At 42.7% G+C, this 143143-nt stretch overlaps 3 protein-coding genes across 9 annotated transcripts; 1 reads left to right on the top strand and 2 right to left on the bottom strand.

Moving 5' to 3' along the window:
* The first annotated feature begins 24802 nt into the window (after positions 1 to 24802).
* On the top strand, positions 24803 to 37993 carry LOC124117090 (zinc finger protein 652-like). Of its 2 annotated transcripts, none has more exons than XM_046478802.1 (4): positions 24803 to 24845; positions 31160 to 33261; positions 33831 to 33998; positions 35677 to 37993. In XM_046478802.1, the coding sequence occupies exons 2-4, from the start codon at positions 31221 to 31223 to the stop codon at positions 36537 to 36539; spliced, it is 3072 nt and encodes a 1023-aa protein (XP_046334758.1). In that variant the 5' UTR covers positions 24803 to 24845; positions 31160 to 31220; the 3' UTR covers positions 36540 to 37993. The 2 variants fall into 2 exon arrangements, with proteins under 2 accessions (XP_046334758.1, XP_046334759.1); XM_046478803.2 differs by lacking the exon at positions 24803 to 24845 and adding an exon at positions 24959 to 26198.
* On the bottom strand, positions 37988 to 88238 carry LOC124117091 (striatin-interacting protein 1 homolog). Of its 3 annotated transcripts, none has more exons than XM_046478805.1 (20): positions 88137 to 88238; positions 83489 to 83558; positions 82960 to 83166; positions 75606 to 75726; positions 73567 to 73635; positions 73060 to 73166; positions 67442 to 67569; positions 67164 to 67352; positions 59898 to 60079; positions 59433 to 59562; positions 58331 to 58402; positions 57024 to 57098; positions 56813 to 56910; positions 55477 to 55603; positions 54034 to 54134; positions 49407 to 49473; positions 42321 to 42341; positions 39341 to 39445; positions 38950 to 39154; positions 37988 to 38742 (listed from the first exon to the last, which is right to left on the bottom strand). In XM_046478805.1, exons 1-20 carry the CDS (start codon positions 88215 to 88217, stop codon positions 38498 to 38500), a joined length of 2400 nt encoding a protein of 799 aa, XP_046334761.1. In that variant the 5' UTR covers positions 88218 to 88238; the 3' UTR covers positions 37988 to 38497. The 3 variants fall into 3 exon arrangements, with proteins under 3 accessions (XP_046334761.1, XP_046334762.1, XP_046334763.1); XM_046478806.1 differs by having other exon boundaries at positions 59898 to 60064; XM_046478807.1 differs by lacking the exon at positions 42321 to 42341.
* Positions 88239 to 97528: 9290 nt separating this feature from the next.
* Positions 97529 to 135714, bottom strand: LOC124117089 (DNA-binding protein P3A2-like). 4 transcript variants are annotated; one of them, XM_046478797.2, is made up of 9 exons: positions 135601 to 135714; positions 131745 to 131941; positions 130655 to 130769; positions 113147 to 113282; positions 112308 to 112454; positions 111751 to 111909; positions 107779 to 108039; positions 107205 to 107433; positions 97529 to 100852 (listed from the first exon to the last, which is right to left on the bottom strand). In XM_046478797.2, the coding sequence occupies exons 2-9, from the start codon at positions 131914 to 131916 to the stop codon at positions 100677 to 100679; spliced, it is 1395 nt and encodes a 464-aa protein (XP_046334753.1). In that variant the 5' UTR covers positions 131917 to 131941; positions 135601 to 135714; the 3' UTR covers positions 97529 to 100676. The 4 variants fall into 4 exon arrangements, with proteins under 4 accessions (XP_046334753.1, XP_046334756.1, XP_046334755.1 ...); XM_046478800.2 differs by lacking the exon at positions 135601 to 135714 and adding an exon at positions 135343 to 135585; XM_046478799.2 differs by lacking the exon at positions 135601 to 135714 and adding an exon at positions 135176 to 135325.
* Between the last annotated feature and the right edge of the window lie 7429 nt (positions 135715 to 143143).

The following is a 143143-nucleotide window of genomic DNA, read 5'->3' as shown; positions in this document are numbered from 1 at the left end:
GAGGTTGTGCGCGAGTGAGAGACGGGGTGAACTAGATGGAGTGAGATTGTGCGCAAGTGAGAGACAGACAGGGAGAACTAGATGGAGTGAGATTGTGCGTGAGTGAGAGTCAGACATGAAGAACTAGATGGAGGGAGATTGTGCGCGAGTGAGAGACAGACATGGAGAACTAGATGGAGTGAGATTGTGCGCGAGTGAGAGACGGGGTGAACTAGATGGAGTGAGATTGTGCACGAGTGAGAGACAGACAGGGAGAACTAGATGGAGTGAGATTGTGCGCGAGTGAGAGACAGACAGGGGGAACTAGATGGAGTGAGATTATGCATGAGTGAGAGACAGACATGAAGAACTAGATGGAGTGAGATTATTCGCGAGTGAGAGACAGACAGGGAGAACTAGATGGAGTGACATTGTGCGTGAGTGAGAGACAGACATGAAGAACTAGATGGATTGAGATTGTGCGCGAGTGAGAGATAGACATGGAGAACTAGATGGAGTGAGATTGTGCGTGAGTAAGAGACTGGAAGAACTAGATGGAGTGAGATTGTGCGTGAGTGAGAGACGGGGGGAACTAGATGGAGTGAGATTGTGCGTGAGTAAGAGACTGGAAGAACTAAATGAAGTGAGTTTGTGCGTGAGTGAGAGACAGACATGAAGAACTAGATGGAGTGGGATTGTGCGCGAGTGAGAGACAGACATGGATAACTAGATGGAGTGAGATTGTGCGCGAGTGAGAGACGGGGTGAACTAGATGGAGTGAGATTGTGCGCGAGTGAGAGACAGACATGGAGAACTAGATGGAGTGAGGTTGTGCGCGAGTGAGAGACAGACATGGAGAACTAGATGGAGTGAGATTGTGCGCGAGTGAGAGACAGACAGGGAGAACTAGATGGAGTGAGATTGTGCCTGAGTGAGAGACAGACATGAAGAACTAGATGGAGTGAGATTGTGCGCGAGTGAGAGACAGACATGGAGAACTAGATGGAGTGAGATTGTGCGCGAGTGAGAGATAGACATGGAGAACTAGATGGAGTGAGACTGTGCGTGAGTAAGAGACTGGGAGAACTAGATGGAGTGAGATTGTGCACGAGTGAGAGACAGACAGGGAGAACCAGATGGAGTGAGATTGTGCGCGAGTGAGAGACAGACAGGGGGAACTAGATGGAGTGAGATTATGCATGAGTGAGAGACAGACATGAAGAACTAGATGGAGTTAGATTGTGCGCGAGTGAGAGACGGGGTGAACTAGATGGAGTGAGATTATGCGTGAGTGAGAGACAGACATGGAGAACTAGATGGAGTGAGATTGTGTGTGAGTGAGAGACAGACAGGGGGAACTAGATGGAGTGAGATTATGCATGAGTGAGAGACAGACATGAAGAACTAGATGGAGTGAGATTATTCGCGAGTGAGAGACAGACAGGGAGAACTAGATGGAGTGACATTGTGCGTGAGTGAGAGACAGACATGAAGAACTAGATGGATTGAGATTGTGCGCGAGTGAGAGATAGACATGGAGAACTAGATGGAGTGAGATTGTGCGTGAGTAAGAGACTGGAAGAACTAGATGGAGTGAGATTGTGCGTGAGTGAGAGACGGGGGGAACTAGATGGAGTGAGATTGTGCGTGAGTAAGAGACTGGAAGAACTAAATGAAGTGAGTTTGTGCGTGAGTGAGAGACAGACATGAAGAACTAGATGGAGTGGGATTGTGCGCGAGTGAGAGACAGACATGGATAACTAGATGGAGTGAGATTGTGCGCGAGTGAGAGACGGGGTGAACTAGATGGAGTGAGATTGTGCGCGAGTGAGAGACAGACATGGAGAACTAGATGGAGTGAGGTTGTGCGCGAGTGAGAGACAGACATGGAGAACTAGATGGAGTGAGATTGTGCGCGAGTGAGAGACAGACAGGGAGAACTAGATGGAGTGAGATTGTGCCTGAGTGAGAGACAGACATGAAGAACTAGATGGAGTGAGATTGTGCGCGAGTGAGAGACAGACATGGAGAACTAGATGGAGTGAGATTGTGCGCGAGTGAGAGATAGACATGGAGAACTAGATGGAGTGAGACTGTGCGTGAGTAAGAGACTGGGAGAACTAGATGGAGTGAGATTGTGCACGAGTGAGAGACAGACAGGGAGAACCAGATGGAGTGAGATTGTGCGCGAGTGAGAGACAGACAGGGGGAACTAGATGGAGTGAGATTATGCATGAGTGAGAGACAGACATGAAGAACTAGATGGAGTTAGATTGTGCGCGAGTGAGAGACGGGGTGAACTAGATGGAGTGAGATTATGCGTGAGTGAGAGACAGACATGGAGAACTAGATGGAGTGAGATTGTGTGTGAGTGAGAGACAGACATGGAGAACTAGATGGAGTGAGATTATGCTCGAGTGAGAGACAGACATGGAGAACTAGATGGAGTGAGGATGTGCGAGGGTGAGAGACATGGAGAACTAGATGGAGTAAGATTGTGCGCGAGTGAGAGATAGACATGAAGAACTAGATGGAGTGGGATTGTGCGCGAGTGAGAGACAGACATGGAGAACTAGATGGAGTGAGTTTGTGAGTGAGTGAGAGACAGACATGAAGAACTAGATGGAGTGGGATTGTGCGCGAGTGAGAGACAGACATGGAGAACTAGATGGAGTGAGATTGTGCGCGAGTGAGAGACGGGGTGAACTAGATGGAGTGAGATTGTGCGCGAGTGAGAGACAGACATGGAGAACTAGATGGAGTGAGGTTGTGCGCGAGTGAGAGACGGGGTGAACTAGATGGAGTGAGATTGTGCGCGAGTGAGAGACAGACAGGGAGAACTAGATGGAGTGAGATTGTGCGTGAGTGAGAGTCAGACATGAAGAACTAGATGGAGGGAGATTGTGCGCGAGTGAGAGACAGACATGGAGAACTAGATGGAGTGAGATTGTGCGCGAGTGAGAGACGGGGTGAACTAGATGGAGTGAGATTGTGCACGAGTGAGAGACAGACAGGGAGAACTAGATGGAGTGAGATTGTGCGCGAGTGAGAGACAGACAGGGGGAACTAGATGGAGTGAGATTATGCATGAGTGAGAGACAGACATGAAGAACTAGATGGAGTGAGGTTGTGCGCGAGTGAGAGACGGGGTGAACTAGATGGAGTGAGATTGTGCGCAAGTGAGAGACAGACAGGGAGAACTAGATGGAGTGAGATTGTGCGTGAGTGAGAGTCAGACATGAAGAACTAGATGGAGGGAGATTGTGCGCGAGTGAGAGACAGACATGGAGAACTAGATGGAGTGAGATTGTGCGCGAGTGAGAGACGGGGTGAACTAGATGGAGTGAGATTGTGCACGAGTGAGAGACAGACAGGGAGAACTAGATGGAGTGAGATTGTGCGCGAGTGAGAGACAGACAGGGGGAACTAGATGGAGTGAGATTATGCATGAGTGAGAGACAGACATGAAGAACTAGATGGAGTGAGATTATTCGCGAGTGAGAGACAGACAGGGAGAACTAGATGGAGTGACATTGTGCGTGAGTGAGAGACAGACATGAAGAACTAGATGGATTGAGATTGTGCGCGAGTGAGAGATAGACATGGAGAACTAGATGGAGTGAGATTGTGCGTGAGTAAGAGACTGGAAGAACTAGATGGAGTGAGATTGTGCGTGAGTGAGAGACGGGGGGAACTAGATGGAGTGAGATTGTGCGTGAGTAAGAGACTGGAAGAACTAAATGAAGTGAGTTTGTGCGTGAGTGAGAGACAGACATGAAGAACTAGATGGAGTGGGATTGTGCGCGAGTGAGAGACAGACATGGATAACTAGATGGAGTGAGATTGTGCGCGAGTGAGAGACGGGGTGAACTAGATGGAGTGAGATTGTGCGCGAGTGAGAGACAGACATGGAGAACTAGATGGAGTGAGGTTGTGCGCGAGTGAGAGACAGACATGGAGAACTAGATGGAGTGAGATTGTGCGCGAGTGAGAGACAGACAGGGAGAACTAGATGGAGTGAGATTGTGCCTGAGTGAGAGACAGACATGAAGAACTAGATGGAGTGAGATTGTGCGCGAGTGAGAGACAGACATGGAGAACTAGATGGAGTGAGATTGTGCGCGAGTGAGAGATAGACATGGAGAACTAGATGGAGTGAGACTGTGCGTGAGTAAGAGACTGGGAGAACTAGATGGAGTGAGATTGTGCACGAGTGAGAGACAGACAGGGAGAACCAGATGGAGTGAGATTGTGCGCGAGTGAGAGACAGACAGGGGGAACTAGATGGAGTGAGATTATGCATGAGTGAGAGACAGACATGAAGAACTAGATGGAGTTAGATTGTGCGCGAGTGAGAGACGGGGTGAACTAGATGGAGTGAGATTATGCGTGAGTGAGAGACAGACATGGAGAACTAGATGGAGTGAGATTGTGTGTGAGTGAGAGACAGACAGGGGGAACTAGATGGAGTGAGATTATGCATGAGTGAGAGACAGACATGAAGAACTAGATGGAGTGAGATTATTCGCGAGTGAGAGACAGACAGGGAGAACTAGATGGAGTGACATTGTGCGTGAGTGAGAGACAGACATGAAGAACTAGATGGATTGAGATTGTGCGCGAGTGAGAGATAGACATGGAGAACTAGATGGAGTGAGATTGTGCGTGAGTAAGAGACTGGAAGAACTAGATGGAGTGAGATTGTGCGTGAGTGAGAGACGGGGGGAACTAGATGGAGTGAGATTGTGCGTGAGTAAGAGACTGGAAGAACTAAATGAAGTGAGTTTGTGCGTGAGTGAGAGACAGACATGAAGAACTAGATGGAGTGGGATTGTGCGCGAGTGAGAGACAGACATGGATAACTAGATGGAGTGAGATTGTGCGCGAGTGAGAGACGGGGTGAACTAGATGGAGTGAGATTGTGCGCGAGTGAGAGACAGACATGGAGAACTAGATGGAGTGAGGTTGTGCGCGAGTGAGAGACAGACATGGAGAACTAGATGGAGTGAGATTGTGCGCGAGTGAGAGACAGACAGGGAGAACTAGATGGAGTGAGATTGTGCCTGAGTGAGAGACAGACATGAAGAACTAGATGGAGTGAGATTGTGCGCGAGTGAGAGACAGACATGGAGAACTAGATGGAGTGAGATTGTGCGCGAGTGAGAGATAGACATGGAGAACTAGATGGAGTGAGACTGTGCGTGAGTAAGAGACTGGGAGAACTAGATGGAGTGAGATTGTGCACGAGTGAGAGACAGACAGGGAGAACCAGATGGAGTGAGATTGTGCGCGAGTGAGAGACAGACAGGGGGAACTAGATGGAGTGAGATTATGCATGAGTGAGAGACAGACATGAAGAACTAGATGGAGTTAGATTGTGCGCGAGTGAGAGACGGGGTGAACTAGATGGAGTGAGATTATGCGTGAGTGAGAGACAGACATGGAGAACTAGATGGAGTGAGATTGTGTGTGAGTGAGAGACAGACATGGAGAACTAGATGGAGTGAGATTATGCTCGAGTGAGAGACAGACATGGAGAACTAGATGGAGTGAGGATGTGCGAGGGTGAGAGACATGGAGAACTAGATGGAGTAAGATTGTGCGCGAGTGAGAGATAGACATGAAGAACTAGATGGAGTGGGATTGTGCGCGAGTGAGAGACAGACATGGAGAACTAGATGGAGTGAGTTTGTGAGTGAGTGAGAGACAGACATGAAGAACTAGATGGAGTGGGATTGTGCGCGAGTGAGAGACAGACATGGAGAACTAGATGGAGTGAGATTGTGCGCGAGTGAGAGACGGGGTGAACTAGATGGAGTGAGATTGTGCGCGAGTGAGAGACAGACATGGAGAACTAGATGGAGTGAGGTTGTGCGCGAGTGAGAGACGGGGTGAACTAGATGGAGTGAGATTGTGCGCGAGTGAGAGACAGACAGGGAGAACTAGATGGAGTGAGATTGTGCGTGAGTGAGAGTCAGACATGAAGAACTAGATGGAGGGAGATTGTGCGCGAGTGAGAGACAGACATGGAGAACTAGATGGAGTGAGATTGTGCGCGAGTGAGAGACGGGGTGAACTAGATGGAGTGAGATTGTGCACGAGTGAGAGACAGACAGGGAGAACTAGATGGAGTGAGATTGTGCGCGAGTGAGAGACAGACAGGGGGAACTAGATGGAGTGAGATTATGCATGAGTGAGAGACAGACATGAAGAACTAGATGGAGTTAGATTGTGCGCGAGTGAGAGACGGGGTGAACTAGATGGAGTGAGATTATGCGTGAGTGAGAGACAGACATGGAGAACTAGATGGAGTGAGATTGTGCGTGAGTGAGAGACAGACATGAAGAACTAGATGGAGTGAGATTGTGCGCGAGTGAGAGACAGACATGGAGAACTAGATGGAGTGAGATTATGCGCGAGTGAGAGACAGACATGGGAACTAGATGGAGTGAGGTGCGCGAGTGAGAGACGGGGAGAACTAGATGGAGTGAGATTGTGCGCGAGTGAGAGATAGACATGGAGAACTAGATGGAGTGAGATTGTGCGTGAGTAAGAGACTGGGAGAACTAGATGGAGTGAGATTGTGCGTGAGTGAGAGACGGGGGGAACTAGATGCAGTGAAATTATGCGTGGGTGAGAGAGTGGGAGAACTAGATGAAGTGAGTTTGTGCGTGAGTGAGAGACAGACATGGAGAACTAGATGGAGTGAGATTGTGCGCGAGTGAGAGACGGGGTGAACTAGATGGAGTGAGATTGTGCGCGAGTGAGAGACAGACATGGAGAACTAGATGGAGTGAGGTTGTGCGTAAGTGAGAGACGGGGTGAACTAGATGGAGTGAGATTGTGCGCGAGTGAGAGACAGACAGGGAGAACTAGAGTGAGTGAGATTGTGCGCGAGTGAGAGACAGACAGGGGGAACTAGATGGAGTGAGATTATGCATGAGTGAGAGACAGACATGAAGAACTAGATGGAGTTAGATTGTGCGCGAGTGAGAGACGGGGTGAACTAGATGGAGTGAGATTATGCGTGAGTGAGAGATAGACATGGAGAACTAGATGGAGTGAGATTGTGCGTGAGTGAGAGACAGACATGAAGAACTAGATGGAGTGAGATTGTGCGCGAGTGAGAGACACACATGGAGAACTAGATGGAGTGAGATTATGCGCGAGTGAGAGACGGGGTGAACTAGATGGAGTGAGATTGTGCGTGAGTGAGAGACAGACAGGGAGAACTAGATGGAGTGAGATTGTGCGTGAGTGAGAGACAGACATGGAGAACTAGATGGAGTGAGATTGTGCATGAGTGAGAGACGGACATGAAGAACTAGATGGAGTGAGATTGTGCGCGAGTGAGAGATAGACATGGAGAACTAGATGGAGTGAGTTTGTGTGTGAGTGAGAGACAGACAGTGAGAACTAGATGGAGTGAGATTGTGCGTGAGTGGGAGACATGGAGAACTAGACGCAGTGAGATTGCGCGTGAGTGAGAGACAGACAGGGGGAACTAGATGCAGTGAAATTATGCGTGAGTGAGAGTGAGGACTAGATGCAGTGAAATTATGCGTGAGTGAGAGACAGTGAGAACTAGATGGAGTGGGATTGTGCGTGAGTGAGAGTGACAGTGAAAACTAGATGCATTGAGATTGCGTGTGAGTGAGAGACTGGGAGAACTAGATGATGTGAGACTGTGCGTGAGTGAGAGACATGGAGAACTAGACGCAGTGAAATTATGCGTGAGTGAGAGACATACAGGGGGAACTAGATGCAGTGAAATTGTGCGTGAGTGAGAGACAGTGAGAACTAGATGGAATGGGATTGTGCGTGAGTGAGAGACAGTGAGAACTAGATGGAGTGGGATTGTGCATGAGTGAGAGACAGACAGGGGACCTAGATGCAGTGAATTCATGCGTGAGTGAGAGACGGTGAGAACTATAATAATGTTTGATATCAAGTTAGTTATTTCTAATGTTCCCAACAATAAAGTATCTAATAGTTCTGTTATATTATCAGACTCCTACCTCTTCCAATAGTGGCTTCATGGTTAGACGAGATGCACAAATGTTGAGATTTGACGCAGTAAAAGACGCAGAATAACATTCATTTTATCTACATCGCACCAAGAGCAGTTATTGGTGTCTGTCATTTCATCCATCAATCATGAGTCACTGTCAACATACTCATTAATTCATTCCAGGCTCTAAAGTAATGATAGAAAACGTACAGTAAAACTACTTTACAGAACGTGTAAAGTCCATCAATACAGGTCAATCATTAAGATGTTTGTTGAGTGAATCTTCGCAATGCTTAGGTTCAACAGAAAATGGTAAACGGCGTCACATGTCTCATGTTACCACACACTGGATTTTGTCATGGTCCACTTTCTATCGACTTGTTGCCACCAAATGTTATGAAGTTGTTGTGATGTTGTAACTTCAAACATACGACGCAGTCGTCAAGTTGTTTCTACTGGTTTCTACTGGTATGGAACTTACGATTCTTCCCAGCTAGTGTCCAGCTTGGCTATAAATGGAGATATAGAGGGCGGCATGCCTATTGTTTAAATGATCGTCACACGTACTCAGTTTCTTAATTACTGAATACTAGCTGCCGGGTAAGTGAGGGGGGCCCAAACGAAGATTACGTGTGTATAATTAGCTACATACGTGTCCCTGCCAAACCGGAAGTTGGTCGGTATAGCAACGTGTTACTGTCCAGCTAGAAAATGGTAGTTGCAATACCTACCAACTTCGGTTTGCCATGGACAGCGCTTACCCCTTTGGCCCGGGTTGTTATTGAAAAGTACATTAACCTAATTTGTTTGAGCCGACGCCTCGCGCAGCGAGGATACAATGTTGGGCGATATTCCCGAAGCAAGGGAGTTAACTGACTATAAAAATCCAGTTTCCACCCTTGTCGAACTACGTTGGAATTGATGGGCTTGATCGTAGCAACTACGAGTTTTGTCCGTTCTCCGTCCCTCCAACTGACCAATCAGGTTCCACGTCTCATATTTGCATTTGCTTCAGTCAAGATGATCTGATCGATAATCAAACTCTGTATTGTAATTAAACGGGTCTGACCTCGCGAAGCGCATCAAATTATTTGAGCACCATGATTAAAAACATGAAAAGATTTGGAAAATATCTGTTGACGCCCAGTTGACCGTTCACTTGCTTTGCAAATCCTGCAGTCGACCGAAATCTGCACGTTAAAATCCATGTTGTTTATTAACCGGACGTCTAGTTTGTTACGCGATTTTGATTGGACTATGCATATGTTAGTCCAGCCAAAATATAACACCATAATTCCAGCCTAGTTCGGCAAGGGTGGAAACTGGACTTTTGACAACCTCCACCACCAGGGTCCCGACGAATGTATTTTCTATACAGCTCTAAAACATCGTAAAAATACATGTACACAAGTTCTGACACTGTCGTACTGCCTATAAAGTGATGTGACAAAAGAATACGTCACCAATTAGGTAGCGTCAACAGTTGTGTTCGAAGGCAATATGTCCACGGGACTTTAATTAATGCTGAAAGTTCCGAACCCTAGTCTTTTTTCTCAGAAAATGAACATATCAGATCAGTTTATCTAATGTTGTGACGTCATGACATCACAAACAATGGATGACATCATCTCGAACTTCCGTTCATATGTGTTCATAATACGTCACGTTGCTATGTGCCTCTTCGCAAACAATGAAAACAAATGAAACAAATGTTATAATGTTCAGTGAGAATTACTGACAGAAAATTCACCTATATCCGTACCCTTATGAGAAATATATAAGTATAGTACTATTACACATGTGGATTTTAATCAATACGCTTTTTTTTTATACTAAATGTAGTTATAACTGTCCGGTACGAAGACGGCTGTAGAAGTTACACCGTCGCCCTGACACCAGGCGCTGCTGATCACATATACGGTATACGCGATCACAAGTATACTACTCACCGCACTGCCTCTGTGGTTTAAGTTAGGGAGCCAGTTGTTAACTGCCCACGCGGCCTGAAATTGAAATTCAACATATTGTACTCAGACTTTCTAATACATATAGGAATGACCTTGTACAAAACATGAATGTATGAAACAGGCGTAGCCTAAATACTGGATTTGTTTAAGTTATGGATGACTAAATCTCGTAGACTTGACAATCTAATTTACCTCCAGGAAAAGTCGAATCATGTCTAACTTGACATACAAGCTGTGTGGAACATGTAAGGCGCTGACGCATAAGGGGCGAGAGGCGACCGAGGACGCCGCCTGGAGAACAAGGAAACATCATTTTAAAGGGTTTTAGAGATGTAGGTGCAGAATTCATTAACAGATGTAAGTTACAAAAGTTAACAAATGGTCGGGTAGTTGAGAGTGTTATGTTCCGGAGGCACTGGCTCCTCTCGGAATCCTAGACAATATTATGCTGGTCATGGTTGATATGTACGGCTTTGACGCGGCTGACGTGATCACATGTTGTCAGAGGTGAACTGTGTGGCGTCTCCCGACAAAGACCATTCACAACCTTCCTTCTGTGACATGTATTAACAGAACGCCCAAGTCGACCTGTACTAAACTAAAACAGCGTACATATTAGAACTTCATAGCTTAAATCTGGAGCAGGGAGTTTACCCAATAACGTATTATGAACCAGTGTGTCAGTCGTATGACATTATGTGTAAGTCAGTGTCCTGTCCAGGGTGACTCCTATGAAATGTAATAAACCTAGCTGTCGGTGTAGTCGTCACAGCAAGCCACCGGCCTGAGTGACACACGTCTCGCATGCATACATACATGCATCAACCTATATACAAGACCTTCATGTTGGAAAGTCAGGTGGTTGGGTATTACCCCCTGCAGAGTTGGCCTATCCGACTTTTAGGCCAGACCGATTTGATTACTTGTTTCACCAATCCGCCTATCGCGGTTTAATTTATAACAACTGTAAGGTACCGGAGACATTGGTATTTTGAAGTTGTTTGTCCCTCCCTTCCACCGAAAGACTTCTCTTAAAGCAAAATGATATCATTTCTCCCTGAAAGATGACACCCCCCCCCCCCCCCCAAGGTGTATGGCAAAATGTATTATACATTACATGCATACACTGTACTTTACTCCCAAGCTGCTACTGTGTAAAGTAAACTACTACACCATTCCCGATTTTACAGTCAAATGTTGTGGCTGCCGGCCATGTCTGTGTCACACTGAACGTCTGTACATGGGACACACGTGAGATCACTTTCACATTCTAGGTAAGTGTGCACATCCGGGTCACAGTTCAGAGCAGTTTTATAGTATATGCCTACATATTACTTCCTCTACTGTATCCTGCCTGACTCTACTGTACCCTGCCTGACCCTACTGTACCCTGCCTGACTATACTGTACCCTCCCAGACTCTACTGTACCCTGCCAGACTCTACTGTACCCTGTCTGACTCTACTGTACCCTGCCAGACTCTACTGTACCATGTCTGACTATACTGTACCCTGCCGGACTCTACTGTACCCTGCCGGACTCTACTGTACCCTGCCTGACTATACTGTACCCTCCCAGACTCTACTGTACCCTGTCTGACTCTACTGTACCCTGCCAGACTCTACCGTACCCTGCCTGACTATACTGTACCCTCCCAGACTCTACTGTACCCTGCCAGACTCTACTGTACCCTGCCGGACTCTACTGTACCCTGCCGGACTCTACTGTACCCTGCCTGACTATACTGTACCCTGCCTGACTCTACTGTACCCTGCCGGACTCTACTGTACCCTGCCGGACTCTACTGTACCCTGTCTGACTATACTGTACCCTGCCAGATTATACTGTACCCTGTCTGACTATACTGTACCCTGCCGGACTCTACTGTACCCTGCCAGACTCTACTGTACCCTGCCTGACTATACTGTACCCTCCCAGACTCTACTGTAACCTGCCAGACTCTACTGTACCCTGTCTGACTCTACTGTACCCTGCCAGACTCTACTGTACCCTGTCTGACTCTACTGTACCCTGCCGGACTCTACTGTACCCTGCCAGACTCTACTGTACCCTGCCAGACTCTACTGTACCCTGCCTGACTATACTGTACCCTGCCAGACTCTACTGTACCCTGCCAGACTCTACTGTACCCTGCCGGACTCTACTGTACCCTGTCTGACTATACTGTACCCTGCCGGACTCTACTGTAACCTGTCTGACTATACTGTACCCTGCTAGACTCTACTGTATCCTGCCAGACTCTACTGTAACCTGCCTGACTCTACTGTAACCTGTCTGACTATACTGTACCCTGCCAGACTCTACTGTATCCTGCCACTCTCTACTGTACCCTGCCAGACTCTACTGTACCCTTCAAGACTCCACTGTACCCTGCCAGACTCTACTGTATCCTGCCTGACTATACTGTACCCTGCCGGACTGTACTGTACCCTGCAAGACTACTGTTCCCTGCCAGACTCCTCTGTACCCTGCCAGACTCTACTGTATCCTGCCTGACTCTACTGTACCCTGCCAGACTCTACTGTACCCTGTCTCACCATACTGTACCCTGCCAGACTCTACTGTACCCTGTCTGACTATACTGTATCCTGCCTGACTATACTGTACCCTGCCAGACTCTACTGTACCCTGCCTGACTCTACTGTACCCTGCCAGACTCTACTGTACCCTGCCTGACTATACTGTACCCTGCCTGACTCTACTGTACCCTGCCGGACTCTACTGTACCCTCCCAGACTCTACTGTACCCTGCCAGACTCTACTGTACCCTGCCAGACTCTACTGTACCCTGCCAGACTCTACTGTACCCTGCCGGACTCTACTGTACCCTGCCAGACTCTACTGTACCCTCCCAGACTCTACTTTACCCTGCCGGACTCTACTGTAACCTGTCTGACTATACTGTACCCTGCCTGACTCTACTGTACCCTGCCAGACTCTACTGTACCCTGCCAGACTCTACTGTACCCTGCCGGACTCTACTGTACCCTCCCAGACTATACTGTACCCTCCCAGACTCTACTGTACCCTGCCAGACTCTACTGTACCCTCCCAGACTCTACTGTACCCTGCCAGACTCTACTGTACCCTCCCAGACTCTACTGTACCCTGCCAGACTACTGTTACCTGTCTGACTATACTGTACCCTGCCAGACTCTACTGTATCCTGCCAGACTCTACTGTACCCTGCCAGACTCTACTGTACCCTGCCTGACTATACTGTACCCTGCCAGACTCTACTGTAACCTGTCTGACTCTACTGTACCCTGCCGGACTCTACTGTACCCTCCCAGACTCTACTTTACCCTGCCGGACTCTACTGTAACCTGTCTGACTATACTGTAGCCTGCAAGACTCTACTGTATCCTGCCAGACTCTACTGTACCCTGCCAGACTCTACTGTACCCTGCCTGACTATACTGTACCCTGCCATACTCTACTGTAACCTGTCTGACTATACTGTACCCTGCCAGACTCTACTGTATCCTGCCAGACTATACTGTACCCTGCCAGACTCTACTGTACCCTGCAAGACTCTACTGTATCCTGCCTGACTATACTGTACCCTGCCAGACTGTACTGTACCCTGCAAGACTACTGTTCCCTGCCAGACTCCTCTGTACCCTGCCAGACTCTACTGTATCCTGCCTGACTATACTGTACCCTGCCAGACTCTACTGTACCCTGTCTGACTATACTGTACCCTGCCAGACTCAACTGTACCCTGTCTGACTCTACTGTACCCTGCGAGACTCTACTGTACCCTGCCTGACTCTACTGTACCATGCCAGACTCTACTGTACCCTGCCAGACTCTACTATACCCTGTCTGAATAAACTGTACCCTGCTGGACTCTACTGTACCCTGCCAGACTCTACTGTATCCTGCCTGACTATACTGTACCCTGACTTACTATACTGTACCCTGCCAGACTGTACTGTACCCTGCCAGACTCTACTGTACCCTGTCTGAATATACTGTACCCTGCCGTACTATACTGTACCCTGCCTGACTATACTGTACCCTGCCTGACTCTACTGTACCCTGCCTGACTCTACTGTACCCTGCCAGACTATACTGTACCCAGTCTGACTGTACTGTACCCTGCCAGACTACTGTTCCCTGCCAGATTCCTCTGTACCCTGCCAGACTCTACTGTACCCTCCCAGACTCTACTGTACCCTGCCGGACTCTACTGTACCCTGCCAGACAATACTGTACCCTGCCAGACTCTACTGTACCCTGTCTGACTCTACTGTACCCTCCCAGACTCTACTGTACCCTGCCCGACTCTACTGTACCCTGCCCGACTCTACTGTACCCTGCCAGACTCTACTGTACCCTGCCTGACTCTACTGTACCCTGCCAGACTCTACTGTACCCTGCCAGACTCTACTGTACCCTGCCTGACTATACTGTACCCTGCCAGACTCTACTGTACCCTGCCTGACTATACTGTACCCTGCCGGACTCTACTGTACCCTGCCAGACTCTACTGTACCCTGCCTGACTATACTGTACCCTGCCTGACTATACTGTAACCTGCCAGACTCTACTGTACCCTGCCAGACTCTACTGTACCCAGCCTGACTCTACTGTACCCTGCCGGACTCTACAGTACCCTGCCACTCCTCTGTACCCTGCCAGACTCTTCTGTACCCTGCCTGACTCTACTGTACCCTGCCACTCTACTGTACCCTGCCAGACTCTACTGTACCCTGCCAGACTCTACTGTACCCCGCAAAACTCTAATGTACCCTGCAAGACTCTACTGTACCCTGCCAGACTCTACTGTACCCTGCAAGACTCTACTGTACCCTGCCACCTGACATTGACTATCATCTGTGAGAATAATCCCAATATATTTAAAAATCGATGCATTGTTTCAAGAGCCTATTGTCATCTGCTTGTTAATGAGGGTGCCAAGTGCAGATATGACAATTGGATGTGATCGAGTGTTAAGTTTTTGTAATTTTGTATTACATTTGCGAAATTGTGTTAACCTACTCCTGTATAATGTTTAATGACCAAAACTTTGGTCGTCATCATTTCTAACTTTGAACAGATTACTTGCCAATATTAGTCGTGTGTGGAACGGGCATATTTTAGGTTTATTTGACAATGATTGTATGTAAAATCAGCACTAAGATGATCATAATTCCTACACTTTACCATAGACTTACAACAGTTGTAGTGCCTCTCTCTGTTTAAGTCTATGGTGGTAGCTCGGATTATGTATTCTGCTATTAAGTGTTCTGAATGTATAATCACGTTTCTTCAAACAAGGCTTATTTTCAATACACACTGATGATGTTTTCACATTTTTGTATCTCACGCACCATAATATTACTATCTTAATTTCTCAATGATGTTCTGTACGCAATGCTCTTATAATTTGATCAATACTTACACCTCTACTGACCTCTTAAGCCAGTGATTATCTGCTCTAGGCCTCTATCAATGTGCTTGTTAGATGACAGTCTCAAGTGACAGTTCCTGTATTTGTATCCTGTCATTAAATGTAATGTTGTAATGTGTAAATCTTCTTGCATGACACATAAGTGTATTTGTACAGTTCCAGGTTGATGCATGGACACATTCGACAAAAAACACAAGACAGAAAACTAAAATATTATTTTATTAACATAAAGGCATTTGAAAACATTATTTTATGCCCTTCTAAAATGTATTCAGTAGATGTACTGTAGTCCTATCACACATCACCTGGACACTCCAGAACACTTTCCCCACGACACACAGACCCACTACATACAGTGTTAATAGCTGCAAGTATAGACAGTCAGATATAAAGAACACTCAAAGCTATCCACTAAGTACTGACAACTGCAATGTGGGGGTAGGGGCTTATCGTAAGGGGTAAGAGGGTTGGGGGTCGAGTAAGAACATTAGGGGTGGGTAGGGCAATTTTGTCTCTGCTCAAGATTGGGTTAAATGGAAGCTGATTCAGTGATAACTGTCACTAAATGATGATAGAAAAACCCCAGAATGGATTATTTCCAGTTACATTATCTCCATATAACAAGCAGGAATTCTTACATCAAATATACTCATTGCATCAAATAAAGAGAAATATGAAAATGTGATTAATGTTTCATTAATGGAAATAAAGCTAATGATAACCTGTAATCAATTAATACTGGTGATCTATGTATAAACAACTACAAAATGTTACATTAATATGATCTAGAAAAAAACCCAATGGATATAAGTAAAGGATGAAATTATCACAGAATTTGAAAAAATGTGCATGGTGCATACCCATGAATAAAGTAAACAAAAACTGAAATAAACAATGTGGTTAGGTTATAAACAATTCATCAAAGTAAACAACAGCTCTGTCACAGTTTCCTTTCATCATTTTCAATTAGTACACACTTTAAACCTACATTTCTCATAGTGTTACAAATCAATAAATTTTGTTTGAATTTCTCAAATATGAGTTTGAGACTGTAATGAATGTTAGTGTTCCTTGCTTATGGTGAGAGAGGACACTGCTGTGTGAAGTAGGAAGTCATCTCTCTATAGTGAGGGATTCGGACTTCAGTCCAATATAATGCCTCATCAAAGATTGAATACTGAACATTACGAAACAAAACTAGAACAATTAACATGTAGAAATGTATTAAAATATGTGGGCATAAGTAATTCTCATATTTATTTGAGAAAAGCAAATATACATGTATATTTGGAGTGAATATTTGGTACTTCTAGAAAACTTTCTTTGCCTGGCAATGTATAGCAAATACTAGTACTGGAATGTATGTATACAAAGGTTCCGGTAGGTTCATCAATGGATCTTCCCTCAATATTTTGTTCACAATATACAGAACAAATAATGGCAAGGTGTGGTAAGTGATGTACTATTTGGCTTATCAATGTACATTCTTTAGGCACTGATGTAATCACAGAACTTGGCACAAACAACTTCAACAAGTCGTTTCATTATGGCATTTTGGATGACTTTGTCCTGAGAAAATGCACTAGCTTCACCTGATTCTGATATGCACACATTTCAATAAACAAGGCTAGGTTAACAACAAACATGAAACTAGGTTCTATGTGATGTCAAAAGTGACACCTGTTACAATTAACATTTAACATTTGCTGTAAAATATCCATCAAAAGTTAAACTTCAAGTAGCAATATAATCTTCATTGTCACACATGAATTTTGTAAAACAAGACCCCCTCATTTCTGCTAAAAATAACACCTATGTTTTGACTACTCAGTTGATCAATCCATCCATATATCCACACATATGATTCTGAAACATCTAAAACAAATGAATGGACCTTCTCTCCTACTTTTTCTTTTTTTTGCCCTTTTTCCCCTTCTTCCCCTTGGGTGCATCTGGCCAGCCGAAGCCCCTCATGCTGAGCGCGTCCACTGCATCATGTGCTATATAATACAGGTTCTCCATGGCTGGAGGACTGAGAATGTCCACCTCAGATTTCACGCTTTTTATGGATTTGGCAGAAGATTTGCCAGACTTTTTGCCAGACTTCTTGCCAGACTTTTTCCCCGACTTCTTTCCCGACTTTTTGGCAGACTTCTTTTTGCCTGCCTGGAAAATCAAGACATTTTACATCAAATACACCTTCTGCTATTGTATCAGTGAATTCAATTTCTAATATTGTTCATATATTTAATCATTTAGGTTTATGACATAATTGCTGACAAAATAACTCAAAGTAATAAAAAAGAAGCTGTTTTTAAGCCATAGCACCTTTTAAGAACTAGAAGTCTGACAGATTAAAGTGAACAAAGCAAATATCAAGGGATACCTTTCTTTGTCATCTAAGTAACATTTGTCTATTTGTATGGCTACTTAAAGCTATTATAAACAGAAATGTTAAAGTCATACCATATAACTACTATTTTCAAATTGAAACAGTTCATAAACAGTCTACAACTTTACTTTTGTTCACGTAACAAACGTGACATTATGAAGCCAATGTCAGGAACACACAGATACACACCATGTTTTCTAGATGATTTTGGACCATTGATAAATCTCAGTAAACACAGGTGAAGGTTGGAGTTGGGAGCCCCAGGTCCGCCTGATGACGTTTCCCCCCGGACACCCCAGTGACGCAGCTGCTTCTGTCATGAGTTCTGTAAAATACAATTCAAAACAGTCAGGGTTTTGTAATATTAACTTTTTTTATTAATCATTTGTAACTCACTACACAGACAGTCAAGGGAGTTTATAACATGGTCTATCTGCATCAGTGTCTTCATGTATCTCAAAGTCATGTGAGTGTATGTCATAAAGTGACAACACCTGCATTTCAAAACATCCTAGTGTCTTAACCCTCTGGAAGCCAGAAGGACATAATATATGTCCTTCCTCTTCAGGCCCGTGAAGATCCGGGGTAGAATAGGTCTTCAGCAACCCATGCTTGCCTTAAAATGTGACTTCATCTTTATCGTATGCGGTGTAAGCTACCAAAATCTACTCCCCTTCAGAGTATACCCGAGTAGTTTCTGGGAGCTCCCAGAATCTCCCCCCTTTCCCTGAATCTACCCCGGTGTAGATAATAATAAATTGTTTATCGAATCCAAAATTTCAAAATGTGGTTTATACATGCAAAGAAGACATAAATATTGTTTAAACTAATAAAAAATATCTTACATATCACATTGACTTTAACTCATTGCAGTCATCATCAATTTGTAAGTTCGAAAGTTGGTGTTGAGAATTGTGTGAGGAAATGTCTTACACTTATGTTATTGAATAAGCTTTAACATGCTTTGTGAATAGACCTACCTACTTTTGATTGCATATAAAATCATTTTGAAACCAATTATAAGTATGCACTTGTGTCTGTAAGTACCTTTGTTTGGGGAGGCATGTATCACAGTATCAGGAATATATTCTGACTATAGAAGACATCACATCATTCAAAGCATCTACTTATTTGTTCATTTACATTCTTATTCTTCTAAGTTTAGTCAGATGGGTATAATAAGTTTCATGAAGCAGTTGTCATTGTCTTAGTCAGAGTTTTTCCATTATTATCAATAATAAATAGAGAAACCTAACATAAGATATGAGATCAATTTTATTCTGAAAACCAATATCAAATTATTCCATGAATCAAAAAGTTGTCATATACTTGATCATCCATAATTAAAAGTGTATGTGTATGACCTATTCAAATGAGTCACATTCTCATCTCACATGTGAGAATTCTTCAATTATGATTACTGTTTGGAAAAACTGGTGCTCCCACCTTTGTCTTCTCAATTTAAATAACAAGATATGCATGTTTTAAAACTAATTAGATGTGTACTGAATAGGCATTTATGTAAACTTGATGACATCAGATGACAATGTTTTTACAGCAATTGACCAGAAGAGATCAAGACTGAGGTAGATGCATCCCCAAAAAGAAACTTCAAGTACATTCATGAAATAAAAGGGGGCACGGGTGGCCCACTCGTCTAAGGCGCCGCGATTCGCTGTGCAGAGTTGCGTCCCTTGGGCACGCCGAAAACCTATGATTGTGGGTTCGAATCCCGGTTCGCCCCGATTATGTTTCTAGGTTTGTCAGCACCATACCCGTGCTCGTGGGTTTCACCGAAGTGGTAAACGTCTGAGACCTGCATCGCTTTGGGCTTTCCTCCCACATTAAGCTGACACACCGTGATGTAACTGGAATAATGTTAAAAGCGGCGTTAAACCCAACTCACTCACTCACTCACTCATGAAATAAAAATGTTTAAATCAAACAGGGCTGGAGTAGAATCTGGGCACTCCAAGAGTATACCTCTGGGGGTTGATTCTGTGAAAGGGGGTAAGATTCTGTGAGCTCCCAGATGTGCTTGTCATAAGAGGCAACTAATGGGATCGGGTGGTCAGGCTACGATACAAGTAATCGTATCCCAATTGTGTAGATAGATGCTCATGATGTCAATCACTGGATTGTCTGGTCCAGACTTGATTATTTACAGACCACCATCATATAGCTGGAATATTGCTGAGTGTGTTGTTAAACAACACACAAACAATCCTTGACACTAGAAACACATGGCTAATGACACCATCTATCTAAAATCCCCACTAGAAAATACTTGGCAACACCTGTTGAAATGAAGGATCAACTACTAGATGACAGTGAAGAGTTCCAGAGGGAAATCAGGGGCAATGTGTAATATGAATGATACTGGTGATTAATCTCACTACATGTATCTGTTTATCTGTCCATTTTTTTATCTCTAAACATTTAGGACTTTATCATAACAATCCAATTTTGTACAAATTGCAAACCCTATTTAATAACATAAGATATCAGCTTTGTTTAAATTGTCAAAACTATACCAGCATGTTTTAGAATAACCATAAACTTGTCAATGTAGACCACTTTATGGATAACAATTTCTTTTTTACTGCAGAGGTGACGTTTCAGTATTGAACCTCATACCATTGTCAAGCAACGGTAGACAGACCATGGTATAAAGATCTATACCGAACTGTCACCTCTACATTAAATAAAGAAGTTGTTATCCATAAATTGTGTCTACTTTGTCATCCGTCAACTTCTACGTAATGCATATAAAAAAATACAACTATAAACTTGTCTTTTTCTGTCAATGTATTATGCTACAGCTAATTCATTACATGGAACATTACATTAATGAATGAACCTTCGGATTATTTGATAACACTGAGTGCAACGTAGGCAATAGAAGATACCGTTACACCTGAACATGCTGACGAGAATGTGACTAAAGGGAGATAACTTCTACTGATAATAATAGTCATGTCTGAAATTTGGCTCTCCCAACAAACGCTGACATGCAAGTCATATGGATCTGTGAACCTGGAATTAAAAATAAAAGCAGGTAGCTAGAAAATCTTAATGTCTATTTCTGTACAGATTACGTCTTTTTTTAGCCTCATAAAATAGGCTTCTTGTGACATATAGGCATATATGCATGCATCTTCCCGAGGCAAGGACGTTAACTGACTGTAAAAGTCCAGTTTCCAGTCACTACAATTCAAACATTCTCTTAAAGGAAAAGGAAATGTGGTAATAATGAATAATGACTGATTCATGATGTGTTTTAACATCATTCGTAATAAAAAAATATCCATGTTAATGGGTAACGAAGTAAATGCAGTTTTTAGAACTCCAAATGATGAGTTTGCATTACAAAAAAGGCAGTACATGGGTTATCAGCCATTGTTAAGAGGGCACTGGTGCAGACAACTGTAAATGCTTTCATCTACCATTGATTTGAAGGTCAGGGATTTAGTCAAGTTTAATGTAGGTAGGCTGTTCTGACTCTACAGTAGTAAGTTCATTTCGTGACTGTGCCAATGACATCAAGGAACCATGACATAATTACCATGTCCAAATTCTGAATTTGTTAGAGTGTGTTCAGGATACAGCATGTTCTTCATAAATCAAGTCAAAATGTTTTCAGCACTTTGAAATTTTAAAAGACATGTTAGTTTGACTGATAACTGTTCTGGCAAAACATGTGTTAGGCCTATCAAAAAAATATGTTTGGTTCCTATCACATAGAAAAATATAAGAGGGTAGGTTGGTCAGAAAATTATTTTATTTTTTCAAATATTGTACATGGCCTATCTATCACTTAAAGTCACTTCTTGTTGCATGGATGACAACAAAAACTTTTTTCCCCAGTATGTCAGATAAACAATCAATTAAACAGGGAAATAAAGAATTTAATGAAACATGTTGTAATCATATTGTCAGCACTGAACAAAATGATGAAAAACATCAAGATAAAGTCTGGGGATTGTCTCATTTTAAAATCAATCTGAGTAAAAGTAGATAGGATCAGGAGTAAAATGTAGGTAGGGTCGGGTAACAGGAACCAAGCATATTTTTTTATACGCCTTATGCAATGCTTCATAACTCAAATCAAAGAATGAGTAATTAACAGCTGAATACATAGTACCATTAAAAAAGTGTTACTAGTAATTGTGGTCTAGATTTTTATTTTTGAAAAATCATCGATAGTAGGTTGGAAATAAATTATATAACAAAGACATTTCACATTATATTTTTATTATTCAAAATGTTACACGATGATTATATCATGAGCAATGTTAGTTTAACTTATCTTGCAGGTCCTGGTTAACTGTATGCACGAGAACTGGACAAGCCAAACCTCCTTGTATATTTTGGCGGACTCGTACACAAATGTTGGATAACCATACCCACCAGAGTTATGGGCTGGGTACGTCAAATCTGAATTTCAGAGAGTCCCGGGAGTGCCAATCTCATAAATCAAGAGATTCTGTCGGGAGTGCCAAATTGAAGGATTATGACCTCTTAAAACACTTAAAGCAACAACAACAATAATACCAACAAAATGGCAAATGCTCAAGTGAGAGTGACTTTTTATAGAGAGTGTGATAGGCGGACAGCAACTGTACTATGGCGGGTATAGATTTCGTTGCAAAAGCATAATGAAACAAAATATTGGAGATGTGCTGTCGTTGGGTGTAATGCAAGCCTTTCAACCCGTGAAGACAGACTCAACAAGGTTGAAGAACTGGCCCACACACTGTACATTTTAAAGTTTAACTTTAATGCATAAATATGGTAATGAAATTGATGAGTAGTACTCCTTTGTTCTCGTTTTATTTGCCTTTTACCGGGAGTGCCAAATCCCATGTCAATGAACCGTCCCTGAGTCCTTACTGGTCCCAGGAATACCAAGAGGATCTTTCCTCCTGAATATCAAATTTGGAACTCCCGGGCCGACACCAACCACCAGTACCTAATGAACTGGATGACGCCATACTCTAAAAAGTGTATTCCTACACAAGGAAAATTAATATGATTTTAAACATGCTATTATGAAACACTACCTTAAATTCCTGAAAATCTTTTTAGTACTACCAATCACTTCGGGAAAGTATCAGCTCTACCGCAAAATATATATATTTTCACACCATCTGACTTCAAGGAACTCAGTTGTTTAATACTGAAACAACAATATGCCCAAAGGACCAATTGAGCTAACTTAGTTTATTTATTGTTCGTTGATTACAAGGCCACTGGAAGAGGATTAGGGCCACTGATCACTGTGTGTAAAGCTGCATGTGTAGGACACTGAATGTGTTATTGGTTCTTAGTATAGGGATAATAATCAATTATTCCAATCAACATACTGAGTGAATTGAAATTCAGAATGTTTGAAAAGTATCATGAATGATTGAACGTATGGGGTTTACACTAAAAGTGCCCAGAATGTTTGAATGCAAGAAAATAGTGTGCTATAAATAAATTGTAATTGTGATTAGAGAATCTATAATAGCCACTAAACGGGTACCTAACCCTAATGACAGTAAAGGGGGTAATGATCGTAAAGGGGATCCAAGGGCTAAGGATAGAGTTTGGGGGTAACCTACCCTAACACCGGCTACATTTGGATGCGTTCAGCGCCAATATAATATACCTAATAAACTGCATTCTTGAGAATAATAATCAAAATTAATAAACCGAATAAAATAATTGATGTATTTAGTTCCAAATGTAACCATTTTAGCCACATGAATTATGAAAAAATATGAATAAAAAATATATTGAAAATGAAAGTGCTCTTGTAAACGAGCGCTTGCTATAAAATGTGCAGCCACAGGCTATATTGAGTAAACAAATATTCAAAACTCTCAACATCACTGGGCGTATTCAATGACATTGCACGTAGAGATGATAGATCACTGGGAGGAGCTTATGCACATTCAATGACCCCTGACATCACATGGCATTGTTTCGCCGGTGTGACTAGCAACAAAATACTATAAATTACGTCATAGGGTATTGTCGCATGTTTGAAAAGTTTATAGTACTGTATTCTAAAGGTAGGCCCATAAAAAAAACGAAATTATAAAAAAATGTTTAGGAGACTAAAACCGGTTACGAGAGGATATTTCAATCACAACAATATTTACATTCATGAAAGTAGTTTTAGGAAATGACACGACATAAGTAAGGAATAAGAGGATATTAAATATGTATTATTTAATTAATCCTTTGCATCATTGATTTTCATAGGCACAATGATTTTTGTTATATCATAAAAACAGTGCAAAACAATTCTAATTTAGTCAATAATTATTTTTGTGATTCCTACTGCTAGATTATTATTCATTATCTGATTAGCATAAAAACAATATACCGTTTGGACGGTTTTAATGACATAATTTGCTAGAACTGTTAATTTTCCCGTGCAAAACAACTAGGCTAGACCATATACAGTTTGATGGATTACTAACTACCGCAAAATTCTCTTCCACTGAATACTCATAATGACAAGTGACAAGCAAGGACAAAAAGAAAGAGAATTAATGAAGGTAGAGATGCAGCCCATGATGCTGGACATTGGTGTAACCCTGTAAGATCCACGAAACAGGCACTGATCACCGGGGTAACTTTACAGGGTGTAACAATCCTCTCAATAATTAACCTAAACGCTGGGAAATTGTGGCCCAGTGTTGATTGCATTACACGGTCAAGATATTCAATTATACATCAGCCATGAGTACTAACTTACCATAGCGTTAGATTCGTGCGAATGTCATGAATAAATAATGTATATGGCACCTCTTGTTTACATCGTCACGCACAGGCCGCCATTACGAGTCATAGTTTCTATGGTTACAGACTTCGAAGAAGTGAATATAATTAAAGGTGTTTAATATTCAACGTAATAGTTATAATTCGTACATGGTTTTACGGTAGGATAATTACCATAAAAGTGGATTTGGCTTTTTTTCTCTCGCTATCTTGTCAAAATAAGGCATAATCATATGTGACGTCACTTCCGTGTATGGCGACGTCGACGAGGGAACATTTCAAGGTTGTGTCCATTAATATTTTAGAAAATATTTCACATTTGAAGATCATAATTTTATCTTTGTGTCATCCCTTAACACTGAACAATCATTGACCATATTTCTACGGTAATTCCTTTCAACATTGCCGTTTCATTTCTTTGCCTTTTTCCAATAATAAATCCAATGTCCGTTCATGAGAAAGAGTTCCGAAAGCATACCAACTTCCTCAAATTATTTTTTGTCGATCAAACACTTCATTGCTTCCTTTCTTAACTCCCAGTGACTTTATTAATAATCACCCAACGACATTTTAGAATGCTTATTATTCTTTCTACAGCATGACATAGTAAACTAAGATAGCTGACCTAGATTGGCTTACCAGCTTATCAAGACGAGGGTGAAATAGTGTAATAGTGTGGATCATGCTGTTATTAGCCTATATAGTTTCAAGAAGTGCTAATAAATGTGAGACTGTGTTTCTGTGTGAGAAGTAGAGGTTTACATGTTTCCTGTTGTATTTGAAAGATATGTACAAATATGTATACACTAGACCTAGATAATAATTGATTGAAGCTTGGACAATTGCCATCTGGAGTCTCGACAGATACCACCAGCCACTTTAACCGGCCAACTAGCTTTGTTCTTCACCTGCAGAAATAACTGTAACAAATGTTTCCTTTATCATATACTAACCTTTGAGGGCAGTTCAGGTTTTATCAAACTTATTCAAAATCTCACTTTAAAACTTAAAGGGACTGTATGTCAATGTTCAGTGTATTTTTAGATCATGCATGAAATAATTCTGAGTGTGACGTCACACCTTCAGTTCAAGCACGATTCAATTCTCAAACCTAAACAATAGAGCTCCTCAGCGAATTGACAACTTGCAAATAGAAGAGAAAGTTGTGATGTTTTCACATGGAAGAGTTACAAAATACTAATCATGCTAATTGCAAGCTTTTTTGGATTAGAAGCCAGTGTTTATCAAGGCAAAGAGTACAATATAGATGCCTCTGTTGTATGAAGCCATGGAATCACTCACCTACTCAGAGTTCCTTGAGGCCAGCCTAGTTCCTCTGCAATATCGTCACATCTTACAGTCCATTCAAGTTATTGCATCTTTTTCAGCTATACATTTTGATAAACATATGTCATGAAATATTTAACTTTGAGAAAATATCCTGAAACGTTACCATTTGAAAAACTGTTACTATTTGCGTATTTATTCTATGTTTAGATTGGTTGTATGGCTCCAGGAGCTGTCATCGAGACCCAACGGAGAGCTAACGATACGGTCACTTTGATATTTAAAGCTATATTGTCGTGTACCTCAACGTCGCAGTTGCAGGAGCATATCTACATAACTATGCAAAACAGTATGTAAAGCCCACCGCAAGGCTTGCATTGGGTCAGTCTGTTCTTATTTCAGAATAAGTGTGTTTGTTTACAAACAAGTGTAAAGTCTGGTCACTTGATCAGCCTACACCCACGGTGTAGTCACCGGAGCAGAAACTTTCTCACGGAATAAGGCGAACAGAGCCGAGTAAGCTGAGGGGTTATCAGATCATGTTTACAAACAAAGCTTCAGGATGGTCAGTGTACTGGCCCTTTAAATTTTGTCTGTCAATCTGTCTGACTGTACCATATACATGGCTTGTGAAAACAATGTATGTCTCACATCGAAGAACTTCCCAACCATGACGTAGAGGAACAAGAATGATTCTATTCAATGCAACAGCAAATCAATGAAAACAAAATGCAAATATCATAATTACAACCTACCAAAGTTTATATGTATAAATTTAGAATGCTACCTTGTTCGAGGAATGTATCCGTGAATATCCACATATATGAACAATTCCATACGTCTGCAGCTGTACAAATAAACTTATTCGATGTAATGAGTCTCTGTAACAATCAAATATTTTAAAATATATATAGTGTTTTGGGATATAATAACCCGTATTCGTTTCTCAACTGATCACTTAGTTTGTTTCAAGTTTTTCACATAGGTGTCAAGTCTCAAAGGTCAGCTGAGAAAGCCCACGTGCCAACTATTTTCATAATGTCCACGGTTCTTTAAAAAACCATAGCATTAGATAACAATGAACAATCAATCAACGTATTATCGGCTAATACTTTGAACAAAGTATTTTGTTTTTACATTGGCCCTTCATCCCCAGATATGGGTGTATTCTGTCTGCTTAAGTAAACATACACTTGTAAATACTTGCTTTTGACAAATCTACTGTGCAAGATAACAGTGATTAATCAATCAACACATTTTCTGTTGATCCTTTGAAGGAGAGGAATAATCTGTTGATTTACGAAAAAGTAAATCAACTGATCACTCCTATTCTGGGCTGCCACGTGCATATTACATAACATACATTTACCTCACTTCAAACCTGGATTTAGATTAAATAATTACCCCAGACACAAGAAATGCCAATGGAAACCTTTGTCAGGTAATCTGAGTGGTGCTACCACTAATTATACCTGTAATAAGTTCATTAACTGAGCTTCAAGTGAATACACAGGTGTAGTCATATACCAGGAAACAGTGGATGACAACAAGAGATAGCAATTGTATTATCTGCGAAATCCGAAATCTGAAATCTGAAAATGCTTTCACTGAAGGGATACTTTTTTATTATTAAACTTATAACCATCAGGGGTATTTCCAAATAACGACATCCGATGAGCTTTCACCGTTCTTTTTGTCTGTTTCTTTAGGCTGAAGAAATGAATTAACATGCACCCTTTGTCGAAATCTTCATAGATCATGGGTAACCAATCAGTTTTCAAAAATGCGTAAAACAGATATTGCCTCGAAGTTTATTAAGCTGTCCTTACAGACGGTAGCCAAGTCTTTGTCACGCTCTTCAGTAACAATTTCAAAAGCCAACTCACCCTTGTGGCGTCACTAGCCAAGCTTATGCCTTCCTTGATCCTTACTATGATCCGCATTATCCTTAGTGTCCCCTCCCACACTTTACTGTCACAAAGTCACCTGACAAATTATTAAATGTTATTCACTCAGGCAATTCATAAAATGTATAAATATATCAGTAATTTACAGATTGACTGAAACATCTGTCCATTTATTCAACAGATTGTCTAACAATTTTTAAAAGGTTCAAAAGGGCTTAAAACTTCACAATAGACTATATATGTTAGGATGAGAGTGAGTGAGTATTGTTTAAAGCTGCTTTTAGCAGTATTCCAGCAATATCAGAGCGAGGGACACCAGAAATGGGCTTCACACTTTGTACCCATGTTGCGAATTGAACCCGGGTCTTCGGGGTGACGAGCGAACGCTTTAACCACTAGGCTACCCGACCACCCCGCTAGGATTAGAAGCCCAAACTATAGAAATGTACTTTGAATTTTGTTTTCTTTTAATCCTATCATTTTCAGTCACTGGGTGATGAAATTAAAGCATAAAAATGTTTGGAATTTGTTATCATAATAACATAAATGAACAGATTTTTCAGTCAATTTGTAAAATAACTGAATATACACACGATAAAAATAAGTAATGCTCAGATGAAATATTTACTTTGTGTTGCAAATCAAAGTAGCGTGAATGAAAATCACACAATAACAAGCAAGTGACTTATGAAAACTGTCACCATTACCGATGCAAAGATACCTACATTTCCATATTATCTTCAAGACTCGGCTGTATTTCATTTTGTTGTTCAATGTGACCATACGCCCTTACACTATCAATAAAAGCGACAAATGCGCTTATGATTGGCGAAGCACAGGTCGTGAACTTGTCTAGATTTCTGCTATACATCCGGGTACTCACGGTGAAAAAACAATAACAAAGGCAACACCCAGTCCCGGGGAATTGCTGTAGATCAGTGCCCCTTTAATAATGAAAATTAATTAATTGAAAAAATATCCATTTATAATCCTGTTAGCATCATGAATTAAGTTGAAACTGAAATATCCAAATATAGTGAAAATTAAAATGCTTTCATAAACTAGCGCTTGCTAGAAAATGCGTTGCCACAGGCTATATTTAATAAACAAATCTTTAAAACTCTCAACATCACTGGGCATGTTCAATGACATTGTGTGGAGAGATGACAGATCACTGAGTGGAGCACATGAATTATAACAATACTGTTCAACATCCAGCTCGCGCAGATTCTGTAGTATTTCCCCTCTAGCTATATGTCTCTGCCCTACAATATGCCATTTTGATCTCTGAAATTTAAAACATATGATTCAAGTTGGTGATTCATCTGCAAAAAGAAAGAATATCAACTTATGAAATATAAGTTCAGCATCGGGATATGAATCATATTGCACCCTAGTATCAGGATATGTATTGTATCGCAACCTTATCCTTTCGTTACACCTTTAGTCAAAACTTCAGTTACACTTGACACAAGAAGCGTATTCATACTTGTACACAAATAAAAATACAATGTACTCATGAAAAACTGTGAGAGGTCACAACTGTGCCTATAGTGCTACCAGTACCTCGCTATAGCACTAAATGTCTCAAACAGCATTGTGTGTTGCTTCACTGGTCTTGCCTGTCTTTTCGTAAGAAAACATAATTGTTTCATGTAAATATGTCAGACATTAACTGATTATCATAAGATTGCAGTAAGAAGAATGTACATCATATGTTGTCTGGAAGTGACAGTTGACAGCTTATGAAGCTAGACCCGGTTTCTTGTTATGTTGACCAATCACTTACGCTAATATAGAAAATTTTCTCTGCTTCAGCAAAAAACATTAAATTTGTTGTTGTTATTGATTTGATGTTTTCTATCAACATGATCAGTAATCAGTGTTTCAACTTTAAAAAGGGGCGGTCGGGTAGCCTAGTGGTTAAAGCGTTCGCTCGTCACGCCGAAGACCCGGGTTCGATTCCCGACATGGGTACAATGTGTGAAGCCCATTTCTGGTGTCCCCCGGTGATATTGCTGGAATATTGCTAAAAACGGCGTAAAACCATACTCACTCACTCACTCAACTTTAAAATGATTGCAGATAAATTTATTTATGGATATATAGTGAATTACGAAAACAACATTGGAAAAAGTGTCGTTATCAGCTATAAATGTATAAGGGAAAAAGGGAACAAGAACTCAGCTGTTGTTTCAAAAATCAAATTATCAACTTTCTAAATGAGGCCTTAATACATGTAATAGTTTTTTATGTTTAATTCACTTATTGGTTGAAAGTGGAAATTCCATGATGAAATGAATATACAAATTTCAAACGCAGTTTCAATAGTGCATTGATCAGCTGGTGATAGACATGTGTAAATATTGTTGCAAGTGTTAGTAATGAGATGACCCATGAAGATCCAGGTTAGAATAGACATGATAGATCTTCAGCAACCCATGCTTACCGTAAGAGGTGACTAACAGGATCAGGTGGTCAGGCTTGCTGACTTGGTTGATGCATGTCATCGTATCCCAATTGCGTGGATCGATGCTCATAATATCAATCACTGGATTTCGCTTTAGTCATTTTCTGTGAATCCTACGGTGCATATTGTCAGACATCTTCCAGAGGCAGGGAAGTTAACTGACTATAAAAGTCCAGTTTCCACCCTTGCCGAACTAGGCTGGTATTATGGAGTTACATTTTGGCTGGACTAATGAGTCTATGCATAGTCCAATCAAAAGCGTGCACCAAAATCGAAATCCTGTTCGTTAACTGTCATGCAGATTTTGGTCGATTGCAGGATTTGCAAAGCATGTGCACCGCCAACTCGTCAGCAGATCTTTTCCACATTTTTTAATGTTTTTAATCAAGGTGCTCATGTGATTTGATGCATTTCGCGATGTAAGACCCGTTTTATCACAATATAGATCTTGATTGTCGATCAGATCGTCCTGACCGGGAGCCACCATTTTGTGTGAAGCAAACGCAAGTGATACGAGAGGTGGAATCTGATTGGTCCATAGGAGAGGCTTAGAAGGGACATAACTGGTAATAGCCACTGGTGGCGCTACGATCAAGCCCAGTAATTCCAGTTTAGTTCGGCAAGGGTGGAAACTGGACTTTTAAAGTCACTTAACTCTCTTGCCTCGGGAAGATGATTGTCAGACTTTCTTAAGGGTTGATACATGGACCCCATTAGTGATGATCAACAGCTAATACTGAATGAGGGGGATCTGGTAGCCACAACTAGAATGAAATACTGTTTAAAGTGGCAATAAGCTTAACTCGCTTGCTCACCCACTTACTTACCTGGTTTGGGAAATAGCTGGGATTACTGACCAACTAATTAATTTGAATTTCGTCAGTGTTATCAATCTATTATCTGTTACAACTATCATCAATTTGTTTTCCACAGGTGTCTGACATCCTTGAATGATTATCCTGCTGGTAGAAGCTTCTGAGTGAGAGTCTGCACCATGGAGGATGGGCAGGTGTCCCAGCCTCACTCCGATCATGGCTACAGCTGTGGAGACCCTTCCTCCACTGCCTCCCCACAGATCAAGATGCCCTTTCTGGAGAAGTTGTTACAGCTGCGAGAGAAGCAGCTGTACTGTGACCTGGTGATAGAGGTGAAGGCAGTCAAGTTTTACTGCCACCGTGCAGTAGTAGCTGCCTGGAGTCCTTACATACACAGCATGCTCAACATGAAGAATATAGAGAGAGAGGTCATCAAGATCAATTTCAACAACGTAGCTGTCTTTGCTGCTGTGCTGGATTATATGTACACTACTGCCCTTGACCTCCGAGAAGTAAATTTGATCCAAGTGTTGCATTTGGCAACCAGTTTCCAGGTGCAGCCACTGCGGGATATGTGCGAGGGGTCACTGCGCTGCAACCTTCATGTGGGTAATATCATCAGTACGTTCCAGTTAGCACGCAAGTTTCAGCTCTCTGGCTTGGAGGACTACTCTCTGACATATCTTCAGATGCACCTACCTGAAGCAGTTAAACAGAATGACTTCCTTAACCTAAGTGCTGTGCGCTTCAACACTTTCTTGTCAAGTGGGTATGTGATAAACTTGAAGCCAGAGGTGAAGCTCTTTCTCATTATCAGCTGGCTTGGCTATGATGTGAAGGAGAGGGAACAGTATTTTGTTGTGCTACTCGGTCACATAGACTGGTCCACTGTAGCTAATGACTTCCTTATGGAGATCAGTCAGACTGAGAATTTCTTCACCACCAATGAGTCCAGTTTGTACCTCCTCCTTCAGACACTTCACAGCTCTGGGATATCTCTTGGACCATACACCAATGCCTTCAGTGACCTCCGTAGCAAGTACTCCTACCTCCTGTCCCAAGTTGTGCAGAGTAGTATTTGGAAGACAGCACCTGAAGTGTTCTCCCCAGTGACTGTGTGTCTGGTGACCCAGCAGCAGGTGGCCCGGCCGAAGCCTGTCAATGCAGGCATCTCAAGTGTGGCTGTGCAGACAGATAGTGACTCTGCTCATAAGCTACAGCAGCAGGTGGACAGTCGAATGCTTTGTGTTGCAGATGTGTCAGAGGACAGGCAGTTGGTGTTGAAGTCTGAGGAAGGATCTTTACCTGAAGCTATTCAGCAGTCTACGTCAAGCAGTGATTTACCAAAACGGAGATCCAGTGGACGTAAGAGTTCAAAGCCAAAGAAAATTCCAAGGATGAAAAAAAGATTGACCAAGGGTTTGAAGAGATCGAGGAGACGAAAAGCAGGCTTGAGAGGGCTCGAAGAAGAAGCTGATATTGTGACAAGAAGAGAGTCTTCCAGGGTTCCTAAACCTGTCGTGTATGATGAATTTGATAATGGTGATGAAGTAAATGATGAAGAGGACAATACAGCGGAAGAGCCAGAAGAATTGCTGGAAGACGATGATGAAAATGACCCCGACTTCACTGCAGGAAGAAACCAAGATGGTGATTTGTCACCTACTGGTGAATGTGATGGGGAAAATGAAGAAGTGTCCAACTTCCACAAATTAGCTCAGGCACTACAGCTGCAGCAACAAGATGATGATGATGATGATGATGATGAAGATGAAGAGGAGGAGGAGGAGGAAGAAGATGAGGAAGATGAGAATAATGGACATTCGGGTCAGCAAAGGTTCAAGAGAAAACGAGGACGTCCAAAGAAAGGCACAGAACCCATTAAACCAAAATGTGAAAAGTGTTCTTATATTGGCAAAAATGAACAAGCACTAAGAAATCACATGAGAAGGATTCATGAGGAAGGTTTAGCATTCAAGTGTGCAATGTGTCCTTTTGAATGTCAATGGAGCAAGGAATATTACAGTCACTGTAAGGAACATTACGGGGAACCGCCCTACCATTGTGACTTTGAAGAATGTAATCAAACATTTGATAAGATCCATCTCCTATTGAATCACAAGGATAGGCACACAGATGAAAGGAGATGGGCATGTGATCAGTGCCCAGCTCGGTTTCGGGCAAGGAATAATCTTACGTCTCACAAGAGATCTCACACAGGTTTGATGTAGTTTTCATTATGTTTAGCATGGTCAATAATGTAGTCCTGTACGACAGCTATAGGGAAATTCCTGATGAATTTGTAGGAGCCAAGGGTCACCCTGCGCTGTATCCGAGGTAGCAGTACATCAAGGGGCATTTTATCGAGGGTTCCCTGTATGTAGACAAGGTGAATACATTCTAGATTGTGTACATGGTGTAGTCGGAAGTAAATGTATTTTACTAGATGCATTTTATCTTTGTCCTCATCATGCGCATCTTTATGCTAAAGAGTAGGACCAACATGATCTGTGACATGTTGCGTAAGTACTTTTACCATGAATATTAGCGTGATTTGTAACTACATTTATGAGGCTGTCGGAACACTGATTAGCTTGGAGTTTCAGCAGGCTTAGGTTGGGTTCTGGTTGCAAACTGGAAATTGTGGCACATTGTAAGATGTTTAGCATGCACAGTGAGCTTGTCAGGTCCATAATGACAATGATGATTGTGGTTGTATGTTAAAGTTGATCAGTGTCCTTCCAGTACAAACTGTTGTCCTTTTTCATATCACATTTTGTTCATTTAAGGTGAGAAGCCCTTTGAGTGCAACATATGTCATCGAAGCTTCGCCACTAAGAATACAATGAACCAACATAAAGTGACACACAGCGATGACCGGCCGTACTTGTGTGACACATGCGGCTTTGCTACAAAGTACCAGTCTCACCTCATAGCTCATCGGCGTATACACTCAGGTATTGAGGAGCTCATGCAGTATTGGCATGCTTGCATTTATGTATTTGGTTCCGTGTCTCAAGTGTATTTTGCACGACACATGCTAGAATTAACATGATTAAGTCACGCTAACAGAGAAATATTTTCTCGCTTTAATTTGTAACAGTGATCATGTTAGCAGGTAAGCAGTGGGGAAATTCCAATAAACATGAAACTAATTTCCAATCTGCAAAATGAACAAATATCATGATGCAAGTCATGAGTTTGACAACAATGATTAATAATACCTATATTGATTTATAACCACAAGCCTAGGACTTAAAAACATGTATGCCACCACCCCAATGATATAAGCAGTGATAAGGATGTAAATAAGATAACTAGCAACAGCACTTGTTTCACTGGGGCACGTGAACTGGTGTTAATACAAACAACAGAACAACATGGATTCCTTTGATTATGTTAAGTTGGAGACAACCATTTAATAGATAAAAAGGGGAGTGGTACAGTGACAACATTGTTGCCAAATTGCTATTAATAGTTACCAGATGGTTACATATTAATAGTATCCAAGTTAAAGTTGACGGTCACAGATAATCTGTAAATAATTTGCCCTTAGTAATTTCATGGCAAATGTCTTAGGCATGCCTATGTCTGGTTTATCGGAAATCGTACTAAGATTGGTTGGTTTGTTGTGTGTGTTATTCTCCCTGCAGTGTTTTATTGTACGAAGAACAAGACTCTCTCGTCGTTTCTTTCTTATATGAGATGTCAGCATTATGTAGAGCTTTTTAAGGATGATGATAAAATGTACAAGCTTTAAAAATGTATACCCGTATTTAAATAAGGATGACTCCCTCAATAGAATCCGACCTTGCCATTGAATGCACAGGTGGGTATTTCCTGCATATTCTCACATCGATTACCTGTACCTTTTCTCCTAATACCAATTGTATCTCTCCCGCTTTTGGAAGCTCCTTCGGCCATTGCGTTTATCTGGTTCTGATTTCCATGGTTACATGTTAACACGGGTGCACAATGTTGAGTTTATTAAAACACACAACTTGAATGAAACATCACGTTTCGTGGTAAGTGGTCATGTGTACCATGTGCACAGTGTGTAACGTCACCATGGTCACTAATTTTTCCCCACAGTTAAACATTGTTAGTTGTCCAGAGTAGGTGGTTGGGTAAACATGGTCAGGAGCTTGACTCCACACTGAAACATGTTATGTGTTGGTCTCCTTTGACTTTGTTCAAATATGTCTCTTCTAGCAGTGAATGGGTACCTTGTAGAATGATATGGTAATGTGACTGCCAGGAGAGGCATGTTCGAACAATTAGCTTGGGTTGTATACTTCCCAGGGAGCTGAAAATGAAATTCATGTGCACACCAATCCAGTGACCATGTTGACGGATGTAGTAATCTAGCACTAGAGCATATCATCAGGATTTCAATTTTCGTGTATATTTGCGCAAAACAATCTCGGGATCATAACCTGGTTGTTAGGATTTATAATTGTTCATCTGGTGTTTGGGTGTTTTAAAAGGAGCAACGTTCCAGATACAGAGTGTAGTCCTACCCTATATATGCAGCAGTCCATGTGATCAGTACCCATGCTTCTACAAGTTGTGCGAGGTCAGGCACTAACTGACTGTTGTTCCAACATGACCATGGCATGTCTGTCTTTGCTTCAGGTGATGTGTACCACTGTCATTTCCCCCAGTGTACCTACGTTACCCCAAAGAGAAGTCAGTTGAAAGCACATATGCGTTCACATCTTGGCATCAGGCGACATGTCTGTCCGACTTGTGGCAAGGCATTTGTTGAAAAAAGTCATCTTGTAAGACATGAGAGAATCCATCTTGACCAAAAGCCATTTAAGTGTAATGAATGTGACTATAATTCTGCAAGGATTGACAAACTGAAAGATCATATTCTCCGACACCATGGGTCAAACAGCCCCGAAAAGTCCAAGTACCCAACTGTGCGTCGACCTCGTAAACCTAAATCGAGTGCCTGGCCTGTGAACGTAGTGCCTCTCCCTCATCCCCCACTTGCGGACCAAACAGAGGACCCTGCAAATCCTATCAAACAGAATCCTCAGCCACTTGTTTTGTCAGAACATGGTTATGTGAGAATGACTGCTCCAACTGAAGATGGTTCCCAGATCACACATGGACGACATCCGGGTCCAGTGCTAGACATCCCACCAGGTCTGAGTAGCCAGCAGCAAAGTATGACAGCACATGTCCACCAACAGGCAGCCATGTTGCACCCACCACCCCCACCTAGTGGCACCCACCCTACAGCTATAGCCTCGCAGTCCCAGGCCCCATCTCACATGCAGGTGCTCCCCACTATAGAATCTGTGTCAGGTGCTGCACAAATGACATCCTACGTTGTGCCGACCACCTCCTCTGTACTTGTCTCATCGCATAACACACATCAGCATCAGCAGCACCCTCATCAACATCACCAACAACATCAGCAGCAGCAGCAGCAACAACAACCACAACCTGACTATGGAGGCCTGGGAGCCTTCATGGCTCTCTTCTGATCCTGTTGATCATTTTAATTCAACATATGAAATTGACAATGGAATATCCATTTCTTCCACTTTTAAATCTTATTGAACATAACACTGAAGAATGATGTTCAGAACTGGTGTCAGGGTATGTGCTCCTTATCTTGTTGACATTGTTAACTATTATACCTTGGTCCAATGTGATTGATGTTCTTAAGTAATGGATTTGTATGAAATGTATTATTTTTGACACATAAAATTATTGAAAGAGGGCCAGATGATTTTGATGCAGTTTGTTATGTTGGGTTGTTTTTTTTAACAATATTCATGATACTTGCGATATTTTAGAAACCATACACTGTATTTATGTGCATAATTGTACATGTATATGTTAGTAACAACATGTTTTGCGGGACCACCATTCAGTTTGTTGTCATTGACAGTTGTGGATCATGAAAGTTGCCTACAGGGTACGGTCATAATGTTCGATCATCCCTTTATATGCAAAGTTCATACCACATATATTTGTTTCTTTTACATTTTGTAGACAAGCATAGTGAACCATTATTACTTTGTGGGAAGAAACATTTCTCTCACATTAAAACAGTTGTTAGCTGATGGACTATATATCTCATGTTAAATGAACTAAATAAAGGAATCCGCAAAGTATATTGGGAAAACTCCCATTGCCAGTAACAAACTCATCCTTTCGAAGTTGCCTGTGTCACCATGGTCACTAGGCTTTCCTCCCACATCGTTTTAGGACTAAAATACTGTCCCAACTTGTATTAAACCCCAACTGAGTCTCTTTATTACTTGCAGTCCACTGTGATCTAGGTGGAAGTTTGCTGACCAACACATTATTTCTTCAAGTGATTGTTTAGTTCCCTGGTCTAGCCTCCCAACAGTCATAATAACCATTCCATCACTGGCTATACAGGGTTGATTTGTGCACAAATACTGGTAAACTGGTAAGATACATTTAAGTTGATCAAACTGCAGAGTGGTTCAGAAAAGGGAGGATTAATCTCGAACTATGTGTCGCAATAAAGATTCACTTTCAGTAAGACAAACCTATAAAATTTAATTAGACCTTCATGCTTTAAAAAATGTCAATATTATGATGATGACTATGGTGCATAAGTAATGCTGAGGTGGCAGATAAGTTCCTAATTGTTAGAGAAGATTGTTGACCAGGGTAGCCAGAAGGTACATAGACACAAGTTAATCTCTGGAATTCGGGAAAATTGCACAGTGACAATCAAATTGGAACCTTTTAATTAAATGTGGTGTATGTTGTCTAAAAAATTGGGATTCATTGATAGTCATTTTCACAATAGGCATCTTGTAATTTATTTGAGACACATAAAAATAGGAAACATATATTTGCGAGAATGATGGCAACAGGTGTATTCTAGTGTACACCTAAAAATCATGTATAATTGTATATTTGAATAATAGCAAAACAATAAACAAACTAATAATGATTTGGTTAATTTATTTTTTTCACACAAATTTGGACTGATGCTCAGACATTAAAATGGTTTGATGTCTTGACCATGAATCCCACTAGCACAGGACCATTGTGGTTGAAGGTGGGTTTTGTCATGATTGTGATCATTGCACAGGTTTTCCTTAACACCATGACACAGGCTGACCAACTACAGTGTTCATGTTGCAACCATCAAGTCCATAATTCCACAATAATTTACAACACAGGTGATATACATATGTACAGCTGGAGTGTAGACTTGTGTGTGGAAGATGTTCCACAGTCAGATCTGTCACATGATTAGTGAGTGAGTTTGGTTTTACGTTGCTCTCCGCAATATCACTGCGGGGGACAACAGCATGTACCCATGTGGGTAATCAAACCTGGGTCTCAGCGTGATGAGCAAACGTTTTAACCACGAGACTACCCCACGGACCCTGTCAAGTGATAATGTCTGGTAGGTCTCACTATGACCAGCACAGTATTTAAGGCCCTGATCTCACAGTAACTGATCCCAGTCTATCTGACTTGAGAATACTTCCATGTCTAGCCAGCGCTCGTAGTTGTGCATGAACTCATCACTCAGTTCTACTGATTCTCCCAGTACACTCAGCGTACACGTATCCACTGGCTTAAAGTCAGGGTCAGTGCCATTAGTGCCATATCGACGGTTGTTAAAACGATCAACACAAGCTCGCAGTGCACATTCTTCTGCTTGGAAGTCCCACGGTCGAGCATCCATATCTGACAACAGAAAACCAATATTTGTTAATTATTAAGTAACAACATGTTAAATAGAATGCAAATAGAAAAGAACCAGCAGGTTGAAGTTCCTGATATTACATTTAGTCAATGTGCATCTTCTGCAGAAATGATTGTACCAGAAATATACCAGCCATATGGCTGGGGAAACCATGGATGACTGTCACAACAAACAAGCAACAAACTGACCATTTCCATATGCCCAGTCATCACCTAGTCGATGCCGGACTTTCTGGTAGATAGCCGACATGGTTTTCATGTTGCTTTTCCTCCACTGGCGTCCCAGGTATTTGGTTTGCATCTTGAGGAGCTTGAGGATGTACAGTTGCATCATTGCATGCTTCACCTTCAGAGCACGCTTAAGGATAGGTGCAGATTTGAACACAACTAGCATCTAAAACAACAAACACAAAACTATCATTCACATTTTAATATCAGAGGGTAGGACACTAAGGATTGTTCTAAATTTGCACTCTGAAGTAAGTAGCTCTTGGATCTCGTCGCATGAAGATTAACAAAAGACTTTGCATTACATCTCAACATGATACGCCTTGACCAGGGTGGAGTGTGGGAAACATACCATGGTACGAGAATGTTTCCACTTTGTGAGCTTGTTTAGGATGCGGAGCAAGTTGATACAGGAAAACAGATTCCTCCAACAGTATGGTTGACTGTCGCCATTCTCCTGCAACAGATATATATGTTCATAGATGCACTTCTAACTGTCACCATTCCCGTTACAGATACATTCACCAAGTTCACACAGTCACTGTCCCCTGTAACAAACATACACATAGCAAGTTCAGTCACATCCCCTGTAACAGACACACACAGCAAGTTCAGTCACCATCCCTTGTAACGGACATACACACAGCGAGTATGCTGTCAACATTCCCTGTAACAGACATACACACAGTGAGTTCACAGTCACCATCCCCTGTAACAGACATACACACAGTGAGTTCACAGTCACCATCCCCTGTAACAGACATACACACATTAAGTTCACAGTCACCATCCCCTGTAACAGACATACACACAGCGAGTTCACAGTCACCATTCCCTGTAACAGACATATACACAGTGAGTTCACAGTCACCATCCCCTGTAACAGACATACACACAGTGAGTTCACAGTCACCATCCCCTGTAACAGACATACACACATTAAGTTCACAGTCACCATCCCCTGTAACAGACATACACACAGCGAGTTCACAGTCACCATCCCCTGTAACAGACATACACACAGTGAGTTCACAGTCACCATCCCCTGTAACAGACATACACACATTAAGTTCACAGTCACCATCCCCTGTAACAGACATGCACACAGCGAGTTCACAGTCACCATCCCCTGTAACAGACATACACACAGTGAGTTCACAGTCACCATCCCCTGTAACAGATATACACACAGTGAGTTCAGTCACCATCCCCTGTAACAGACCTACACACAGTGAGTTCACAGTCACCATCCCCTGTAACAGACATACACATAGTGAGTTCACAGTCACCATCCCCTGTAACAGATATACACACAGTGAGTTCAGTCACCATCCCCTGTAACAGACATACACACAGCAAGTTCACAGTCCCCATTCCCCTGTAAAAGATTTACCATCATATTTTCTCCTACTCAACAACAACTTTCATAAATCAGATAACAAATTTCAAATTTGGTGAAAAAATCAAGAATTTCCATTAAAGCTTCACAACAATTCTACTACCACACTGAACTGTATAAAGAGAGACAAGTGTATCAAGGCATTGCATACCTGGCTAAACACATGCAGGTGATGTGCAGTGGCAGTGTCAAACACCAGATGGGATTACAAGAAATAAAGCTGCATGCAGATTGATGACCGCTGTCTAGCCATGTCATTAAACAAGTTTGAGTCAAACATCCATGCATTACTGTATACAAGTCTGTTTTGGAGGCGCAGCCAGGCAAGTATGCTGCTGATAAAAACAGTGAAAATGGCATGATGAAGTCAGCCACAATGATACAGCTGTATGGCCCCACTACACAGGAACACACCAATGTCACTCTCACTCCCATGCTGCATCAGCTCTCCCCCATGCCTCTACAACTGCTGTTATGAGCAGCTTCAGTCACCGCCACATCACAAGGACAAGTAAGTTGTAAGGTAGTTACAAGAGGATTAACTGAAACTTGGCCTTTGACTGAGGTATTCTGGACTGACTGGTTATTTGAGCTGTTTATGGTTGTAGGTACTGCCTGAACCACCACAATGACTAAACGTTATCTACACCATGACCATCACTGCAGGAATCGATAGGATTAATGGACACAATAAACTTTTACTGACTAGTTATGTACAAATCTTCCTGTAATAACCAAAGCACAAACTTTGTGGAACCTGTACAGTAAGCAGTCCCTTGCAGGAAAAAAGAAATGGAAGAAACCAGCTATGTATCCCAGTTGCCTTATCAGGGAGCTGCAAAAGAAATCTTGCTGCCATGTATTGTGCCTCCCTTTACCCAAGTACAGTATCTGTAACACGCCATGTGCATTTCTCTCCTTCAGAGAGGTTAATAACACACTGTGACCATATGGAAAGGATAAGTTAACCAAACAACATATGTCATGTATTTGTTGATGAAAATGTCACTGACGCTTCTTGTATGTCAGGAATATTAGTCAGATATTACATATGAAAGCTGGACATTTGTGACACTGGTCATCACTATCCTAATTCATTTTATGACAAGGTCAAGGGTCCACTTTGGCAATGATCTATGACAAGAACATAACTAATGGTCATCTCCATGACAACTGATCTGATGGCAAAGCAACACAGGCAACAGTCATCACTATCATGTCTATAGCAACTGATCTCACGACAATAGCAAAACAGGCAATAATCATCACTACAGCAATTAATCTGTAGACAATAGCAACACAGGCATGCAAGATTATTCAGCATGGTCAAAATGGGCACAGGGGTAAAAAGGGGAAGTACAATGTAAGCACCCTGTCTCTCTATCCAGGTTTATCTACTTCAGCAGTTAGCCTTTATCATGAAGAACAATAGCAACTCAGAACATTATTAACGTAACCGTCTGTTATGTTAGTTTCAAATTTGGTGAGATCATATGACAAAAATTGTATGTCACTGCCAGCAATACTCCAGTCATAAGACAACAGTGTACACAAACAGACTTGGTCTAGAGTTAAAGACTTCCCAGGGAGTTTACCAGTCAATGAAAACAAGTCCACCAATATATTTTTCTTAAATTGTGTATCTCAATAATTAGCTTGTTTCCTAAACCAACATAAGCAAGGTGACTAATATATACGAAAGAATGTGTGAAAGGAATGGAATTGTACCAATCAAGCAGCAATATAATAATATCAGTCCTCTTTTTATTCAAGCACAAGGCCCTTGTTCAGCATGTGTGTTATTCACAGAAAGCCTGAGGTATGTAGGAGTTGTTACGTGGCCGTTGGTCAGGACTGATGGATGGATGAATGTTTACAGTGACAATGAAGACAGAGCAAGGAAGAGAGACATGAGGGAAGAATGCATGCTCACCTGCGCCTCCTCGGACGTGAACTACAAGGTAGGTGAATCACACATTGTCAAAACACTCTCCACAATACAGGTAACACAAGACTACATACTCCAGCCAGGTCTACTCGCCATGTTTGGGGCAGCCATCTGTCTTACGAGGGGCAACATTGGGATAAACACATGGTGCCTTGACTAGCTTCTGGATGTGTCTGGCTGGGTGTGAAGGTGTGCAATTAGTACTGGTTGTTAGTTCCAATGTGACTACACATGCTGAAGCCAGACCTCACTACAGGTAATCTACCCCCTCCTCCCTTCAACGTCAGGTCACAACTAAGCTAGCTATTTGCCAGCCTTGATTATCCAGTGTATCATATCTCCATCATATTATGTAAAATACCATTGGACACATTTACCACTAAATAGCAGTCCAACCAATGACTCTCTTCTTTTATGATTAACACAAACAACGTTATGAACAGCACTTGACTCGCCTTGATGCATACCATCTCAAATACGTCTGACAGCGTACAGACTCCCCTCATATTACTCAGGAAAACCTCTTTTCCACCTACAATATACAAAAGTATTTCCAACACCCTCTGATTTGATGTAAAAGCCGTTGTTGAGGGGTCAATGACATACGGCTGTAATTGTGAATATAACTTGTGCAGAAAAGTCATCTTATTGGTTGTTGGTTTCAGGCCGATGAGTAAGAGAACTGCTGTTCCAAGTTAGTGATAAAAGAGATGGAGATGCTGATGTCACTTCCGAAACAAAGTCATGGCAACTAATGGGTCCTATATATTGATCCTAACAGGATGTAGATATAACACACTCGATGATGGAGGATGGCCTCTTGCAGGCTTTATCACTATATGTCAGTTAAATCAAGAACCTCCACAAGTGCTCTGGTCAGGGTGCAGCTGGACACAAGCCTGGACCATATAAGCAAATTTGTTTTGATTTCAACATGTTCAAGGAGGTTTTATGGTATTTCTGATATTTCCCATCTCCTTATTGTCAGTATAGAAAATGGTGCCTCTTCAGATCAATGTGCCAGAACTCCTTGTGTTACTTCTGAACATATCACTGCTGTTCATGACTGTCGACATGTATTCAATCATAGTAACAGTCAATTAGGTGGACATTCCTAAACTGTGTCCCATGGTATTGTTTCTATAGGCCTTGACTGAGCGGAGGATCACACCACGATTACATCAGTACAATAGGTTGGTCCCCATGGAGGTAAGAGTCCTCAGTCACACATCTACTACCTAAAGCGTCACAAAAATGATATCATGGCAACAAAGTCCTGTTGAAACCTAATATTGGAGCAAAATAAAAAATGAGTTGTTGAAAAAAGTACAAGAAATACAGAAAGGAAAACTAAAGGAGCTTATTGTGTGTATGAGTATTGCAGCAAGTAGGTGGAGGTCCTAAAGTCTGTGATTGTCTGTATGGGTATTGCAGCAAGTAGGTGGAGGTCCTACAGTCTGTGATTGTCTGTATGGGTATTGCAGCAAGTAGGTGGAGGTCCTACAGTCTGTGATTGTCTGTATGGGTATTGCAGCAAGTTGGTGGAGGTCCTACAGTCTGTGATTGTCTGTATGGGTATTGCAGCAAGTAGGTGGAGGTCCTACAGTCTGTGATTGTCTGTATGGGTATTGCAGTAAGTAGGTGGAGGTCCTACAGTCTGTGATTGTCTGTATGGGTATTGCAGTAAGTAGGTGGAGGTCCTACAGTCTGTGATTGTTTGTATGGGTATTGCAGCAAGTAGGTGGAGGTCCTACAGTCTGTGATTGTCTGTATGGGTATTGCAGCAAGTAGGTGGAGGTCCTACAGTCTGTGATTGTCTGTATGGGTATTGCAGCAAGTAGGTGGAGGTCCTACAGTCTGTGATTGTCTGTATGGGTATTGCAGCAAGTAGGTGGAGGTCCTACAGTCTGTGATTGTCTGTATGGGTATTGCAGCAAGTAGGTGGAGGTCCTACAGTCTGTGATTGTCTGTATGGGTATTGCAGCAAGTAGGTGGAGGTCCTACAGTCTGTGATTGTCTGTATGGGTATTGCAGCTAGTAGGTGGAGGTCCTACAGTCTGTGATTGTCTGTATGGGTATTGCAGCAAGTAGGTGGAGGTCCTACAGTCTGTGATTGTCTGTATGGGTATTGCAGCAAGTAGGTGGAGGTCCTACAGTCTGTGATTGTCTGTATGGGTATTGCAGCAAGTAGGTGGAGGTCCTACAGTCTGTGATTGTCTGTATGGGTATTGCAGCAAGTAGGTGGAGGTCCTACAGTCTGTGATTGTCTGTATGGGTATTGCAGCAAGTAGGTGGAGGTCCTACAGTCTGTGATTGTCTGTATGAGTATTGCAGCAAGTAGGTGGAGGTCCTAAAGTCTGTGATTGTCTGTATGAGTATTGCAGCAAGTAGGTGGAGGTCCTACAGTCTGTGATTGTCTGTATGGGTATTGCAGCAAGTAGGTGGAGGTCCTACAGTCTGTGATTGTCTGTATGGGTATTGCAGTAAGTAGGTGGAGGTCCTACAGTCTGTGATTGTCTGTATGGGTATTGCAGCAAGTAGGTGGAGGTCCTACAGTCTGTGATTGTCTGTATGGGTATTGCAGCAAGTAGGTGGAGGTCCTACAGTCTGTGATTGTCTGTATGGGTATTGCAGCAAGTAGGTGGAGGTCCTACAGTCTGTGATTGTCTGTATGGGTATTGCAGCAAGTAGGTGGAGGTCCTAAAGTCTGTGATTGTCTGTATGAGTATTGCAGCAAGTAGGTGGAGGTCCTAAAGTCTGTGATTGTCTGTATGAGTATTGCAGCAAGTAGGTGGAGGTCCTACAGTCTGTGATTGTCTGTATGGGTATTGCAGTAAGTAGGTGGAGGTCCTACAGTCTGTGATTGTCTGTATGGGTATTGCAGCAAGTAGGTGGAGGTCCTAAAGTCTGTGATTGTCTGTATGGGTATTGCAGTAAGTAGGTGGAGGTCCTACAGTCTGTGAATGTCTGTATGGGTATTGCAGCAAGTAGGTGGAGGTCCTACAGTCTGTGATTGTCTGTATGGGTATTGCAGTAAGTAGGTGGAGGTCCTACAGTCTGTGATTGTCTGTATGGGTATTGCAGCAAGTAGGTGGAGGTCCTACAGTCTGTGATTGTCTGTATGGGTATTGCAGTAAGTAGGTGGAGGTCCTACAGTCTGTGATTGTCTGTATGGGTATTGCAGTAATTAGGTGGAGGTCCTACAGTCTGTGATTGTCTGTATGGGTATTGCAGCAAGTAGGTGGAGGTCCTACAGTCTGTGATTGTTTGTATGGGTATTGCAGCAAGTAGGTGGAGGTCCTACAGTCTGTGATTGTCTGTATGGGTATTGCAGCAAGTAGGTGGAGGTCCTACAGTCTGTGATTGTCTGTATGGGTATTGCAGCAAGTAGGTGGAGGTCCTACAGTCTGTGATTGTCTGTATGGGTATTGCAGTAAGTAGGTGGAGGTCCTACAGTCTGTGATTGTCTGTATGGGTATTGCAGCAAGTAGGTGGAGGTCCTAAAGTCTGTGAATGTCTGTATGGGTATTGCAGCAAGAAGGTGGAGGTCCTACAGTCTGTGATTGTCTGTATGGGTATTGCAGTAAGTAGGTGGAGGTCCTACAGTCTGTGATTGTCTGTATGGGTATTGCAGCAAGTAGGTGGAGGTCCTACAGTCTGTGATTGTCTGTATGGGTATTGCAGCAAGTAGGTGGAGGTCCTACAGTCTGTGATTGTCTGTATGGGTATTGCAGCAAGTAGGTGGAGGTCCTACAGTCTGTGATTGTCTGTATGGGTATTGCAGTAAGTTGGTGGAGGTCCTACAGTCTGTGATTGTCTGTATGGGTATTGCAGCAAGTAAGTGGAGGTCCTACAGTCTGTGATTGTCTGTATGGGTATTGCAGTAAGTAGTGGAGATCCTACAGTCTGTGATTGTCTGTATGGGTATTGCAGCAAGTAGGTGGAGATCCTACAGTCTGTGATTGTCTGTATGGGTATTGCAGCAAGTAGGTGGAGGTCCTACAGTCTGTGATTGTCTGTATGGGTATTGCAGCAAGTAGGTGGAGGTCCTACAGTCTGTGATTGTCTGTATGGGTATTGCAGCAAGTAGGTGGAGGTCCTACAGTCTGTGATTGTCTGTATGGGTATTGCAGCAAGTAGGTGGAGGTCCTACAGTCTGTGATTGTTTGTATGGGTATTGCAGTAAGTAGGTGGAGGTCCTACAGTCTGTGATTGTCTGTATGGGTATTGCAGCAAGTAGGTGGAGGTCCTACAGTCTGTGATTGTTTGTATGGGTATTGCAGTAAGTAGGTGGAGGTCCTACAGTCTGTGATTGTCTGTATGGGTATTGCAGCAAGTAGGTGGAGGTCCTACAGTCTGTGATTGTCTGTATGGGTATTGCAGCAAGTTGGTGGAGATCCTACAGTCTGTGATTGTCTGTATGGGTATTGCAGCAAGTAGGTGGAGATCCTACAGTCTGTGATTGTCTGTATGGGTATTGTAGCAAGTAGGTGGAGGTCCTACAGTCTGTGATTGTCTGTATGGGTATTGCAGCAAGTAGGTGGAGGTCCTACAGTCTGTGATTGTCTGTATGGGTATTGCAGCAAGTAGGTGGAGGTCCTACAGTCTGTGATTGTCTGTATGGGTATTGCAGCAAGTTGGTGGAGGTCCTACAGTCTGTGATTGTCTGTATGGGTATTGCAGCAAGTAGGTGGAGGTCCTACAGTCTGTGATTGTCTGTATGGGTATTGCAGCAAGTTGTTGGAGGTCCTACAGTCTGTGATTGTCTGTATGGGTATTGCAGCAAGTAGGTGGAGGTCCTACAGTCTGTGATTGTCTGTATGGGTATTGCAGCAAGTAGGTGGAGGTCCTACAGTCTGTGATTGTCTGTATGGGTATTGCAGTAAGTAGGTGGAGATCCTACAGTCTGTGATTGTCTGTATGGGTATTGCAGCAAGTAGGTGGAGGTCCTACAGTCTGTGATTGTCTGTATGGGTATTGCAGCAAGTAGGTGGAGATCCTACAGTCTGTGATTGTCTGTATGGGTATTGCAGTAAGTAGGTGGAGGTCCTACAGTCTGTGATTGTCTGTATGGGTATTGCAGCAAGTAGGTGGAGGTCCTACAGTCTGTGATTGTCTGTATGGGTATTGCAGCAAGTAGGTGGAGGTCCTACAGTCTGTGATTGTCTGTATGGGTATTGCAGCAAGTAGGTGGAGGTCCTAAAGTCTGTGATTGTCTGTATGGGTATTGCAGCAAGTAGGTGGAGGTCCTACAGTCTGTGATTGTCTGTATGGGTATTGCAGCAAGTAGGTGGAGGTCCTACAGTCTGTGATTGTCTGTATGGGTATTGCAGTAAGTAGTGGAGATCCTACAGTCTGTGATTGTCTGTATGGGTATTGCAGCAAGTTGGTGGAGGTCCTACAGTCTGTGATTGTCTGTATGGGTATTGCAGCAAGTAGGTGGAGGTCCTACAGTCTGTGATTGTCTGTATGGGTATTGCAGTAAGTAGTGGAGATCCTACAGTCTGTGATTGTCTGTATGGGTATTGCAGCAAGTAGGTGGAGATCCTACAGTCTGTGATTGTCTGTATGGGTATTGCAGCAAGTAGGTGGAGGTCCTACAGTCTGTGATTGTCTGTATGGGTATTGCAGCAAGTAGGTGGAGGTCCTACAGTCTGTGATTGTCTGTATGGGTATTGCAGCAAGTAGGTGGAGGTCCTACAGTCTGTGATTGTCTGTATGGGTATTGCAGCAAGTAGGTGGAGGTCCTACAGTCTGTGATTGTTTGTATGGGTATTGCAGTAAGTAGGTGGAGGTCCTACAGTCTGTGATTGTCTGTATGGGTATTGCAGCAAGTAGGTGGAGGTCCTAAAGTCTGTGATTGTCTGTATGGGTATTGCAGCAAGTTGGTGGAGGTCCTACAGTCTGTGATTGTCTGTATGGGTATTGCAGCAAGTAGGTGGAGATCCTACAGTCTGTGATTGTCTGTATGGGTATTGCAGCAAGTAGGTGGAGATCCTACAGTCTGTGATTGTCTGTATGGGTATTGTAGCAAGTAGGTGGAGGTCCTACAGTCTGTGATTGTCTGTATGGGTATTGCAGCAAGTAGGTGGAGGTCCTACAGTCTGTGATTGTCTGTATGGGTATTGCAGCAAGTAGGTGGAGGTCCTACAGTCTGTGATTGTCTGTATGGGTATTGCAGCAAGTAGGTGGAGGTCCTACAGTCTGTGATTGTCTGTATGGGTATTGCAGCAAGTAGGTGGAGGTCCTACAGTCTGTGATTGTCTGTATGGGTATTGCAGCAAGTTGGTGGAGGTCCTACAGTCTGTGATTGTCTGTATGGGTATTGCAGCAAGTAGGTGGAGGTCCTACAGTCTGTGATTGTCTGTATGGGTATTGCAGCAAGTTGGTGGAGGTCCTACAGTCTGTGATTGTCTGTATGGGTATTGCAGCAAGTAGGTGGAGGTCCTACAGTCTGTGATTGTCTGTATGGGTATTGCAGCAAGTAGGTGGAGGTCCTACAGTCTGTGATTGTCTGTATGGGTATTGCAGTAAGTAGGTGGAGATCCTACAGTCTGTGATTGTCTGTATGGGTATTGCAGCAAGTAGGTGGAGATCCTACAGTCTGTGATTGTCTGTATGGGTATTGCAGTAAGTAGGTGGAGGTCCTACAGTCTGTGATTGTCTGTATGGGTATTGCAGCAAGTAGGTGGAGGTCCTACAGTCTGTGATTGTCTGTATGGGTATTGCAGCAAGTAGGTGGAGGTCCTACAGTCTGTGATTGTCTGTATGGGTATTGCAGCAAGTAGGTGGAGGTCCTACAGTCTGTGATTGTCTGTATGGGTATTGCAGCAAGTAGGTGGAGGTCCTACAGTCTGTGATTGTCTGTATGGGTATTGCAGCAAGTTGGTGGAGGTCCTACAGTCTGTAATTGTCTGTATGGGTATTGTAGCAAGTAGGTGGAGGTCCTACAGTCTGTGATTGTTTGTACGGGTATTGCAGCAAGTAGGTGGAGGTCCTACAGTCTGTGATTGTCTGTATGGGTATTGCAGTAAGTAGGTGGAGATCCTACAGTCTGCAGCAGCCACTCACTATGTTCTCTGCTGTCAGCTCCGGCTGGTCTCCGATCACACAGTTGGGAAAGTCCAAGGCAGGGATGCTGTGACACAAAGTACACTGGTTGGCAAATACTGAAGTCCAATCATGATGCAGTTTTGACTCAACTTAGTAAATCTAAATATTTTTAACATTTGTATACTTATCCTGCATTACTCCTGAATGCATTCACTGCTTACTTACGACAACTAGAAGGACAGCGCTGCAAAGGTCCTGGGTAAAGAAATAAAGTTGTTGTTCTCAAGTCCCAATCAGTGGCCTTCCATCGCTGTTCTGTGACCTTGATGACACCTAAGGTCATCTTCACATCACTGCCTGTTGCCAAAGCTCTTAGAAAAACATACTTTTGAGGTTTCTGAAGCCAAAGTGGGGAGGCAAGTCTTGCGATGGGTGGGCCTTAAACGTAGTAATGCAGGATAAGTATACAAATGTAAAAAATATTTAGATTTTACTAAATTTTTACTTATCCTGCATTACTCCTTAATGCATCTGTATCGGACGGTTTAGAGGTGGGTAAACCTTCAGAATACAGAAACCTCAATTATTCACACCCTGCAATACGACACCAGTTGCTCGATAAACCGTGAAGCGGAAAGTTCTGAAAAAAACGCCATTACGGTAGGGTTGTTCAAAAATCAAAAAGATTGAACATAGGAATTAAAGAGAAATTCCCTATACACGCTTAGTAATAAAGAAAATAATAGCTATTCAGCTAATTCTTTACTTACTACGTCATAGAGCCGTCGCTGACAAACAAGATTGTCTAATATTCTTCCACTGGCGGCGACTGAGTGACTGCACATGGAAGTTGACTGGCTCTGTATAGGGCGAGTTCATTATTTGCGTCAGGGGTTGGCAACCTGCAGGATAACAACCAGAGGACCAAACTTCACACGTCTTCGACATCCTCGAGAGCACCAACGCGAAGGTTATGACTAACGAAAATCTGTGTCGAATCTCCAGAAATATCCTTCCGTGATTGTTCCAAAACCACAATTGCCGTGTTGAGCCCTGGTAAGGCTGACACCCTGAGATCTTGAGGGTAATTCGCTCTCGGTGAGTTCGGTTGGGCGATCTCGTAGGCCTGAAGGATTACTGCGCGTAACCATAGAGATATGGTGTTTGCGACTATGCAACTAACTTCGGTCGTGGACGAAGTAAATACGGGTATCAATGACCGCTTCCTCGAACCACGCCTAGTCTTGGAGCGTCGAATGAAAACTCGAACTGCTCGCACTGAGCCCAGGAGAACTTCACCATGTACAATTCCCACAATAGTCGATATCGGTGGGATGGTGAAGGAACGGTCGGGTTAGCCTGGTAGTAGATTTTAGCAATAAAATCCCAGCATAACCCTAGATGTCCCGTTCCATGCATCCCATGCTCAAAACGGATCCAGGTGAGTGGATCACATGTAGTTCGCTCACACGTACGGCCATTGCTAATGCCAAGAGAAACCATTGTTTCCTTGGTGAGGTCATGAAATGAGGCAAGCTCTTCACAGCGATAGCCCGTTCGCGGAGCTCTCTATACTATACCGAGAGTGTAACGAAGGTGTCACTCACTTGGAAGGAGCTTGAAAATGAGGATGCAATGAGGGGCTCGAAGGGGGCCCTCGCAAACCTCGAAGTACCACGTTCAAGTCCCAATCAGGTGGGCGGAACTTGGCCTTCTGATCCTCAAGCCTGAATGAGCATAATATGGCCTGTAGTTCCGTGACCTTAATCACATTGTGATTTTCCGGAACGGCCAACACTAAGATAATTGCAGCCAATTACGTAGTAATGGTGCTTCCTTCCAAGTGTTTGAACTAAGATGAACCAAGATGAACTAAAGCTATAGCTTTTCTGCCTGTGTCGAAATAACCCTTTGCACTTAAACGCCTTTTAAAGACGAACCATGCGTGATGACGTTGGGTGAGGCAATTTGCTATGAGGGTGGATGAGTAGGTTGGACCACTGTGAGAGGGGTAGTGAATCGTCTTCGGCTAGATTTTTCCGAGCTTGACGAACTACCCTCTCGCCGGTTACCAGGGTGCGACCAAAGGAGAGATCGAGATGCCTTGTCTCCTTGATCCCCTGTATCACCTTGGGAAGTAAAAGTGGTGGCAGAAAAGTGAAAGTTTTTTTTTTTTGCCCTTCCCAAGTGATACTGAACTCGTCCACCGCCCAAGTCTGCGGATCCGGTAACGGGGAGATATACGTCATGAGTTGGTGGCCTAGGCAAGTAATAAACAAGTCAATGTTTGGTTTCCTGAATTCCTGAAGCAGTAACTGGAATGCTTCTGTGAGAAATTTCCACTCGGTGGGAGCCACCCTGTCTGGACGTGATAAAGTATTAGCCAGTATGTTTCTACATCCGGGATGTGCTGAACTATGAACTTTAGTCACAGCCGATCCACTAGACGTCACAGATTAACATATCTGGAAGTGTCCGGTATTGTTGATTTCAGTGGATGGTGTACTTCTGCAGTCACAGGCGTCATAATACCTGCCGATAATAACGGTTGGGTGGTAAGAACCGAACCATGTCATTCGCTATTCTGCGATAGTGACATTCATCTCGTCTCACGACGGAATAACTGCAAAATATGATTGTGAGTAACCTGCTTTTATATAGTAAACACGTTGGATTAGAGATTTACACAAAAATTACATTTTGAATTTTGGCGAGCACATCTACGTGCATGCCTAGGACCGTGGATAAAGAGCTTTGGGCGATTATTCCACGACAATATGTACACCAAGCAAACATAAGTTACGCAATTAAACCATTGAAGAAATGGTACTGGAAGAATGCCGTAGAATTGAACAATAATCTATCGGCAAAAATACGAATTGCAAGGGTATACAATATTTTTATATACGCAATTCAATGTAAACCAAGGCTATTTACATTAAGAGATTGGAGTGCACATCTGTGCGCAAACCAACCAACGTGGATGATAATCTTTGTAAGTTTTTTTCCACGACAATTAGTACAACGCTCAAAGGTATGTTACGCAATTAAACCCTTGTTGATGAGACGATACTGGAAGAGTGCCCAAGAATTGAACAATAATCTATCGGCAAAATTATGAGTTGCAAGGGTATACAATATGTTTGTATGCGCAACCCAATCTAAACCAAGGGTATTTATATTTTCATTTAGGGTTTGGAGAGCACATCTGCGTACAGACCTAACAACGTGGATGATAATCTTTGTAAGATTTTTCCCACGACAATTAGTACCACGCTCAATCATAAGTTACACAATTACGCCATTGTTGATGAGGCGGTACTGGAAGAATGCCATAGAATTGAACAATAATCTATCGGTAAAACTACGAGTTGCAAGAGTATACAATAGTACATATACGCAACTCAATGTAAACCAAAAAGACCAACAAAAAACTATTTAATCGCATAAACATACGCACGCAATAAAAGAATTGTTGATGAAGCGGGGCTGGAAGAAAGCCGTAGTTTGATATTAATCTATCGGCAACCATATTTTTAACGAGTTGAAAAAGTATACAATAATTTGAGTATACGCAACTCACTGTTACGCCAAAGCTAGTAATATTTAAGAACATAAGAATATGTTATACATACATAGCTGAGAATTGTAAACAATATGACTACATTGGCAGGCAAACGATTGTAACACAATTCAAAATGGCGGCGAACAACAATATTGTGGCGGGAAAAAAGACAAGAGTCTTTTCACGCCTAATTAATTCACATAAAACTACACAACGTGGTGAAAGTAATATGAAAAGAATACATCACCCATCGCAGATCAATTTTAGGATTGTAGACGAAAACTGAAGGTCTAAAATTAATCCAAAAGGAGAGCTCCGCTGGGACACGTCCTAGCTGTGCTGCGACAAGCAGTGATGTGAAGATGACCTTAGGTGACATCAAGGTCACAGAACAGCGACGGAAGGCCACTGATTGGGACTTGAGAACAACTTTATTTCTTCACCCAGGACCTTCGCAGCGCTGTCCTTCTAGTTGTCGTAAGTAAGCAGTGAATGCATTAAGGAGTAATGCAGGATAAGTAAAAAATAACAGTTTCATATAATCATATATACATGGTTCCAACACACATTGTTGCTCTTGTAGCTAGGGCTGGGACAAGTCCAAATTTACCTACCACCACCCTATTACCTGACCCTACCAAGGTACCGTCTGCAGATATTTGAAGATAGGTACAAACTGTTGGATTTGAAAAAGTCTGACCTTAGCCGTGGCAAAATGTATTTAGATACACGTGTAAAACGATCTAGTTATGAATACACTGAAGTTTACTGCATGACATTTTATCTTTATTCATACATATAAAAGTCAGAAGGAATGGGTGCATTGTCAGAAAGAAATGGGAACATTAGTGACTTACATTGTAACCATAGAGTTTAAGATAATTTTTGTCATTAAACAATATATCAGGTCCAGGTAGTCCTGTGGGTACCCGGGTCTTAATCAGGACCCACCCGACCCGAGTACCCGTGTTACCCGTCCAAGCCTTACTTATAGCACCATGTTATTTATGCCCCCACTCTGAACTGTTTGAGACAATAGTTGGACTGAAAATGAAACACTTGGACCAGTGCTTGACATACCTGTTTTTGGCACTGACATAAGACAGGATGTTCTGGTTAAAGAACTTCAGAACAAGAGGAATACAGTTGGCAAACACCAGGTGCTGACTCATGAACTCAAACTGAAACAAAACAAGACCCATTCACTTGATGTAAAGCTATATGCAGATAAAACAGATACTAAAACTGATGATGAGAATAGCTGGATATACAAGACATAGTTGATGATGGGAATAGATGGATATCCAAGACATAGTTGATGATGAGAATAGCTGGATATACCAGACATAGTTGATGATGGGAATAGCTGTATATATACAAGACATAGTTGATGATGGGAATAGCTGGATATACATGACAGTTGATGATGAGAATAGCTGGATATACAAGACCTAGTTGATGATGAGAATAGCTGGATACACACGACATAGTTGATGATGAGAATAGCTGGATATACACGACATAGTTGATGATGAGAATAGCTGGATACACACGACATAGTTGGTGATGGGAATAGCTGGATATACAAGACATAGTTGATGATGAGAATAGCTGGATATACACGACATAGTTGATGATGAGAATAGCTGGATATACACGACATAGTTGATGATGGGAATAGCTGGATATACAAGACATAGTTGATGATAGGAATAGCTAGATATACAAGACATAGTTGATGATGGGAATAGCTGGATATACAAGACATAGTTGATGATGAGAATAGCTGGATATACACGACATAGTTGATGATGAGAATAGCTGGATATACACGACATAGTTGATGATGGGAATAGCTGGATATACAAGACATAGTTGATGATGGGAATAGCTGGATATACAAGACATAGTTGATGATAGGAATAGCTGGATATACATGACATAGTTGATGATGGGAATAGCTGGATATACACGACATAGTTGATGATGGGAATAGCTAGATATACAAGACATAGTTGATGATGGGAATAGCTGGATATACATGACATAGTTGATGATGGGAATAGTTGGATATACAAGACATAGTTGATGATGGGAATAGCTGGATATACACGACCTAGTTGATGATGGGAATAGCTGGATATACAAGACATAGTTGATGATGGGAATAGCTGGATATACACGACATAGTTGATGATGGGAATAGCTGGATATACAAGACATAGTTGATGATGGGAATAGCTGGATATACAAGACATAGTTGATGATGAGAATAGCTGGATATACACGACATAGTTGATGATGAGAATAGCTGGATATACACGACATTGTTGATGATGAGAATAGCTGGCTATACAAGACATTATAGCAGATGCTGAAATAGCAAATATACATGACAAAATAGTTTTATGATTTGCAGATATTGTATACTGGCAATATACATGATATTGCAGGTCCATAAGTCAGGGAGAAGTTCCATTCTAAAATAATGAGCAGTGGGTATTAATGTGTGGACCAACTTACCTGATACACATGGTTGAGTTTGAAGTGTTTCAGCAGCAAAAGAAGAAGACCTGAGATGGCCTTGACTATGATTTCCTTGTGTCGATTCACATCAATACCCAGCTTCATGGACTGCAGCACTGTAGTCCTGCAACACAGCACCAGCACTCAACATACCTACTGCACCAGCCATCAGTTAGACCCCTTCACATACTCAGTGCTAATAGGCAAGAATCACCTCCACAGTACACCATGTACACATATCACTTAAATTGTGATAACCAATGCAAAAGAGTGGAAATGTGAGACCCTGCTAATAGTATTACCCTGTCACTAGTGGTTCGTCAAAGAATCAGATGAATTTTGGTAAAAAAACCCCAAAATAATCAGTTTATCAGTAATGAGGAAATGGTTTGAGTTTTACACCACTTTGAACAGTAGTTCAGTTACATCACAGCCTGTCAATACCCACAAGTATAAGATAGCTACACGATAAATTGTAAAGAACAATGAAGAACGAAGTGTGGTTTATTTCACGATAAAAACAATTTCTATCATGATGTCATTTCTGGAGATTCAAACATGCGGTCGCAACTCGATGTCGTCTTATTTTGGACAACGTTATTTTTGAGAGGGGAGTGTCTAGTGAGTTGTTCCCCTTAGATGTAGCTGGGCAACGCAGACAAACATGATGGCCTAACAGTCGCATTCAGAGATATGACAATCAGTTTTGGGAGAAAAGGTACAGGTAATCAACGTGAGGGTGGTGAGAATATGCAAGAAATATCCACCTTTGCATAAAATGGACTTTTCCATCATTGCCGCAGTCAGAATCTATTGACGGAGTCATCCCTATTAAAATATGGGTAAAATATTTCTTAAGCTTGCACTTTATCATCATCCTTAAAGAGGCTGTAGATAATGTTGATATTTCATATAAGAAATAAACGACTCATGGCCAGGGTTTATCGTAAAATAAAACACTGCAGGGAAAATTATACACTTGTACCTGCAATTCTTATGGTTTGATATCCCTGCAGTGTTTTCTTGTACGATAAACAACTCCCAATCATCGTTTATTTCTTGAGAATTGGTGTTGCACTGACAAATCAAGGATCATAATCAGGGCAAATCTCTACCCGTGATCACAGGATGATGGCTCACACCAGGACACAGTCTTACATTACCGAGCCACCTGGGCCCTGTTACACAACTGTGAAACCCAAAATGTTTCACCTGGCCAACCAGGTATCACTGTGTAATAATCCCACCATCACAATACATTAGAACAACACTGACTTTCAGCACGATGTGTCCAGGGTGGCTTCTCCAGCACGACTCAGGCTACACTACTCACGGCATCTCCTCTGGCAACACATCAGCCAGGATGTTGATTGACTCTGTCTTGGCCTTCGATGTGGGAGCTGCAGCAAGCAGTAACTTCAAAAGGGCTATCTGGGGACATGAATAACATGGTCAGTAGGTCAGTAGACCATCTCAAATTCTTCCAATAAGACACACATGATGGAAATTAGATGCTGACAGCACATGAACAGACAGGCACTCACCATGTACTGAGGAAGATTAGGCAGCATAGCTTGATATAAGATCTCAGCACCTCCTGATGACACCTCAGACTCCGGCTGAAACAGACCAACTTGTATAGGACATGTTTGACTACTGGTTGATCAATGTCATCTTCATCTATCCTGATAAAACAAAGGCCTCAATTTTGCAAAACAAATTTGGTCACCATGTATTTTGCGACTGATATACAGTCAAGACTCATTAATCCGACAATCAGCTTTATCCGACACTAATGATGGGAACTGATTCAATCAGTGCTATTTAGGCCCCTTAATCCGACAGTCTCGCACTCCGACTCTGACACACCTTATTTGCAACACTTTTCCAAAATCACTCATTAATCAGACTGGTTAATCCGACACAGTTTTCAGCGTACTCCGTGGTCATCTGTCTGCGAGTACACAGCCCCGTGTTTTTAAAATCAGATACAAGTTCTCTCTACCGCTGACGACATCCCATTACAGGTCACGTCAGAACGACCTTTCGCGAACTTAGACCGACCAATGAAATTACTAACATGAAGTCGACATTAGCTACTAAAAAAGCAGCTTTCTTGAGCATTGTGGCACTAGTTTCAAACTGGCGACTTCCATTCCAGACTATGCTTTTCATAATATTTTGAATCAGTCATACAGCCCTAACTGTAGTTTTGTGTTAAGCTTTAGAGTTTGCATGATTAGAAAACTTATTCTGCAAACAATGTAACATAACAATATGATTTTTTTTATTTTAACGTGTTTGTAGCTGTATCTATTGTGAAGCTGTACGATTTGCGATCATGAACGCTGATACAACTTAATTTCATTTATTCGACATACTCGTTAATCCAACATAATAATATGCAACCAACCATGTCGGATTAACGGGACTTGACTGTATTTGTGTCAATTGCATGTTGGCATATTGTCCAAAAGTGACTTTCGCAATTCTGGTCAAGAATGAAATTGTGATACGAGTTAAAAATATAGTACGCTTTAGATGTCGTCAATCTCTCTAAAAATACATATTATGGCAGAGAATCGTAAAGTTTCCCTTCCAAGTTACTGTTAATGCAACTATTAACTTTTGCCTCCCTACATTATGCCTTGGCTCCTTGAAATTCTATCTGATTCCTTTAAACAAAACGTTCAGGTGATACACCTGCATAACAGTTTAAGCTCAAACATTGAAATATCTACATTTACAAATACAGTGCACACAGTAAACAAGAGTGATGATCAATGCTGCCAGGGGACATACCTCTTGCAAGTTGAATCATGGAAGGATTGTTGCTATTGTAATGACATACCTTTGACAAAGGGTTTTTGGCAATCTCCTCTTCACGTTTGATTTGGATTTCAGATAAAGATATATACAAATGCTGCAAGAACAAGGAAAGGAATACATTCCACAAAGCATTCTTTAAACAAATCACAGTCACATAGAGACAAGTCATTTAACACTAACAGTCACATAGAGACAAGTCATTTAACACTAACAGTCACATAGAGACTAGTTATTTAACACTAACAGTCACATAGAGACTAGTTATTTAAAACTAACAGTCACATAGAGACTAGTCATTTAACACTAACAGTCACATAGAGACTAGTTATTTAACACTAACAGTCACATAGAGACTAGTTATTTAACACTTACAGTCACATAGATACTAGTCATTTAACACTAACAGTCACATAGAGACTGGTAATTTGACACTTACAGTCACATAGAGACAAGTCATTTAACACTCACAGTCACATAGAGACAAGTCATTTAACACTAACAGTCACATAGAGACTAGTTATTTAACACTAACAGTCACATAGAGACTAGTTATTTAACACTAACAGTCACATAGAGACAAGTCATTTAACACTGACAGTCACATAGAGACTAGTCATTTAACACTAACAGTCACATAGAGACTAGTTATTTAACACTAACAGTCACATAGAGACTAGTCATTTAACACTTACAGTCACATAGAGACAAGTCATTTAACAATAACAGTCACATAGAGACAAGTCATTTAACACAAACAGTCACATAGAGACAAGTCATTTAACACTGACAGTCACATAGAGACTAGTTATTTAACACTAACAGACACATAGAGACTAGTTATTTAACACTAACAGTCACATAGAGACAAGTCATTTAACACTAACAGTCACATAGAGACAAGTCATTTAACACAAACAGTCACATAGAGACAAGTCATTTAACACTAACAGTCACATAGAGACTAGTCATTTAACACTAACAGTCACACAGACATGTCATTTAACACTAACAGTCACATAGAGACAAGTCAGTTAACACTAACAGTCACATAGAGACTAGTTATTTAACACTAACAGTCACACGGACAAGTCATTTAACACTAACAGTAAGAGTGTTGCATGTACCTGTTTGAGGACCTTTACGCCTTCGTGTATGGGTTGTGGCAGACCCGCCAGGGAGGAGTGGTCGTTCTTCACCTGGAACCCCACAAACTTGCCCCGGGTGTGCTCGAGAAACATCTCCAAGTCCTTCAACCTGCAACACATTGTCACCTCAATCATAACATCAAATACCTACACTATTCCAGAACCCAGTACTGCAGTTTCATTTCTGTCATAAAACTTACCAGCTGCCATGGCTACGAACAGAATAGCTCTCAACCACTACTAGATTCTACACAGCAATCTGTAGGTAGATCACAAAACATGCACAGATAACACCAATCTTAAAACTAGAAAGGTGACCCATGAAGCATATTTAAGCATTTAAGGCACTTAAAATACACAACCTACTTTCATGACAGATTTCTAGAACAAGATCTGTGTTCATTATGATGATGATGCTTCTCTTTAAAGAAGACAGTAACTGACCTGACTTTTGGTTTCCATGGCAATGACCTCTGTGTCACAGTGGGTGTGGAGGGTCTGGGTGGGGTGGGAGGCAACTCCTCGTCACTCCCATTCTTCATTGGGTCAATCTCTCTCATCAGATCATCATCACGTTCAGCTCCATTCTCAAAGGGGTCATCTAGACTGCTCTGTTTGACCAAACTCTAACATTGTAGCGTATCGTGGCAAGTCCACACAGGCGCAGATAGAGGAAGCAGAAATGGCAGAGAGAAGTTAGAAAGCAAGGCTGAGCCAAACTCTCAGGCCAACCAGGAATCTCCTACGAGCATGTCTTGGTCTGGGACATTCACCCAGCTACACATTTGTCAACAAATCACACGACATGTTGTCACTCGATAATCTCATATATGTGGCTGTGAATCTGTTGTGATTATTCTGCAGCGATAGAAAACCCCTTAAAATTGGATAATTTCTACTAGTCCTGGTGATACCACAACTACAGGACTAGTGCCAATTCCTATCTCTGTAATGGCCCTAACCCAAGCATCCCAGACCAGACAGTGATGGGGCCTGGTAGACCTTCATCCTACTTGTGTGTTTGGTACAGGTTAATGGCTGACATGTTATCAGAGAAAAGGTGGACTGGTATTGTAGTTATATAACAGCAAATGTGAAAGTAACCTGTCCATTTGTCTCCCAATAACTGAGGTAACTTAGCTCAGTTCATTGTTCACTCATTCACAAAGAAAACATTCTGATTGATGCCACATTCCATAAATAACCACAAACAACAACTTCTTAAATCTAAGCTTGAACAGGAAAAAAACTCATTTTTTCACATGGATAAATTATTTTGAATGACAAAACACATAAATATAAACAAGAATGACATAATCGATTGTGTACATTATCATTAATGACCTGGTAAGCCCATATACAAGCTGAGCTAATCAATCGTAAAACTTTATAGCGTTTTTAATAATTGGACAAACACACAAGTACAGTTACTACAAATCTGAGTTTAGTAGTAGACACATGATACAAATGTTTGCTAATTCATGTCAAATATACTGAAAAGACTGTATCGTCTTTGTGCACATGGTGAAGATAACAAGTTCCTCAGACAAAATCTTCAGTGTTATTGATTGATAACGATACATTGCATATCAAATCCTATGATTTAACCTCATTATTAATAAAACTGTTCTTTGATTCTGTACATGGAAATTAAAAATATTCTTTCTTTGGATTTGATTTGGTATACAATAGCACTGTTTTTTATACAATGTAATAATCAATGTTAGCTAGTTATCTTCATTTAAATAAATTTTATCTCTGGAAAGAGACACTATGATCAGTGAAGATATTACCGGTAATAACACTACGGAATTTATTAAAAAGACTGCTTCTACTGATAAAGAGTTAAATTTCAAAGAACAATATCTGAAAAAAGGGAAATAAATCTTTCTAATATCATCTGTTAATGGGTGAGGGCAAGGTGAGGGGTGGTGACAGACAGGTGGACAGACAGGTGGACAGACAGAAGGGTGAAGCACAGGGGGACAGAGAAAGATAACGTGAAAGCATGACAAACACATAACTAACTACCAGTAAAGCAATGACATCCCAACAAGGATTTAAATTTTACGTTTAAGTTCCACAATATGGGTTTTTCAGATTAAAAACGATGTTTTATTGGTCTGTTTTCAGTCGTACAAATGGGTATCTCTCATACCCTCACGTCTAGTTGCACGTTTAAAAGGAAGCCAGAAGCTGGAATGTAAACATTAAACTTGTTTCCGTCCGGTTGCGCACGCACCTCCCTATGACATGTCACAAATCTCGAAGAATAAGCCATCAAGCAGGACTGGACTGGATTACTTCCCTGTGGGGATGGCTGGGTGGGAACGTACGACTGAAAACAGACCAATAAAACATCGTTTTTAATCTGAAAAACCCATGTTTTAGTCTGTTTTCAGTCGTACAAATGGGTAGAATTCGACGGAACACTGGAAGGAGGGTCGGGAAAGTAATCAGGAAGTGACCTCTTTCACGTCGAATGTACCAAGTTCCTCGCCCCTGTAGTGACAATAGAACTTGGTACATTCGACGTGAAAGAGGTCACTTCCTGATTACTATAGTATACAAGGTAACTAAAAAATACGAGCAGTACTATAAAGTATGGGAAGACGATACATACACCGAAGAACCATAATAAAAAAGCCAAAGTACTGCACACAACAAAAAACCATAAGAATGCGTACATTCACCAACAGTTTTTATTGTAACCTGTTATCTGGCATGAAGTGTCGAGCAAAAAGTCCATAGTGAATAAAGCACAAATTCACTGTCTTTTCTGGGAGATCTGTTGTGCCACCACGAGTGGACCAAACTGTTTGAGTCCTTCAACATCTTCTGTTGAGATATCTCTGAGATAATGCGAAGCAAACACTGACGTAGAACTCCAAAAGCAGCCCTCCATAATAGCTTGCAGCGAACAATTACTGTGGAGTGCTAATGTTGAAGCTATGGCTCGAAATTCGTGAGGATGAGAGGAGGTGGGAGGTGCGAGTCCTTGCGCCTTGCAAGCTCTGAGAATGACCGCTCAGAGAGAGTATTACGTGTAATCTCTTTCTTTGCATTGGTTGAGAGCGGTATGAACAGCCGTCGAAAATGGTGTCGTTGCTGTTCAGATCGCTGCAGGTAAATACGAAGCGCACGAACTGGGCACAGGGTGAGATCAGCGTGATCATGAGGGGCCATAATGGCAGACAAGGAAGGAATGTGGAACATTCTCGAATCTTGGCCAGGAAGTTGATTTTTCACTAAAAAATCCCGTCTGAGACCAAGATGGACGTTGCCATGGTTATGCTGATCGAACGTTATCCGACCAATGTCAATGGCATGTATTTCCGATACTCTCGCTGCCGTAGCCAGTGAGAGAAGGAAAGCCGTTTTCTGAGACAATAAGTCGAACGCGACCTGATCTAGAGGCTCGTAAGTCTGACTAGACAGGTTGCGCAGAACGACATCGAGGTCCCAGGCCGGCAGTCGGAATTTACGTGACTGATCTTCAACCATGTAGGAACGTAGAATCTCCTGCAACTCCGGTACTTTAGTGAGCTTGTCGCCCGTAGAAGACGGGACCACTGAAGCCAAAGCTGCCAGATAAGTCGAGATCGTCGACCCTTTCAGACGTCGAGATGACTGGAGTGAGTGAGTGAGTGAGTGAGTATGGTTTACAACGCTTTTAGCAATAATCCAGCAATATCACGGCGGGGGACACCAGAAATGGGCTTCACACATTGTACCCATGTCGGGAATCGAACCCAGGTCTTCGGCGTGAGATGACCGGAGATAGACTAGGAACTCCGCCACCTGCGGTGGGGTTGCTACCGCCGGATTGAAGCCATGAGACCTGGCAAAAATGGACAAAGTGGTCGTAACTCGATGTGCCGACGAGACAAGCGCTGCCGCTTTAGCCGAATACCCTTTCTTCATTAACGAGGTCTTAAGCAAACCCAGGCGTGAAGCTGGAAGTTCTTTATCCCCGGATGCAAGTCGTCGGTGTGAGGATGAAGAAGGAGGTCGTCTCGATGGCGGTGGCGGATCAATGATCTGAAGAGGTTTCGGGCACCACGTTCTGGTCGGCCAATAAGGCGTGACCAAAAGCAGACGTAGGTTGGCCATTTGACGAACTGTCTCCAGTATCGATAGTATAAGCACTGTTGGCGGAAACGTGTAAGCGTCTAGACCCTCCCACGATATCGCTAGTGCGTCGTGGTCCCATGCCCGTGGTTCTGGAACCGGCGACACGAATCGAGGGAGGCGTTTGATGTACCGGGTTGCGAAGAGATCTACTTGGGGCAACCAGAGTCGATCTGTCAGCAGGTGAAAGACTGTCCGATGGATCATCCACTCCATTCTTGGCCCCCGGGATGCGACGGGCGCGTACACCCATGTCCAAGTCGTCGACAAGGGCGTAGAAGCTGAATGTCCAGTCCAGAAGGGCCGCCGACCGAGTCGTACCCTGTTGGTTGATGCAGTGGACGACTGTGGATTTGTCCGACTGTATCATCAGCCGTTTCCGACGGAGTCAAAGTTTCCAGAACTCGACCGCCTGAATCACTGCTTCCATCTCGAGGCAGCTGATGTGGAGGACCTTTTCTTCTATCGACCACAGCCCGGCCGCTTGGTCGTCCCCGAAGTGCGCACCCCAGCCATCCATTGACGCGTCTACGAATAGGTGTAGTATGAACGGAGGCTCGCTCATAAAGACGCTTTTGCAAACGTTTGACGGCTGGAGCCACCACTCCAGATGACAACGTAGCTGCGCCGAAAGTAGAACCAGGAGGTTGGGAAACTCCAGGTGGGGGTACAGCAATCTCTGCAGCAGACGAAGTTGAAGATGACATCAGCGAGTCAGGTCTTGGGCCCATGTCAACAGACCGAGGACTTCCTGCCACGTGTGCACCGACACCGGGGCATGTAGAAGTCTCGGAACGCTGCTGACAATCTTGTCCAAACGATCTTGTGGTACCTTGACCAGATTGACTCCCGTCTGGAAGCGTATCCCGATGTACTGTAGATCCCGAGTTGGTACCAAGTCCGACTTTTGAAGGTTGACGATCCACCCGAGGTACCGTAGTAGACTCAGGGTGGTCGCTAACTCTACTTGAAGGGCTTCTGTGAACTGGTGAGCTTGGAGCCCGTTGTCTAGGTAGAAGGCGACCCTGATCGCCTGCCAATCGAGCCATTCAACGACCGTCTTCATGATCCGTGTGAAAATGCACGGGGACGTAGAAAGTCCAAACGGGAGGGCTGCCCCAGATATTGAATACCTTGGTATTCGAATTGGAGGTACTTCTGGAACTCAGAAGCTATTGGTACATGGAGATACGCGTCCTGAAGGTCTATCGAGACGAGGAAGTCGTTCGGTAATATCATCTGACGCAGAGAGCTGAGGGATATCATGGTAAATGTGTCGGGTTGTTGGAGGTATGTTGCGTTGAACTTTTTGAGATTGAAAATAAGCCGCATCTTTGTGGAGTTTTTCTTGGGTACTAGAAAGATGGGCGATTAGTACCCCGGCGATGGTGTCGATGTCCCTAGGTGAAGTACGACCGCCTTTTCCACCAACGAATCGATGGCCTCCGTCAGCCGATCCGTTGGTGGAGTGTGGAATGTCGGGGATGACGGCAGTGGTGGCGTCGATCTCAGGCGTGGGGCGTAGCCTGTTGTCAAAATGTTCTGAACGTAAGGGTCGTTGAGGAAAGCCCACTTGTGGGCTTAGTGATGAAGTCTCCCCCCTACCGGCAGCACGTCTAAAGGCAGTGTCACCGGGGGAGACTGCAACGACGGTGACGGTGGGGGAAGGGTCCTTGCTTCTTCCCCCGCTGGCTCTTTCCCACCTGGGATTGGACGTTGCCATGGTTACACTGATCAAACGTAATCCGACCGACGTCAATGGCCTTCATTTCCGATACTCTCGCTGCGATAGCGAAAGCCGTTTTCTGAGACCATAAGTCGAACGCGACCTGATCTAGAGGCTCGTAAGACTGACTAGACAGGTTGCGCAGAACGACATCGAGGTCCCAGGCCGGTGGCCGTCTGAACAGGTTGTTTGAAGCCGAAATGATGATGTCACGCTCGGCTTCCCTGGAGTACTTGTCCAGAACTTCGTTGGTACGACCGTCAAACAACTGCTGCGATGACCACGGGGCCCGTTACAGTGTCCTGCAACGACATGGCGACATGCCGTAGTAATCTGGCCCGATACATATCAGGACTAGGCGAGGACATCCAATCCATCGTCACAATCCATCGTCGATGTCGATTGTGGAGGCGTAGATGAAGGAGCTGGTGTACTGGTTGACGGTCCATGGACCTGCGACGCAGTCGAATCCTTCTTGGTCGCTGCCGTCGAGGCGAGGACCGCCACCGTTATCTGGGCTATCAAAGCCGGGTCGATATGAAAGTAGGACGAGGGCGTCGTTCTGTCATTATCTTCACTACGACGCTGAACTCCCAGAAACTCCCTGCGAGAACGTCACACGTCCCCGTGGGGACGAGGGCTACGATCTCTAACTGAGACCGACTAGCCACCCCCAGGGCCTGATGAGGGCCTGATGAGGAGGGTGCAGAGTCCAAGGATCCACCTGATGACCTTCTCTGCTTGTAGCGCTGGTCAGCAGTCCGCTTCGCCAACGCACGAAGATACAAGTTAAAGTTTAAAGAAGACAAGTGCTCACATTCTTTAAAACGTTTATCCCACGAACACGTTGAAACCCGTCCTTAATGATGCAGGAAGGACAATACTTGTGAGGGTCTACTTTAGACAGTTTTCTTTGATACGAGGCACCAATGCCCAACATGTTGCCACGTGTATAATCAAGTCAAACAGTGAAACACATGTTGAACACAAACAATAGATTACCAAGGATTACATTCCAGGAGTCTACAGGGAAGACATATTTATTATTACTTTATTAGAACAACAACTGTAGACACACGTTAAGTACTAGCAGAATACAAACTAGCAGTCTACCGCGAAAGCCTTTCTCGAGCGACCAGCTCAGAGGCGCGCTGAGAGATTTGTGACATGTCATAGGGAGTTGCGTGCGCAACCGGACTGAAACAAGTTTAATGTTTACATTCCAGCTTCTGGCTTCCTTTTAAACGTGCAACTAGACGTGAGGGTATGAGAGATACCCATTTGTACGACTGAAAACAGACTAAAAACAAAGTGATCTTCAACCATAAGTGATTACAACACACACACTAGAGTTACACATGGTGACAGAACCTGTTGTGTGTGACATCACCAGCATGAGTGGTGTGTTGTGGCTGGAGTGGTAGGAAACACAGGACACATACAACCACGGAGCTGGCAGCAATACAGATACTGTGATGGGTGACCACTGTAACAAATCTACATTCCCGTGGCTGTCTGGTGACAAAATGCAACAACGTTGCCTGGAATATTCATCACAGGAAATTATGTTTAATAACAATAATTTGATAGGAAAACAATCTATTCACATGTCACAAATCACAGGTTCCAATCTGTACTGAAAAGCTCAGAGATTACAGTGAAATGCCAAACAATCACACACACTATGTCTGTACATGATTCTGGCATAACCACACAGTGTTTCCAAGCTCCCGCAGGAAACTAAAGGATTGCAACTACCAGCATCGCAGAAATCACAAATAGCCACATGTGGAAACCCAGGGGTAAAGGAATAAGATCCAAACAGTAACCACCATACAGTAGCATGTACCTACCCGTTTGCCACCCCGAGGTCCGCGGCGGGGCACTTGTTGTTCAATGAGGTCAGCGGCAGATGCAGGGGGAGAAGAGGCCCTCATGTTTTTACACACTTCATACGTGTCTTCTGGTAGTGGGGGCAGTCCATTCTCCTGTCGTACTTGGTTCTTGATATCCTGCAATTCCTTTAATCCTCCCAATGAGACCTAGTGATGAAATGAAGCAAACATTTAGAGATGATTACAAGAGAATGCATACTGACATTAATCTGAATTACATGTGTCGTCCTCCTTACCAGCACAACTTTCCATAAGAGGAGCAGAACCTTCTTCATGGGAAAGTGGGGGGCACTCCCACTGCAGAACTTTGTCACCATGGCAAACAGAGTAATTGGAAGACTGTCATCACCAATTAGAGGCTGGTCTGAAATCAATTAAAATAGTTCACACTTCGATGACAATATTGCACCTAGCTGATAGAAGTTAAACAGCTCTACCTACATCACAACACAATGAAAACAGTAATTGAGAGAAAAGACTCCCTAGTGCTCCGTACACAAAGGGCCTGTCTGTAGACAAAGTAAACTATGGTTATAACGAACACACTTATAACAAACTGATGGATATAACAAACTGTTCTTTTGGCCCCGTCCATTTGCTGTATATTTTATCATATAAACAACCACGCTTATAACCAAATAACAGATATAGCAAACTCACTCTGTGGTCCCCTGTGTGCTCTGTCAACAATAATGTTTAAGTTTATAACAAACTGTTAATCTCTGAGCTTCTCACACGTCACCAATGTACCTTTTATACGCGGCCACACACCGTGTTTCAATGCGGCAATAAACAATTGAAGGCAAGTGATTTACTGGATTAAGTACTGACACCTTGTCCTTAAATTACACCCTCAATTAACAATAGTAACACAGTGATTAAGCCAGAGCCTTTGAAATGGATATATTCTGTGTACAAAATGCAACGACAAGAGTGAGGAAATTCAGTATTGATAAACTTATGATGGCAGTCACACCTCGCAAGCGGTTGACCCCAAGCTTCCGACCTACCTGACTGAATCCAAGCCTTATGTTTAACAAGGATGAGGCTGGTTTGTTTTATAGACTTGTACCTCAGAGAACTCTACACTTGAAAGGTGAAAAATGTCATATGATACACACTTAAAACACCCACCCTCTCAACTCTGATGATAAATTTGAGACTGAACCACCAAGCAAATTTCAACTTTCGGTTTGCCACAGAAAAAGACTCCAGAAAGTGTTCAAATGGTTTAATTTGCCATACTGACTTCAGAAAATGTGTGATTTCATAAGAGGACCAGGCTTTGCACAAAGTCCTGTGGGATATCTGTCCATATCTGCTGGGGCATGTTTCGAAGTTCCTGGAGTGTCCGTGGAACATGTGGTTGACATCGAAGGCGCTGATCCATCTCATCCCACATGTGCTCGATTGGTGAGAGATCAGGGGAGCGGGCCGGCCAGGGGATGACATTCACGTTGTTTTGTTGAAGAAATTCCTGAACAAGTCGAGCAATATGAGGCCGGGCGTTGTCATGTTGAAAGGTAATGCCTGGGCCATGACGACGCAAAAACAGTAGAACAACAGGGCTGATGATCTCTACCACTATCAAACGGGTCCTCTGTCTTGCTGTAATCCCACCCCATACCATAACACTGATGCCCCTGAACCGATCTTCTTCCATGACACAATGATTGATGTTATGTTCACCTCCATGTTGGTACACTCGAATCCGTCCTGTGGCTGCGGTGAAAACGAGACTTGTCAGTGAATAGAACTTGTCCCCACTGCATGGCCGTCCAGCGTAGACGCTGTCTGCACCACTGTAGACGTGCTTGACGGTGGTTTCCTGTCAAAATGGGACGTCTGGCGGGTCTTCTGGCGACAATCCCTGCACATCTGAGGTGACGATGTACGGTTTGTGAAGATAATCGTCCAAGGCCAGGGATGCTTCTTACAGTCACTGTTGCTGGCTGGAATCGATTTCGTAGGTGCGTTGTTCGAATCCAGTTGTCTTGTCAATTATTGGTTACGCGTAGCCTGCCACTCCGAGGATGGTCTCTGACTGCATTTGTCTGTTGCCAACGTTGCCATAAACACCAAATGGTGTTTCTGTGGACGTTAAATTGTCATGCAACCAGGGGTCGGGAAAATTTAAAATCCCAATCGGACATTTGCATTTAGGCCACGCCCCCTTCAAATAGCGTATTTTAGTACGACTTTTTACACACACATTACAAGTTGTTACGTATTCATAATATGATGAATTATGAATTGTTTCAATTTAAATTGTTTAATTCACCGGACAATTAATAACAAATAATATCATTTTAGATATATATGGAAAACGTACGTTTGTTTCTGTTATATTAACGATCTGTTAACGTAGTGAACGGTCTAATTAATATTCATGAGACTGCTCAAGTGTACGCGTTGTAACATTTGGATCTAGACTATTATCCCATATTTGGTTATCACGTGACCTCACGGGAAAAGTTTTTTTTTAAACTAAAGATTATTTAAAAACAAGACAGATAATATAATCACAAATACTAAATACCTCTGCCACAGGCCAGCGACGATTCGTCACATCTTTCACAGTCCATTCAAGATATTGCATATGCTTTTCATCCGTTTCATGTTTGACAAGTCTACACATTTTCATAAACAAATGTCAAAGAATGGTTAACTTTCATTGAGAAAGTATGCAAATACGTAAAAATCTACTTGTTTTAGCGTAGTTATCCTATGTTTACATTGGTTGTACGGCTCCACGTGCTGTCATCGAAGCCCAACGGAGAGCTAACGACAAGGTCACTTTGATGCATAAATATATATTGTCATGCAACTCACTGTCGCAGTTGTAGTAGCATATCTATATAGTTATGCAAAACAATATGTGAAGCGCCCCCAAATACTTGCATTAGTCTGTTCTATACTGATTTCTGAAAAAGCGCGTTTGTTTACGTGATATGCAAATTAGCCTGTGGCAGTGGTGTTATGCTGAGTCACCACTGCGACGGAGTGTGATATCGATCGTCACAGAAAGCAAAATGGCGGTCAATCAAGATTCAATATACGACTAGCTACTGAAAACAATAAAATCTGCAAATCCTCATTGTATGTCAACCAAGTGAAAGTCGTTAGCCATGACTTACAAAATGATCGTCCAGACTTTGAGGGTTTGGCAGATCCGCTCGACTGATCTGCATCGGTCGACTGGCTGTCGTCACGCTTTTGCTTCTTATCTGAGGTTACGTATCATAGCATTGTGAGGATAATGATGGATGATGCAAGGTATTTATGTACAGTTGTAAACACCTTTCACTCAAATTAACAAGATGTTTCTCAGTAATTAATCCTCGATTAATCAGTGTCAACTCAGTTTATTGCCGATTACAGTGATTGACCGATTGGACTATCATGTAGGTACGATGTATTTACAGCAATCAAAACAAACAAAGCTTGTCAGTGTAGATAATCTTCATTGTGTTACAACTGCAGACAGAAACTGCTCAGTCCTAACTGTTGATCACGTCCGTTCAAAATTTAAGAATGTCCGGTAAGCAATATTTTAAACCGGACATTTGAGATTCCCAATCGGACATGTCCGGTGCTGATGACGGTTTCCGGACCCCTGGTTGAGTATATTATGTATGATGAATAATATGGACACTGGAACCTTTTGTTATTTATCGAGAAACATGATGTGGTCACGTGACTTGATCCAAGATGCCTGGGAGTCGAAACAAAATATGGCTATAATAAACTAAAAGTAATGGGTCCCTTTGTGTTCGTTAAAACCATAGTTTACTGTACATTATTGTGCAACTACTGACCTCAGCGAGAAATGCCTCTCTGATCTCCCTAGTCCTCTGTCAGTAACGGACCTGTCTGTAGCTATGGCATTGTGCACCTACTGATGTCGGTGAGAAATGCCTCTCTGATCTCCCTAGTCCTCTGTCAGTAACGGACCTGTCTGTAGCTATGGCATTGTGCACCTACTGATGTCAGTGAAAAATGCCTCTCTGATCTCCCTAGTCCTCTGTCATTAAGGGGCCTGTCTGTAGCTATGGCATTGTACACCTACTGATGTCAGTGAGAAATGCCTCTCTGATCTCCCTAGTCTTCTGTCAGTAAGGGGCCTGTCTGTAGCAATGGTATTGTACACCTACTGATGTCGGTGAGAAATGCCTCTCTGATCTCCCTAGTCCTCTGTCAGTAACGGACCTGTCTGTAGCTGTGGTATTGTACACCTACTGATGTCGGTGAGAAATGCCTCTCTGATCTCCCTAGTCCTCTGTCAGTAACGGACCTGTCTGTAGCTGTGGTATTGTACACCTACTGATGTCGGTGAGAAATGCCTCTCTGATCTCCCTAGTCCTCTGTCAGTAACGGACCTGTCTGTAGCTGTGGTATTGTACACCTACTGATATCAGTGAGAAATGCCTCTCTGATCTCCCTAGTCCTCTGTCATTAAGGGGCCTGTCTGAAGCTATGGCATTGTGCACCTACTGATATCAGTGAGAAATGCCTCTCTGATCTCCCTAGTCCTCTGTCAGTAACGGACCTGTCTGTAGCTATGGCATTGTGCACCTACTGATGTCAGTGAGAAATGCCTCTCTGATCTCCCTGGTCCTCGGTCAGTAAGGGGCCTGTCTGAAGCTGTGGTATTGTACACCTACTGATGTCGGTGAGAAATGCCTCTCTGATCTCCCTAGTCCTCTGTCAGTAACGGACCTGTCTGTAGCTGTGGTATTGTACACCTACTGATGTCAGTGAGAAATGCCTCTCTGATCTCCCTAGTCCTCTGTCAGTTACGGACCTGTCTGTAGCTGTGGTATTGTACACCTACTGATATCAGTGAGAAATGCCTCTCTGATCTCCCTAGTCCTCTGTCATTAAGGGGCCTGTCTGAAGCTATGGCATTGTGCACCTACTGATGTCAGTGAGAAATGCCTCTCTGATCTCCCTAGTCCTCTGTCAGTAAGGGGCCTGTCTGAAGCTGTGGTATTGTACACCTACTGATGTCGGTGAGAAATGCTTCTCTGATCTCCCTAGTCCTCTGTCAGTAACGGACCTGTCTGTAGCTGTGGTATTGTACACCTACTGATGTCAGTGAGAAATGCCTCTCTGATCTCCCTAGTCGTCTGTCATTAAGGGGCCTGTCTGAAGCTATGGCATTGTGCACCTACTGATATCAGTGAGAAATGCCTCTCTGATCTCCCTAGTCCTCTGTTAGTAAGGGGCCTGTCTGTAGCTATGGCATTGTGCACCTACTGATGTCAGTGAGAAATGCCTCTCTGATCTCCCTAGTCCTCTGTCAGTAAGGGGCCTGTCTGAAGCTGTGGTATTGTACACCTACTGATGTCGGTGAGAAATGCCTCTCTGATCTCCCTAGTCCTCTGTCATTAAGGGGCCTGTCTGAAGCTATGGCATTGTGCACCTACTGATATCAGTGAGAAATGCCTCTCTGATCTCCCTAGTCCTCTGTTAGTAAGGGGCCTGTCTGTAGCTATGGCATTGTGCACCTACTGATGTCAGTGAGAAATGCCTCTCTGATCTCCCTAGTCCTCTGTCATTAAGGGGCCTGTCTGAAGCTATGGCATTGTGCACCTACTGATATCAGTGAGAAATGCCTCTCTGATCTCCCTAGTCCTCTGTCAGTAACGGACCTGTCTGAAGCTGTGGTATTGTACACCTACTGATGTCGGTGAGAAATGCCTCTCTGATCTCCCTAGTCCTCTGTCAGTAACGGACCTGTCTGAAGCTGTGGTATTGTACACCTACTGATATCAGTGAGAAATGCCTCTCTGATCTCCCTAGTCCTCTGTCAGTAACGGACCTGTCTGTAGCTGTGGTATTGTACACTTACTGATGTCGGTGAGAAATGCCTCTCTGATCTCCCTCTCCTCCTCCACCTCATCTTCTGTCGGCGTTCTCATCGTCTCCACCACAGTGTACAACACATTCAGGATACATCTAAATGGCAACCAAAATAAGATTCATCTTCAGGACCTAGCAGAGGACATTTACTAGGTGCAACCATGTTCACATTTAATGTAAATCAGGACATATTTTGATAATATGAAGACAGGGTTGATGTTTTGCTTTCACATCAGTCCAGTTACTAGTGCCCTTATCAAGCAAGTGCATTGAAAGAATAAGAAGTTGACATCTATAAGTCTTCATTGATTCTACAAGTTCACTGCTAAATGCCACGTAAAGATGTTAAGTGACACGTTTTGAACAAACATGACAGCCACTCAGATATGTTTAGAAAAATTCTATACACCATTTATACTAATAGGTTTCAATCAAGTATTTTACTGTTTCAGGACTTGTCCTAGGAGTCATGGTGAATGATGAGCGAGTGTTTTACCTGAGTTCCTTGCTATCAGCAACAGATACTGCTGGCTTCCTCATTGCAGAAGATGCTGCTGAGCTGTTGCTGAAAGTCAGATTACAGATGGTAATTCAAACATGTTTCTCAAATTTTTACATCAACAACATTTGACCACATCAAGGAGGAGATCTGCCATCATTTTGGAGTTTTACAAAATGTTAGTATGGACTAGAAACATAATTTGGTGGATGATGATAGCATTTCATTTTTGGTTTCATTACAAACTGATTTGATTTAAGTGTTGGGAAACTTGCAAAAAATCAAGGCCTCACAATATTTTTTCATGACTTCAAGATTTCCTGACATATGACAACAAATCATTTTCTTAAATTCTACTACAGTGATCCCTCGCTATTGTGCTCTTTGATAAAGCGCTACCTCGGTTACTACGCGCGGTAACGCATGGCTCCCAAAATTTATGTACACTTTTAATACTGAGAGTTTTACACAGAAATAATTGTATTGTTGTTCGTTGTTCATTTGCACATAACGCTTCTCATTGCATAATCAACTGTTTATCGCTGAATGGAGTTCTAATAATCTGTTTGAAAACATCCGCGGCAAGTCCCGGAAATACGATTGTTCAACTAGTTAACTTTTCACACTATACTTCCTTTGATCTTAGAAGCGCATGCATGCAATAAAAGAGAACCACAAGCGAAGTTTATATTCTTAATTAGTGGGCAATCCAATTTGAGGCGACACTGTCAACTCACATGTAGTTGCTGTCACAACACGGCGGTCATTCCTTTTGATTCAGATCAAGTAACCGTATCAAACCAATTAATCTGGCTTGAATGTGTATCTATATTTGTATGAATGTGCATGAATGCGCATAGTGCTGGTCAAAACTCTCGTTTTCCGTATTTTAAGCAACATGACCAATCAATGCCACTCAGGGGTGGAAATTTGCCATTTCCCGACTCCTGGGGCAGGTAGAAATACGAGGTCGGGCAACAAAATCACTTATTTTAACTTGTCCGGAGGCAAGTAATATTGGAAATTACTATCACTGTCTACATGTCTAACTACTGGTAAAATGGTACAGTAAATTAGCTGAGAGAAATTTTGTAATCGCGCTTTCGTAACATCGCCTGGTTTTTTCCGTAGTTATAACAAGCGATGTCATTGGATTAAAATTAGTTTCTAATGACACTTTCTTGCCGAAATCTGCTACAAGTTTCGTGATTGGTCAATTTTGAGCACGTGACCTCAGGCAGCCAATCAAATTATAGCTGTGATATCAAGCTCGTGTTTGATAAATTTCAGAAGTTGGCGAAAGATTTTTGTTAAATCGTGTTATTCTGAAAGCTTTAAGCAGGAAATCACTATATATATTAAAAATATGGAACTTCGTGAATGTATCGTGCTAGGTTACGAGCTGTGACAAAGATTTTTCATGCATATATTTTTGCATTTAACGTTGTGTCCGAGGCCGAGAATTCAAGGCGACGAAAGCCTAGATGTCATTTGACTTACATTACACGCGATCGCACGAAACAATGGAAATAATAACTTAGATGTAAGTTTGATTACTTTTAGATATATTTTTGTTGATTTTATTTATCACTTTGTATAATATATTTAAAGATTTGCTTAAAACGTCTTTATTTTGCTCTTTGACATGTTCGATGCGGACCCGTTGTCGAAATGTGTGTCCGAGAATTTTATTTTCAATAACACCGCGGGATATAGTGAATAATTTTTTAATCTATCGATAAAAAATGATAAATTGAAATGGAATACGTATTTCAGACATTGTGAAATGTGACAGATTTAATAAATGAATGATATTACAGGTAGATCTAGGTCCATAAAAATATACACTATTTTGACGTGACGTGAGATAAACACATATTGATGATTTGAGATTTGCCGAGCGCGCTCCCCCGCCTCGACCTCGGTTAAACGGCTCATCGTCTATAACACCCACCAATTATTTGGACCCCATTGGTAGTGTTGTAGCGAGGGACCACTGTACTCTCCATTACACCATCACAGTAAACCTAACTCACTCTATTTCCATGGACAGCAGCTCAACAAAGGACACAAACAAGCCCTGGTCATATAACATGTAAACATTCTTCCTGGCCCAGACCTCTTGGTGCTCCTCCGATTCACACTCCCCGAACACACCTACAAAGCATCAACAAACTACAATGGCCTACAGTATTTCACAAGCAGGCATATTGCAGGGCATGAGGATTAACACTCAATACAGCATACCGCTCAACTGTTTGTTTACTATTAATTTTAAAATTGTAGAATTTTCCTATTTCGGAATATTCTATAGTAATACGTTACCACTTGTTATACCGAGGCTGTTGTCTCCCACAACTGCTCTTATAGCGAAATCTACCACAGAGATCTCAATTACCTCATGCAGCACGTGCGTAGCCACCTAGCTGCCAGGTGACACCCTTCACTCTTGTCTCTAGCGAGAGCAAGTGCTCAGGGGACGGTCGGTCGGGCTTCAGCCAAAGTGGTAACGTATTACTATAGAATATTCCGAATAGGAAAATTCTACAAATTACATTAAGTAATACGTTACCACTTGTTATACCGAGGCTGATTACCACAGTAGGCGGTGGGGAGCACCCACAACCCGAACCCTTCCGACCAGCAGAAGTAAACAACAAGGCGGAAGCACTCGATGCGCATGCTCCCAGCTTGGCTTTACCCTATAGGAATACCTAAGCACTGTCAAGCGCATACCGTAAGGCTCAATCGTCTTTGCCAAACGTTTGGTGACTCCAAACAACCTCACTGGATAGGTATTTCATCGCCACAGCGGAGGAGAACACAATATCCGTGTGAGCTAAATCTTAGATCAGGTTAAACAGTTGGAAAGAGGGAAATTAATTTCATTCAGACCATATATCCCAGAGCAAGCCTACTTCAAGTATGCATTAGGCGCGTGACCTAATTCCAGTATTTGTAAGCATGCATCACATGGAATACACAACAGACAATTAAAAACATAATTGTCAAAATACAAATGAGGACAAAACACACAAAAAGCCGCCCTCACCTGTGGTGTGAGTGCGCTGGTTTGCGGGACCCCCACTCCTGTACCCACGGCAGTGGGAAGATTGGAGTCGACCCAGATTGACCACGGTGCAAGGTCTGACGCCTGAGGAGTTCGGGATTGCGCTGGGCACACCCCTTAGATAACCGCTTGCGTCGCGATCAGCGGCCCAAGACGGTGCCACCCTCCACGTCTTCATCAGAAACCTTTCTGAGGTTATGATTGGCAAATACTGAGTCTCTGTGAACAGAGATATTGGAGTGTAGGGCAAATGTTGCCGCTAGCGCCCTGATCTCGTGCGGGTTTGACCCCACAACCGGTAACCCCCGAGACCGGTACGCCAGATTGATGACAGAACGAAGCCATAATGCAATCGAGTTGCGAGTTTATGTCAGCAGTCCGATTAGGGTTACACGATATGAACAGACGGTCACGCCCTTGTCTGCGTTCATTCGAGGCCTTAAGATAATACTTAAGGGCCCTAACCGGACACAGTGATCTGTCCTCAGTATCAGCAGGATGTAAGATTTCCATGAGTGATCTTACACTGAATATCTCTCCGTTTGGCCAAATTTCTGATTCTTAGCTACGAAGCCCATGAACAGGCCCAGGCGGACCGCTCCTTCGTCACCCCTATCGAATCGTACTTTAGTGACATCGAGTGCATGAATCTCAGACACAAGTGCCGCCGTGGCAAAGGAGAGGAGAAATGCTGTTTTCCAAGTCACATGCCGAAACGAAGCACTACTCAAGGGTTCATACGGAGCTTCCGTAAGTGATTTCAACACTAAGGAAAGATCCCAGGCCGGTGCCCGAAGGCGGCCTTTCTTAAGATCTTGCTGTTTGAAACCCTTGATAATACCCCGAATCACCAGCTCTTTTGAGAGACTGGTACCCATAGCAACGTCCCATACCGTAGCAACAGAAGAGACATAGTTGGCAATGGAAACCCCGGAGAGTTTCCGGGTCTCTTGTAAGTGAGACATGAAACGAGCAACATCCTGCACAGATACCTTATCTGGAGAATGTGATGTTTACAACACCACTTCGTGAAAATAGCCCAGCGTGCATTATACACCTTCTGGGTAGAATCACAATTCATACTAGCGTATGCCCGAGATGCCCGACGAGAAAAACCTTTACTCCTCAGTCGCTCGGTGACAACATCCACGCGTGCAGACTGAACTGCCCTGCGTTTGGATGAAGTTGACGGGTGTGAGGGTGGATCAGTAGATCCGGTCTCAAAGGCAGAGGAATTGGCGACTGCGTGACCTGGGCCAGCAAGTCAGGGTACCAAGATCTGTTCGGCCACATGGGCGTGATCAGCAACATTCGACAGCGAACGCCTCGGATTCGGCTTCGAATGAGTGGTATTAACGCCGTCGGTGGGTAAGCATAAGCATCCATGCCCGTCCAGTCTAACGCGAGAGCATCATGATCGATGGCCCTCGGGTCCGGGACTAGTGATACAAACAACGGGAGTTGATTGTTGAACCTGGTTGCGAACAGGTTGACCATCCGACGACCCAGACGTTCGCACAGCCACTGAAACACTACTGGATTGAGCTCGGATCCTGAGGCCTCGACAGAGCGTCAGTACGTTCCGCACACCTGGGATGTGATGAGCTTGTACCTGGCACGGGATACTGTCCACCAGAGCGTAAAACTCGAACATGAGATCGAGTAGCGAGTGACTGTGGATTCCCCCCAGTTTGTTCACATAAGACGCTACCATCGTGTTGTCGGTTGCCAGCATGAGCCAGGCGTCGACGAGACGATGCTTCCAGTGATTGACTGCCTTGAACTCGAAGACCTAGTTCGTCTACGCATATGCCATAGCTCATATCCCCCTCTAGATGGGCGCCCCAACCCACTAGAGAGGCGTCTGTATACAGATTCAACGTGGCCTGGAAGGGCCGCATAGAGACTCCTGATAAGATGTTGCAAGGGACCGTCCACCACTCCAGATGCGGTCGGGGCCGATCTGGGAGGGCGACGGAGGCACTGTTCTCCTCCTGTGCTAACAACTGGATTAGAAACCGTTGAAGCGGGCGGAGTTGGAGACGACCCCATTCGGTGCAGTGCCGGGCTGACACAAGTAGCCCTAACAGCTGTTCGCAAAAGTGAACTGTCTGTTGCACCGCTAAGACTTTGGCAATCATCACCTGAATCTTGTGCCACCGGTCTGGGGGGACAAAGAGACGATGGGTCACTGTGTCGAACCGACCTCCGATAAACTTCAAGTTCGCTCTTAGGGAGATTGACAATCCACCCAAATTGCTCCAAGAGCCGAAGTGTACGCAAAGTACCTGACTCCCCTCTTGTGGAGGAACCCCACAATGGGGGTGGTTAACCGGGTGAACAGCCAGGGAGCGGAAGATAGGCTGAATGGGAATGCTACCCACTCATTATGCCTGCCTGACTTCAGATTGTGAAACATTCTGAGTTCGGCACTGTCCTTCTTGGGAACGAGAAATATCCGGGAGTTTTTCTAAAAACCCGGTGTTATTTCTGGTAGGGCTAACTTCCGTACCGCCCTCTTCTCCACCAACCTGCCCATGGCATCGGCTAGGATGGGAAGATCGGTTTCCGAATAGAAACCTTCCAACGGGGCAACGGATCCGCTTTGAGATCTAGCCTATAGGCGTACTGGATCGTGTTGACCACTCACGGGTCGTCGAACACTGGTTCCCAGTTCTCCCAGTAAGTCTGGAGTCCCACCGGCGAAAAGGCTGCTGATTGCCATTACCGGAGCCCTCAGGGCGGGGCTTTTTCCCGGAAGAAGAAGGACCCGACCCCTTAGACTTGCCAGCCGCAGTATCCTGTGGGGCACTCCGCTTAGGGGCACCACCGAGGCGTCTATGCAGGGACCCAACAAGATCGAGTGTGTGCCGAGAGGCCTCGGCAGACGAAGAAGCCTGTTGTTCTTTCAGAACCCCAGGGATCTTGTTGTAAAAAAGGGTCCGCATAAACCAAGGCTGCGAAAGGAGCACTTCCTGGTTGGCGCCTCAGAAAATGGCACGTGCCGGAAAGAAAAGCCGAAGCCCCGGCAACGTACTCAAGGGAAGCATTTAAACCGAGCAAGCAGTTGTAAATGCGCTGGTCTCGGTCCGTGGGAGAAACTTCGATCATACTGGCCGCTGCAGCCAAGTACGTGTCTCCGTGAAACATGGCAAGCATGGAGCGCCGAGCGAGGGTGTCCAGCTGCTGCAAGGTAGCCTGCGTTACCGTAGCAGCCGGTGGGGCACGGACACCCAACCGCTCAACATGTGCCTCCGCGGTAGGACCAGCCTCAGAAAGGCAAGGTCATGAACCGGGAATGAACCCTTTCTCCATGACAGGGGAGGCAACAGGAGACCCCGACCGGAGGCCGCCGCGAAGGCTTTCTTCAAGGAAGGCTTGATCCAGCGCAACAAGGTTGATGCGGGGAAAGCCTTGTCGGAAGACTCCTCGAATACCTCGGCGGAACCCACAGAGCCATGGATTCCCCGTGGTACCAGAAGGGGCTTAGGCATGTCCTCAAAGAGGTCATATACCATAGCCACGAGGTCCTCAACCAATAGCGGGAGCAACGGTTCGGGGGAAGGACTGGTGACCACGTGTACCGCGGTACCGAGTCCGAACCCACGGCCACCGAAGAGGCTGGGGACAGAACAGCCAGCGGCCTATCCTGAGATAAGGCCGCCAGCTTGGAGTCCACAAGTTTAGAAAGTAACTCTGTGATGGAATCCCCTGACAGCCCAAGGGCCGCCAAGGGATCCGCCGCAGCAGTGGAGGTGGTACCCGCAAGGGGACCCTGACCGGACGAGCCAGCCACCACAGGTGTGGAAACAGACTTCACGTACAGCCTGTAGCGCTCGAACGCCTCAGGTCCCAGACCCTCGCACAGGGCGCACCGGGTGTCCCCGCAAAGAACCCTGCACCGCGGGCAACGATCCTGGGGATTCCAAGAAGAGAGGAATTTACGGCACGCAACCAGGAGTTGCGGGGGTAGAGGGGGTGGAGGACGGCTAGACTCCATGTCTGACATTGTTTACTATGTACAAAGAGTAAAACATGGTTACAACACACGCACCACAAATATTCAAAAACGAACATTTTCACAAGAAAATAAACGAGCATTGCGAATATAGAACATACACATATAGAGAAATAGGTGATGTAAACCCCCAAGACGTACTATAACAGGGGGAACGTAAGATGCAACGTGCATACGAGACACCCCTCAAGTATATAGAAAAAAGGGCGGGAAAAATATTTCCAAGCGTAGTTACAGCAAACTCCCCGTAAATGCACAGTTTATATGAGTCAATAAACAGTAATAAATATCACCGAAGGTTGGAGAAACAGGAACGCTCAGAGCAGTCAATATACGTCTTGCCGGAGCAAGCGAAGAGACAAGAGTGAAGGGTGTCACATGGCAGCTAGGTGGCTACGCATGTGCTGCATGAAGTAATTGAGATCTCTGTGGTAGATTTTGCTATAAGAGCAGTTGTGGGAGACAACAGCCTCGGTATAACAAGTGGTAACGTATTACTTAATGTAATTAAATGAGCATTTCTGATTGAATGTTTTTATACTTACCTGATGCTACACAGTGTCTATAGCTGCAGCGTCAGGTAAGGTAAAACATGAGCATTTCTGATTAAATGCAATGTTTTTAAACTTACCTGACGCTACAGTGTTAGAAATTGGCACTAGTCCTATAGTCCTTGCCAAACCACCAAATAGTAAGGTTTCCTAAGGACGAGTAGAAATTTGCTTTTTTTAAGGGTTTTGCTATATGTCATCATTATAAGGACTAGTGGACTAAAACTGTTAGTTTCTACCGCTGCGCTACACCTATAGGTACTGTGTAGCGTCAGGTATAGTAAAACACTATATTTATTAGTGGTGGGACGATACAAAGATGCATCAGTGGATCTCGATTTTTTACTTCTCTATACAAGTATCGATCACAGTCTCAACCCATGTAAAATGTATCGATTCTTACCTTAAATGTTTTCTTGAAAATAGTGTTACACCAAACACTTATTACTAGTGAAAATGAGTAGTGAAAACGTAAATATTTCCATCCATTGCACCATACCTGACACTGCCAAATGTTAATCATTAGTGGTCAAGGTATTTGGCAATCCTGTCTATGAAAAAGATGGCTAACGCACCACAGATAAGAGCACATTCAAGTATCACGATACGTGTCAGATCATGAGCAAGGTATCGTGAAACGTATCGGATCGCACAGTTGGTGTATCGACCCAGCCCTAATATTTATACACTTATCTTATCTTACAGTATGCATTTCATCTTTCTTCTTTGATCCTGGTGTGGAAACAATCCTATAACAAGTCGTCATCATGGCCTCCACCATTAACAATGGTTCCTTCACATCCCGAATCCCGTGCGACATGATCACAGTACTTCTCCATCATACACATTCTCTTTCTTAGAGCATACTGGCGGAACTTACTGTGATGCATGGGCATGAGATAGGATAAGCATATAAATAGAGAATTTATTAAAGATCATTTACACATTTTTAAAGTTATCCTATCTCACACTTTGCATTCATCCCATGGCTGGAAGGTGGAGCGCAGATACCTAAGCAGCAATAGAAACTAAATGCCCACCCATTCATCCCCGCATCACAGTTACACCAGCCTGTACGCTCTAGATTGAGAATGAGGGTGCTGGATGTGGCAGGTGATCAGGTTGCTGGGGTCGTGTCGCATGTGATTTTAGTGGTGCGTGACCCATGGTCATAGTGGTGATAGGTGATATGTGGAATGTGTTAGGGTGATTGGTGTTTTTAGAAGCTGGAAACTTTGTTCTAGGGGGTTTCCACACCAAGATCGAAGAATTAGAAGAAATTGTGTGAGATAGGATAAGTAGATAGATAGGAGTGAGTGAGTGAGTGAGTGAGTGAGTGAGTTGGGTTTAACGCCGCTTTTAACAGTATTCCAGTTATATCGCAGCGTGTCAGCTTAATGTGGGAGGAAAGCCCGAAGTGATGCAGGTCTATGACGTTTATCACTTCGGTGAAACCCACGAGCACGGGTATGGTGCTGACAAACCTTGAAACATAATCGGGGCGAACCGGGATTCGAACCCACAATCATAGGTTTCTGGCGTGCCCAAGGGACGCAACTCTGCACAGCGAATCGCGGCGCCTTAGACGACTGGGCCACCCGTGCCCCCCAGATAGATAGGAGATAGGATATGATAATAGATCATGATAGATCTCAACCAGTCAATTGCAACATCATTGGTAATGGTAGGAGTAAGGTACTTATGAATTGAATATTTTCACTTCTAGTATGCAGCTACCATGACAGTCTTACCTTGAGCGAGGTACAGGGTTGCTTGTATTGCCTTGAGACGCCGATGTCGGTCAGCAACCTCCAGCTCATTTTGTAGATAGACTGTGAACCGCCTCCTTATGTTGTCTTGGGCTGTTGTCCACTTCTCCAAGCCATGTTTGTTACACAGCTCTTCAAAATTCTCCTGGTTCTGTTGGTATTCTGGCTCTTCTGTATAACTGTATAACTCTGAAAGAAATCCACATAAGAAATGTAGTTCATAAACAGTGTTTCAGATTCCCAGAGGACCAAGCTATTGCCAGAAGAACACACAGCCCTCAACCATGTCCTTCTCTGAGCAAATATGGTTTCCAGACCTAATATTTTCTGAAACTTGGTGGAATTTGGTGAGGTCTTTGGAACTTCTGCTACAGTATTTGAATCTAAGGATTCACTAATTCTATAATTTTTAACATGACAGTTTTATTTGTTATCATGGTTATGAAGAGGGCCCCTTGACATTCATTCATACTTTCAAAAACTGGCCCCTACAAACCAATTAACTACATACCTGATATTTCAGCACTGTACCTATCTGCATCACTGTAGGAGAATTCAATGTCAGGAACCTCTGTCATTGTCTGAAAGTTGTCACAAAACACTGATGCATATTATTTTTTCAGGGCAGAAAATGAAACTTTTCCCCAGGATATGAAACATATTTGTATTCATGGTATTATCTTGCATAAACTCAGAAATGCCATATTTGTCTCATGATACATATTGTATATACTTAATTCAAAAGAATTCTTCTGACATGTTTCATGTTGGCTAGCTAACAAGAGGTTGTTGGAATTAACCAGTTTGTATTTATCTAGTATCACTGGTTTATTTAATTTTGTGATATAAACTAGGCTTGTTAGTAATGCCTACCTGGGCAGTTATCAGATCAGTTACTGCAAAACTTTGTAAATAATACATAAAAAAATATAAAACATTTATCACAATCATGATTGCACAGATTTATATTTGTAAAGGACGAACTGTATCTAAAAGTTAACTGGTCATCAGAATAAATTATATAATCTCAATATTATAGTGATGTGTCTCATTTGTAAGACTTCATGTTTCACTATGAAGGTACTGGACTCTAGAAACATGGATACCATCTCCTATTATTTTGGTGGCCTGTATACAGGACCGTACCTGGGGTACTCCCCTGTACTACCTGACTATACAATGACCAATTCCACTCCTCTAAGTTGAACACTGTAAAAATTCTCATATGTATTGATGCATAGCATGACTCTATATTATCGTTGTATTGTTTACTTATGCAAATCATAGCACAATATTTGATCCCACGATTGACTCATGGTATGTCAATGCTGCTCATAAGTATACATGTTAACTTTTACATGAGGTTTTGGGAATGTTTTTGAAGTAGAAATCGAAATTTGTAAGAACCTAGGTCATATGCATACTGATTATACATAAGCTAATTCTGAAAGTGATGTAAACCACATAATCCACACCCATCACACCACATAATAGTGATACCGTGATAACATAGAGTTGCCAGCCCTTGAGTCGCTGATGACCGATAGTCTGTTTACCAAACTGGGTAAAGAAAATCAGCATTGATCAATCCTAACTGATGTCACGTGTGATGTGTCATAAAAGTTGAAAGAACAAGAAATATTTTGCGTATGACATATTTCATAGTTCAGTAAGCATGCACCATTACGATCCATCATACATTAACTACCGCGATAATTTAGCATAGCATGCTACACAAAAAATATCTGTGAATCACAATTAATGTGAAGTTACGTATCAAAACAAAACAATGCATGTGTAAAAAAGAGACACTGTATGCAAAGGTAAGAATTGTCTCATTCACCAGTGCTTAATATCTTCCGAACAAGAAACATACACTCCAACTCCCAGTCATCTAGCCACAATTGTTTTAATTATCCCGCATAATCACCAGATGCCAATTAGCATGCACGAACCAACAAACTGGGCTTCGGACCAGGGAGGACCTCGTTGACAGTAAGGGGAATCCCCTTGAATCCTCGCATTTGATTGGATTATGCTTACTACTGTATAACCTTTCACTTTCAGGCAAACTGCATATAATACCATGTTTCATGGTATAAACTCTACACCTGTGTTTTGTCATCATTCACTTGATACTCAGTTAGTGACTTTATTACAGGTATAATGATTGGCAGAACCACTCAGATTACCTGACAAAGACTATACAAATAACTTAATAATGTTCACCCCTAACCTCTGAGGGTGTCAAGGATATACAGAAATCAGTGGTTCACATTTGGCATTTCTCATATCTTGGGTAATTGTTTAAAAATGATTGGGTCTTAAATCCAGGTCTGACTTGTTGAATGTATCACATGAAATGTAATATGCATGTGGCAGCGGAGCAACAGAGGTATGGTCAGTTGAGTTGCAAAAACCATTGAACAAAGGATTCACCGATAATATGTTTATTGATTAATCAGATACACTGTTATCTTGCACAGTGGATTTGTCAAAAGGAAGTGTTTGTATATGTTGTCTTACTAAAGAAGATGGAATACACTCACATCTGGGTTGTTCAAAGGATAAGTCCATAATACATTATTGATTATTCATTGTATTCACTCAATAGATTTTTTAAAGAACTGTGGACTTATTTAACATAGTCGTCATGTGTGCTATGTCAGCTGACAAATGAGACATGACACCCATGTGAAACACCTGAAACACATGTACGTGATCAGTTGAGAGACGAACACGTGTTAATAATATCCCGATACACTATATATATGGGATAGTGTTCCTTTATGTGGATATTAACGGATACATTCCTCCAACAAGAAAACTGCCTCATATTATACATATAACTTTTGGCAGTCATAATTATGATCTTTGCATTTTGTTTTCATTCATTTGCTGTAGCATGAAAGCGGAATGCCTCAACGGTGACTGATGAAGTTGTTCCATACCCACAAAATATTCGGCAATAGCAATCAGCTGTTCCAAAATTCTATGCTTATGGTTATTATCAGATTATTATTTAAATATATATAGTAAAAGCTGCAATTAAAATAACTTAATATTGGAATATATATTTCTTATAAAATAATAGTTGCAGATACTATTTTTCCGATCAATGTATCAAAATTATTTAAAGTTATATTATTGGGTATTTTGTAATCAAATCACCAGTAGATTAGTAGAAAATGTGAGTACAGCTGATCGCTATTTCCAACTTAGTTTACAAGAAAATACACTCGGTAATCTTTATTTCAGCAAAGAAAAGGGCCTTATAAAACAATGCCTAGCAGAACAGAAAATACAATTTAAATGATAAATCTTCATGTCTAGTGATAATTTATCTCAAGTTTCACATTTTTATTGACCAAGTTTGTCATCACCATGTTCATTGACTCAAATTCGCTGAATGTATTTCTTTTACTGCGCATGTTGACCGATAGCTTCATGATTTAAAGTCATGTATGCATTAATCAACAACACATGTCAGTTTTGCTGCAGCTCTTTATTGCATATCCTTTGTTATAATATACAGCTTCTCGTTCTTCGATCCACAGATAGCTGTTGCTTCGAGCAGCACAGAAAGAACAGCGCCGAAAACAAATAAAACCAGTCAAAATTATTGTCCATAACAGTGCAGGCTTAAACGGCACCGCATTTGGCTACTATGTGAAGGGTGAAATGGGCACCTCTATTTCTAATAACAATAAGAACGATTTATGTAGTAGTATATCTGATTTATGTTATTTGTTACATATTATTTGATGCATTTACATGTTATTTCCTGTTTTCCAGTTGTTCACAGATAACTACATACATTCACATATTCACAGTTTTCATCTTCATCACAGTTTACAATATCGGCCCATGTACCACCGAGCATTGGGATAGTAGCTGACTCAGGGGGCTAATTTCTAATGTAAACTTGTTTGAACTTTCACAATTATTGGTGTTTGTAAGAGACGATGTGAGTTTAATTTCATTTATCTTACTTCAAAGCACGTAATGTTTTCACAATAAGTTAGTTGCGCCTCCCAATCAGTCGACAAGTAAATTGGAGTAGGGGGCTAATTTCTAATGTAAATTGTTTGAACTTTTCACAATTATTGGTGTTTTCAAGCTACCATGTAAGTTTAATTTCATTTATTTTGCCAAGGTAAAAAAAATAGGGTGCTGTTTTTGCCAGGCAATAGTAGCCGTTTTCGCTTGAGGCGAGGTGACGTTTTTGCCAATCGGTGCACACTCCGGCGGAGTGGTGACTCAGCATAACACCACTGCCACAGGCTAATTTGCATATCACGTGACCGGACGTTTCTCTTATTTGTAAACAAACACGCCTTTTCAGAAATCAGTGTAGAATGGACTAATGCAAGTATTTGGGGGCGCTTAACATATTGTTTTGCATAATTCTATAGATATGCTACTACAACTGCGACAGTGAGTTGCATGCATCAGAGTGACCATATCGCAAGCACTCCGTTGGACTTCGATGACAGCACGTGGAGCCGTACTACCAATGTAAACAAAGGATAACTACGCAAAAACAAATAGATTTTCAGGTATTAGGATACTTTCTTAATGAACCGTAACCATTCTTTGATGTTTGCTTATGAAAATGTGTAGACTTGTCAGACATGAAACGGATGAAAAGCATATGCAATATCTTGAATGGACTGAAAGATGTGACGAATCGGCACATGGCGCTGGCCTGTGGCAGAGGTACTATGCTGGCTGGCTGGCTGTCGGCCGCATGGAACTCTGGGTAGGAGAGTACAATCGGTGCCGTTTTAGCTATAACCCGTCCATAATGAGCAAATTAATTCGAATTGTTGTTTCCATTTACTGTTATCAGTCGCGTATGTCAATTACATAGCATTATCAATTTATCCTCGTGACGTTAAAAAACTTGAATGTTTTTGGAAGGCGAAAATGCTGAAATCAGCTATCGCCTGCAATTGATTTCAGCTATGAAAGTTGACTTTGAAGGATTTCCCGTTCTGATCAGAATCCATCATTGTGCATGTAAGTTAATAATACCTGACATCCAACCATGTCGTGTTTTGACAGAAGTCACGAGAGGATCTGTGCTGAATGCACGTTTAAATCTGTATGTCAAAGATGGATTATGCTCAGAATAAATGTCCGTAACTGACAAATACCTCAGAATCTCTCCTCTGCCGCCGCAACAGCTCTCTCAACTTGGGCACTCCAGTCCTTTTACCTGCCAAGCCCACCTCCATCTTTGGATGGTGTCGCTCTAAACAAGGGGAGACAACTCATGTACTTTAATTTATGTGGTTTGCCACTAAATAAATACGTCGCCACACAATTTTAAAGTTTTATACAGCATTGGACAGGGAGTTGAAGGCAGAGTGTTGTCATCGTTGCCTTGAGTGTCGATGTTTTGACACGATTATACAAGAAATCTCACAACTTTTTGTATTTTGATATGAGATTTGAAAAAATACAGATCAATGTTCTTTATTCTCTTTGTCTTGATATTACGTCAAACTTTATTGTTCGAATGATATACAATCTCACCTCAATCAGATCGTTTACTCCTATATGGTGCCTCGGTCTTCAGATCTTTACGCAGACAGGTAAATGTGTCGGAAAATACCCAAACGTCACAAGTTTTGTGTTAATAGTGAAAATGATTATATTGTTTGATGATGTTAAGTAAATAAATAAACTCTTGGATATTGCATGTGAAACTGGCAGCTCCCTTATGGTGCCATGTTTGAAGCTATTTAAGAAATAAACAACGAGTGGGAGTTGTTAATCGCACATTATAAGATAGCTACGCGATAAATCGCAAAGAACAACGAAGAACTATGCGTGGTTTATTTCACGATGAAACATTGTTATACCATGACGTCATTTTTGGAGATCCGAACATGCTCTCGTAACTTGATGACGTCGTAAATTGGACAACGTTATTTTTTAGAGGGAAGAGTCTAGTGCGATATGTTCCCCATAGATGTAGCTGGGCAACGTAGATAAACACGATGGCCGAAAGATTGCTTCCAAAAGTGAGAGAGATATGACAATCGGTATTGAGAGAAAAGGTACAGATAATCGACATGAAAATTGTGAGAATATGCGGGAGAGACCAAATTTAACCCCCTGCTCATAAAATGGACTTGTCCGACATTGCCGCGGTCCGATTCTATTCAGCGAGTCATCATTATTTAACTATTAACTAAACTGACGTCCAAAAGAAACTTTACCAGAGTTTGAAATCACTCTTGCTCAAAAACAACAAAACATACATGCATGAAGTAAAGTGTATTGAGAAGATCATTATATCAACATAATCAACACTGAAAATGACAATCATACCGCGACCGAGAATGACGTCAGAGCCCCCCAAAGTTGGGTGTGGTACAAAACTCGAGCTTTCAGAATCATGGACAATAGGCAGAGTACATAAACAATCGCTCACGTTCATTAACAAGTCATTAGTAGCGTGTGTGACCACCAAATGCCTCAATACACGCAAAAACTCTTCGACGCACAGAAAAAGTCAGTCGTCTGATGAGGTCACGTGGGATTTGACGCCATTTTTCTTGGAGGGCCAAGATCAGTTCTTGCCGGTTGGCTGGAGAGTGTGGTCGTTGTCGAACACGACAATCCATCAAGTCCAAGAGGTGTTGTATGGGGGACATGTTGGGTGAGCGTGCAGGCCACGGCAGGACGTTGACGTTGTTGGCTGCGAGGAAGTTAGTGACAATTCTGGCTGTATGGGCTCTAGCGTTGTCATGCTGATAAATGACACCACGTGGCTGCTGTTGGAGAAATGGTAGGACAACTGGACGAAGAATGTTATCCATGTAACGCTGAGCTGTCAAGTTTCCGTCAACGATGACCAGCGGTGTCCTCTCCTGCCCACAGATCCCTCCCCACACCATGACATTCCCTCCACCATATGGTACGACCTCCTGCGCACAACACGCCGTCGTTCGTTCACCCCTTCGGCGGTAAACACGTTGTCTTCCATCAGCCCTAAACATACAGAATCCACTTTCGTCAGTGAAGACAACCCTCTGCCAGTCACGACGTTGCCAACGTCGCACAGTCCGGGCCCATCTCAATCGCAGACGACGATGTTGCGCTGTCAATAGCTGTCCTCTGTATGGTCTAAAAGCACTGATTCCATGAGCCCTGAGTCTCCTGGCCACTGTCTGTCGACTAACCCTGTGACCTAAGGCATTTGTCGCCGATGACGTCACTGTCAGGAAGCGATTTCGGAGGTGCAAGGTACGCAAGTACCGGTCATCATGGGGCGTGGTCACCCTGGGTATGCCTGTTCTTGGCCTGTCAGCGGTCCGCCCTGTCTGTCTGTAACGTTGCATCAAGTTGGTAACGGCAACACGGGAGCAACCGAAGGTTCGTGCAATATGGGCGTGGGTGGCTCCCATCTGTACCATACCCAAGGCTCGTTCACGTTGTTCGACTGTGAGTCGTGGCATTTCTTTTGTGTTTTTTTATCACTGTGGATGTCAGACTTGCCGTTGCAATCGTTTTATACCCTTACCCGCACGTGCATTTGCAGTTGTCCGTGGTGCACGTGTTTTTCGCGTGTTATCTCGCAAACTTGTAACAGACGATTAACATTTTCTGCATACACTATTGTTGTATTTAGGTTATGTGTTTTAGATAGACTTCATCGAAAATAAAATTATACTTTGTCTGAAATTTATATTTTCAGTTGGTAAAGTTTCTTTTGGACGTCAGTTTATTTTCAAAGCTGTGCTTTTTACATCCTTAAAGAAGCTGTACGTAATGTTAATATCTCATATACAAAATAAACGATTCTTAGTCGATGATTATCGTACAATAAAACACTGCAGTGATTGCAGTGATAATAAATCAATCGGGGCTGCAGTGTTTTATTGTACGAGAAGCAACTCCCACTCGTCGTTTAATTTTTAGATAAAACACTGCAGGGAGAATAAACCATGAAAGGCGCAAGACCAATTCTACCCCACATCATGATGCTCCGACCACCACACGAGTCTCTCTCAACAACACAATCATCCGAATAACGTTCCTCACGGCGTCGCCAGACTCTCTCTCTCTTCCATTTGCTGTTGAGATACAGTAACGGCTCGTCTGAGAAGAGGACTCTTCTCCACTGCTGGTGGCGCCAATGCTGGTGCTGTGTTTCCCATTGAAGATGTTCCCGGCGATGACATGGTGTCAGAATGGGTCCTCGTTGTGGCATGTGACAGTGGAGGCGTCTGCTCGTTAATCGTCGACGCACGGTGTCCGCACTAATGTGTCGCTGGTGTGTCCCCATTGTCTGTCGAGCAGTTTCCGCAGCAGTAACGAAGCGACCTTGAAGATGCTGTCGCACAATCTGACGATCCTGACGTCGGGTGGTGACCCTTGGTCTTCCACTACGTGGTCGGTCACCTGTAGTGTTGGTGGTCTGGTACCGTTGCTGGAGCCTGTATATGATCCTTACGTGGACTTGAAATGCATTGGCTACTTGCCGGGCGGTTTGTCCAGCTTGCAATCCTCCAAGGGCTTGGTGTCGCTGATTTCTTGTCAATCTTGGCATGTGGTAGCAATTCAATAACGAATGAATGTTATCCGATCCGGGTGGATTTTTATAGGATTTTTAGAAACTTAGAAACAAAAAATACCCAGATATTTAAATGACAACTTTTCATGCAATCTTACTTCGGGTGCCGTTTCTTTTGCGGTTCAGTATATACTACATCACATCTGCTTTTCCCTAATGACATAGTTTCGATCTGATTCATCCGATAAAACCGGTTGGTTTACCCGGAGCGGACTTCATGAGTGCAGTGACATAGCTTGTTTGGAATAGGATACAGATTAAAGCAAGCAGTTCTCGTATAATGCATAATGCCCCACATATGAATCATTTCGTTCCACGGACCTATAAAACTTATATAGGTCCGTGTACATTCTAGCTCCAGAGCCCCGGTCACATGACCTACAGGTTATCGGTTCCTTTACGAGAATATGTTTCACAATACCATGTTTCCCCTGTCTCTTTAACACGTGTGAAAACAGTTTCTAGATATCATTCTCTTATTAACCATCAAAATGGTTTGTATTTAAAACAAATCACTACCTTTCGTATTTCCAATGTGGATTAACCTATATAACTTTACTGATTGTCAGACATCTCTTGTTTGCTTGACCCACAGGTGCTAGTTGATAGACCTGCGATAAATTGATTTTTTTCCAATCTGACAGTTCTAGGAGGGCAAATGGCGTTGCGCTGCCAGTATAGAGTTTAGAGGGTGCCACGGTTTACCACCGTCGGAATTACCACCGTCGGAAACTTTTGGTTAGGTCGAAAAATCCAGGATAGTGGAAATGACGCTGCAGGTTAAATGTCCCAACATGTGCCACTATCTGGTATAACTGTGGGTAAGTTGAGGTAGAGTAGGGGCATTGCCATGTTTTGTAAAAGAAAAAAAATATTCACGTCAATCTATCATCGGGTGTATCCCTTACGTCCATTGAGATGTTAGGGGGTACTATTACCCACGATAAGTCTGCTGATGACTCACTTGCATGTATAGACCACCATCTTCACAGGCAAAGAAACAAACTTCTGCCAGTTTCTTTGAAGATTTGTCTTCCCTTTTTGGATCTTAAATGCCTGGAAGGTAAAGTCTTCTTCTAGGTGACTTCAACATTCATCGCCCCGATTGTTTCTTGATTTCTTATACTGTTCAACGCAGTGTTAACCCCAATCTATACTCACACGCAAAATAAACCGCAAGTGGTTTTAAGCAAATAGGTAACAAACACAGAACCATATATTGTAGTGAAGTTTTAGCATGTAGTGAAGCCTGATGGTGTTATCAATATTTTTGGTTGCATTTTGGAAGCCCCGAGTAAAAACGCAACATTTCAATTAATATGTGGGTATCATGCACCCATTTCATGCGAAATCGAAAATGCACGAACTGTCACGAACTGTAGTGGGTTTAAAACTGTGGCCGATTCTTGGACCTACCAGTCCTTGGTCAACAATGCCACGCCTAACTCAAATTCAGAGAAACCAGGCTATCGGACGTTTGGAAGCTGGAGAGTCTGTCCAAGATGTTGCCCGTCATTTCAACGTTAACATAACCACAATTTACCGTCTCCTGCATCGATACAATGCAGACCACAGATGACCTTCCTCGGGGCGGTCCTCCTAGGGTCACCACACCTCGACAAGATCGGCAGATTACCCGTCAACACCAGCGACATCCGTTCCTAACTGCAAGTGAAAGTGCTCGACAGACCATAGGAACACATAATTGACACATTAGCCGGGACACTGTGATCCGACGTCTCCGTTCCAACAACCTCAGATGTCGCCGACCAGCACGTCGTCCTGTTCTCCAACCACGGCATCGACAAGCACTTCAGTGGGCACAGGGTCATCACAATTGGCGTCATCGTGAGTGGAGGCGTGTCATCTTCTCTGATGAAAGTCGCTTTTGTGTCTCCCATTCAGACGGAAGAGTCAGAATTTGGCGGCGTCGAGGTGATCGTTTCGCTGACAGAAACGTTGTGGAAAGGGGTCCATGGGGTTGACCTAGCGTCATGATATGGGCAGGGATTGGACTTAATGCGAGACTTGGACCCATGTGCTTTCTGAATGTTGGTCAAGGTCGGGGACACGGCGTCAATGCTCAGCGGTATATCGACCAAGTGATCAGACCCGACGTTGTTCCATTTTTTGCACATCAACAACACATTTTCCAGCAGGACAACTCTCGTTCCCATGTCGCCAGAGCTACCATGGCCTTTTTGCAACAACACAACATCCGTGTTCTACCGTGGCCAGCCCTCAGCCCTGATCTGAACCCCATCGAACACTTGTGGGATGAGGTTCAAAGGCGTCTGCACAATGTGCGCCAAGTCCCTACAACTGCCGATGAACTGATCCACTCAATGTACAGGAGATGTGTGGCAGTGATCAATGCTAATGGTGGTCACACCAGGTATTGACTGACATTTTGGGTATTGACCCGAAACTGTGTAAGCCCTTAACATTTGAATTTTTTTTTATGTCATCTGCCTTTTAATCCATTAAACTGTCTTCAGTCAAATCTTTGTCAATCTTGCCCTATTAGTATTTCTTGTGTTTACTGTTGAAAATAAATAACATGTATACTGCATACTCGACTTGCGTTTCCTTTGCTTGTGAGTATATGTACGCCTTTGCCCCAATTTACTCACTCAATCACTCACCACTTATTTTGGTGAGCCCAATAAGGCTTATGTTAAATGGATCCTGGATTCACATGGATTGAAGCCACATGCCAATAACTCCACCAATGTCGGTGGACATTTTATTCATTTGCATCATAACATTCCCTCATCAGATCCTTATCTATGGACGGTCGACAGATGTCACATGAGTTCTGGAAAAAGATAATATTGAACTTTACAATACCTGAAAGTAAATGGCAAATACTACATAGCAGCAGTATGAAGATTATTTCTAAGTCAGAATAAAGAAACGACCTGCTATAGTCCGAGCTCCGTACCAACCCGCCACATGATGTAGACGGTCCTGTTGACTTGTAGGACTCCACACTAATTTCATTGCTCGACAGACATGCTCAACCAAAAACCAAGAAAAGATCAGTCAAATCACACTCAGAGTTGCATACTGAAGAGATCTGTAGAGCAAAACCTACGTCACGGACTGTTCAACAAAAGCGTAAATCCAAGCCAAATGTACTGCTAGAAACGTAGTGAACTTGAATAAGGCAACATCGCACCTCTGCACTGACCAAATTGCAAAATATTCGGACCTTGTTTTCTTATCTCTTCAAACTGGAGAAAGGCGTTTGTCAATATTTTAAAATCCACTTATTCAAAGAAATATTACAGCAACATCAGGGCGGCCTGACGAGCGAACGGTTTAGCCACGAGGCTACCACCACACCCACCACGTCCCAAGCACGAGAATCTGATGGCACACAAGTTCAGTAGCGTGTATGGCCACCATGTGCGTTGACAACTGACACACAACGCCTCCGCGTGGACCTTGTGATGCTTGTGAACACATGATTGGGAAGACGACGCCATTGTTGCTGCAAAATGGTGCCAAGATCTTGCAAGTTCTGTGGTTGGTTCTGAAGAGTGCGCAGACTTCTGCCAAGAGCATCTCAGACGTGTTCGATAGGATTAAGGTCGGGAGACCTTGACGGCCAGTCCATGACGTTGACTCCCGCATTCTGAAGGAAATTCCTTGTCACAATTACTGTGTGGGGTCTGGCATTGTCGTGTTGGAAGATCAAACCGGGTCCATGTGCTGCCATAAAAGGCAGAAGTTCTGGTACCAGTACCTGGTCGCGGTAAGCAGCAGCGTTGAGGTTTCCACGGATGACAAGAAGCCTGGAACGTGCATTGCCACAGAAAGCACCCCACACCATGACACTTCCGCCTCGAAATCTGTCAACTTCCTGTACACAACACTGGGCGTAACGTTCATGACGGCGCCTCCACACCCTCGACCTACCATCAGCAAATCGAAGATTAAATCGGGATTCATCACTGAAGACGACTTGAGTCCATCGTAAGTGTCGCTGTGCCCACAACTGACGTTGACGTCTGAGTAATTTAGTCAGAATCGGCCCGCAGTATGGCCGTCGTGCTTGAAGGTGAGCAGTTCTCAGACGGTTTCGAACAGTTTGCGCACTCAGTCTACCCCTAAATAGTTCATTTCTGGTTGATGTTGCCGTCAAAAATCGGTCACGGAGGTGACGTAAGACAATCTGACGATCCTCTGCATGTGACGTCACACGTGGTCGACATGGCCGAGGGAGATCAGCGGTGGTACCCGTTTGCGTCTGTAAATCATAAACAGTCCGTCGACTACAACCCATCGTCCTTGCGACTTCAGCTACGGACGTTCCCGTCTGCAACATGCCGATGGCACGTTCACGTTGCACATTTGAAAGGCGTGGCATGACAAATGGCAGTAAAGACTTTTGTTTTTCTTTTTTTTGTTAATGACTGCTAACAAGTATTGCTGAAAACACGTGCGGTATTATGGCCACGTGACCAGTTGCACGTGTAAAACCACTTTTGCCACTATAGTGCTGTGCACATGATTTTGATCGATTCACCTGCACAAAAACGGGTGTTATCTGAAGACAATACGTGGCCATTACTGTTTAAATACACAATAAGGGCCCACAATGATAACTGGTCAAAATGTTAAAATTTTAGGATTGTGAAGTTTTTAATTTGGTTCAGTATATATTAAAACTTCCAAATATCTTCATGATTACCCAATAGCCTTATCTTTAAATTACACCAAAAAAGCCGTCCAGCAAGGGAGAGTGTTGTAAGACATGGCTGTGCATCCAGCTGTGTTCGTTCCTCCCTACTTCTGAAGATCTCCCGAACAGCCTCTTATATACGCTCTGTTAAGCACTACATGCAGCAATCCAACCCTTGCCCTCTAATGGAACGAGCCAGTCAATATTATGTGGGTTGGAACAGTCTCGGTTCCAAGATACACACCACAGTGTCAGAACTGAAGTTTTAGCTATCCGACATCCACTGACGATTTCCCAGATACTGAAGTTGCACGGTTGAAATTATGAAGACTATTCGTTGATCAAGTGGAAAATAAACAATGTCCCTGGAGTCTATAAATGTGTTCTCATTGCTACTGCTTTGTTTTGTAATGCTGCTTACGTCTTTTAATGATAAGTCCAGAGCTCCAGATAAGCTGCGTATCTGCGTAAAATACGCATCAGAAATACGCAGTAAAATAAAATCCAAGCGTATCAAATACGCAACGAACATTACAGATACGCTACAAAAATAAAACTTGTGCGTATCATCAAATATTGTGAAGTAACCATGCGTATTCGATTAGCAAATCAGCAACTTATTTTGAAATTATAAACGGGCATTTCATCAACCTTGCCTAACTCCACGATGACAGTTACATCACGATCATTTGCCATCACACTTTCTTGTGGAAGTATCGTGGTATTTTTTAGTCCTATAAAGCTCTCGAACCCACACGACACCAGTTTGCAGGGACTAGATGAATAGTGTTTTTAAATATTTAACTTAATTACCAACATGTGTGAAAACTAGTGGGTAACAGAAATTTGAATACCCAGATAGAATTACTGATACCCAATGATTTTAAAATGCATGGGTAAAATACCCACAACACCAAAAGTTTATCTGGAGCTCTGATAAGTCTCCTAAAGAAATCCAAAAGAAGACTCACCATTTCAACTAAGGATAAACAAAACCCATGTTAATACATTTCCATCAATGCTTCTTGTAATAAAACTTATCAAAAGAAACCAGTGAGAAGATTCACCAGTTAAAATAAAGACACCTAAAAACACAAAGTTTTAGAGGTGAACATTATGTTTAAAATGGATATTGCCCTTTTTGCTGGATCCCTTCTGATCTCTTGGTGTAGGTCCTATTCTAATCATTCTGGATACCATGACGTCTACTACTGTTGTCACTGCTGTCTTTACAATTCACAAGTCAATTCATACAAAGAAAAACTGATCTATTTGATAATATAACAGCTTTATTATATATTTACAATCGCACTGTATGCAGTGGAATAAAGTCATCTCTTGGAATAACTGACAATGTGAAAACAAGTAGCTACTGGATATGTCCAACAGTGAGGCCCTTCCTTTTCATACTAAGCCAACACTAAGCCAACACAATATATAATTTTGATAGAACCAAGCAACTCCTTTTCAATTGGAAAGGAGATGGGAGATCCTTAACCTGAGGGAAAATCTTGACTTGTTTCATTTATGGCTTTTCTATGACAGAAAGGGCTGGGCGGAAAGGAAAATAATATGATTCAGGGACTGTGAGACAAGTCTACTTTTATACCTGCTGCTGTTAACATCATATGTCTTTTCACCATCCACATGAGTGAACGTAAAATAGTTCAAAGATAATTGGACGAATTGGACACAAGTCACAGATCAGCTTACGACTAGATATTACCATGTTATCACATACCGGTAGATCTGCAGGGAGGCTCTACTACATGTACTAGGGATAAGACTGTCACTGATCGATAACATGTCACATAGACAGAAATCATTCCTATGAGGACCCATTCTCAAACCTCAACTGTAGGATGTATTTATCTGTCTGAGTGGTATAACAGCAATGATGTACAGTCCTGTCTGGTGTCACTATTATCTTTGTTTCTGCAGATGAGGTGAAGAGTTCACATCCCACTATACATTTCTGTATGGTTGTCGGATGAGTAAGGCCCATCCCTGTATCCTTTGTGCAAACTGCTACATTAACAATAGATAACAAGATTTCTGACTGTTCAAGCCTCAGAACATTCTCAACATGCACATACATGATCATCCAGATAGATAGTTTAGGAGATAAACCTGGAATTTTAATTTGCTTTCAAATTGTAAATGGAAATTAAACAAATTGATCACACAGTATCTTTTTCACCATTTTACCATCACAAACTTAATGAAAGCAATTTGGCAATATCGAATGTATTGAGTAAATGTACTGAGACCATTGATTGAGCCCAACAGTAGGCTGAGCTTGATCATTGAACTTAAGAACAAGGATGCAAGATTCTGAAATGTCAAAGCAGAACATTCATCACAAGTCCCAACATTATACCTGGATCTTCCAAGAAAGATATGTGTCCCCTTTTTAAAACAGCACCTATAATGCAAATATTTGCAGTGAAATGTACTCACCACTGTTGGGAGTATGGTAAATCAGCCCATCTGGTTACAAACAGTATCATATTTATGCTATTAGTATGGGGAAGGCTCTCTGTAATGTGACCACCTTGTCAGCATTTAGCTGGGATAAGGGTCCTTTTATCATGATATTCCAGCTCATCATCAATAAATAGAAGATCAAAATCTTGAAAACTGACAACTATAGGTGTGAAAACAACAAGCTGTCTAACTGGGGCAGGACTTAGATGCTGAAGTAGGAGTGTGTGGTACTACTGACTACATACAAGCTGTCTAACTGAGGCAGGACTTAGATGCTGAAGTAGGAGTGTGTGGTACTACTGACTACATACAAGCTGTCTAACTGAGGCAGGACTTAGATGCTGAAGTAGGAGTGTGTGGTACTACTGACTACATACAAGCTGTCTAACTGGGGCAGGACTTAGATGCTGAAGTAGGAGTGTGTGGTACTACTGACTACATACAAGCTGTCTAACTGGGGCAGGACTTAGATGCTGAAGTAGGAGTGTGTGGTACTACTGTCTACATACAAGCTCTCTAACTGGGGCAAGACTTAGATGCTGAAGTAGGAGTGTGTGGTACTACTGACTACATACAAGCTGTCTAACTGGGGCAGGATTTAGATGCTGAAGTAGGAGTGTGTGGTACTACTGACTACATACAAGCTGTCTGAGGCAGGACTTAGATGCTGAAGTAGGAGTGTGTGGTACTACTGACTACATACAAGCTCTCTAACTGGGTCAGGATTTAGATGCTGAAGTAGGAGTGTGTGGTACTACTGACTACATACAAGCTCTCTAACTGGGTCAGGATTTAGATGCTGAAGTAGGAGTGTGTGGTACTACTGACTACATACACGCTGTCTACTGGGGCAGGACTTAGATGCTGAAGTAGGAGTGTGTGGTACTACTGTCTACATACAAGCTCTCTAACTGGGGCAAGACTTAGATGCTGAAGTAGGAGTGTGTGGTACTACTGACTACATACAAGCTGTCTAACTGGGGCAGGACTTAGATGCTGAAGTAGGAGTGTGTGGTACTACTGACTACATACAAGCTGTCTAACTGAGGCAGGACTTAGATGCTGAAGTAGGAGTGTGTGGTACTACTGACTACATACAAGCTCTCTAACTGGGTCAGGATTTAGATGCTGAAGTAGGAGTGTGTGGTACTACTGACTACATACAAGCTCTCTAACTGGGTCAGGACTTAGATGCTGAAGTAGGAGTGTGTGGTACTACTGACTACATACCAGCTGTCTAACTGGGTCAGGATTTAGATGCTGAAGTAGGAGTGTGTGGTACTACTGACTACATACAAGCTCTCTAACTGGGTCAGGATTTAGATGCTGAAGTAGGAGTGTGTGGTACTACTGACTACATACAAGCTCTCTAACTGGGTCAGGATTTAGATGCTGAAGTAGGAGTGTGTGGTACTACTGACTACATACAAGCTGTCTAACTGGGTCAGGACTTAGATGCTGAAGTAGGAGTGTGTGGTACTACTGACTACATACCAGCTGTCTAACTGGACCTCTACTGAAACCTATTGGAAATCTGAGATACAGCAATAGAACTTGCAAAATCTTGATCACTGAAACAGAAAGCAAGTACTGTTGTGTTGCATCTGTGCATTGAAGAGAAAACAATGCAGTTGTTCCCTACTGTCATCTGTATCATCAGTTCTGCTGCTGTCAGTGTGGCCCCACTACACTGAGCTATCCACATACAGTTTATACGTTCACAACCAGTATGGTGCAGTGTCCAGGGACATGTCCTGTAGTTGTAGCACAAGGCTCCCTGGGTCGGCCATCACACAGCTAAGCCATGTTAACATATACATCTGTACACAAGGGAGGAGCATGGTCTGGGTTTGTGAAACATCACTGTTTGAGCATTGACAAGATGTTTCAGCACTCGCATGAGATTGTATGTCATCACTGCCATCAGACTGGTCATGTGTCCCCTGTCTGACTGACTGACATGACCTCAACAGGCTGGAGTGACATGCTGCTTGTATCTTTACATGTGGACAAGTGCATGCCTGGTTGTGACTGGGCCAGCTGGGATCCTGACAGGTTCACGTTGGGATGGACTAGTTGGTAGAGGGACACTGGAATAGTCACAACACCTGCAATAAAGAAGGTCTTTGTTAAAATCTGAAGTAAACATCACGGCTAGTTTTGTTGTGATTGATATAATGAGCAGCATGCAACGCCATTGGGATAAGATGACATGTAATAAACCAAGTTACTGAACCTGATCACTTAATCGTATTAGTAACCTGTTACAACAAGCATAGTTTGTTGGGGACCTATTCTACCTGGAATATCTATGGCAGCTATAACAAACATGGACAGTACAAAAAGGCTCTCTGAACTAGAGAAATTTACAGTGAGTGAGTGAGTTTGGTTTTACGCCGCTTTTAGCAATATTCCAGCAATATCACGGCGGGGGACACCAGAAATGGGCTTCACACATTGTACCCATGTCGGGATTCGAACCCGGGTCTTCGGCGTGACGATCGAACGCTTTAACCACTAGGCTACCCGACCGCCCGAGAAAAATTAACAAGTAAACAATATTTTTTATATTTGTATACTTATCCTGCATTACTACTTAATGCATTTGCTGCTTGTTCTTGACAGAGAGAAAGAGCTGTGAGAGGTCTTGCTGAAGAAGAAGTTGTTCCAACTGGTTGAGTGGCTAACCCTATCACACAGCTCCCTTGTGACGGGAAGGGGTGATGTCACTGATCAGCACATTACTGCTAAAAACAGAGCATCTGAAGACATCGTGGGGAGGCAGCTCTGCGACGGGTGGGCCACTTTAGATGAAGTAATGCAGGATAAGTATGCAAATATAAAAAATATCTAGATTTTCCTAGATTTTTTAACCTATCCTGCATTACTCCTCAAGTTCTTGTTTATGTTCAACCCCCACTATCGAAGATAGGAGAGGGATGGTGAAGGATCTATCGGGCTGTCCTGGGAGTTGATTCTTGGCTAATAAGTCCCAGCGCAGCCCAAACTGAACAGCTCCATGTGCTCTGCGCTCAAAATCTCACTCAGGTGATGTGTTGCCAGATCCAAGGGAAGATCGTCTTCTCGGTGAGGTTGTAGGAAGATGTTGAGTGGAGTGGCTCAAAGGGTGCGCCTCTTAGCAGGGTAAGAACCACGTTCAGATCCCAGGTCTGATCTTCCAGAGTTACGGAATCTTGGTCATCTTTCGATCTTCCGGGACTGCCAAGACGGAGTTAAGGACAAGGTAGGTCATGAGGGTGCTGCCCTTAACAACGCTTGTGGCGCAGAAACAGATTCAGGCGAAGAGATTCACCCAAGAACTGGGGTGAAGCAGAGGCGGGATCCTGATGTGTCCTTGCAGAAACTCTCAAAGGAGCGCCACGTGTTGTCATAGAGGCCCCTGGTGGAAGGTCTATGAGGAAGGTGATGGCTTTTGCTGCCCTTTCCGAGTAACCCTTGGGGCTTAGGGCTCTTTGTAGATGGACCATGCGTGAAGATGTAACCTGTCTGTAGCCAGGTGGATCTGCTGTGAGGGGGGATCAGTTTGGCCAGTCTGAAAGTTTGAGGGGGTTGGTGGAGGAGATTTTCCTGAGGTCCACAAACCAGCCTCACGGCGACCTCCACAGCACTATCAAAGTCAGAGCAAGCGGCTGGGTTGACCTGATCTTTTGAAGGACCCTGGGAAGGAACACTGGTGGAGGAAAAGCGTACACTTTTAGTCCTTACCAGGGAATGCTAAAGGCATTGACTGCCCGGACTTGTGGATCCAGCACGGAAGAGATGAAGGTCCAGAGCTGGAAGTTCTGGATGGTGGAAAACAGGTCGACTTTGGGATCACCAAGGTGTTGACAGACAAGCTCTGTGGGAGCTAACTTGTCTGGATTGGAGAGGGCATCTGCAAGGATGATGCAGCAGCCTGGGATGTGTTGGACCTTGAACTGTTTGTTTGTTGTTTAATGCCGGGCTCAGCAATATTCCAGCTATATGACGGCAGTCTGTAAATAATTGAGTCTGGACCAGACAATCCAGTGATTGACATCATGAGCATCGATCCATGCAATTGGGACAGGATGACATGCATAAACAAAGTCACTGAGCCTGACCACACGATCACGCAGGTCGCCTCTTACGACAAGCATAGTCGCCTTTTACGGCAAGCATGGGTTGGTGAAGATCTAGATAAGTGCCTCCAGTTCTAGGTTGTTGGTGTGCCACTGTTGCTAAGTGGCAGAACACAGCTCCAAGGTGACTTGACCATACAGATGTGCTCCCCAGCCTTGGAGAGAGGTGTCGACAAATAGGTCTAATGAAACTAAACTTCAACTGCTTGACATGGGAATCTAACTTCGATAAAATACAAGCAGGAATTTCAAACAAGGCATATTCAAATGGGATAGGTCAGGTTACTAACGATGATTCTCCAGGTTCCAACTATTGTTACAAGCAGGGCTGGGACGGTAACTCAGCTACTCAAGTCGAGTGGGTCCTAAGTAGAAGCCGGGTACCAACAATACTACCAGGACCGGTGGTTAATCACATGATTCATTGTTTAATAATAAAAAAATCACTATAGCTCAGTGGTCACAATACAAGTCGTTAATATTCGCATTTCCTTCGACTTGCCGAACGTCAGACAGGGTAACAACAAGTACCATCTTTAAATGTCTTTTGATATGATGCGGCCGGGGATCGAACCCCGGACCTTCCACTCTCGGGGTGGACGCTCTACCACTAGACCACGGAGGCGGTCTGTAAATAAAGAACTATTTGACAAGAACAAAGGCGATGTTAAAGACAGTTGGCAACTGTTATAGCCGCTTGATTAATTTGTGTAAAAAAACCTCATACAAACCTGTAGAGGTTATTGATTCTCTGATGAAATCGTCCTTGGGGCACTTATTGCATTTTCCTTGCTCAAGAAAATCTACATGACATAGTTGCAACCATTTTCCTTAATAAAAAATGTTACCACACAAAAAACAACGTTTTTGTATGATATATGATACCCCAACGGTGCCTCACCCTCTACAGGCGACACACGCCAAGGTGAGCAACTCTCACCCAAATCACTTTTCCAATGTCTCATAGCAGACGGAATGTGGGGAGGAGGGCGGCCGTGCCCCAAGGAGGATTTCATCAGAGAATCCATAACCTCTACAGGTTTGTACGATTCTCTTTCAGATTAAATCCTCCTTGGGGCACTTATTGCATCAAGATAGACTCCTAAAGCTAATAAAGGAAGTGGCATCTGTCTGCAACAAGCATAAATAAACACATCGTTTTACAAGACTATAGAGAATTCAATAAATGGAACCCACCTTATTGTGAGGCACCACCGTCGAGAGGTGGGGACTTGAGACAGGGCGTGGTCTGACCATACGCTATGAAAAAAGCTGCAGTAGTGGGCTTTATCATAAAACAAGTGATAAACTCAAGAACGACCCCCCACACACACTTTTGTACAAGTGATAACGGGGACAATAATCACTGGTAGCTAGGCAGGCTTCAGGGTCCTGTAGGATTGAGCGAGTGGTGGTGCAAAACGAGTGCATTATCGATTAGTAATGGCTACCAAAGAATCGTCATTCACGGAGAGAAAAGAGGAGACAGAGCATTACAAAGCCAAGAAACCGAATGACCTAACCGAATGAGCCTTCAACCCCTCAGGGGGGTCCCTCCCTTTGTTCGTATAAGCCGAACAAATAGCAGAAACAATCCACCGGGAAATAGATTGTTTGCTCGCAGGGGAGCCAGCCTTCCCACCGCCGTAACAGCAGAATAATTGGTTATCCTTACGGATATCCTTAGTCTTGCTGATATAGACCTTGAGAATCTTGGGGACATCCAAGACATGAGCATGTCTTGCAGAGGTCCCCGACGAGGAAGGCTGTGAAAGAGCAGGTAGCTCGATAGGAGCCATCACGTGGAAAGCGTGTGCGACCTTGGGACGGTAAGAGTCCGGTAGGCGAATACTGACCTGGTGAAAGACGGTCAGCTCAGGATCAGTGGACATTGCGTGAATGTCGCCTATCCGTCTACCTGACGTCACCGCCACAAGGAACGCCGCCTTCCAGCTCAACAGCTGAAGAGAGAGAGACGACAGATCCCAAAAGGAAGGACCGGACAGCCAATCAAGAACGATTGACAAGTCACAAGGAGGACCTGACAGTGGCCAAGCCTTCCACTGAATCCTGGGATTCGGGTGGAGTGCCCCGTTCTGGGATAGGAGGTCCGGGCGTTAAGGTAATAGAACAGGAGGCTGAGCCAGAAACCTGAGTATTACGGGAAACCAACTCTGTGCCGACCAAAGCGGTGCCAGTAGCACAAGAAGCCTCGCAGGCTGAGTGGCTAGCTGAGAAAGGACCCTGGGAATCATAGGAACTGGTGGGAAGGCCCACAGAACTCTGTCCATCCAATCTAGCTGGAAGGCGTCCGGTGACGCTGACCTCGGGTCGGGGACACGGGAGCAGAACACTGGTGTTTGGTGGTTCACCCCAGATGCAAACAGATCCACCTGGAACAACCTGATATTCGGGAGATAATCCCGAATATCCCCGGGTCGCGCCTCCACTCGTGAGAGGCGATGATCCGGCGAGACAGAGCAGCCGCACAGACGTTGTCCACCCCCGGGAGATAAACAGGTATCACCCTGATAGCATGAAGGTCGCACCATAGGAGGAACTGCCACGTCTCTTGGAGAAGCGACGGAGACACCATTCCCCCCTGCTCCCGGATGTAAGTCATCGCCGTCAGGTTGTCCATTTCTAGACGAAACCACCTGGCCACGAAGCAGATCCAAGAAGCGTTGGAACACCAACCTGACCGCTCTCAGTTCCAGCACATTGATGTGACTCGAGCCGAAGCCTGGACGCGAGTCGTCCCCGAGGCCAAGTGGCCTGCCACGGCCGACGCCGGGCATTCCACGAGGCCCCGCGGCCGCATCCGACGCCAACGCACGGGGAAGCCCCGCCCGCAGCTCCTCTTGGAGCTGGGACTTGACATCCTCTAACATCGACGCCATCTGCGACCGCAGAAGCGCCGAAATATCAGCAAGGTTAATAGGTGCAGGGGAGGGGGGAACCTCGGGAACCCGAGAGCCTTCACCCCCGGACTGCGATTAAGGCGCAGTGGAGGTGGAAGGAACCGGGGTGGAAGATTTGGTCTTCTTGCTCTTAACCTTTGACTGCCTGGGGGGGGGGGGGGGGGTGTGCAATTTCGCCGAAAGTATATCTACCCCTGCCTCCAATAACCCCGCAAAATGAATCAAGTCAGCGTGCCGTCGCTTTCACATATGATGCACGACTGATCATCGTGGCCATCTTCCATCAAGCAGCGAATGCATTTAGGGTGCGGATCTTGCGGTGGTATTATGCGTTGCCTCCCATACAAACTTTTAAAGTCTGCAACAGACCGTTAAAACTAAACAGATGGGGAACGGGGGGAATATGTATCAGTGCGAATTGTGAAATTGCAGAAAGATACATGCATAATTACAACACAACATACGCAAAGGTGAAACAAAAATGCGACACACGATATCGATAGCCAAGGCCGTGTATACATTCCTAACATACAAAGGGAGCGTAGTAAACCTCCCCCCCCCCCGAGTGGAAATAACCACACAGTAACTTGCGCCCGTAGGGCACTTTTTAAAGTTACAGCCGGGTTGAAACGGAAACAATGTAGTGAAATAATGTTAAGATAAAAAAAAACATGTCGGTTGTACACAAACATGGAATTTATCAGAACAGAATAAGCTACACAGCAGCCGCCATTACGTGAAACGAACGTGGCACGTGCATGTGGCGGCCAAGTTACAACATATAAAAAACTATAAAATGCGAGGAATTACGCCTTTGCAAGAAAGAAAAGGAAATATACCACACATACAGTCTGAGCCATGTCTTCGGTATCAACGATAAGTTGGATGAAGTGAATTTCTCTAGAGTCTTGACGTACATCTGCACTGTCAGATGACATAAGGAAAAGGGATTTAGGTAAGAGTCGCTCCCCTTGGCGTGTGTCGCCTGTAGAGGGTGAGGCCCCGTTGGGGTGGTCATATATCATACAAAAACGTTGTTTTTTGTGTGGTAACATTTTTTATTAAGGAAAATGGTTACAACTATGTCATGTAGATTTTCTTGAGCAAGGAAAATGCAATAAGTGCCCCAAGGAGGATTTAATCTGAAAGAGAATGACTGTTTTGGAACTTGGTGAGAAGCAGAGTCTAAATCTGGAGCTCAACTGCATTGTTTATTGTCAGCTTTGTTATCTATGTCATGGTTTCCGTCAATGTGCAGTGAATCGAAACTCCAACATCAGATAAAATGCTTTACTTTATATATGGGAGGGACACTTGCATTTGTATCATTAATTTCATGCTCGCATTGTATTTCCTGATTTTCAGTTACAGTATTAAGTGTTCAACTGATTCGTCACATTTGGATAGAACTGCCTGACCTGAATCTGTTGCACAAAGATTTGTGTCCCCAGTGAGCACCAGCTGATGATCCTGACCGAGTGAGGCCCCGTGAAGAGCAACAGCCTGCTGGGCGTGGCTGTCCGTCATATCCAGACTGAGAGAGTTCATATGGACTTGGTCTCCCTGAGCAATGGAACCATCAGCAAGTGTGTGCACTGCCTGAGCTGTCTCCTGCTGCTGCTGCTGCTGCTGACTGCTGTGAACTTGCTGCAATGGGAACAATGTTAACGTGAAGTCAGAGCTTCTCCCTGAACAGTACATATGTACAAACTGAGATCATGGTGGTCATGTATCTTTGTCTCCTCATCAGACAAATTTGTTTGCTAAAAAAAATATAATCACTGCATGGTAGACCATTATTAACAAGACTTGAAAGGTAGCATCATAAGTGATATAAGCTCATAAGAACTTATGTAGATTGTGGTAGTCCTTCCAGATTGTCATGAGTGTCAGGACTAGTGGTTGTCTCTTATAGCCTGTGTTCCATCAGGACTGACTGGAGTGACTGGAGTGTTGCAGGCAAACTATCAAGTCTTCTGTGTGTTGACTTACCGCGTGTACCACAGTGGCTTGTGTTCCATCAGGCAGAGTGACGACACTGCCTGGAGTGGTTGTGTCTATTTGTATGATGGAGACAGAGCCGTCTGGGTTGTTGACTGTCTGAAGCAAGGTTCCATTCATGGCTGCAGCATACTGGGGCTGAGCCTGTTGCGTGGATGTTCCTTCATCATTGAAGATGTGAAGCAGATCTTCACGGCCATGATTTTTATAACAATTTTTTACAATGGTGCGGAGTGCCTCGGTCCAAGAAACCTGAAACAAGAACAGCGATGACCATCAAGTACATAAGGAACAGAGCAAAAACATGTAATCAGAGTTACATGTCTATTGTATATACTTATCCTGCATTAAATATTGCACACAACTTATACTAATAAAGTCCTAACTGGAAATGAATGACTATCTATGCTATGAGTAGCATCTTCAGTACTCTGTTGCCCAACATGACTTCCGTGACATCTGGTGTCGGAAGACACGCCCCCTATAGGTCATTATTGTCTTCCCATACTTCCCTCAGGACTGACAGTACAGCAGGGAGGAAGACGTCTGTCACAGGAGGAGGGCCCTTGGGTAATGCAGGATAAGTATATAAAATAGACATAATACTCTGATTATGTAATATTCTTAATTTATCCTGCATTACACACTGCACTTTATCTGATGAAAGGCGGTTGTACCTTCAGTCCAGTGCTAGGATAGCTGTCATGTGTCATGGCATCTCGTAGAGTGGTCCTGTAGGTTGGGCTTGCCCGAGGTGGTTAGTCTGTTACTCTTCTGCAGCGAGCATCTGCAACAGTAGCACACATAAACAACCAGACATAACTTTCATTTCCCTCTAGGAGATCTACCTGGTAGCTTAATGTTGGATAAGCGAGTCCCGGAATCTTGCTGTAAAAGTGTAATCGCAACCCAGTAAACAGAAAACTAAACCAAGAGTTTAGATAAACTTACTACTGCTTACTACAACTCCTTCCCTCCTCAAACCTGGGAACGGTCTGACCTAGGGGGCATGCGGGTAGGCTACATTGCAGGCTACCGGCATTTGTTGGGGTTGGCGATCTGCTGATAGACTACCAACATCCCAAAACTCTGCATGCCATCCACGTCTTCCACAGACACATCCTGGGAGGTAATGGCTCTTGAAGACAGTGGAAGATTTCCCGAAGGATCCCTGCAAAATGGATTGGATGGAACAAACTCCATGGAGATCTATGGTTGAAGCCAGCGCCTGGGGTGCTCCAATTCTGCTGCGTCATAGGCCTGCAGGATTAGCCAGAAGGAGATGGTGTTCTCACTACAACAAGCTAACCCTAGCTGCTGTAGCTAGAGCTAGTAGGAAGATGGACTCCTGAGTCAGGTTTTGATAGGAGGCCCTGTCCAGTGGTTCATAGGAACGTTGGCTGAAGTGCCCGAGTCTGACGTTCAAGTCTAATGCTGGAGCATGGAACTTAAACTTCTGGACCTCCAACCTGAAACTTCTTATAATAGCCATCAACTGCGGTATCATGGACAGCTTCCTGTCTTGGGCAACAGCGCACACGGTGGTGATGGCAGACAGGTACATCTATCGTACTATCCTTTAGATGTTTCTTTACTCTCAGTAATAGCAAGTAGTCCACTAACTTGCTCCCGACAGAAGGAGATATGAGGTGGTTGCCTAGACTGACCAACATGTGCAGCAGCTCCAACGTGGTCATCTGAACCATAGTGGAGATTAGAAATAGCACCAGTTGAACACCTTCATGTTGTGAATCATGCAAAGCTTTGTTGAATTCTTCTTGGGGACAGAAAACACTGGGGGTAGAACCCTGGTGTCAGCTCTTGTTGGTCCTGTTCCTCTATGGCCTTCTTTTCCAGCAAGGTGTTGATGTTGATGCTGGCGGTGGGGGGGGGGCTCTATGAGAATGCGTTTGTACCTGTGTTTTAATATATTTATTAGTCCCCAAGAGTCCAGTTCTGCCCCAAAACGGGGACAGTCTTCCCCCCTACTGGTGAGGCGTGGACAGGGGGGAAAGATCACAGTCACGTCTGCCCTCTGGGGAGTCACTACCTATGGCCCCTCCTCCTAGAGAAACCTGGTTGGTCTCCACGGTTGGAATCATTGTCAGGTCTTTTATTAGCTCTTTTGGTGAAATTACAATGTGGCTGGTAAGCATCTGGACCAGTGCTGAAATTCTCTTTCGTCGTCTTACAAGAAAGTTTGGCTTGTCTGTCCTCAATTCTCTTCACAGCCTCTCGTCAGTAGGGTGTTCACCCAAACACACGTCCATGGCTGCAAAGGACGACGCCAAAGCCGACAGGTGGGAAAGCGTCTTCCGTAATTCCCTACCTAGGTACGAGGTCTGGGGATCTGTGAACTTGAAGGATCCAACTCTGGAAGAGCCAGTCATTCTGGACAATTCCTTGTCCAGGGAGAGCACCTTTTCCACGTAGGCCTGGCCATGTACTGGTTGCTTCTTGGCATGCTTAGGTGGTCGAAAAGTTGAATGACTGTCTAACGCCAAGAAATCCTTGTCTATATCAACCATGCCTCTTGGATGAAGGGGTCTGGTGGCAGAGTAATTGTCTCCAGGCGTCCTCCCTCCATGTGTCACTGGGGTCTGCTCCCTTCGTGGGTGATGCCGCTGCCAGTAGAAAGTCACAGCACAGCTGAAACGCTGAGGCAGACATCTGGTTCCTCTTCGTCATAGTCTAGCTCAGAAGATGGTACCCAACTTCCTAGAGTGACGGAAAGAAGAAGGGGAGGCATAACTGATCTCTGCCTTGAGTCTGAGGCGCTATATGGCGTAGACCTAAGGGATCTATGCGAGTGCCTCGTATCCTTGCTAGCTGTTACCTCAGTGGATAGAGAATGGAATTGTCTGATGAGGTCAAGCGCCCAGGCAGGAGGCTCATCCTCTGCACTTGAATGAGGAGGCACTACTACTTGAGGCATCACTAGAAGTGCCACTGCTGGAAGCACCACTGCTGAAAGCAACGGCGGCTTGTCTGACTTGGTGGAAGTCTTAGGCTTGGGCTCGACCATCCTATCATAACAAGGTGATGATGCAGCAGTGGAAAGGACAGACATCCTGCGACAAGCCTGTTGTCGTTTCCTTTTGTTAACTACTCTGAGATAGGTAAGGAAGTATCCATCAGAAAGAGGGACACTTTCAGGATGGGAAATACTGAGTCTGAGGGTCCTTCGCTGATTTCTTGCCTTCACAGAGATCACATTTGCAGCAAACATCTGTAACATGGAAATACAGGGTAAACCCAAAAGACAATCTAAAAGCCTGCTCAAGTCTAGACATTTGAACTATGATATGACGTCACAGTGAAAACATTTTGAGTGAGTAAAAACATATTTGACAAGGCAAACATGTTAAATAAATCGATAATATGAAGGAAACCTGCAACAAAAGCGAAAACATTCACATTTTAACAGGGGTCTTGTCGATGAGAAATGTTTGCGCCAAATGGGAACAAGGGAGAAAACTGCGGCCAACATGAAACACCACGAGCCGCGGTAGATGCATGGAAATTACTACCATGCGTAGGAAACACTGAATACCCTAGTCTGCTGAGGTAACAAGGATGGATAATACACCAAACAAACTCAGAACAGTTTGAAACACAAGCATCAAAAGATAGATTCTTTGGGAATCAGGTAAGTGATCATCTCTCACATCCTTCGTTGGTAGCGAAGAAGAGATTAATGACATATAAGGGGCGTGTCTTCCAACAGTTGATGTCATGGATGTCATGTTGGGCAAAAGAGTACAGAAGACGCTATTAGATCATCATTCATTTCCAGTTAGGAGCATGTGACATTCTACCATGATGTTCAAGGCTGTTTCTCTACACACAACATAATACAATCACAATAAGTATCTGCTACAAATTTTCATTGTATTGGGGTATATGTATCTACAAACAGAACTTGTAAATCTGAACTTGCACCGGCAAGTGAAAGCCTAATACCTTCTGCTTCTGTTCCTCTGTGCGAGCATCACTGCGGACATTGGCCCAGGGCAGATCCTCTGGCCACCAGATTGGGCGGTGTTCAGGTTTGCCCCACCCAGGCTTACCCCGCCCAGTGGAATACTTCAGCATGAGTGGGATGAAGGCTCGCAGCTGGGCCTGAGGCACAACAAACAGTTTCAATCTGTTGAGATTGTCAGTCACAGAGAATGGCACATTAAACAAAACTTTTAGGTAGTAAAGTACTTTCAAGTATTTATCAATGTATGTCTAGAAAATTAAGCGTGAGAGGGTGAATGAAATCCTATGCTTCATTAAGAAATGTCCATTTAATGTCACACAAGTCTGTAAATATTATAGTCTTGGCAATTCTGAAGATGACAGCATGAGCAAAACATCCATGTTGTTGGGGAATGACGACGCCCAATCAGTCAGGTCAAACATTCTTATAACCCAATCCTCCTTTACCATGCTTAAGTTTGCCTTTGTGATGATGATAAGATACAAGGGGTATATCATGTCTATTATATCCCAGAGTTCCCCAGTAGTGCCTCTACCTGAGTCATCTTATCAACTGGCGTGGGGATGCCATCAATACACAAGGGAGGTAAGTCATGTATGCTGGAGTTCTCCATCTGCGGCATAACTTGCTCTGCAAGGGCTGTCTCAAGGTCCTGGAGAATCATGTTGCGACAGTTGCGCATCTGAAAAATAACATTGCAGTAAATACTATGATATTATAACAATTTAGTATTATCAGTTATATGTCTTTTCAAAACCATTTTAGGAGTCCTGTTTGTCAGTGCTCCAGATGAAGCATGAAAATCAAGGGGCCTTTCTTATAACCCTATTGTCAAAAGTTAAAAGATTGAGAGGATTCCGAGACGCAACAGAAAAGATCAAGGACCACATAATCCCCATCCTCGTGGCCCAGTGTACTGTATCTCCATTCTACTGTAATAAATACTTGGTGCCCTTTCGCTACCACAGCTTTGTTTGTTTATCTGGGACAATGCTATAAATGGCTGTCCAATCACATTACTCTCATGAGGGAGAGGATCTCTGTGACGAGGTACTAGAGATAGTGAAATGACTTCCTAAATGAAGCTATGGTAGTTAACAGGTCCAGGGTATTCATCATCATAGAATGGAGACACAATACACTGGACAATCGAGGAAGCAGTGCCCTCATTGATTTTGAAACTCTATGTGACAGGAATAATGAGATGTTACAATGATTGAAATCTTAAAATCATTCACTATGTTAGGAAGCATAAAATTTATTGATCATTTCATAAATCAATGTTTTCCATCATAAGACACAAAAATATTACAACTGTAAGTCCCATTGACTGACAATCCAAAAGCAAGTATCTGTGATGAGTAGACAGCTCACCACACTCTCAAGAGGCTGTGAACCGAACACTTTGAACGACTGGACTGACTTGGTCCCTTTGCCTGGAGTACAGCAGACAATGACAGCCTGCTGACCAACTCGTGTTGTGAACTCCTCAATGGCCATCTTCAGCTTCCTGGCAAGTAACAACATTTTACATATGAACACTTCTTCACAGCCATCTTACGCATGAACACCAAACATGTCCATCTTACACATGAACACCTAACATGGCCATCTTACACATGAACACATAACATGGCCATCTTTAACATGAACACCTCACATGGCCATCTTACACATAAACACATAACATTGCCATCTTACACATGAACACCTAACATGTCCATCTTACGCATGAACACCTACCCACAGCCATCTTACGCATGAACACCTACCCACAGCCATCTTACACATGAACACCTACCCACAGCCATCTTACGCATGAACACCTAACCATGGCCATCTTACACATGAACACCTAACATGGCCATCTGACACATGAACACCTAACATGGCCATCTTTAACATGAACACCTAACATGGCCATCTTACACATGAACACCTAACATGGCCATCTTACACATGAACACCTAACATGTCCATCTTACGCATGAACACCTACCCACAGCCATCTTACACATGAACACCTAACATGGCCATCTTACGCGTGAACACCTAACATGTCCATCTTACGCATGAACACCTAACCATGGCCATCTTACGCATGAATACAAACCATAGCCATCTTACACATGAACACCTAACATGTCCATCTTATGCGTGAACACCTAACCATTGCCATCTTACACATGAATACAAACCATAGCCATCTTACGCATGAACACCTAACATGTCCATCTTACGCGTGAACACCTAACCATGGCCATCTTACACATGAACACCTAACCATGGCCATCTGACACATGAACATTTAACATGTCCATCTTACGCGTGAACACCTAACATGTCCATCTTACGCGTGAACACCTAACATGTCCATCTTACGCATGAACTCCTAACCATGGCCATCTGACACATGAACATTTAACATGTCCATCTTACGCGTGAACACCTAACATGGCCATCTTACGCATGAACACCTAGCATGGCCATCTTACGCATGAACACCTAACATGGCCATCTTACACATGAACACCTAACATGGCCATCTTTAACATGAACACCTAACATGGCCATCCTACACATGAACACCTAACATGGCCATCTTACACATGAACACCTAACATGGCCATCTTACACATGAACACCTAACATGGCCAGCTTACACATGAACACCTAACATGGCCATCTTACACATGAACACCTCACATGGTCATCTTACACATGAACACCTACCCACAGCCATCTTACACATAAATACAAACCATAGCCATCTTACGCATGAACACCTAACATGTCCATCTTACGCGTGAACACCTAACCATGGCCATCTTACGCATGAACACCTAACCATGGCCATCTTACACATGAACACCTAACATGGCCATCTTTAACATGAACACCTAACATGGCCATCTTACACATGAACACCTAACATGGCCATCTTACACATGAACACCTCACATGGCCATCTTACACGTGAACACCTACCCACAGCCATCTTACACATGAATACAAACCATAGCCATCTTACGCATGAACACCTAACATGTCCATCTTACGCGTGAACACCTAACCATGGCCATCTTACGCATGAACACATAACATGGCCATCTTACACATGAACACATAACATGGCCATCTTTAACATGAACACCTAGCATGGCCATCTTACACATGAACACCTAACATGGCCATCTTACACATGAACACCTTACATGGCCATCTTTAACATGAACACCTAACATGGCCATCTTACACATGAACACCTAACATGGCCATCTTACACATGAACACCTAACATGGCCATCTTACGCATGAACACCTAGCATGGCCATCTTACGCATGAACACCTAACATGGCCATCTTACACATGAAAACCTAACATGGCTTGTTTAACATGAACACCTAACATGGCCATCTTACACATGAACACCTAACATGGCCATCTTTAACATGAACACCTAACATGGCCATCTTACACATGAACACCTAGCATGGCCATCTTACGCATGAACACCTAACATGGCCATCTTACACATGAAAACCTAACATGGCTTGTTTAACATGAACACCTAACATGGCCATCTTACACATGAACACCTAACATGGCCATCTTACACATGAACACCTAGCATGGCCATCTTACGCATGAACACCTAACATGGCCATCTTACGCATGAACACCTAGCATGGCCATCTTACACATGAACACCTAACATGGCCATCTTACGCGTGAACACCTACCCACAGCCATCTTACACATGAACACCTAACATGGCCATCTTACGCATGAACACCTAACATGTCCATCTAACACATGAACACTTAACATGTCCATCTTACGCATGAACACCTAACATGTCCATCTTACGCATGAACACCTACCCACAGCCATCTTACACTTGAACACATAACATGGCCATCTTACACATGAACACCTAACATGTCCATCTTACGTGTGAACACCTAACCAAGGCCATCTTACACATGAACACCTTACATGGCCATCTTACACATGAACACTTACCCACAGCCATCTTGCACATGAACACCTAACATGGCCATCTTACACATGAACACCTAACATGGCCATCTTACACATGAACACCTAACATGGCCATCTTTAACATGAACACCTAACATGGCCATCTAACACATGAACACCTAACATGGCCATCTTACACATGAACACCTAACCATGGCCATCTTACACATGAACACCTAACATGTCAATCTTACGCGTGAACACCTAACCATGGCCATCTTACGCATGAACACCTAACCACAGCCATCTTACACATGAACACCTAACATGGCCATCTTACACATGAACACCTAACATGGCCATCTTACACATGAACACCTAACATGGCCATCTTACACATGAACACTTACCCACAGCCATCTTGCACATGAACACATAACATGGCCATCTAACACATGAACACCTAACATGTCCATCTTACGTGTGAACACCTAACCAAGGCCATCTTACACATGAACACCTTACATGGCCATCTTACACATGAACACCTAACATGGCCATCTTACGCATGAACACTTACCCACAGCCATCTTGCACATGAACACCTAACATGGCCATCCTACACATGAACACCTAACATGGCCATCTTTAACATGAACACCTAACATGGCCATCTTACACATGAACACCTAACATGGCCATCTTACACATGAACACCTAACATGGCCATCTTACACATGAACACTTACCCACAGCCATCTTGCACATGAACACATAACATGGCCATCTAACACATGAACACCTAACATGTCCATCTTACGTGTGAACACCTAACCAAGGCCATCTTACACATGAACACCTTACATGGCCATCTTACACATGAACACCTAACATGGCCATCTTACGCATGAACACTTACCCACAGCCATCTTGCACATGAACACCTAACATGGCCATCCTACACATGAACACCTAACATGGCCATCTTTAACATGAACACCTAACATGGCCATCTAACACATGAACACCTAACATGGCCATCTTACACATGAACACCTAACATGGCCATCTTACACATGAACACCTAACATGGCCATCTTACACATGAACACTTACCCACAGCCATCTTGCACATGAACACATAACATGGCCATCTAACACATGAACACCTAACATGTCCATCTTACGTGTGAACACCTAACCAAGGCCATCTTACACATGAACACCTTACATGGCCATCTTACACATGAACACCTAACATGGCCATCTTACGCATGAACACTTACCCACAGCCATCTTGCACATGAACACCTAACATGGCCATCCTACACATGAACACCTAACATGGCCATCTTTAACATGAACACCTAACATGGCCATCTAACACATGAACACCTAACATGGCCATCTTACACATGAACACCTTACCATGGCCATCTTACACATGAACACCTCACATGGCCATCTTACACATGAACACCTAACATGTCAATCTTACGCGTGAACACCTAACCATGGCCATCTTACGCATGAACACCTAACATGGCCATCTTACACATGAACACCTAACATGTCCATGTTACACATGAACACTTACCCACAGCCATCTTACACATGAACACCTAACATGGCCATCTTACACATGAACACCTAACATGGCCATCTTACACATGAACACTTACCCACAGCCATCTTACACATGAACACCTAACATGGCCATCTTACACATGAACACCTAACATGGCCATCTTACACATGAACACCTAACATGGCCACCTTACGCATGAACACCTAACATTGCGATCTTACACATGAAACACCTAACATGGCCACCTTACGCATGAACACCTAACATGGCCATCTTTCACATGAACACTTACCCACAGCCATCTTACACATGAACACCTTACATGGCCATCTTACACATGAACACCTTACCCATAGCCATCTTACACATGAACACCTAACATGGCCATCTTACACATGAACACTTACCCACAGCCATCTTACACATGAACACCTAACATGGCCATCTTACACATGAACGACTAACATGGCCATCTTACACATGAACACTTACCCACAGTCATCTTACACATGAACACTTACCCACAGCCATCTTACACATGAACACCTAACATGGCCATCTAACACATGAACACCTACCCACAGCCATCTTACACATGAACACTTACCCACAGCCATCTTACACATGAATACAAACCATAGCCATCTTATACATAAACAGTTAAAATGGATATGTCGTCAACAGTCTAAAATGTCAATAAAGACAGCCACAGAACAATACTTCTCAAATATGTTCTGCACAAATACTGAGGACCAAAGCTTTAACATTTTTGAAACAACTAACTATCCACAATGTTTCAAAATGTGCAAGAATGAACTCTTGATGAACATTTTTGTAAGACACAACAGTTAAGTTTTAACTCTGAGCCAAGGAGATTTTTTTTTCTAATGCCATAGAATGTTTACATTTGTTTCACAAAAGAAACAATAAAATCGTAATGTCTTGAACAAAATATGATGTCATCATTCGAACCATACATGCCGAACTTTGGGAGAAAATAAACTGCATTTTGCGATAATTACATTTTGAGCAGAAATGCCTGAACAGCGTCCGTGGCAGCCATATTGAAAATCAAACCTCTTGAACAAATTCAGATGTCACGAGTGCTGGAAACAAGCAGTGAAGTTTCAACTTCCTTGGTTCACTGGAGATGAGGGGATGATGCTTACAGTGTGACACATTTAGGAGCATGGTAAAAAAACAACGGCCAAATAAAGTATATATTCAAAATATTGCCAAATAACTGGAACACAGGAGCCCCACTACTAACCACACATACTGCATTTGCCATATTAAGCAACTTGCACCTACAAATGCCCCCTGTCCAACTTCTAGACCAATCTGTAACTAATCTTTATAACCATCTCCTATAGTCCATATTTTCGTGTGAATATTACAGTTTTATATAGAAAACATGAATTCAAAAGTGGTATGTTATTGCCCAGTAAATATTAATCTATTGTTTTAAGTATCAACAAACTTTGAACTAAGTTTTTTCACTACTGCTCGATCCCTGAGAACAAATTGAACTCGTTGTTTATCGTGTTAATAGGCGCCCCTCTCTGTCAATTTCCTTAGTGCCCATGGCACTTATTAAAGGGGCACTGATCTAACGCAATTCCCCGGGACTGGTTGTTGCCTTTGTTATTGTTTTTCCCCAGTGAGTACCCGGATGTATAGCAGAAATCTAGATTAGTTCGCAACCTCTGCTGCGCCATTCGTACGCGCATTAGTCACTTTTATGGGTAGTAATAAGGGCGTATGGTCACATTGATTAACAAAATGAAACACAGTTTTCGAGATAATAAGGAAATGTAGGTATCTTTGTGGGTAGCATAGGTAATGGTGACAAAGTTTTGATAAGTCACTTGCTTGGTAATTTTGCGATTTTCGTTAACACTATTTTGACTTGCAACACAAAGTAAATATTTCACCTGAGCATTGCTTTTTTTTAAAGTGTGTATATTTTCTTACTGTCAAAATGTGGAACATTTTCAAAATTATTAAACGCCTAAATATTCAGTTATTTTACAAAGTGACTGAAAAACATTTCCATCTGTATTATTATGATAACGAATTCCATACATTTTGATGTTTAATGTCATCACCAAGAGACTGAAAATGTTACGTTAAAAAGTACATGTCAATGTTGTTTGGCTTCTAATCCTACATAATAATCTGTTGTGATGTTTTTAGGCCCTTTTGATCGTCTTGCCGGTAATATATACAGTCTTACAAAGGAAAAAACTTGTGAAAACAACGTCTATCGCGCATTGAAGAATTTCCCAAACAAAGACGTAGAGGAACAGGAACGAATCGGTCCAGTGCTACAGCAAATGAAGGAAAACAAAATGCAAATACCATAATTACAACCTACCAAATTTATGTGTATAAATTTTAGGCAGCTTCCTTGTTCGAGGAATGTATCCGTGAATATCCACACAAAGGAACAATATCCCACTCGTCTGCAGCTGTACAAAGAAACTTATTCGATATCACGTGTCTCTGTAACCATCAAATATTTTAAAAGATATAAATCGTTTCGGGATATTATAACCCGTGTTCGTTTCTCAACTGATCACTTAGATTGTTTCAGGTGTTTCACATAGGTGTCAAGTCTCAAGGGTCGGCTGAGAAAGCCCACGTGACAACTATTTTCATAACATTACACGTTCATACATTAATTCATGGTTTTACTTTAATATGTGTTGTAGTTTATGTACCTTTTATTTATATTTTAATATGCTCTTTTTATGAAAAGTCTCTCGTAACCCTGTATAGGGTGGCTCGTTACATTTTATACTTGTATACTTTTACATATGATATGTATTTGAGATATAAATTTTTGTATTTTAAAAGTATGTATAAATCATTGTAATGAGGTGAGACTATAATAAACTGTCTGCTGTCTGTCTGTCTGTCCACGGTTCCTAAAAAATCCATTGAGTGATAGATAACAATGATCAATCAATCAACGTATTATCAGTTAACCCTGTGAACAAAATGTGTTGTTTTTACATCGGCACTTCACGCCATGATATGAGTGTATTCCCTTTGTTTTAGTAAACCTAGACATGTAAACACTCACTTTTGACATATCCACTGTGCAAGATAACAGTGATTAATCAATCAACGTATTTTCTGTTAATCCTTTGATGACTGGGAACGATCTGTTGATTTACAAAAAAAAGTAAATCAACCGATCATTCACCGCTTCCTTGGTTGCCACGTGCATATTACATAACACACATTTCACCCCGGACACAATAAATGCCAAATGAGAACCTTTGTCAGATAATCTAAGTGGTGCTACCACTAATTGTACCTGTAATAAATTCATTAACTGAGCATCAAGTGAGTGACGACAAATACACAAGTGAAGGGTTATACCAGAAAACGTGGATGACAACAAGGGAGTAGTAATCCTATTATCGACGCAATCCGAAATCCGAAAATGCTTTCACTGCATGGATACTTTTTATTATTATTAAACTATAACCATCTGGGGTATTTCCAAATGACGACATCCGATGAGCTCCGCCTTTCTTTTTGTCTGTTTGTTTAGGCTGAAGAAATTAATTAACATGCGCCCTTTGTCGAAATCTTTATAGATCAAAGTTAACCAATCAGTGTTCAAAAATGCGTAAAACAAATATTGCCTCCAGCCTCCAAGTTTGTTTAAACATATTTTTATTTCAAAAGAAATCTGGATCGGTAAACAAGCAAAACTTGCTTATGTAAATACCCCTCCAGGTAATAACTTTACAACAACTGGTTATATATCAGATTATATGTAAGATAGTGCTAAACATAAACATACTAAATGCACAAATGAAATATATGAAGCCAATACAAGTGGTGTCTGTGAAATAAGATATAGCAGTTTTCAATTACTACACGCATAAAATTAAGCTACTCAAATCTTTTGCTTTTGACAATGAAATCGTGAACTGATTTAAGAATAGTCATGTTTGTAGAACTGCTAACTGAACTATTGCCATGTAATATCGTTTTTAAATCATTTTGACAGGTATAGAAAAAGTGAATTGCGTCTTCAAAGTGATACCCACAAGTGCAGTCTGATATGTCTGATACATCTCGTGTAAACTTATCAGCGTTTAGGTCACTGCAGCCTCCAAGTTTATTTAGCTGTCCTTGCAGACGGTAGCCCAGTCTCTGGTCACGCTCAGTTGCGTTGCGTATCATCCGGGTACTCACGGGGGAAAAACAATAACAAAGGCAACAACCAGTCTGGGGTATTGCGTTAGATCAGTGCCTCTTTAAGGCAATCACATTACAGCAAATCAAATTACATTTTGAACAAAAATGACTGAGTATTGGTCACAAGTAGATATGTCAATATGGCAGTAGTTGTACATTTGCATTGAACGCCACTACTAACCACACACAGTATACAAATATCATTACATTGTGAACAAAAATGACTGACTAATGGCCATAAATGAAATTTTGAACATAGCTGTCTCGGTGGCCACATTTAAAATAGGATTCAAACCTTTGGAACAATTCCGGTACTATCATTGGTGGGAACCAGTATGTGAAGTTTCAGCTTCATTGGTTAGGTTGCGGTTGAGGAAAGGATCTATACAGTGCCAGGAAATGCATTTTGAGATAACTTGAATGGTCCAAAGTGCAAATGTCAAACAAGCATGAAATACTTATATCTCCTATCAATATGACATGTCCAGTTGTGTGCAAGGCAAGAAACATTGTACGTTTTTCAAGATCTGCTCCTGAAGAAGCATTACTGCCATTTTCAATCTAAGTCAAAGTCGTTGCTATGGAAACTTGAAAAATAATTAATAATGAACTTACAAAAGGCACCACTAGACCTATCTATGTGCCAAGTTTGGTTAAGATAAATCTCCTGATTTTTTAGTTCTGCTCAGTAAACAAAATGTGACGGAAGGACAGATGGACAGCACCCGTTCCTATATCCCCCTTGCACTTCGTGGCGAGGGAGTATAAAGGTCTGAGTTTAAAATGTCACAAACAAGAATCATCGGAAAGATGACATATCCCCCCGGCAGCTGTCTGTAAAGTAACCACAAGTAAATGTGCAATTCTGTATGTAATGAGTCAAGAGTTGAATGTTCTTGAAGAAGCATACATTGTTTACCCACAAAAGATCCACCATGGTCGCATCCATATGAAATGGAAAGTAAACTACCGTATTTTCTTGAGTATAGTGCGCACCCATGTATAATGCGCACCCCCCTCTAGCGGGTTCAATATTTTGGAAAAAAAGAAATTTGAATATTATGCGCAGAAAAAATTTACACCGTACCCTTTCAGCGAAGTCCGGCAAACGAACGGGTGCTGAGAAACTTCGTCAGTACAAATTCGAAATTTGAGATAAAAAATCACCAGACATGTTTATTTACCGTTTAAATAGTATTTATTGTTCTGCTAGGCATTGTTTTATATCTAGGGATTAAGATTACCTTGTGTATTTTCTCGTAAACTAAGCCGGAAACAGCAATCAGCTGTACACAAGTTTTCTTGGAATCGACCGGTGATTCGGATAAGACACACCCAATGATATAACTTTATAGGATTTTTAATGCAAGGATTGGCAACAATTGTATCTGAAACTGTTTTATTTATTAGGAATAATATATTCCGTTATTTTCTTAATTATATGTAGCCTTTACTAAACATTTTTAAAATAATAATAACCCTAAGCGAAGCAGCTGATCGCTAACAAAATCGTCAAACAGAAACAAATATGACTTTTAACGAGTCAAAGTATGTCATTTATGATATATGTATCCATTTTCTGTCAACTAAAGTTCGTTTCAAGGCGTCAATAGCGGTATTCTGACCGTGGTTGCTGTTAATAACGGTGAGTTGTGCGATCCTTCGATTGCTTCACACACGATTTCGCCGAAATTAATAAAAACAATATTATAAGGAATTTTGAATAAAATTAATGAAGTAAGTTACAAACATAAGTCCAGATATACAAAGAACACTTTTTATAGCCAGACAGTGTAATTACATAATTATTTTGCGTACTTCAGTATGGATTTGTTGACATGGTATTTCCGGTGTTTCGTGCTCACGGTAATGTCTTTCCATGGGGGAAAAAAACATCCAAACTCATAATTCGTGTATAATGCGCACCCCCTTCTACACAGCTGTGTTTTTTCGAAAAAAAGTGCGCACTATACTCAAGAAAATACGGTAAGTGCGTTTCTGTGTTGTTTTTTTATGCAAACAAATGACAAATTACAAGAAACAATAACTAAACAAGTGTATAGTCAACGAAGTCATCTATATCCCCCGCCCATTTTAACATGTTATGGTCCCAAACCAGGTAACTGACCCAACATTTCTCATAGCCCATGTCAAAATAGCTGCAATGGAAATTCTAAAATAAACATATCTAAAACTCCTTAATATCAAATGGCACCAGTTCAGTATGTGCTTTATATATAGACATGCAATGTTTGGCAAGGAAATATTTAACAGTTTATTTGTTAGCCATAAGTGAACCCACCCTATATTAAAACTTAATCCAACTTGTTGCCATGGAAACGTAAAAAATAAAAATGTCTAAAATTCCTAAATAGCAAAAGGTACCAGTTCAGTATGTGCCTGGTAGACATGCAAAGTTTTGTAAGAAAGTTTTGAATGTGTTTTGAGTTATCCTCCGGAAATGAACTCTACCCTATAGAACCTAAGACCAACTTGTTGCCATGGAAATGTAAAAAAATGGGTTTTTCAGATTAAAAACGATGTTTTATTGGTCTGTTTTCAGTCGTACAAATGGGTATCTCTGATATCCTCACGTCTAGTCGCACGTTTAAGAGGAAGCCAGAAGCTGGAATGTAAACATTAAACTTGTTTCCGTCCGGTTGCGCACGAACCTCCCTATGACATGTCACAAATCTCGAAGAATAAGCCATCAAGCAGGACTGGACTGGATTACTTCCCTGTGGGGATGGCTGGGTGGGAACGTACGACTGAAAACAGACCAATAAAACATAGTTTTTAATCTGAAAAACCCATGTTTAAGTCTGTTTTCAGTCGTACAAATGGGTAGAATTCGACGGAACACTGGAAGGAGGGTCGGGAAAGTAATCAGGCAGTGACCTCTTCCACGTCGAATGTACCAAGTTCCTCACCCCTGTAGTGACAATAGAACATTTGATCAGATGCACGGACGAGACAAGTTGTTTATCACGAACGCACAGCATGGTTAATGCTCTTCGACACACAACTAATTATCGATGCGACAGGACAACTGCATGCGTCAGTTGAACTGCGATCGAAGTGTGGTCGAGGAATAGTTTAGTTACAGAGTAACTCGCAGTATACAAGGTAACCAAAACAGCATGTTTAATGCTCTTCGACTCACAACTAATTATCGAAGCAACAGGACCACTGCACACGTCAGTTGAATTGCGATCGAAGTGTGGTCGGCGTATAATTTAGTTACAGAACAACTCGCCGTAGTCAAGGTAACTAAAAATAGCATGGTTAATGCTCTTCGACACACAACTAATTATTGATGCGACAGGACAACTGCACACGTCAGTTGAACTGCGATCGAAGTGAGGTCGTCGCATAATTTAGTTACAGAGCAACTCGCAGTATACAAGGTAACTAAAATATACGAGCAGTACTATAAAGGATGGGAAGACGATGCATACACCGAAGAACCATGATAAAAAAGCAGAAGTACTGCACACAACAAAAAAACATAAGAATACGTACATTCACCAACAGCTTTTATTGTAACATGTTATATGGCACAAGTGTCGAGCAAAAACTCCAAAGTGAATAAAACACAAATTCACTGTCTTTTCTGAGAGATCTGTTGTGCCACCACGTGTGGACCAAACTGTTTGAGTCCTTCAACATCTTCTGTTGAGATATCTCTGAGATAATGCGAAGCAAACACTGAAGTAGATCTCCAAAAGCAGCCCTCCATAATAGCTTGCAGCGAACAATTACTGTGGAGTGCTAATGTTGAATCGATGGCTCGAACTTCGTGCGGATGAGAGGAGGTGGGAGGTGCGAGTCCTTGCGCCTCGTAAGCTCCGAGAATTACCGCTCTCAACCAAAAGGAGAGAGTATAACGTGTAATCTCTTTCTTTGCATTGGTTGAGAGCGGTATGAACAGCCGTCGAAAATGTTGTCGTAGCTGTTCAGAACGCTGCAGGTAAATACGAAGCGCACGAACTGGGCACAGGGTGAGATCAGCATGATCATGAGGGCCCATAATGGCAGACAAGGAAGGAATGTGGAACATTCTCGGATCTTGGCCAGGAAGTTGATTTTTCGCTAAAAAATCCCATCTGAGACCAAGATTGACGTTGCCATGGTTACCCTGATCAAACGTAATCCGACCGACATCAATGGCATGTATTTCCGAAACTCTCGCTGCCGTAGCCAGCAAGAGAAGGAAAGCCATTTTCTGAGACAATAAGTCGAACGCGACCTGATCGAGAGGCTCGTAAGCCTGACTAGACAGGTTGCGCAGAACGACATCGAGGTCCCAGGCCGGCGGTCGAAATTAACGTGACTGATCTTCAACCATGTAGGCACGTAGAATCTTCTGCAACTCCGGTACTTTAGTGAGCTTGTCGCCCGTAGAAGACGGGACCACTGAAGCAGGTGAAAGACTGTCGGATGGATCATCCACTCCGTGGTCTATGGTCTCGACAGGGCGTCGGCTATCACATTCTTGGCCCCCGGGATGTGACGGGCGCGTACGCCCATGTCCAAGTCGTCGACGAGGGCGTAGAACCTGAATGTCCGGTCCAGAAGGGCCGCTGACCGAGTCGAACCCTGTTGGTTGATGCAGTGGACGACAGTGGAGTGTATCATCAGCCGTTTCCGACGGAGTCAAAGTTTCCAGAACTCGACCGCCTAAATCACTGCTTCCATCTCGAGGCAGTTGATGTGGAGGACCTTTTCTTCTATCGACCACAGCCTGGCCGCTTGGTCGTCCCCGAAGTGCGCTCCCCAGCCATCCAATGACGCGTCTACGAATAGGTGTAGTATGAATGGAGACTCGCTCATAAAGACGCCTTCGCAAACGTTCGACGGCTGGAGCCACCACTCCAAATGACAACGTAGCTGCGCCGAAAGTGGAACCAGGAGGTTGGGAAGCTCCAGGTGGGGGGTACAGCAATCTCTGCAGCAGACGAAGTTGAAGACGACATCGGTGAGTCAGGTCTTGGGCCGATGTCAACAGACCGAGGACTTCCTGCCACGTGTGCACCAACGCCGGGGCATGTAGAAATGTCGGAATGCTGCTGACAATCTTGTCCCGACAGTCTTGTGGTACCTTGACCAGATTGACTCCCGTCTGGAAGCGTATCCCGATGTACTGTAGATCCCGAGTTGGTACCAAGTCCGACTTTTGAAGGTTGACGATCCACCCGAGGTACCGTAGTAGACTCAGGGTGGTCGCTAACTCTACTTGAAGGGCTTCTGTGAACTGGTGAGCTTGGAGCCCGTCGTCTAGGTAGAAGGCGACCCTGATCGCCTGCCGATCGAGCCATTCAACGACCGTTTTCATGATCTGTGTGAAAATGCACGGGGCCGTAGAAAGTCCAAACGGGACGGCCGCCCACTGATATTGAATACCTTGGTATTCGAATCGGAGGTACTTCTGGAACTCGGAAGCTTATGGTACATGGAGACACGTGTCCTGAAGGTCTATCGAGACGAGGAAGTCGTTCGGTAATATCATCCGACACAGAGAGCTGAGGGATATCATGGTGAATGTGTCGGGTTGTCGGAGGTATGTTGCGTTGAACTTTCTGAAACTGAAAATAAGCCGCATCTTTGTGGAGTTTTTCTTGGGTACTAGAAAGATGGGCGAGTAGTACCCCGGCGATGGTGTCGATGTCCCTAGGCGAAGTACGGCCGCCTTTTCCACCAATAAATCAATGGCCTCCGTCCGCCAATCCCTTGGTTGAGTGTGGAATGTTGGGGATGACGGCAGTGGTGGCGTCGATCTCAGGCGTGGGGCGTAGCCTGTTGTCAAAATGTTCTGAACGTAAAGGTCGTTGAGGAAAGCCCACTTGTGGGCTTAGTGATGAAGTCTCCCCCCTACCGGTAGCACGTCTAAAGGTAGTGTCACCGGGGGAGACTGCAACGACGGTGATGGCGGGGGGAAGGGTCCTCACTTCTTCCCCCGCTGGCTCATTCCCCCCTGGGATTGGACGTTGCCATGGTTACGCTGATCGAACGTAATCTGACCGACGTCAATGGCTTGTATTTCCGATACTCTCGCTGCCGTAGCCAGTGAGAGAAGGAAAGACGTTTCTGAGACCATAAGTCGAACGTGACCTGATCAAGAGGCTCGTAAGTCTGACTAAACAGGTTGCGCAGAACGACATCGAGGTCCCAGGCCGGCGGTCAGAATTTACGTGACTGATCTTCAACCATGAAGGCACGTACATTCTCGTTCTGTAACGTCAAACAACTGTTGCGATGACTAAGGGGCCCGTTGCAGTGTCCTGCCATGACGATCAGGTAGTTCAGTGCAGTCGATGTAACCATGGCGACGTGCCGTAGTAATCTGGCCCGATACTTATCGGGACTAGGCGAGGACATCCGAGAGGCTGTTGTCACAATCCATCGTCGACGTCAATTGTGGAGGCGTAGATGAAGGAGCTGGTGTAGTGGTTGACGGTCCATGGACCTCCGACGCAGTCAAATCCTTCTTGGTCGACGCCGTCGAGGCGAGGACAGCCGCCGTGATCTGGGCTATCAAAGCCGGGTCGATATGAAACGAGGGCGTCTCTCGACGAGGCACTCGACCTGTCGTCCCGACTTGAACGGGAACGACTTCTGTGTCCACTGTCTTCCCGCACGACGTCCCTATCTTCGTTGGTAGAACGAGATACGGACCGACTGGGGACCGTAGTCCCCTCATGGTCCTCGTCACCACCCGGTCCCGTCATAACAGGGGAGGCTGAGTGACGCTCTCGATCAACCGTTTGACGAAGATCAGTCGTGCGGGTAGTATCATCAGCAGGTGAACGGTCACGTGTCTTGTCGAAAACAGAAGTTGACTGAGGCGGGTCTTTATCAACTGATTTCTTAGGTGTGGCCGACTCGCCACCCCCAGGGCCTGATGTGGAGGGTGCAGAGTCCAAGGATCCAACCGATGACCTTCTCTGCTTGTAGCGCTGGTCAGCGGCCCGCTTCGCCAACGCACGGAGATACAAGTTAAAGTTTATTGAAGACAAGTTCTCACATTCTTTACAACGTTTATCCCAATAACACGTTGAAAACCCGTCCTTAATGATGCAGGAAGGACAATACTTGTGAGGGTCTACTTTAGACAGCTTTCTTTGACACGAGGCACCAATGCCTGACATGTTGCCACGTGTATAATCACTGTCAAACAGCGTTGAACACAAACATTGGATTACCAAAGATTACATTCCAGGAGTCTACAGGTAAGACATATTATTATTATTACTTTATTAGAACAACTGTAGAGAAGCGATAAGAACTAGTAGAATACAAACTAGCAGTCTACCGCGAAAGACTTTCTCGAGCGACCAGCTCAGAGGCGCGCTGAGAGATTTGTGACATGTCATAGGGAGGTGCGTGTGCAACCGGACGGAAACAAGTTTAATGTTTACATTCCAGCTTCTGGCTTCCTATTAAACGTGCGACTAGACGTGAGGGTATGAGAGATACCCATTTGTACAACTGAAAACAGACTAAAACATAAAAAATTTCTAAAATTCCTAAATAGCAAAAGGTACCAGTTCAGTATGTGCCTGGTAGACATGAAAAGGTTTGCAAGAAAGTTTTGAATGGGTTTTGAGTTATGCTCCGGAAACGAACTCTACCCTATAGAACCTAAGTCTAACTTGCTGCCATGGAAATGTAAAAAATAAAAATTTATAAAACTCCTAAATAGCAAAAGGCTCCAGTTCAGTTCATGAGAGACATGCAAAGTTTTGTTAGAAAGATTTGAATGGGTTTTGAGTTATGATCCGGAAACGAGCTCTACCCTATAGAACCTAAGTCCAACTTGTTGACATGGAAACGTAAAAAAAAACCTTTCACAATTCCTAAATAGCAAAAGGCACCAGTTCACATGTGCCTGGTAGACATGCAAAGTTTTGTAAGGAAGTATTTAACGGTTTTTGAGTTATGTTCTGGAAATGAACATCACTCTTATAGAACCAAAGTCCAACTTGTTACCATGGAAACGTAAAAAATAAAAATTTATAAAATTCCTAAATAGCAAAAGGCACCAGTTCAGTATGTGACTGATAGATTTGCAATGTTTCGATCAAATACACTGAACTGTTTTTGAGTTCTGCCTCGGAAAAGGAAATGATTACGGACGGACAGACAGACTGGCTGATCGCTATATCCCCCTGCATTATATGCCCACTGCTACATGTACGACATGTACTGACAGAAGAATCAAATTTCATAACATTCTGAAATATAAAGGTTGAGAAATGGCCATAAGAATTATTTTCAATATAGCCATCCTGTCAAGACATTAAAAATTGTATGCAAACCTCTTGAACAAATTGGGGTATCATCATTGGTGGGAACAAGTATGGTAAGTTTCAGCTTCATTGGTCTAGTGGCTTCAGTGGAGAAGATGTTTACGACGCATGATCAATGACAGACAGACATTGGACAAACAGGCCATGGCATAGGCTCAGTTGACTTTCAGTCAGGTGAGCTAAAAATGGCATGTTCCTGGCGTGTTTGTTTGTTGTTTAATGCCAAACTTTTTCCCTATGTACGATGGCAGTCTGTAAATAATCAAGTCTGGACCAGACAATCCAATGATTGGTTTGGTTTGGTTTGGTTTGGTTTGGTTTGGTGTTTAACGCCGCACTCAGCAATATTCCAGCTATATGATGGCGGTCTGTAAATAATCGAGTCTGGACCAGACAATCCAGTGATTAATATCATGAGCATCGATCCACGCAATTGGGATCGATGACATGCATCAACCAAGTCAGCGAGCCTGACCACCCGATCCTGTTAGTTGCCTTTTACGACAAGCATAGTCACCTTTTACGGCAAGCATAGACCTATTCTACCCCGGAATCTTCACGGGTCTAATCCAATGATTGACATCATGAGCACTGATCTCCTGGCAAGTCACAATATTGTACAAATAGATAGTTATGTAGTCAAGCTGCAATAGTTTAAGGTACCTTAATTACATAATTTGGCATCAAAATGAACAATGTCAGATTTAATCAACTTTCATCAGTTTTCAACAACTTTGACAGGATACTGTATAGCTATGGTACAGGAGGAATAAACCTACCTTAGTAATCTAGTTTGCTGTCGTTTCCTGTTGGAGGGATTCGTCTCAAACATATGTGGACGTTTTCGTTTCTTACCAGTTGCTATGGCAGCCGCTGCAGCAATACCTACTGTGCCTGGAAGAGAGCAAAACAAGAGACTGAAGCAGCCAATCCGTCATTCCTTATGAAAGTTTGCCAGTTAAGAGAAAGATCAAGGTACATAACAAGGTATTGACTTTCTCTAAACCAAACTGAAAACGTCGTTGTCCGACAACATTGTACAATGTTGAAATAATTACATGGTCAACAAATCAGTTGCAATACAAATGTCATAATTCAAACAGTAGGCCTGCAGTGATACACATGGAGGAGATACTATGTGTGATATAGTGTGTATTATGACATGGTACAGTGGCCTAAACTGTTTGAATACAATGGCATAGCCTGCTTTTTAGTGATTCAGTGACTATACTTGATGTCTCCCCAGATTGCCTGCTACAACTAATACAATCTACATAAGCACTGTACCTTGGAGGCAATAATTACTGTTTCAGATCTGTGTGTTAATACATCAACTCCTGAATCAATGCATGGACAATATTATCACAGCCAATTAGGGATGGATCCCTTTAGAACCAAAATCGACATGTTATCATGGTAGGCAATGTTCACACAAAATATCACACATGTAATGGGGTGGTTAGGGATCCTCCGAAACCCCCAAACCTGGATCTGCTACTGGCCAGTGGAACACTTCAGTATCACAGAAAACAATACTTAAACTCCTCACTGACAAGAAGTTTGGGTTTGCTTCTATGAATTTCCATTGATTCTTGTTATTAGTAAGATCAGCTAACTTATTTTCCAGCTTCCATGAAAGAGGAAAGACAGTGCCCATGCACAAACTGACCGGGTATAGTCAGAGTGAGCTGATGTTATATAAGTTATAAAGACTTGGATACCCATGTGACAAGGACTACTATTGTTGACTCTAGCCAGCAAAATCATATTCCTATCAATCTCCAATGCTGCATCAGTGGATCGGTCCACCCTTATTTATTTGGGTTTAAAGATGAGGAATAAATGCTTCACTTATTTGAAAGTTCAAACCTGAGGCTGCTAGTTGAGAGGTGACATCATCGGCTGTCAGGAGGTCTGTGGGGTCAAAGGGTTCACTCTCAGGCGAGCTGGGGCCACTCATGCCGTCACTCATCATGTCGGAGGTGATGTGGGCTGGGTTGATGGTGATGGTCCCGGCCAGATTCTGTGTGTTCATGTTCATGGTGACATGAAGCGGGTGCACTCACCTGGTGGAACATTCACAAAACTACATGAGACAACAGGACATGTCAGGGATAGAAATTACCACTATCCCAAGTAAGTGCATCTAATGTTAATGGTATCTTCACAAAATTAAGGGAGGGCTCATATCTTACCACTATTTTGTATCTATTGATGATTTATGTTATTTTTACCACTGCACCTATTGGGTAAGGTGAAAAAGAGCAATAATGACCTGATTATTGCACTTATACAGCAGTTTAAGATAGATGCCCAACCAACCAGTCACTATTTTATCCCTTTAATCTGATAATGCTGAGCACCAGGCAGAGTAACAACAAGTACCATTTTTAACCTATTTTGTTGTGACACAGCAAGTGACTGAACCATAAAAATTTTACTTTTTACTTTTCTGTATGAGAAAATAATAAGAAACAGACAAGTTTACGTACTGTATTATAAAACTAGTCAGTCTTGATATCGGGCTGGGTTTCGTATCCAGAAGATGACCATGGAAGTTATGTGGAATAAAAAAAAATAGTTTGTACTTGCTTCCTGACATAGATGCGAGATCAATATGGACGAAGGATATGGGGTTTAACGAATGGGAAGTCGAGAACATACTATCTATTGGTTAAAACATTGTACTCATGATGAAGTTCTCCTATGAATTTCCTTACATCCTTTCATAGTTAGTGAAAGAGAAACAGTGTTCCCGTTTACCGGTAAAATGAGGCTTGGACTGGTATTTCATGAGACTGCCAGTCCCTGTGGACCGGCAAATAAAGTACCTTATGAATCTTTGTTGTTGAACAAAACATTGGTGATATTCATATAAGTACATTTTTAGAATGAAGTCAGCTTGTCTGTTACCATCAGGGTTTCCCCTTGTCTATTTTTATTGCATAATAACATTTTGCTTTGCTTCAGGTTAAATATCCATTTGTAGTGACTTCGTCTCGAAATATTTAAAAAAGGGAGAAAATTGTGACTGAAGTTAGTGTAAATGATGTATGGATCTAATTAGGTTACTTCAGAGATAATGTCTTTGCACTGAACATTATGTTGAAATAATTAAAAACAGGTAATTTTCATACATTCTTTTATTTGTTTAAAGTTGGGACTGGCAAAAATTAGGGGGGACTGCCAGTCCACTAGAACTGCAGTTTCAAAGGCCAACGGGCACGCTGAGAAATGAAGGATAATAATCATGATCAATATGAAATTTGAACTGACTATCTTGGCATGGGACACCAATGTCCCCCAAATCTTTTTGTTTGTTTGTTCTTACATCACATTCAGCAATATTCCAGCTGTATCGCCCCAACCTGTAAATAGTGAAGTACGGACCAGATAATCGATTGAAATGAGCAAAAACCGTCGGATTACCATGACATGCAATCAGCCAAGTCTGGAATCTGACCTCCCAATCCATAGTGTCATATCTTACAGCCAGCATTGGTTGACCTATTCTTACCCAGAATTGTGACAGGGAGTAAACAGTCGACACTAAATCCTATCCCTCATATTATATAATAACAAATATGTCACATCTACTAGTCCTTATAACTATTGGGCAGTTTGGAAAGGACTACAGGACTAGTGCCAATTTCTAATGCTGGTTACCCGTAAAGATCCGGGATAGAATAGGTCTTCAGGAACCCATGCTTGTTGTAAGAGGTAACCAACGGGATAAGGTGGTCAGGCTTGCTGACTTGGTTGATGCAAGTCTTTGTATTACAGTCGCGTAGATTGATGCTCATGGATTGTCTGGTCCAGACTCAAATATTTATAGACTGCCTTCCTTCAGCTGGAACATTGTTGTTTGCAGCGTAAACAACAAACAAAAATTAGCAGGTAGGGGCGACATGATACACCTTTCAAGCCTCGGTTACATCATGATAATAGCACTAGACAGATAGAGAGATTTTATTACGAGAAATGAAAGGACTAAATGAACTTAAAGTACTTGCACATGCCAAATTTCCAAGATTTTGAAAACTTTTCACTGGAAGAGAACCAAAGATACCTTCCTGCTTCAAGGGCAAAAGGAATAACAGCTTGGTTAAATTCCTAAACAACTTATATGTGTTTATTATTGACCACATGCACTGTATGTCCTAATCATTTACAATACACCTTCAATAAAAAGCTCATGTCTTGTTGGCTGTGTGTGTTATAAAATATATATATTAAAGCATACAACTCAAGAATTTGAATAATTGTTAAAAAAGGAAATCTCCTTGTTCTTCATTTGTTTCATTTTGCATAACTATTTCCTCCAAAAATAACTTGATTACACCGCATAATTTAAAACTACAATATATAAAAAATGTCAAACACAACATTTCATTTCTAATGAAAAACATCTTGTTTGGCCTTAAAAACATATTTTAATATTTAAGGTCCAATTGCATTAAATTAGGTGTGTCATTGTATATTGATATATCAATATTTTTTTAATGTTCATACTTAACAGATACAAATTTATAAATATAGATACTAAATTAATTCACTGACACAGAAACATTTACATTTGTTTGATTACCAAATCAGATGGCAGAAAATTCAATTTTAAACATACTTATGGATTAGTCAAATTCATACTTTGCATAAGTTTGTTAATTTTTACCTAGACATGTACAGGGTGAGTAATTTTGATATTAATTATCAATATATGATATTCTTTGGTTGATTTATCAATACTGAACTTTCCACCCCTTCATTAATTTGTTTTTGTTTGCTTTTTATTTGCCTTCAAGCCATTATACATGGCATATCTATCACATCAGACAGTTTAACATGAATAACATGATAAATATTTCAGTAGATCTATGTGGATCTTTAATTTCTTTACAATAAGTTGGGAACTTTGTCAATTCATATTAATGGTAATGTTGAGCTGAGTTTCGACTTCTTAGTGTTTGGTATAATTAACTACCATAAGTAGTACCAGATCTATTTACATATATATCTATCCTAAATTTCCACAAATATTTCTTCCTATCCAGATGCATTTGTAAAATGGGATATCTGGGGCAATGCCAATAAAACATCCCAAGTTTTCCCCTGTTCAGACTTTGATCTATTGAAAGCATAGCAAGCACATGCAATGGAGTTTCTATAATGATTTTCGCGATAGGGACATTTGGTTAAAGAATAAAATATTCGTTGTGTGCTTTTACAGTTCAAATCGCTGTACTTTCTGTTCATATTTAATTACTTTGAATATACGTTCTAGCAGGCATTACAGCTCTTACTCAATGCGCAGTACGGTTCATCTGTAGACGAAATTTGACAGATACACATTTGCGACTGCGCTGTACATGAACCTGCGCGCGCAAGGATATTGACATACGAGTTTCAACATCGTCTGTAGTGTAAATGGGGGGAGCGGAAACATGCCATTTTATAGCTTAGACGTCACCTGGACATACAATCTACTCCTGCAACATTTCTTTTTTGACGACCTGACACTGCGATCACTGTTGCATACACCGAAAAGTGAATTGTCAACTCACAAAATGGCGGTCTTCCGATAAAGAACAATGGAGCACTGTTGACAGAGCCCTTCTTTGAAAGAAGATAACAACCAATCTCGCTGTCTTTTGTCCGTTCTGAGAGAAGTGAAATACAAATAAATGATTGTTTTTACTTCAAATCTGCTTAAAAGTCTAATACTCACCATATATGGTCTGAAAACTTATATTAAAGTCGGTCAAATATTTAGGCCACATGCGCAGATTGGTTCAATTTTAGGTAACGTTTGAGCAAGGGAGGGAGTTTCAGCGATGATGAATGAGCGCCACCTGTCGTTGTCTCATGGAAATTGGCGGGCTATTCGAACGTCATTGAGCTCACTTATCGAATGTGTTGGATATAATACGCAATCCGAACATTAAGCAAGCATTCGACAGTTTCTTCGTATTTTTGTATCATGCTGAAGTCTTGAATATTAACTTTGCATCGATGCTGGAGTTTAAATTCTTTGCTTCGCCTGGATTGAACAAAGTGGTGCGATGTGTACACTCACGGCATCTATGAAATCACGAAACCGGAATGTTTTCAGGGGCGCCTTGGTAGAGACCTACGTACATCATCAAATTTCATAGATACCAGCAAACACTGATATTAATTATTCCAGCTAATTTATGAACAAGACTCTAAATTAATAAATTGTTTGATAGGCATGAAACCGGGACTGCTTCTTGACATGAAGGACAGACGCAGGTGTTGTTCGAATTATAGCCAAGTTTATTACTGATAAATGTTTTGAACCCTGAAACAATTGTAAAACATTCATTACACAAAATATAAACATATGCTGACATAGAAGTTGACGGATGACAAGATAGACTCAATTTTATGGATAACAACTTCTTTAATACTGTAAAATGCGACGTTTCAGTATAGATCTCGTCTTATAGGTCTCTCGTCATGTCCTGGTACCAAATTAAAGTGTTCACAATGCGCAAATCTGGATCTGGGTAGCTCTGAAGGAAACATTTTGTCGCACCCGGGTCTACTTAGTCTCCAAATCTAACTTTTACACACTCATCAGATACAACCATATATTCTTACCATCGATGATGAACCCATGAAGGTCCGGGTTAGAATATGTCTTCAGCATATGTCTTTTCTAAAACGTTTTTAGAACATTTAATCAATCAAAGGAAGTATTCCAAAGAGATCAAAGAAGCAGGACTCACTCTAAAACCAAGCAAATGTTAATTTGCGACAAAACAAATCACCTACATATAGGGCATATCTTCAGCAAAGATGGCATCCATGTCGCTCCTTCAGATTCAGTCACACAGATCCCAGCCCTTAAAAATGTCCATGACATGCGTCATTTCTTAGGTTTGGCCTCGTATTATCGCAAACTTGTAAGCAAACCTTTTCTGACATCGCCTCCCCTCTCTACAACCTCCTGAAAAAGACGCATCTTTTAAATGGTCCAACAATTGCCAACAGGCAATCGAAAAGCTAAAGCCCTCACAACGGCCCCCATCCTTGCATAACCCGACCTAAACAAACCCTTCATCCTCACAACTGATGCATCTAAAACTGCAATATAGGGTATTCACTTTAGGCCATCTTCCTTGACATTGGTCCTGTTCTGTTTTAGGAACAGTGTTGGTTGGTAACGTGTCTTTTGCTCGTCAGTTTCGGTTATTGCAATAAACTATTTTTATTTATATACATACATACATACATACATACCCGTTTTTGTGCAGGTGAATCAATCAAAATCATGTGCACAGCACTATAGTGGCAAAAGTGGTTTTTCACGTGCAACTGGTCACGTGGCCATAATACCGCACGTGTTTTCAGCCATACTTGTTAGCAGTCATTAACAAAAAAAGAAAAAACACAAGAAAACAAAAGCCTTTACGGCCATTTGTCATGCCACGCCTTTCAAATGTGCAACGTGAACGTGCCATCGGCATGTTGCAGACGGGAATGTCCGTAGCTGAAGTCGCAAGGACGATTGGTTGTAGTCGACGGACAGTTTATGATTTACAGACGCAAACGGGTACCACCGCTGATCTCCCTCGGCCAGGTCGACGTCACATGCAGAGGATCGTCAGATTGTCTTACGTCACCTCCGTGACCGATTTTTGACGGCTACATCAACCAGAAATGAACTATTTAGGGGTAGACTGAGTGCGCAAACTGTTCGAAACCGTCTGAGAACTGCTCACCTTCAAGCACGACGGCCATACTGCGGGCCGATTCTGACTAAATTACTCAGACGTCAACGTCAGTTGTGGGCACAGCGACACTTACGATGGACTCAAGTCGTCTTCAGTGATGAATCCCGATTTAATCTTCGATTTGCTGATGGTAGGTCGAGGGTGTGGAGGCGCCGTCATGAACGTTACGCCCAGTGTTGTGTACAGGAAGATGACAGATTTCGAGGCGGAAGTGTCATGGTGTGGGGTGCTTTCTGTGGCAATGCACGTTCCAGGCTTCTTGTCATCCGTGGAAACCTCAACGCTGCTGCTTACCGCGACCAGGTACTGGCACCAGAACTTCTGCCTTTTATGGCAGCACATGGACCCGGTTTGATCTTCCAACACGACAATGCCAGACCCCACACAGCAATTTTGACAAGGTATTTCCTTCAGAATGCGGGAGTCAACGTCATGGACTGGCCGTCAAGGTCTCCCGACCTTAATCCCATCGAACACGTCTGAGATGCTCTTGGCAGAAGTCTGCGCACTCTCCAGAACCAACCACAGAATTTGCAAGATCTTGGCACCATTTTGCAGCAACAATGGCGTCGTCTTCCCAATCATGTGTTCACAAGCATCACAAGGTCTATGCAGAGGCGTTGTGTGGCAGTTGTCAACGCACATGGTGGCCATACACGCTACTGAACTTGTGTGCCATCAGATTCTCGTGCTTGGGACTTATGATTTAAACTGTTGATGTTATTACCGAATACCGTAGGTGCTTGGAACAAATTATGGTTACCACCGTTAATTAAAATCCTTCTTTGGACATTAATTATTAAAAATTACCTTCTCTGATACATTTGTCCGTTGTATATCATATATGGGATTACTTTTAAAAATGTGAAGTTTTTAATTTGACTTTATATATTGTTCAATGTAAGGGTAAACGATGCTTATTGGTCATTTCACATCAGTCAACAACTGTTTCAGTCATAACACAGTTGGACAAGCAGAGTCTGTCACCTTGTCCAAGGATACAACATAGTGAATTGCATGATATGGCCTCTTGAAATGTTAGATTTGAAATGATTATAAAAAATAAAGGGTTACAGACATATTGTCTCTCAAGGTGATATCTCTCTGTCAAAGATTATGGCTTTGCTCACGAAATACTCTGTATTGATCAGGATGGCCATATTGCGGTCGATACTTTTTAATGAGGCTAAGTTACTTTTTTTCAAGCAGATGGCTCGAGGTTTTTTATTTTTACAAAAGTATGAGCTGTGTTTTTAAAAAAACAAACTAACCCGCCCACCTCGCTAGAAATCAAATGGTCCGTCCCTTAAGAGGCGGCTATGCTTGTCGTGAAAGGAAACTATATGTATTACGGGATCGAGTGGTCAGTCTCGATGACTTGGTTGATGCACTTCATTGTATCCCAAACGCGTAGATCGAGGCTCATGATGTCAATCACTGGATTGTGTGGTCCAGACTCAATTATTTACAGACCGCCGCCATAGAGCTGGCATATTGCTGAATGCGGCGTTAAACAAACAAACAAACAAACCATTTATTTGGTACACTGTTTGAATTCTCTACCCTGAAAGTAGTAAGAATTGTAATGTCGCTATCTTCACAGATAAATATTGGTTGAATGCTGACATGCTGATTCATAGGGCCAAAATTGTACCAACATTGTACCATCATCGTATATGAATTTCCACAACCTCGAAATCTTTAGATTGTTTAATTATACTTCAACAAGAGTCATCAGAAAGATGACATATCCCCCGGGCAGCTGTCTGTAAAGTAACCACTAGTAAATGTGCAATTCTCTATGTAATGAGTCAACAGTTGAATGTTCTTTAAGAAGCATACATTGTTTACCCACTGAATGGTTTTCGAATTCTGGCCCGGAAAAGGAAATGATTACGGACGGACGGACAGACAGACTGGCTGATCGCTATATCCCCCCGCATTATATGCCGGGGGGATAAAAAATGACAAACCACCAAAACTTACTTTGATTAATGACATTAACTCTCTCTTGTGCAACCAAATGACATTTTATATTATCTTGTATATTTATTTCCAACTATTTCTTAGTTCTGCATATTCACCGCGAGGCGGGTAGGGGGCAAATTATGCATGCATGTGTTTGCATGGTAGACACTTAGTGAATCGAGGAATTATTTCTGAGAAAATTACCAGAAAATTTTCTAATCGCTTGCTTCAGAGAATGGTACCGGTATTGTTAAACATATTATCAATTACAAATTAACTGATTCAATTTCATCTGTAGGAATAATCACATATTGGCTTAAGTTAGGCTTAATATCTGTCTTCCCGCAGCACAGTGGTTGCAAAAGAGCATGCTGTTAACCAAGATCGCTGTTCTACATGCAAGTTAATCGGTATTAAGTGGATTGAAATATGTGATTGCTGCAAGCTATAGACAATAATTCCATGATTTCGTAACATTTTCTCACATAATGTTACTGCAGTCCTGACATCATAAATACTACCTGTTCTGTGTTGCACCTGCAGACGCTTAAAAGATAGAGTTGCCTCCCTTGTATAATAGTTACTATTTTTAACATGGACCAGACATGCAGCTGAAAACATGATTAAAATATGAGGCAACTCCTCAAGTTGGTTGTATATTGTAATCAAGTTAATGAAAAGTTTCTGATTAATTTGGCATGAATATATGAATCTTTGCAATCTACAAGACTGCGTGTTATTAACACGTTACAGGCGCCAATGCAATGTATGGAAAGTATTTGTTTAATTTATGCTTTCAATGCAATTTCAGCGATACAGTTGTTTTTTTTTAATGAAAACGATAAGCCTAAATATTTTTTGCATCAATGTATATTTTGTGGCATAATTTGTTTTTTTCAAGCTTTTTCGGGGACAATTACTTTTTAAGGATAAAATCGCACGGTTGTGTTAGATAATATAAGGAAATGGCAGATAAGCTTGTTAAGTCAGGTTTAACAAAGAAAAGTATTTCTATTCTCAGAATTCAAACCGTGTCAAGAAAATACATCATGAATTCACACAAAGCTCTGTCCTATCTTTGCAAGGGGTTTGGGAAAACGGTAACCCGAATCACCTCGTGCACACATTGTGCACCACTTATTTATAGTATAAGACCCTATACTTGAAGATTCGAAGACATAACACACGTGTCGAATCTATTCTCACTAAACTCAAATAGTGAGTCTTCTTCTCAGTACACATTAACAGTATTTTAGTTTATGATATCCCGCCTCTTTGTCGTCATTGTGATGAGACACTGTATTTTAGAATGTTCTGCTCACTGCAGTCAGGCACAGCGTCAATAGTGCAGTATTACACGTGTTGGAGAGGGAGATACCTTATTCTCCATGGGATGGCGGAGTAGCCTAGTTTAAGAGTTTGCTCGTCACGCCGAAGGCCCAGAATCGTCCCCACATGGGTACAATGTGTGAAGCCCATTTCTGGTGTCCCCCGCCGTGATATTGCTGGACTACTGCTAAAGGAGGCGTAAAACCATACTCACTCACTCACTTATTCTCCATGTGAACGACACTGGGCCACAGTCTCAGGTAGCGGTCGATACAAAGACCATGTCGTGCTCGGTTGTTGTTGACACAAGCCCACGGCACTAAATGTTCTGTTATCTGATTATTTGTTATTTTATTGATTGGTGCTAAGTTCAACAAGATGTGTAGTTTCTCTCATGCGGTTTTATTTAATCTTCTAGCTGGTGTGGTTTCTTTGTTATTTTGTCTCTGATACTTAGATACTGTTACTGTATGACGGAAGCATTCCATATCAGTGTCATACGACCCGCCTCCGTGGTCTAGTGGTAGAGCGTCCGCTCGGAGAGCGGAAGGTCCGGTTCGATCCCCGGCCGCGTCATACCAAAAGACGTTAAATATGGCTACCATGTCTGGCGCTCGGCATTAAGGGGCTAAAACAAGAACTGGTCGGCTTGGAGTCAGTATACTGTGTCAAACCGTGTCAAGAAAATACATGATGAAGTCACACAAAGCTCTGTCCCATCACACGTGTATGTGTGTGTGTGTGGCTGCTTGTACTAGTCCGGACTAATGCCGAGTTTATAGTGCTAGCTCACTGAGATACCATGCCGCAGTTTTTAACATGAATAACCCACTCAGACACATTATGTTGACTCCGAGCTGACCAGTCCTCGTTTTAGTCCCTTAATGCCGAGCACCAGGCAGGATAACAACAAGTACCATCTTTTAAAGTATTTTGGTATGACGCGTCTAGGGATCGAACCCGCGAACTTCCTCACTCTGGACAGTATTGTGATTTAATAGCCTCTGATTGACCAGAGTCGAGTAATTTCCCAATTCATGGTAGAGTATTGCTTATACTACGTCTATCATTTAGTTAAGCGTTTACGGCATTGACATAATACAGTATGTTAAATACATTAGTATGTAAATACATCAGTAACGCTGGAATGCCGTGAATGTAAATGTTAACAGTTGCTATATGAAATGCCTTACCTAGAACAACATAAAATACTTCCCAATCCATTGTAATACACAATTCGCTTATCAAAACAGTCATGTTCAGAAACGTTCAAACCAGTCGTTACTACCGTAGTTATCCAAATAGCAATATAATAATAAATAGCAAGTGATACACGTTCTACCGCACTGTCATCTTATAACACTGGTGTATTATTGAATATTCTATTTACTAACACATATGAATTTAGAACCTTGAATTAGGTAAATCACTATTATTTCAATATTTTGGTTATTTAGAAGTTATGCTGCTCGTTATCAATGTACACAACATGAAACCTGAATTAGAATATCGATTCGTCTATATGACTGCTAATGTGTTATTTAATTGTTAAAGTCATTGACTGCATCTACCTTGTAATGTAATATTATTTGAATATATGTAATTTCACTCTACCACGAAGAAAGTCTTCAAGGGACTCAGCAGCCTTCTCTCTGTTTTAAGTAGATAGCCGAGTAATCAGCTCCACCAAGTTAATTCCCATGAAATTTCATTCGGTTGAACAGAGTGATTTAGACTGAAATTGATTTCTCTTGAAGGTAAAGCCAGATATAAAGGGAGGTTATTCCCGGTAGAGGGCGCAACCTTGAGGGGTATATATAGGAATTGTAAAGCCCGGGTAGTTCAATCTCTCCTGTGGTGTCGCCGTTACAGTGCGGTCTGTTTATTTTATGTTTGTCCTGTGCGTTATGGTTATGAACATTTTCTGTTGTCAGGTGTTGGCAGTCTTGCTGCAAGACAAATGTCGTCACAGTGACGAATATGGTTCTGAACCGCAAAGCATGGATGGTACCTGGTACATGCATGTATCTTACAGTAAGATGTTACAGTGTCGGTGACTGGCGTGGTTCTGAGATCATATGGATCAAGGCTAGTGACGCCACTGGTGTTTGTAAAAGAAAATTTCATGCAGAGTAAATGCCTCGGCGTGTGCCACAGGGGAAGCCAGATTGTGTGTTTGTTGTTTATATCTGGCTTGACGAGGTTTTGGAAGAG

Source organism: Haliotis rufescens, unplaced genomic scaffold, assembly GCF_023055435.1.
Source record: "Haliotis rufescens isolate VD_foot unplaced genomic scaffold, xgHalRufe1.0.p SCAF_22, whole genome shotgun sequence".
Lineage (NCBI taxonomy): Eukaryota > Metazoa > Mollusca > Gastropoda > Lepetellida > Haliotidae > Haliotis > Haliotis rufescens.
The sequence above is the reverse complement of the archived record's forward strand: the minus strand, read 5'-3'. Positions and strand labels throughout refer to the sequence as shown.

Excerpts from the sequence above, each read along its gene's own strand:
- LOC124117090 (XM_046478802.1), top strand. The coding sequence starts at position 31,221 with ATGGAGGATGGGCAGGTGTCCCAGCCTCACTCCGATCATGGCTACAGC. Across the intron at positions 33,262-33,830 it reads TCACAAGAGATCTCACACAG|GTGAGAAGCCCTTTGAGTGC; the intron begins GTTTGATGTAGT and ends TGTTCATTTAAG. Across the intron at positions 33,999-35,676 it reads TCATCGGCGTATACACTCAG|GTGATGTGTACCACTGTCAT; the intron begins GTATTGAGGAGC and ends TCTTTGCTTCAG.
- LOC124117091 (XM_046478805.1), bottom strand. The coding sequence starts at position 88,217 with ATGGAGGTGGGCTTGGCAGGTAAAAGGACTGGAGTGCCCAAGTTGAGA. Across the intron at positions 75,727-82,959 it reads AACCCTGTACCTCGCTCAAG|GTGTGTTCGGGGAGTGTGAA; the intron begins GTAAGACTGTCA and ends GATGCTTTGTAG. Across the intron at positions 60,080-67,163 it reads GACCTCGGGGTGGCAAACGG|AGTTTGGTCAAACAGAGCAG; the intron begins GTAGGTACATGC and ends CTACAATGTTAG.
- LOC124117089 (XM_046478797.2), bottom strand. The coding sequence starts at position 131,916 with ATGAACATGAACACACAGAATCTGGCCGGGACCATCACCATCAACCCA. Across the intron at positions 130,770-131,744 it reads CTCTCAACTAGCAGCCTCAG|GCACAGTAGGTATTGCTGCA; the intron begins GTTTGAACTTTC and ends GCTCTCTTCCAG. Across the intron at positions 108,040-111,750 it reads CAGAGGAACAGAAGCAGAAG|GTTTCTTGGACCGAGGCACT; the intron begins GTATTAGGCTTT and ends TTCTTGTTTCAG.